This window comes from Notolepis coatsorum (assembly GCF_963971535.1).
Source record: "Notolepis coatsorum genome assembly, chromosome: 17".
Lineage (NCBI taxonomy): Eukaryota > Metazoa > Chordata > Actinopteri > Aulopiformes > Paralepididae > Notolepis > Notolepis coatsorum.
The window spans coordinates 24,109,086-24,236,585 of NC_140181.1; the positions used below are offsets into that span (position 1 = coordinate 24,109,086).

Here is a 127,500-nt window from a genome sequence, read left to right on the forward strand (position 1 = left end):
CTCTCTCCCCTCCCCTCCTCTCTCCTCTCCCCTCCCACCCTCTCTCCCCTCCTCTCTCCCCCTCCCCTCCTACCCTCTCTCCCCTCCCCTCCCACCCTCTCTCCCCTCCCACCCTCTCTCCCCTCCCCTCCTCTCTCCTCTCCCACCCTCTCTCCCCTCCCACCCTCTCTCCCCTCCTCTCTCCCCCTCCCCTCCTACCCTCTCTCCCCTCCCCTCCCACCCTCTCTCCCCTCCCACCCTCTCTCCCCTCCCCTCCTCTCTCCTCTCCCACCCTCTCTCCCCTCCCACCCTCTCTCCCCTCCCCTCCTCTCTCCACTCCCCTCCTCTCTCCCTGCCCACCCTCTCTCCCCTCCTCTCTCCCCTCCCACCCTCTCTCCCCTCCTCTCTCCCCTCCCACCCGCTCTCCCCTCCTATCTCCCCTCCCACCCTCTCTCCCCTCCCCTCCTCTCTCCCCTCCCCTCCTCTCTCCCCTCCCACCCTCTCTCCCCTCCCCTCCTACCCTCTCCCTTCTCCCCTCCCCCCCTCTCTCCCCTCCCCTCCTCTCTCCCCTCCCACCCGCTCTCCCCTCCCCCCTCTCTCCCCTCCCCTCTCCCCTCCTCTCTCCCCTCCCCTCCTCTCTCCTCTCCCCTCCCACCCTCTCTCCCCTCCCCTCCTCTCTCCTCTCCCCTCCCACCCTCTCTCCCCTCCCCTCCTACCCTCTCTCCCCTCCCATCCTCTCTCCCATCCCCTCCCTCCCCTCCTCCTCTCTCCCCCTCCCCTCCCCTCCCCCCCTCCCTCCCCTCCTCTCTCCCCTCCCCTCTCCCCTCCTCTCCCCCCACTAGGATCTAGGTGCACTAAAGCTCCCTGAGCAGTTTCGTCTGGCCATCTGGCGGGGCCTGCAGGACCTGAAGCAGGGTGCTCCTCCCCCGGCCCCTTCCTCCTCCTCCGCCCATCACCACGACTACCACGGCCAGCAGCTGCTTCGCTCCAGTAGCAACATGGCCGCTAGCGCTATGGCGGCCATCGGTGCGGCCGGCGGAGAGCTACAGCGCCAGCGGGTCATGGAGGCTGTGCATTTCCGCGTGCGCCACACCATCACCATACCCAGCCGGTCGGGGGTCGGCGGGGCGACGGGGATGGCGGCAGCCACTGATGAATGGGCCGACTTTGGCTTCGACATGCCTGACTGCAAGGTGTCGCACAGCAGACACTCCATCAAGGAGGAGTTCACGGAGAGCGACGTACACTGAGGAAGAGAGTGAGGGAGAGCGATGTACACTGAGGAAGAGAGTGAGGGAGAGCGATGTACACTGAGGAAGAGAGTGAGGGAGAGCGATGTACACTGAGGAAGAGAGTGAGGGAGAGCGATGTACACTGAGAAAGAGAGTGAGGGAGAGTGATGTACACTGAGAAAGAGAGTGACGTGGAAAATTACCAGTGACCGTTTTACAATGTTATTGGCACCATAACAGCCCTGCTCCACTTTAGCCACCAGATGTCAGGATTCTCATCAGTCACAGAAGGAACGCTTCCTTTTAAAGCACTGAACGCTGCTCCACTGTCTACCGCTACGCTTCGCTACGCCGCCACGTCCGACGGCAGCTCAAGAATCACAAGTTTCAATTCCCGGTGACATACATCCTCATATAGTACATTGAAATAGAGACGAATTAAGTTCAGTCAAGAACACTCATCATGATAATGAATTATAATAATACAATAATGCTATCAACAGGCTCTCAGTGCAGACCCATGCAAGCCTGCAACAGATTTGTGCAAATACCCCCCCCCCCCCCACTTGAGACATGAAGCCAGCAGTAGAGATCATAATCATGATGTGGTATTGAGACATGACATGTAGAGATCATAATCTAGATGATGTGGTATTGAGACATGACATGTAGAGATCATAATCTAGATGATGTGGTATTGAGACATGAAGCCAGCATGACATGTAGAGATCATAATCTAGATGATGTACGTGGTATTGATACAGGTGAAGGCTGGGTGGTGGTGTCCAACACTGCCACACACCGAATAGTGAGAGGCATGAACAGCTTAAATGGACCACCACCCCGTTGACAAGAGAAGGCTGTGACATCTGTGTCCCGCAGGGAACTAGCGCTAATGCTAATCTAATACTGGTGAGTTTCTGGTGGATTGGCTCACATGAAAAATCATTGAATTAATTTCAAACCGCATGATGTTCAATTGAAGAAGAAAACTGTTCCTTTTTCAAAGTGACAAGAAATGCCTCCAGAAAACAGTTCACTGTAACCCACTGTGTGTATTGTAGTTTGTTTCAGCTCTACTGACATACTTGTTGCTTGTATTGTTTTCCCAAAATGATTGTGTGTTGCTTCTTCCCCTCTGTCCCCCTGTCCTTTTCAACATCCAAATAATGTGCTTCGTGGAGCAGGTAGAGCGGCGGATTGCCACCAAGTATAGCTAGAATGTAAGACTACTTGGAAAAAGCAAACAATATGGACAGAAATGTTTTTAAATGTGTCTCTGATGTGTGTTTCAGGTGTTTGTTAGCCGATATGTTTCAGTTGGTGACTTTCAAGTTCCCTTTTTAAAAGAGGAATTCACTTTTAGGATTAATATTTTGCAAAAGCAAACATTTCCTTAGGATATCTGAGGATTCCTTTCTGTTGTCTATGAATTGAATAGAAAACAATGGAAAGAACTCCTGCATGCTGTCTCGCTTAGTGCTGAAATATTTATTAATTACAATGTTCCATCAGGGGAGTTCTGACACATATTCAGGTGTGCAGAGATTTCTTTCTTTTTTCAAAGTATGAATTTAATAGAAAATGCGTTCCTATGACAACATGAAATGTTGTTTTCTGAGATAGATGAAAGAAGGTTTTACAGACCGTCATTGTCTCATACCTTGACTAAACATCTAAATTCATGAATATATATATGGGTACATGTATAAAAATCTATTTCAAACAATGCAATTCAGTGGTCACAGGGTTGCGTTCTCTCTCCTGAGAGAGTTGATAACACAAAAGCTACAGGGGGAAAAAAGGGGGGGGGATTTCAGGAAAATGTTTGCTTTTTCAGAATAACATAAAAGTAGTGAGTGTGTTAAGTTTATGCACTTCCTCCATGTAGCCTTGTCCTTGCACTTGAACACACGTTCCATCAGAGAGGTTTAACTGTTTCATCAACACTACACCACTGCAAATACCATCGAGACAACTATACAATATCTGTACGATGTGGACCCTGGACTGCGCTCTTAAAATAATTTCACTCTGAAAAGTGAATTGTGAGTGACACGTTTGTAAGGATGGACAACAATCAACAATGATATTGTGATTTGTAAATCAACCATGATATACAGTGTCACCCCCCCCCCCCCCCCATTTGACAGTATAAATGTAGTTTTCAAAAAATTCATAAGTATTCTGATCATAGTTTCACTATCTCCTCTGCCATCTCCTCAGCTACTGTAGACAGTATGGAATCATATCTAACAACAACAATCTTCTCAGATATGGATCCCTGTGACAAAGTCCTATAAAATGGGGGTCCTTAAAATGGGGGTCCTCAATTTGAGGGTATTTGACAAAAAACTGGTTGAGATCCACTGTTGTGAAAGACCCCCTTTACAATTGAAATAGTGAAATTAGTGAGATATTTCAAATACTGTTTCTACACTTGAACACAGTACTACCAATGGCACCAGAACATATGCCCAGTCAGTAATTCACCCTTGGTTCTCACGTTCTTCTGTTTTGTAAGCAAATTAGCTGGAGGTAATGGTTGCAAAATTAGACCATAGCTGACTTATTTATTTTTTTCCATCGGTTGTACAAATGTACATAATATGTTGTAAATGTTTTGTAGTAGATACATGGTTGTAAAAGACTATTAGATTTCTAATGACATAGCTCCTGTCTGAACCAGTCATATACAGGTCTCATAAGTGTCAATGATGAGTTCATTGTTCAATATTTCAACACACCCTTGTTGTGTTTTCAATATAAAAATGCTTGTTACTGTACAGTAAGTGGAATAATCCTCCCAATGGCGTATTAATAGTGTGTGTTCATGACAACTAAACAAAATCAATTAAATTACAAATCAGATAATCCACCCATAATGGATTTCTTCATAGTGATAGAAAATGCTAGGATTATTGTTGTGGAACACATCCACATCGGATACAAATGTGAAACAGGAAAAATAAACAGTATTATAGTATTAGACTAGTGATTTTGCCTAATCAGATGTGTGCATAAGTCTAGTGAGACAATGTAGTTTACCAAGACACTTAACAAGACACATAAGTCTAGTTAGACAATGTAGTTTACCAAGACACTTAACAAGACACTTAACATAAGTCTAGTGAGACAACGTAGTTTAACAAGACACTTAACATCATAAGTCTAGTGAGACAACGTAGTTTAACAAGACACTTAACATCATAAGTCTAGTGAGACAACGTAGTTTAACAAGACACTTAACATCATAAGTCTAGTGAGACAACATAGTTTAACAAGACACTTAACATCATAAGTCTAGTGAGACAACATAGTTTAACAAGACACTTAACATCATAAGTCTAGTGAGACGACGTAGTTTAACAAGACACTTAACATCATAAGTCTAGTGAGACAACATAGTTTACCGAGACACGTAACAAGACACTTTATTTGCCTTTTGTCGCTATCTATGTGTTTTGAAAAACCTTGCAGGGCAAGGTCTACTACGTATATTGATTATAGTTAGCTGTGGAAGCCTGTGTCCTCATGGTACTTTTGTTGTGGATATCGATTCACTTATACACTAGTTAATTCGATGCTTTTCTAGTTTTTCAGCCAGCATGATTAATGCTGGTTCGATTGTAGAGCTAGCGGTATACATTTGATTCATACTAATTAGGACATTCTTGATCTTGTGTGTCTAATTTGGACCTTTTAAGCACTTGTTACTCCTCCAAACCAGTGCAAAAGCAAAGCAAAATAGTGCTTTTCTTTAATTCTCTCTTTAATAGTTTGGTGTGTTTGTAATTACCTGCTAGTTTAAGCTCGTGCACACACACACACACACATACAAAAACTACCAACTCACAAAATGAGGCACTTTAATGCTTTAAGAAAATATACTTTCATGTTATGTGTGCTTATAATCAGTATTATGCCTTATTATTACTATGTAAATGATAGATTGTTGTCTGTTTTGGTATTTCTGGTGAGTTATCTCAAGTTTTTCTTTTTTTACATTGCCTATGAGTAACTGTTGCTGTATATCGATGTTCAATACTTTTTGAGATTGCTTAGTCCAGTGTTCTTTTCCCTGTAAATCATTAAAAATATCTGCCTATATCTAGGCACCTACATTTGGGATTGCTTCTTATTAGAGTAAAATGGTGTGTGTGTGTGTGTGTGTGTGTGTGTGTGTGTGTGTGTGTGTGTGTGTGTGTGTGTGTGTGTGTGTGTGTGTGTGTGTGTGTGTGTGTGTGTGTGTGACGTGTGTGTGTGTGTGTGTGTGTAGGTGTGTGTGTGTGTGTGTGAGTATGTGTGTGTGTGTGTGTGATCCAATCCAATCCACTTTATGATGGTGGTGGTGGTGTGAGGGTGGGGGGTAGACAGTACATAATATAACCCAATAGTTTTCACAGGGACCCACAGCTGAACAAGTTTTTCATGTTAGATATAATTTAGTTATGAATTCCATGTACGTAGTATGGTTTAATACACTAGATTGGCTGATATTCCATGCATTGCATGCATTCCATTCCATATAAGGAATACATGCAATGTATGGAATAGCAGCCGTGCTAGGGCTAATACTGTGGGAATTAAACCTAAGATCATAAAAGTATTTCTTATATATTCTCTAAGTGGGAAAATGTGTAATGAATGAATGAATGAATGAATGAAACATTTATAATAAAACAAGATAATTGTGCCCTAATGATAAGGATAAACGCTCAATGAAGAAAGCCAATCCCCTTGCCAAAGGTCATGTGTGTGGGGGGGGGGGGGGGTACGAACCCAGTTTAGAGTAAGGGTTATCAAGCGGGCACGTCCCTTCACTGGTGTTTTGTCAAGTTAGGCCCATGACACCTCAGGGAGGCTCAGGGCTAGATCCACAAAGAATGGATTGCACCCTTACTTACAATTCATTATGAATTGAAAATGGGGGACCCTGATGTAAACAAGACAAAAGTATTTCTCTGGTCTGCATCCCTTTAACAATTGTGTGTATTGCGCCGTACTGTATTGTACCCATTCTGCAATCTGTTAATAAAGTTTTCATTCAATCAATCAATCTGCACGGTGATACACACAATTGTTAAGGGGATGCAGACCAGAGAAAGACTTTCGTCTTGTTTACATCAGGGTCCCCCATTTTCAATTCTTGTAAGTAAGGGTGCAACATGCTCCGTGCAATCTATTCTTTGTGGATCTAGCTCGTGTCCCAGAACCACCCCCACGAATCCCCAACTCTCCCAATAACGATAAAGTGGATTGTGCTATAAGTCCTCTGCATCCTACTTCCACCGGACAAACCATAGCTTTCCATCCTCGCTGTTCAGTTTCTGCATATCTTTTTATTTCATATATATTTTAGGGAATTGTTTAAGTGCTTTATTGACAGGACAGAGATACATTGGGAGAGAGATGGGGAGGACATGCAACACATGTCCTGGGCCGGATTTGAACCCAGGACGTTGCGATTACGCTGCAAGCGTATTTACGAGTTTGCAAGTCTGCATATCTAAGCTTTTTCCTTTCGTAAGCCTCCTCCACTGAATCCTCTGTAAGATTATGGTGGTCTTCAGCCTTATCAGACGTTCCGTGAAGTCTGCGTTGTGTTTGTTATTTGTTGGTTGATGTCAATCTTACTGGCTGTCACACACTGTCTTTTCTTGATGGTTGTTTATTTTCATAAACATAGACTCGTACAAGATGGAAAGTCTCTGATGGTCTAATCATGAACCTAGATTAAGGCGAGAAAGCACCCCCAAAATCGCCTTTTTGCTTTTTTTCAACGATATTTAGATTTTGTTAGCTTCCTAAACATGTCTTCTATGAAACTAGTGACAATAAAACGTCAATAACACATATTCAGTTGTTTATTTTACTTCATTTTGTCTGATTGTGTCCATAGACACAATCCATAGATCCCCCCAACCGTGTTAAACTGATATCTTGGTTGTTATAACCAAAAATGAAAACCCTTGATTTCATCACCTCCCAAGGCATGGTCAATTCTATAAAATAAACTAACCGCTGTGAGAGAAATCGGTGGTTTTTCAATGTATGTGATGTATATATTGGGGGAGATGACCGCATCTAAAAGGGGCCAGGTCAGAGAGGTCGGAATATGCATGGTTTAGGAGACGGTGGTGGAAGCAGGAGACGGTGGTTCAGAGCGAGCAGGGTGTTAGTGTGAGCACCACACCGAGCAGGGCAGAATGTTTACATTCCGATCTAGAACACAACAAGCTGATACAGTGGCAGGAGACACAGGAGCAGAGCGATGGAGGTTTTGACAGTAATGAAACGTTTTGATGTGTGTAAAGGTTAAAGCAGTTGTCATGGCAGCAGCACCTAGTAACCAGAAGAGGGGCGGGGCCGTCGTTGCTATGACGAAGATCATATAAATCGAACAGTGGTTCCGGGTAAGGGCAGACTACAATCTGACTGAGACTAAGAACGACTGAGAAACGAACCACAGAGGAGAGAGGAACCATCAGAGACTTGGAAGCGATTCCCCCTTCCCCTCCCCTCGCGGGGAGAGGAGGGGAGGACTGACGTGGCACGACCACGACGACAGGCTTCTGGAATACCCACCAGGCCGCGAGGATCCCCGAGCGGGGTTAAAGGAGAGATCATTAGAATAGACTTTTCAAGGACAATACAATCTGTTAACATCTGAGCTGAGGCTTCTGTTTATGAAAATAAACAACGCTTTTCCTTGTAAGGTAGTACGTTGTCGAAGTGTCGAATTCTTACGAAGGTGGTGAATACTTATGATGCAGATTGCACTAACGGGGAATGATGAAGGATTGTACAGCCAGTATATGAGACGTCGGAGAGATAAAATTACACAACGCAGAGGGAGTGGATGGAGAGATGATAACACAAGAAGAAGTGCTACTGGCCGATTGATCAGGATCTAACAGCTGACTAACAGACCATAATACTAGATCTAGCCTCAAGTTAGTGCAAACTATCTCTCGTGGAACAACAAGTTTTCCTCCCAAAATCACGCCTCACTGGTGACATCACCACCTATCACAACCTGTTGTTATCTATCTAGAACAGGGATTCTCACACTTTTTTATACCACAACCCCATTTTATTTAGGAATTTTTTTGGCGACCCCACACTTAATGTATCGCGTAATTTCAACGTGGAAATAAGGAATATCAAAATAAAAGCACACGTTGTTTAGAAAATGAAATTACAGCACTATGTTATCAATGAAATTAATTAATATTATCAACAAAAGCAATGGAATTGTTTCTGTATACACATTTATGAAACGAGGCATATTTAGCCAAAATATGTTGCCAGAACATGAAAAGAAAATGCGCTCACGTGCGCTTTGGCAGAGATCCGCTTCTACTCTGAAAATCCGCCCTCAGAGATATGTTGATGCGAAGGGGACACGCTTTATCAGCGCAGCATTACACAACACTGGGTACTCGTTCCGGACTGATATCCAGAACTTTGCAAGGGCCTGTCCAGTGAACTTGACTTTCAGTAGCTCGTCACACGAAAGATCATTGAGCGCCTCCTGCATTCCGTTCCTACAACAAGCCATCAAGGTGAGTAAATACCCCCAAATCTCCGCTGATTATCCTGGAGTGGCACTAACAGAGTTTCCAGCTCATTATCAGCACATTTCTCTGCCAATGTGTTGTTTTTGTCTGCAAGGACAATGTGCGCTTCTTCTCCGAGTTAACAAAGGCGAATACTCTGCCACCTCACTTCAGTGTGGTATAGCAGCTGATTATGTGCAGAGGCAGAGCCCATTTCATCGCGGCCAACCAGCAACGCTTCTGACAACAAACCTATCCATTGTCGGCCTCCATTGATGAAGGGGCGAGACATGGCAAATACACAGCTGCCGGGGGGGAAACTCGATCGGAGTATTTTTTTTTTTGCCAATGCGCGACCCCACTTTGGGTCGCGACCCGTAGTTTGAGAACCGCTGATCTAGGTCATCCTCGGACTGGATCCTTGCAGTCATCTCGATCCTCCATGCATCTGGCTAGCTCGCCGGTACTTTCTGCTCCCGCATCTCTCCTGAGTACTTCCACATACGTTAATGTGGGACGTCCTCGTGATCGATGCCCGTGTGTTGGCTCCCACAGCACAAGTTTGCTGGTTTGTTAGCTTTCTCTAAAACCATCACTACTGCCAAAGCATCTTTCTTTTGCCATAAGATCAAGGACTCGGCTAAGAACCTTCGCAAACTGCACGCCACCATGTCCTCACTCCCCCTCCATCCCCTCCCTCTCTCTCTCTGCCGAAGACTTCTTTGAGAACACAGTGGAGGGCATCCGCAGCTGCTTCTCCCAACCCCCACCCATTCCAAATGCTCATCCTTTACTCTGTCATCTTTCTCTCCCATTACAGACACCGAGACCCTAACACTGGTAACGTCGAACCGTCCCACTACATGCCAGCGGGACCCGATACCCTCCCCACTCCTCCAGACCAGAGCACCAGACATCCTCCCATTCCTAACGACAACCATCAACTCCTCCCTCAACTCGGGGGTTGGTTCCCACCTCCCTAAAACAAGCCATAGTCACTAGGGATGGGCGTTTCCTTAAACATATACGTGAATGAACAAAATTAAGTAAAACATAATTTTTTTTTACATTACATTTTTATTACAAATATTTCTTTACGTTTTTTTCCATGATTTTCGAGTAATACACGATCACTCGAGTATAGCATGCGATCAATCGATCTGGATTTTTCTTTAAAATGCACACCCCTCATAAGAAAACAAACATGAACCCCACCGTCATAGACAACTATCCTGTCTCTCTTCTCTCCGTCCTCTCTAAATCACTTGAACGTGCTGTATCCAACCAAATTACTGAATATCTCTTACAGAATGACCTCCTAGACCATAATCAGTCAGGCTTCAGGACTGGTCACTCCACAGAGACGGCCCTCATAGCGGTCACAGAGGCTCTTGCCTTTGACACGGTCAACCATCAGATCCTCCTTGCATCCCTCACAGGAATGGGAGTGGCTGGCTCTGCGCTGGCATGGCTGACATCCTACCTCGACGACAGCTCCTACCAAGTATGATGAAGAGGGACCCTGTCGGCCCCCCGCCCCCTTCGGACGGGTGTCCCCCAGGGCTCGGACCCCTCCTCTTCTTCCTCTACATCAAATCTCTGGGTAACATTATCATGTCCCACGCCTTCTCGTATCATTGCTATGCCGATGATACTCAACTCTTCCTCTCCTTTCCTCCCTCAGATATCCATGTCCCTGAGCGGATCTCAGCTGTCTGTCCGACATCTCCGCTTGGATGACGACCAACGACCTCAAACTGAACCTAAGCAAAACAGAACTGCTACACCTGCCGGCCAAATCCTCCCCGCTGACCGACCTTTCCATCACAGTGGAGAATGTAGCCGTATCCTCGTCCCTGACCGCCAAGAACCTTGGTGTAGTCCTTGACGACCGGCTGAACTTCTCCGCTCACATCGATGCAATGACCAGAACCTGCAGGTTCCTCCTGAGCAACGTCAGAAGGATCCGCCCCTTCCTGAAAAAAGAAGCCACCCAACTCCTTGTCCAATCAACAGTCGCCTCGACTACTGCAATGCACTGCTCGCTGGTCTTCCGACCACCGCCACCAAGCCTCTTCAACTCATCCAGAACGCAGCCGCCCGTCTGATCTCAAACCTACCAAAGTCAGCCCATGTTACCCCGCTTCTAAGGGACCTGCACTGGCTCCCCATCGCCACACGAAATCGCTTCAAGGTCCTCAACCTGGCATATCGCGCAGCGAAGAGACAAAATGTAAATGTAAAAAAAATGTAAATGTCCATCTACCCACTGTTTTAGGTTCTGTGGTGATGGCAGCACATCATAAGTAGCTCCTATTAGGAATTGTATATATTTACTCCATACTCCACAGGTCCTTCCAGCTCAACCTCCTCTTCTAGACAATTTCTCTATATTCATTTGAATTGTTTTATACAAAAAAAAAAACTCCTTTCATTTAGCACACACCGGCCCACGCACCGGCCGTTATGAAACACCCGTCCAGTATTAAACAACCCAAGGCTGTGGCTAAGGAGTCAACATCAGGGAGACCAAATCTACACCCCGCCCCTAGATGTGAACTTGTGCACAGTGCACGCACACACACATACCATTACTTCCTGTCATTGGCATACGTTCTTTTTTTTTACTAACATCTTAGTGCCTCATTAGCCTAGGGATTAAGGATACATGAAGTATTAACTACACCATAATAATATTGAGGTTTTGATCCATAGAAAGGTCTGTGCTACACAATTTCAGTTAGATTAGATTTATTGAAAGACCCCCCACTTCCTCCCAGACACCCATTCCAAGAGCCTGTTCGCTTTCCAGGTCTCTCTCTCTCTCTCTCTCTGTCTATCTCTCTCCCTCTCTCTCCCTCCCTCTCCTCGCTAGTTCTCTGCCTTTCAAACCCCGTTTGAGGGAGTGTCGGGTTACACTATGCCTACGTCCCCGACACACACGCAGTCAAGTTTGTGTATGTGTGTGTCCCCGACGAGGGAGAGAGATGGCGCACACACATTACACACACTTCTGCAGTCCCTCCCTCACTCCAGCTTGGAATGATGGAATCATCCATGAACCCTGACGAAGTTTGAATCCCAAAAACAGGCTTCGGGGACAGCCTTACCAAACATTATTTATATTATTCAAATGGGACTGAAACATGTTCCGTTGTGATGTCACAGTATGATGTCATAATAGAACATTTGTGATGTCACAGTATGATGTCATAATAGAACATTCTAGAACATTTGTGATGTCACAGTATGATGTCATAATCAAACATTCTAGAACATTTGTGATGTCACAGTATGATGTCATAATAGAATACACTGAATACTGAATGTTAATTCAGGTTGACAGTTGACATAATTTGACAGTCATGAAGGCCACAATCAACCAAAGGGACCAGAAGATTGAACTGATGGAACAAAGGTTTGACGTGGAGCAGTACGCTTGTGCTGATGACCTTATCATCACTGGGCTGGAAATCAAACATCGCAGCTATGCCAGAGCAACAGCCGGTGACCGACAAGGTGAGGATGCACCACCTGAGGAACTGTATACAGTAGAGCAGCAAGTGGTTCAATAATAATAACATAAGAACATTCCCTTAGAGAGCCAGCACATCTCGGCTTGTCACATTCTCCCAAGCAAGGACAAAAAAACCAAGAATAGAATAGAATAGAATAGAATAGAATAGAATAGAAGAATAGAAATACTTTTATTATCCCGTGGGAAATTAGACACTGCAAATCGCTCAACATTTAAACATTTAGACAGGACAGGTCACAAATTATAAGAGATAAGAGTAGAGTAAAATAAAATGGGATAAAATGAAATGAAATAAAATATACAGAAATAAATACAGTAAGAATATACTGAGCATACTGAGCATGGGGTAAACAATTTGGTCAATATAATTATAATTTAAATCTAACTAAATGAAATATGAAATATATATTCCAGTATTCAGTGTAACTCAGTGTAACTAGGTGCAGTATGCTTTAGGTAGTGTATTGTCCTCCTTGGGTTCCAATAAGACCTAGATCTATGTCTGGCAGCCGTCGCTGCCCCCTGTTGTGGAGCCTGGAGGCCGCTAGTCGCGTCCTCCTGCCACTACTGAGCTGCCGCTCTGTGCTCAGTGATGCAGTGAGGCACAGTGATGCATTATATAGTCTGATGGCTGTTGGAATGAAGGACTTCCTGTGCCGTTCAGTGCTGCATGACCACGATTGTTGTCAAGCTTGCAAATCGAAAGCATAAGGTTGAAGTGTTGAGACAATCCAGAAAACTTAAAGATACTGGAGTGCATATAAACGAGCACCTAACGAAGAAGAATTCTGAAATAGCTTGGTATGGCCGTGCCCTCAGAAAGCAAAACAAGATCCAAGCAACCTGGTCAAGAAATGGAAAAGTATTTAGAAAGTTAAATGGACCACCAGAGCAAGCCAGGGTGGTTGTGGTACGAAATCTGAATGATCTGGAGCAATACAAGTGACAATGCCTATATATGTTTTTTTGGAGACCAATGACTTGATGGCATGGATTTCATTCATGCTGTTTACCTTATTGACTGAGTTTTTTCTGGTAGGCCTGTATGGCCAAGATGTTTTCTGTCTGGACATGTGGAAGATATGTTTTTTTGTTCTTCGGTTTTTTGGCTTTTTCATAGACCACATCAACTTTATGGCATTTTTTGGTTGGCATAGAATTTATGGTCTGAAAGAGATATCATGGATTATTTTTTATCGATACTGTCTATTTGGATTTCATTTTCTTTTTTTGGACTGGGATTGTTTCCTACCGCATGTTGAATGCATGGATACTGCAGACTGATAGAGAAAACTTGAATTACTTTTTGCTCGACTATGGACATGGACTATTGTTTTCAATTTTAGATCTGGGTGTTTATATGTTTTCCACGGACAGTTATGGCATGGACTACTTTTATGGAAAGGCATTGTGGACAACTACAGCATGGACTATGAAGATGTGTCTTGGGCAGCCAAGGGCTCATGTTGGCCAGCTGTATGGTATGGTCAACTTGTGTGGAATTGTATTTGGAGATAAATGGGTGACTTTAAAGAAGTAGGCTCACTGGAGCCCGGAAATCATAACCACAATGTTGGATACAGAAGAAATATATGATTTTGAATATGATGTTGATCCTGAGACCCATGTGTTTAATGCAATTAATAATACCTGTAAATATTATACAGATGAACAGCTTAATGACATTGTTAAACCAGAAAATAGGTTTTCATTAATACACCTTAATTGTAGAAGCATTTATGCAAATTTCACCAAGATTAATGAATACTTAAAAACATTTAATAATAGATTTTCAGTTGTAGCATTATCTGGTTAAAGCAGGAGAATTGTGCTGATTTTCACTTGGAGGGTTATGTGAGCTGTATCACCTGGATAGAAACAACAAAAGGGGGGAGGGGGCGTGGCCCTGTATGTGGACAGTGACTTGAAATGTAAACAAGTGCAAAGTATAGTAATCGATGACTTAATGGTAAGTATAACTATGGAAATTGAAATGGATAAGGTGAAAATGATGATGATGATGATGATGATGATGATGATGATGATGATGATAATAGAACATTCTAGAACATTTGTGATGTCACAGTATGATGTCATAATCAAACATTCTAGAACATTTGTGTATATTCAACAATAATTCAGGTTGACAGTTGACATCATTTGACAGTTGACAGGGGGCTCGAAAGTTGATTTAATAAAAGAAAAAATACTAATTTAATCAGATTAATCACTTTATTCAAATTGAGGATTTAGTTTGAGGATATAAAAAAAATATATAGAATAATTTTTTTAATTTTAATTTTGTAATTAAAAACGAAGGTTCGTACGTCCGTTCAAAAAAAAACCTGACGAAGTTTGAATCACTTTATTCAAATTGAGGATTTAATTTGAGGACATAAAAAAATTATAAAATTATAAAATAATATTTTTATTTTATATTTTTTTTATTAAAAACGAAGGTTCTAACATCCGTTCGAAGAACCCTGACGAAGTTTGGATCCCAAAAACAGGCTTCGGGGACAGCCTTACCAACGGTAAGTTACCATACATATTATTTATATTTTATGTGTTTAGCATGGTTTTATAGTAATACAGGTTAGTATCAATGGATCTGTGTCTCTAATTACCATTATCAGTCTCGAGTTCACGAGATCTTCCCTCACTCAACTAAACTGTTCTGATTTGACGGTTTCTGTGACGTCGACATAGCATTGATCTGCAGTAACGCCCCCTCTATGGTTGTAGTGCAGTGTAACCCGACACTTCCTCAAACAGGTTTTCACAGGCAGAGAACGAGCGAGAGGGAGAGTGAGAGAGATAGAGAGATAGAGAGAGAGAGAGAGAGAGAGAGAGAGAGAGAGAGAGAGGGACGGCGGGAGGGACTGCAGAAGCGTGTGTAATGTGTGTGCGCCATCTCTCTCCCTCGTCGGGGACACACACATACACAAACTTGACTGCGTGTGTGTCGGGGACGTAGGCATAGTGTAACCAGACACTTCCTCAAACGGGGTTTGACAGGCAGAGAACTAGCGAGGAGAGGGAGGGAGAGAGAGAGAGAGAGAGAGAGAGAGAGGGAGAGAGAGAGAGAGAGAGAGAGAGAGAGAGAGAGAGAGAGAGAGAGAGAGCGAGAGAGAGAGAGAGAGCGAGAGAGAGAGAGAGAGAGAGAGAGAGAGAGAGAGAGAGAGAGAGAGAGAGAGAGAGAGAGAGAGAGTGAGGGAGGGACGGCAGGAGGGACTGCAGAAGTGTGTGTAATGTGCAGGGGCGGACTGGGACACAAATTCAGCCCGGGACATTCAGACGCACCAGCCCATGCACCGGCCCCGAAACTGGCCCACACAACGGCTGTTATGAAACACTCATCCAGTATTAAACAACCCAAGGCTGTGGCTAAGGAGTCAACATAAGGGAGACCAATCTACACTCCACCCCTAGATGTGCAGATGTGCACTCGTCATAAGAATCAACTCCGTATTTAAACAATAATCTTGTTATTATCTCCGCCGGTCTAGTGCCCGCCCACTTGACTCGCTCTCCGTATGCATTCTCTGGAGTGAACGCGCAGCGTCAGCTCCTGACGTAACCACGTAACAGTGTGGCACGTCAGTACACAACACTCATGACATTAGTTGCTTGCCGTTTAATCAACATCGAAAGACCCCCCACTTCCTCCCAGACACCCATTCCAAGAGCCTGTTCGCTGTGTCTCTCTCTCTCTGTGTCTTTCTGTCTCTGTCTGTCTGTCTGTCTGTCTGTCTGTCTGTCTGTCTGTCTGTCTGTCTGTCTGTCTGTTTGTCTGTCTGTCACTCTCTCTGTCTCTCCCCCAATTAAACTGTCCTACTCTACATCACCAGCATGTTTCGCAGCAAGTCACTTGTTGTTTTTGTTTTTTAATTCTAGCTTTTTCAGCTCCACCATTTCTTTTTTTTACAGGGGCCAATTTCAAATTGCATATCATTCTTGGTTGACACTGAAGTTAGTAAAATGCCATCCAAATTATGAAAAAGCTTTCTTGATGGAGAAACAGTGTGTCAAAAATCTGAAAGAAGGAAAGATTACTTAAATTACTGTTTGAAATTCTCAGTTGTTAGATTACTGCTTCCCTCTGCTGATCAGCTCTTCCACCTTAGAGCTATAATCTCCAGGCAGCCTCACGTTGTTCACTAAGCACAACATTTGACGACAAGGGCTGTCCCCGACTAAGGATTTGGATAGTCGACTTTGATTGGCCGAAATGAGCTGATAGTCGACTATTAGTCGACTGAAAAAAAAAGTTGAAAAAAAAAGTATAATATATATATTTTTTATCATTCCATTTGGGCTGTGGGGTGTGTAATGTCTGAAGGAGTCGACGAAAGGCTTCTTGTCCTCTGCAAAAGCATGCAATTGGTCCACTGATGGATACATCTTGATATTTGTCTAGTCTAGTGTGTTCATTAGATGGGTGAAATCCTCTTTCAGTGCCTCTGTGCCTGTTTTCTTAGGCAGTTAGCCTCTGGTATGCATGCCATTAGTGTTAGCCATGCTTCTAGGCCTCTTTTATTTAGGAAAGAATGATAAAAAATGTTAAATAAATTAAATAAAAAATTCTAATACTTTTTTATTTATTTTTTTGCATTCGACTAAGAGGTTGGCAGTCGACTACACTGCAAACAAACACACTGCAGCACCCACTCTCCACACTTTAGATCACCTAAACACACTTTATATTTATTGATAAAGGATTTGCACTACAACTCGTACACCTTACTGTAAATTGTACCTAAACTGTACCTCATCCAATTTCTGCTTTGCACTATATAGTATTGTATATTAGTACACTGCATAGTATATTGTATATTATATGGTAACTCAGTTACGTCTATTCTGCATTGAACATTGTACATATGTCTATACTGAACACTGTGACCTCATTTTTTACTTCTAATTTACATGCTATACTATGTTATTTCATACTTATCTTGTCTAGCACAGTCTCTGGAGCGTAACAGTAAGAAGCATTTTGTATAAAAGTATTCTGTACTTCTGTATGACAACTATTAAAGAAACTTGAAACTTGAACTTGAAACTTGACTACGGCTCCTTTCGATCGATTAGTCGACTATTCGACTAATAGGGGTCAGCCTTAGACGACACAGAAGCAAATCTTCATTCAAACAGCAATGGCAGGCAGCTCGCACAGTAGAAGCAATCGTCCGTGTTATCTGATTTGGAGAGTATTCCTTCATTAAAAGGACAACAAAAAACGTTTCTGAAGGCTTATATTGTCAGAGAATAGGCTACAGTGTCAGAGAATTAGGAGAATTAGGCTACGCTACGCCGCTACGGTATGCTCCAAATGGCATTGAGTTTCTCTCGTTCGATGTCACGGATAGGCTAGGCCGCTAGGGGACACAAATTCAGCCTGAGACGTTCAGAGTCACTCCGGCCTGCGCGCACACACACACTATTGTCACCTATGTGTGTCGTTGCGCTCTGGGTAGTGTATCTGTAGTAGAGCGCTGTGTAGGCTACATCATCTGGACGTACTGTTTCTGTGCGAGCAAGCATGCGTACTATGGAATTTAATAATAATAATAATGGATTGGATTTATATAGCGCTCTTCATGACACCCCAGTGACCCCATCCTGCCGGCGCCACTGCCGGCCCACACACCGGCCCACATTAGTGGCCCACACACCGACGGACTCACAGGCCCACATTAGTGGCCCACACACCAACTCACACACTGGCCCACACACCGCCCCACATTAGTGGCCCACACACCGACTCACACTGGCCCACACCGGCCCGCCGTACAGACCATGTAGCCTGGGAGATGACTGAAATCACTGCAAGATCTTTCTGTGCAATTTTCATTTTTACATCTAACTTTTTCAGCCCTACCTTACCAAAGTGGGCCGATCAGAGTGGACTAAATGGGCCAGTCGAACCCCCCCCCCCCCCCCCCCCCCCCCCCTCACAGAGCCAATAGTTTGGATTATAACTGAGAAACTGGTGATAACATGCTCAATAATGCTTATTTTGGACAGAATAATGTGTCTTAAACATTTAAATTTACCAAGATCCTTTTTATTCCAATCAAGGCAAGAGGACTAGTGGTGGTAGTGCTATATGACATATTATTTTATAATACAATTATAACATTGTAGGCTACAGTACGAATATTATATACAGTACAATTATATTACTATTATAAAACCAATATTATTTGCTCCACCTTAGATAAAGACAGTACAGACAATGAAGATGGAGATATTCAAGAGGGAAATGATGTTATCAGGAAGAGATGTTGAAGAAGTGGAAGAAAGAGAAAATGCAGATGATTCTATGGAGAGAAATTATGAAGAAGTGGAGGAAAGACAAAATGCAGATGATTCTATTGAGAGAAATTATGAAGAAGTTGAGGAAAGAGAATGCAGATGATGCTATGGAGAGAAATGATGATGGAGATGCTAAAGAAAGCAAGGATGAAAATGATGATGGGGAGAGAAATTATTCAAACGACACAACAACAAATAACTTGATTGCTCTCCTGTTGCCATTAAAATATGCCTCTGATCCAGCCAGTACCCAGGTACAATATATTTGTTTAATGGAGAGAATGGGGAAGATAGAGAGGGGGAGGGAGAGAGAGAGATAGAGGAGAGGAGGAGAGGACGCGTGTATGCTTTTACCAACGCGTTCGTGTTTCCGGGTTCCCGTTTTGCGCTCTGATTGGCCACTGACCTACGCGCGTACGCCCCCATCGCTATGAGCGGCTGTGTCTGTGCGCTATTGTTTATTATTATCTGGCCACAGTGTGGGTTCCCTGGTCGGTGATGATGAGCTCAAATAGGTTATTATAATAAACACTGAATGGAGCAATATAGCCTTGTTGTTAGTTAGACAGCAGGCTATACGGTCTTCTTCAGTTGAGTTACACTTTGAAACATTTATAGCGAGTCTTGCTCTAGCGATGCATCATCACAACAACACGGGCGGCTCTACAACAACAATGGCTTATTTATCTATAAAGAAGACAATCCCATCGCTGACAACAAGTACTATAGTCACACACAGGCCTGCCGTGTTTTATGAATGAAGTAGATTTTCATTTAATCGCCTTTGGGGCGTGAGATATGAAGACAGATTTAACTGGGTGTAGCAGTCTGGAAAATATGGTATATTATTCAGAACTGCTGACTGTGTTTATATCCCTTTTTGTACACAAAGACATTCTAACTAGTGTCATTGATTCACACGAACAATGACACAAACGCCCCGTCCAACGAGCATGTGAATACGGATCATAAATGACAGTATTGATTCATATTTTACAGTGCGTCTCCTCTTGTGACTGGCAGGCGGGACCAGCAGGGGGCAGTAGCAGGCAGAGAGTGGCGGAGAGAGCTGAGAGATGATAAAGGGAGAAGGGCAGCGGAAGTCGCTCTCTTCTCGGCAGTGAACTTGACCACGAGAAGTCACGTCTAACGGGGGAGCTCTAGACAGCCCCGTTGCTGACGTTTATGCCGGAGTGCCCCGTGGAACAGAGACGGGTGATAGGAAGTACTGGCTAGTGGAGACGATATCCTAGCAGTACCAGTGTTATGATATTATGAACATTAAGTGCAGAGTCGGGCACTAAGAGTCGAGTTATACCTAGTTACAGTGAGCGGTATAAGTAGCGTGCGGCTAAGGATCACAGTAGCATTGCTCGTGTTATACCTAGTTACAGTGACGGTATAGTCTGCGTGCCAGAGACGTACGGGACATCCAAGCAGTCTGCCCGGGCGTCAACAGCTGTCTGCACCGGAGAGCAGCAGCACACCTGCTACAGGCTGCCTGCAGGACACGGGGAGTTCTTTACCACCAGCAGAGTTCGCCCAGCACCAGCTCAGCCAGCACTGCCTCTCTGCTATAGCTCCGCCTGCTAGCCCCTGCGGCGCGAGTGTTCGACGCCATCTTGCCTCCCGGACAACAGTGGAGTGACGAGGCGGCCATTTCGGATGAGTACAAACGAGCATTGATGCTCCCGACTCCATATACAGTATACAGTGTGGTGCTGCCCGCGGGCGAAGTTAACGTTGTTAACCACAGTTCAATAGGGGTACCCCAGACAATATATACCGGTATTAGCATAGGACTTTTGCAAGGTATTTTGTGGGCTCACTCTTTTATTTTATTCCTTTTCTTTGAGCGTGATAAGGCGTGTATTTCCTAAATAATTCCCGTTCTGTGAATCCCTTTATTCTCTTCCCTATGCTTCCCCCTTCCTTTCCCATATTCTCAACCGGGGACAGTAAGAGTGTAATTCCTTAAAGAAGGTGAATACTGTGGTCCGCCCAGACGTGGGCAGCGTTTAGTCTGGGTACCTGAGAGCACTTGGTGCCTGTGTGTGATACTGTAATTGACTTATGCTAATAATTCATGCCAGTAATTATTGTATGGATACCCATGGTGCAGTAATCACCAGCCGTAGCTTTGTTGTAACCAGGCTGAGTTACAATACAGTCATCCAGAGCGGGAGCACTGTGTGTGTCTTTCATTATTTCTAACCCTAACCCTAACCCTTTGCTACGGGTAATATATGTAATCGTAACCCCTTGCTATTCTACCTTTTCCATTGTAAGGGTTCTGGTCGTCTCACTAAGGGAGGGTACTGCTTGCGGGGGGAACCCAGTTATTTCTCTACCATCCGGTCAGTAGGTGTGGGAGGGAAAAAGGGGCAACTGTGGAGGGTGAGGGTGTGTTGGGGAGTACTGCGGACTACTCCAGAGAGAGGGAGGAAGACCAGAGTACCGGACCAGGTTTGTAAACCCTGGGCCTCATTCACCCCCACTACCAGCCTCCAGTTGACGCTCCGGACCCCAAAGACGGAGGTGCAGCTGGCCAGGGTGCTACTGTGTCTCGCTACCTATTGACCGCACCCCACAGTTCCCACGAAGCAGGGATAATCCACCCTGTTACATTTGGCGTCACGAACAGGATCAACATCCTACTCCACTCCCGTGTAAGTGACGACCCAGAGACCTGAGATGTCGGACAACGACACCCTGAAGCCCGATGCCAAAGCCGGGCCGTCCCGGGTGACGCAAGGAGGTGACTCGCCGCCCCCGCTCAAAGAGGAAGAGGGGGGAGCCGAGACGGTGCAGACCTTGACCGCCGAAGTGGAGTTCCTAAAGGGTCAACTCCAAGACCAGGCGGAAGCCCTAGACCACCAACACGAACAACTGGAGCAGGCCAGGCACCGAGAGTCGCGTGCCTTGGCCCAAGCCATGATCCAACAGCTTCCTCCAGCGCCCCTCCCAGTGGTGTACGTCCAACGAGAGCGGAAGTGCAGCGAATTTGGAGGGGGGAAAGAGAGAGGAGAGCCGCTGGTGGACGACTGGATCCGAGACATGAAGGTGCATTTTCGGAGCAGCAGAGTGCCCGGTGACGAACAGGCGGAGTTCGTACAGCAGCATCTAAAGGGCGCGGCTAAACGGACAGTGCGCTTCGTGCTAGAAGGGACCGCCCCGGAGCCGGACGCCGTGTTCCGGGTGCTGCAGGAGGCGTACGGAGACAAGACCTCGGTCAGTGAACGCCTGAGAGAGTTCCTCGACCGCCGACAAGGAGATGGCGAGACCGTGAGGGAGTTTGCGTATGATCTACAGGAACAGATGCGTCGCATACAGGGCCGGGAACCCCAACGAGTCGCGGATCCTGCCGCCCGGCTGCAGGAGCAGTTTGTGGTAGGCCTGAAGGATGGGATGCTGCGACGGGAGATGAAGAAGTCCATAAAAGAGAACGGAGAGCAGACGTTTCTCGGATTGATGATGGCGGCGATAGACTGGTCGGAGGAGGAGATGGTCCTGCCCCCCAATAGGGGTGGCGCCCAGGCCCTGGTCCACGCCGCAGCCGCAGAAGGACGAGAGGCCCCGATGAGCGGAGACGCAATACAGGGAGCTTTTAAGCGGCTCTTCGCAGGGCAAGAGCGGCTGTACGCACGTCAGGAGCAACTCTTCCAGGCCGTCCAACAGACGCGGGACGCGACCCAGAGAGGCGGCCCCGGACGGCGACGCAGAGACGACGCGCCCGCCGCCAAGCGGGAACTGCCCCGCCGGGACGAAGAGGGCAGGTTGATTTGCTATGCCTGCAATCAGCCGGGCCACATCAGCAGGGAGTGCCCCCGCCACGCCAGCGAGCCCCACCCAGCCCCTGGCCCCACCCCCGAAGTTCCGGGCTCGTCAGGGGACCGACCCGGATCCCGAAGGGCAGTCAACGGCGTCGTAACCGGAGTCGCCGACTCGGCCGCAGGGGGCACTAAGACGCAAGACATGGGGGAATGTCTCACCTTAGACGTCCAGATTGACGGGGTCGAGACCTGCTGCCTCTTCGACACCGGCGCCGAAGTCACCACCATGACCGAAAGCCACTTCCGCAGACACTTCCCGCGGTCGCGGTTGACCCCCTCCAACTGGATCACTCTCTTCGCCGCCAACGGGTTGGAGATCCCAGTGGTGGGGTGTCTCTACGCCGAAGTGAAGTGCCTGGATATGACATTTCCGGGGAAATGCATATTCATACTAAAAGACGATCCAGGCCGAGTGGCCACAGGAGACGCTATCCCGGGACTTCTGGGCATGAACGTGCTCGGCGGGGTAGATGGCCTGTTCAAGGGGATCAAGGGGATGCGGCCGGCGAGCCGAAGACGTGTCGACGCGGGGAGCGTCGCCATCCGCCGTGTGGTCGCCGCCATGGCCCAGGAAGCCCGAGAGTGTATCGCCCCGGGAAGGATGGGGTACGTCAAAGTGGCCGGCAGGGAACCAGTGGTCATTCCCCCGCACAGCGAAGTGGTCGTCCCAGGCCGTTGTGAGACGACAGCGGGGATGCGGCGTCCCGTGATGATAGAGCACACGCCGAGGGCCAACCTGCCTCCCGGACTATTGGTGGCGAACGTGGTGGCATACGCCCGACAGGGGAGAGTGCCTGTGCGGGTGTTGAACCCGACCAACGTCGAGATGGTGCTCCGACCCCGGGCCAGGTTGGCAGAGATCCACTGCCCCCGTCAGGTACGGCCTAAGGAGAGAGTGACCGTGGAGGAAGTGGAAGGAGGCGTCCGAGTGACGGCGATTCAGACTCGGGACCGCCCGCCAGAGGCGGAGCCGGACGGGAAGACCCGCGGGCTCGCCGTGGACGTACAGGCGAACCTGCAGGATCTCACACCGGCCCAAGTGAGCCGGCTGAATCAAGTATTGGAGAAACACAAGGCGGTGTTCTCCGTGGACGACGGGGACTATGGCTACACAACCACGGTCACACACTACGTTCCCACTGGTGACGCACACCCGGTCAAGCAACGGCACCGCCGAATACCGCCCCACGTGTTCCAAGAAGTAAAGAGACACGTGCAAGATCTGGTGGACCTGGGTGTCCTGGTAGAGAGCTGCAGTCCGTGGGCGTCACCAGCCGTGATCGTCATAAAGAAAGACGGCTCCGTGCGGTTCTGCTGCGATTACCGCCGCCTAAATAACGTGACACACCGGGATGCCTACCCCCTACCTCGTATCGAGGAGTCCCTAGACGCCTTGGGGCAGGCCAAGATCTTCTCCTCGCTCGATCTCACCGCCGGCTACTTCCAGGTGGCGGTGAAAGAGGAAGACCAAGAGAAGACGGCTGTCACGACGCCCTTCGGCCTCTACCAGTGGACTCGTATGCCCTTCGGACTGTGTAACGCACCCGCGACGTTCCAGCGGTTGATGACCGCCGTGCTGGGGGACCTGGCCTTCGACGTCCTACTCGTCTACCTAGACGACGTCTTGGTGTTCGCCAGCGACTTCGAGAGCCACTGTCAGAAGCTGGACCTGGTGTTTGGACGGCTTCGGGAGCATGGACTCAAACTCAAGCCCCGGAAGTGCTTCCTTCTGAAGACCGAAGTCAAGTTCCTGGGACACGTCGTCTCCGCGGCCGGCATACAGGTCGACACCGACAAAGTGAAGGCGTTGGAGGACTGGCCGGCGCCACGCTCAGCGAAGGAAGTGAGGCAGGTGATCGGGTTCCTGTCCTATTATCGGCGGTTCGTGCCCCACTTCGCCCAGGTGGCCCAGCCACTGCACGCCCTGATGGGGAAAGAAAAAAAGGGGTTCGCCAAGGGCCGGCCCGAGGCCTTCAAGTGGACGCCGCAGTGTCAGACGGCCTTCGACCATCTGCGGCAGTGCCTCTTGACACCCCCGGTGCTGGCCTACCCCGACCTCCAGCTCCCCTTCATAGTGACCACCGACGGGAGTTACTTGGGACTGGGAGCGGTACTCAGTCAGGAACAGGAGGGCGTGGAGCGAGTCATCGCCTTTGCGAGCCGAGGCCTGCGTGGGTCCGAAAGGAATGACCAAAATTATAGTGCGTTCAAGCTGGAACTCCTCGCCCTGAAGTGGGCGGTCACCGAGAAGTTCAGAGACCTCCTGATGTACGCCCAGTTCACCGTGATCACCGACCACAACCCGTTGAGACACCTCGGCACGGCCAACCTGGGAGCAGTGGAGCAGCGGTGGAACGCTCAGCTCGCGGAGTATGACTTCGTGGTGCACTACAAACCTGGTCGACTCAACCAGAACGCAGACGCTCTGTCTCGCATGCCGATGCGATCAGAACCCGAAGTGGAAGACACTGAGAAAGACTTCCTAATGATAGCCGCGGCTGGCACCCACACCCGTCAGGGTCTCCAGGAACGGGCCGTTCCATTGTCCGTCCCCGCCCCAGTCGCCCGCGAGGGCTACGTCATGGTCCCAGCGGAGGAAGTGCGGGCCCTGCTGTGCCCTGGGAGACCGACAGAGACGCGGGAGGTCTCGAGTGTCGGCGCACGACGGATAGCGGCACAGAAGGGGAACAGCGGATATGACTGGGCGGAAATGCGACAGCTCCAGGCGGACGATCCCGAGTTGGGTCCGGTGTGGCGGGCGGTGGCACAGGGGGTCCCCCCCACTAAAGTACAGCTGAAGGAAGGAGACCCGAAACTCCGCAAGTTATACGGGCAGTGGGAACGATTCCGTCTGCATCAGCAAGTGCTGTTTCGGCGCGTAAGCGATCCCCGGGATGGAGAGGAGGTTCTCCAGCTGGTGGTGCCCACAGCCCTGCGAAGGAGGATCTACGAGACCCAGCACGAAGACGCGGGACACTACGGGGGACAGGGGACGGTGGTCCTGATGAGGCGAAGTTACTACTGGATCGGAATGGCAGAAGAGGTGAAGCAATGGGTGAAGCGATGCAAGCGATGTGCATTAGCCCGCGACGTGTTCCCTAAAGCCCAGGCCCAGATGACCTGCACTAACGTGACGGCACCCATGGAGGTCCTGGCCATGGACTTCACCGTGTTGGAGAGGTCGGTGGGTGGCTACGAGAACGTACTGGTGCTGACCGATATGTTTACCAGATTCACTATTGCCGTACCGACCAAAGACCAGACTGCGAAGACCACCGCCGCTGCCATCATCAAGTACTGGTTCGTGTACTACGGTTGCCCTGCCCGACTCCATGCCGATCAAGGGCGAAATTTCGAGTCGAGCGTCATCAAGGAGCTCTGCCGACTGTATGGGATTTCAAAGAGCCGCACCACGCCCTACCATCCCCAGGGGAATGGGCAGTGCGAGAGATTCAATCGGACAATGCACGACATGCTGCGTAGTCTGCCCGCAGAGAAGAAGCGGGACTGGAAGGAGCACCTACCCGAGTTGGTACTTACATACAATTGCCACGAACACTCCTCCACTGGATACTCTCCCTTCTACCTGCTCTTCGGGAGGGACGCTAGGATGCCCCGAGATGTCCTAGGGGGCAGAGACGTCATTGAGGAGGGGGCGGCAGACCTAGATGAGTGGGTGCAGAGTCACCACGAGCGACTAAAGGCCGCCGCGGAGGCCGCTGAGGCCACGGCGAAGCAGGCATCCCATCGGCGCAAGAGAATTTACGACAGGAAGAGCAGAGGTGCACTCCTGCGGGCCGGAGACCGGGTCCTGATACGCGACCACCGAATCCGGGGCCGTAATAAGATACAAGACAAGTGGGAGCCTACGTCATATGTGGTGGTTAAGCAGAGCCACGAAGGGACGCCCGTGTTCACGGTCAGGCCCGAAGCAGGGGGTCCAGAAAGGACAGTGCATCGAGACCAGCTCAAGACCTGTCCCTTCCCGGCTTCTGACCCGGAAGTGCGGGGGAGGGCCCCTCGACAGATCCCGGTGGCACCGCGGAGCTCGTCCGAATCAGACATCGGAGGTGCTTTCGGGCACCGGCGGGAACCGCATCCTAGGGCGTGTAACCACCCCGGTCCCCTGCGGGACGCCCCTGAGGAGGCCGTAAGCGCCGAGTCAGAGGTGGAGTCGACCCCTTCAGGAGAGGAGGGGGAAGGCGGCGGAGACGGAGTCGAAGAGGAGGCCGCGGGCGGTCCATCGATGGCCCCGGAGGGTGAGGCCGTGGTCCAGGACCCGCCGACAGACACTGCGGAATCCGACACGGAATCGGAGGCGGGGGAGGTGGAACCCCCCAGAGTGGAGGCCGCTCGGCCCCAGAGGAGCACCAGAGGTCGGCTACCCGCTCGGTATCGCCAGGACTACGTGCTCAAGAGCGTGTTCGCGGAACAGTGTGTCCAACTCCTGAGGGAGTGTGTAAAACTGTTGGCATAATGTGTAATTGTCAACCGATGTGTGAAACTGTTGGTCTCAGGACCGTTTTCATGCATGCGTTTGTTTTTGTTGTTTTGTTGTTAACTTGCAGAGGACTTAGCAAGTTCAAAGTGGGGGGAAATGTAGCAGTCTGGAAAATATGGTATATTATTCAGAACTGCTGACTGTGTTTATATCCCTTTTTGTACACAAAGACATTCTAACTAGTGTCATTGATTCACACGAACAATGACACAAACGCCCCGTCCAACGAGCATGTGAATACGGATCATAAATGACAGTATTGATTCATATTTTACAGTGCGTCTCCTCTTGTGACTGGCAGGCGGGACCAGCAGGGGGCAGTAGCAGGCAGAGAGTGGCGGAGAGAGCTGAGAGATGATAAAGGGAGAAGGGCAGCGGAAGTCGCTCTCTTCTCGGCAGTGAACTTGACCACGAGAAGTCACGTCTAACGGGGGAGCTCTAGACAGCCCCGTTGCTGACGTTTATGCCGGAGTGCCCCGTGGAACAGAGACGGGTGATAGGAAGTACTGGCTAGTGGAGACGATATCCTAGCAGTACCAGTGTTATGATATTATGAACATTAAGTGCAGAGTCGGGCACTAAGAGTCGAGTTATACCTAGTTACAGTGAGCGGTATAAGTAGCGTGCGGCTAAGGATCACAGTAGCATTGCTCGTGTTATACCTAGTTACAGTGACGGTATAGTCTGCGTGCCAGAGACGTACGGGACATCCAAGCAGTCTGCCCGGGCGTCAACAGCTGTCTGCACCGGAGAGCAGCAGCACACCTGCTACAGGCTGCCTGCAGGACACGGGGAGTTCTTTACCACCAGCAGAGTTCGCCCAGCACCAGCTCAGCCAGCACTGCCTCTCTGCTATAGCTCCGCCTGCTAGCCCCTGCGGCGCGAGTGTTCGACGCCATCTTGCCTCCCGGACAACAGTGGAGTGACGAGGCGGCCATTTCGGATGAGTACAAACGAGCATTGATGCTCCCGACTCCATATACAGTATACAGTGTGGTGCTGCCCGCGGGCGAAGTTAACGTTGTTAACCACAGTTCAATAGGGGTACCCCAGACAATATATACCGGTATTAGCATAGGACTTTTGCAAGGTATTTTGTGGGCTCACTCTTTTATTTTATTCCTTTTCTTTGAGCGTGATAAGGCGTGTATTTCCTAAATAATTCCCGTTCTGTGAATCCCTTTATTCTCTTCCCTATGCTTCCCCCTTCCTTTCCCATATTCTCAACCGGGGACAGTAAGAGTGTAATTCCTTAAAGAAGGTGAATACTGTGGTCCGCCCAGACGTGGGCAGCGTTTAGTCTGGGTACCTGAGAGCACTTGGTGCCTGTGTGTGATACTGTAATTGACTTATGCTAATAATTCATGCCAGTAATTATTGTATGGATACCCATGGTGCAGTAATCACCAGCCGTAGCTTTGTTGTAACCAGGCTGAGTTACAATACAGTCATCCAGAGCGGGAGCACTGTGTGTGTCTTTCATTATTTCTAACCCTAACCCTAACCCTTTGCTACGGGTAATATATGTAATCGTAACCCCTTGCTATTCTACCTTTTCCATTGTAAGGGTTCTGGTCGTCTCACTAAGGGAGGGTACTGCTTGCGGGGGGAACCCAGTTATTTCTCTACCATCCGGTCAGTAGGTGTGGGAGGGAAAAAGGGGCAACTGTGGAGGGTGAGGGTGTGTTGGGGAGTACTGCGGACTACTCCAGAGAGAGGGAGGAAGACCAGAGTACCGGACCAGGTTTGTAAACCCTGGGCCTCATTCACCCCCACTACCAGCCTCCAGTTGACGCTCCGGACCCCAAAGACGGAGGTGCAGCTGGCCAGGGTGCTACTGTGTCTCGCTACCTATTGACCGCACCCCACAGTTCCCACGAAGCAGGGATAATCCACCCTGTTACATGGGTATAGGAAGGAAGTACCATACGAGCCGCAAATTGAACATGCAGTGAGTCTGTGACAACAACCCAATAATAAACACTCAAAACAGCTATTACCAGACAATTACAACAGCAGTGGTGCCTGCTTCAAATGTCACGTATTATAGGCTATAAGCCCGTGTAGATCTATTCGGAATAATAAACATATACACCCTCTAGCAAAACATGACACAATGTGATCCTATCTCCGATAGAGCGGCTGGTCGCAGAGATGCGAGTTGAACGAACACATCGGGAGGAGAATGAATTAATGAATTAATGAAAACTTTATTTAACAGATTGCAGAATGGGTACAATACAGTATGGCTCAATACACACAATTGTTAAGGGGATGCAGACCAGATAAAGACTTTCGTCTTGTTTACATCAGGGTCCCCCATTTTCAATTCAGTGAATTGTGACCAGGAGAATAGACCAGACGCGCATCATCCTATAATAACCTCATGTCCCCAAAGGCGATTAAATTAAAATCTACTTCATTCATAAAACACGGCAGGCCTGTGTGTGACTATAGTACTTGTTGTCAGCGATGGGATTGTCTTCTTTATAGATAAATAAGCCATTGTTGTTGTAGAGCCGCCCGTGTTGTTGTGATGATGCATCGCTAGAGCAAGACTCGCTATAAATGTTTCAAAGTGTAACTCAACTGAAGAAGACCGTATAGCCTGCTGTCTAACTAACAACAAGGCTATATTGCTCCATTCAGTGTTTATTATAATAACCTATTTGAGCTCATAATCACCGACCAGGGAACCCACACTGTGGCCGGATAATAATAAACAATAGCGCACAGACACAGCCGCTCATAGCGAGGGGGGCGTACGCGCGTAGGTCAGTGGCCAATCAGAGCGCAAAACGGGAACCCGGAAACACGAACGCGTTGGTAAAAGCATACACGCGGAGAGGACAGGATGAGAGAAGGAGAGGAGAGGACATGAGAGAAGGAGAGGAGAGAAGGGGAGTACAGGAGGAGAGTACAGGAGGAGAGAAGGGGAGTATATAGGACAGAAGGAGAGGGCAGGAGGAGAGGACATGAGGAGAGAAGGAGGACATGAGGAGAGAAGGGGAGGAGAGAAGGAGAGTTAGGAGAGAGAAAGGAAGAAGCTCAATGGCACTCGAATTAACTTTAACTGTTAAACTGTTTTATATCCTGTAAAATATATGTTGTAAATAGCTTTTAAAGAATATGTTCACTATTTTTCAACCCAGACCATATTAAATGCTTTCCCCCACATATTTATATTCCTCACTGATATCTTTAGCATTGAGAAATGTACCACTCCAGCAATGGTTTAGGCCTTCAAACACCATGATAATCTACTTTTCAAACACCATGATAAATCCACTTTTCAAACACCATGATAATCTACTTTTCAAACACCATGATAAATCCACTTTTCAAACACCATGATAATTTACTTTTCAAACACCATGATAAATTACTTTTCAAACACCATGATAAATCTACTTTTCAAACACCATGACAATGAGGTGAAATAAACATTTGAAAGGTGTATTGTTCCCTGTGTGTTTTTATCATAGAGGTGTGGTTATACTATTCATCTGGATTGTCTATGTTATTCTAATGTTAATCTTAATCAAGGATGAAGACTATTTCACCATACATGACGCATTATAACTTTTTGCTCACTGATGGGGTCCCATGTTGTGCAGTAGGTGCCCTTTTTTTCTTTTCGCCCCTGCCCTTCAAACAGCCTGAGTCCGCCACTGTACGTGTGTAGTGTACGTACGTGTGTATGTGGTGAGGGGGGGCATCGGTGTCGGAGCTCCTGCCTCCTGCTTGCCGTATTTCCGAGTCTTCGCGGAAATGGGGAAATACTGACGTGTTCACAGCAGCCTGCAGAGAGAGGTAGCTAGTTAGCTAGCTAGGTAGAGAGGAGTGACACAGCGGCCGCAGGAGGTAAGACAATTCTGTCATTGAACACTGTCAATGTTAAAACAAACACGAGGCTCACGTAGCCGGTGAAGCCAGGAGACGAATCGTGAAACGGCGGCGTTACTATGCTCACATAGACAACCGTGTGTCTGTTATCGGACAGTGTGGTAGCAGTTAAGCTAGCTGGGTATGAGAGTACATTGCTAGCAAAGTGCCGCATCTCCGGATGTGAGTTGTCAACTTTACGAAGTTCATGCCGGTGCTTGTAGTTTATTTGGTCATTGATATACGTGTTTCGCAACGAGCAGAACGAGCTGGTGGGACTACAGACCCGTTGTTTCCGGCCGTAAGAGACCGCGAGCTCGACGTGTGGGAAATGTAGTGCATATTGTTCGACCTCTAGGCCCAGTGCTTGTGAATCGCAGCCGCGTTAAAACTACACAACCCAGATCACCTGGGGGTTATTTGGGGGGGGGGAGGGGCCAAATTATATTTAGGTGGCTACTTGCCTATGCTAACCCATTTCTCGAGCTAACAACTGTCGGTTAATGTTCGTGTCTCTTGGCATAACATTTTATATTGCAGTTACAAGTGTGCACAGATAATGCGAGCAACGACCGCGGTGAGTTATAAATGTGCAATGGAGGTAAACTTGAACGTTATCTGGGTGAGTTTGAGTCGTTGCTACTACATTCGCTACTTGCTAGGTTAGCTAACGATAGCAGCGACCTATATGAACCACGGAGAACTATCCATGGCTAACCGAACAGAAACTAGCTGACCTTTTAAATGTTTTACTATATATAATCTATAGCAACCGAGTTATCGCCGAATCGTGCTAAATAAAATGTCTGCATCACACAATCTTAAGTTCTACAACACACCTATCTAACGTTAGTTAAACTTAACGCCAATCAGTGATTTGGCTCCAACTAACAAGGAAGTCCTAGAACGCAGAGTATAAAACATCATCTTATTATTATTGAGGTTTCAGTATAAAACGCAAGCCGATTGGTTTTATAACATGAGTGTCTCCCTGGAGTTGGTTTGATTGATTTCAATCATATACACGAGCTGGGCCTCGATCCCTTGTTAATTTGGCATTTTTCCCATTGGCCATCAAAGGGTCAGGTATTATTCAGTCATTTGTGTCTGAACCACCACAGTAGCTTCTTTCATTATGAAGGAGGTATTCTTAACATTTTTGATGGTTGAGTAGCATTCTTGCCGGGTACTCCTTAGTTTTAAAATCACAGCATGTCTACTGAGTTTATTGAGTAAGCTTAGCATGGTTACTTTCAGGAAGTTAATGGGATTTATATACTTTACTCCCAAAAATGGCAATACAAGGTGTGACTCACAATGGGATAGTTTGGGTTTTTGGACATTAAGTTGTATGAAACACTTGCTAGTAGTGTAGTGGATGCAAAGCTATTATTAACTTACTGGTGGTTGGCGTTCTGGCTGGGTTCCAACTTCAAAGTGAACCGAAAGCAAACAGGGTCTTGAAACCAAAAGGTTTTACATTACATTTTAATTCCACACCACAACATGCAGGCAAATGGTTACCTGAATTTCCATCACAGAAGTCATCGTCCTCCAGCACTTCAGATTCTGCTATCACTTGGCACTATTTTGTTTCTTGGAAAGCCTTTGTATTACTACACGCTTGCTGCACCTTTTCACAGGTAACGCGGCCTGTCAGCCGTTTCACAATTCTGGAGGACCAAGGTTTTTTTTTCTTTTTTTTTTGGATGTGGCTAACCCTTTGCCTGGTGTGGATTAAAACGTTTTTGTTTCAAGACCCTGTTTCAGCTGTGTGCTGCCTGTTCTTTCAGAATCTAGCCAGAACTATGTCCACAGGGCTCGCTCTGTGTGTAAGCTAATAGCTTTGCATTTGCTACACTACTGGCAAGGGTTGCATACAACTTAATGTAAAAAAAAATCCCAACTGTACCTTTAACTCGCATACTTTATTTAAAGGAACACGGCAACATTATGGTAAATGCGCTTACTGTCTTCTCCAGAATCATACAAGAAGATGGATACCAATTTCCTCTCTGTGCTGTCAGTAGAAAGCGATCTGGCTGCAAGCTAACCTAGCTTAGCACAAATGAATGTAAACCGATACGTATCAGCTAGCCTAGCTGTTGTCCAAAAACACCTCCCTGAGTTTTAAGATAGGCTAGCTGGGTTAATAGCTTCTGTCTGATTGTGTATGTACTGGGGGTAGTAGGGTTAGTTAATAGCATCTGTCTGATTGTGTATGTACTGGGGGTAGTAGGGTTAGTTAATAGCTTCTCTCTGATTGTGTATGTACTGGGGGTAGTAGGGTTAGTTAATAGCTTCTGTCTGATTGTGTATGTACTGGGGGTAGTAGGGTTAGTTAATAGCTTCTCTCTGATTGTGTATGTACTGGGGGTAGTAGGGTTAGTTGGTAGCATCTGTCTGATTGTGTATGTACTGGGGGTAGTAGGGTTAGTTGGTAGCATCTGTCTGATTGTGTATGTACTGGGGGTAGTAAGGTTAGTTGGTAGCATCTGTCTGATTGTGTAAGTACAGAGGATATTAGGGTTGTTTGTTTGTAGCTTCTATTTGATTGTGTACTGAGGGTAGTAGGGTTAGTAGTAGGCCTGCCACGATAACACATTTTGCTGGGCGATTAATTGCCCCCGAAAATATCGCGATAAGCGATATTATTGCGACCGGTTAGAGAATTCTTTTTGAGAAATTTATTTCCCAAAACTTTTATTTTGAAGCCCACCGCTCCGTCTTTTCCGGTTTTAGACTTTTATTTTGAAGCCCACCGACCGGACCGGAAGTATTGTTGTGATTATCCTAAGCAGAACATATGAGCCGACAACTTGTCTCGTCCGGTTGTTTTTGAGCTAATAACAAATGTTGAGATTGTTGGTGAACAACTAACGTTAGGTTAGTTTTAACGTTAGCTACTAACGTTAGATGCAGCTACTACAGGCAATCAACGATGAGGAGGAAGCGTCAAAGCAGTAATAGAATAGCTGTGGTGCGTAAGCACTGCAGCACGACTCGAAACTACCGGAGTGTTATAATAAATTAATTCATGTTTAACTTGTCCCCGTGTCCAGTCCTTTGACTAGCCCCACCCGTTCATTGTAAACAATGATGCATGTAATTGTATTAACGTTATTCTGTGTTGTACTTGTAGCTATGCTATACGTTGTATTTCGTTTGTTAGGTATTTAGCTAATGTTGTTAACTTGTTAGCATGGAATGAGAATCAAAGCTCTATCTTTCATCTTTATTTAGCAGTCCAGTTTCTCCGGGCAGTAGCGAGTAACTACTTGGGTCTAAAAATAGCTAACGTTACACTACAAATAATGCTACTTGGTTAAAAGGAGCAACACTATTGAGAAATGTAGTTAAGCTGTGGCATTGCCCCACGGAGCTCCCGTGCTGTACTCTAGTAACGTCAGCGGCCCGCCTTCCAACACGGACAGTGACTGACAAGCGGCACTGGTTCCGCCTCATTAAAACAAACGCGCAAATAGCAATTAATCGCACCCGTCAAAATCATTGCATTCATTTTAATTATCGCAGCAATCATCGATTTATTGCTTATCGCGGCAGGCCTAGTTAGTAGCTTCTGTCTTATTGTGTATCATGATATTATCGTTATCAAGGGCCAAATATGGTCACAGGCTCACAGCACAGTATGGTGAGTTACTGGTATCATCCCACCCTTATTATCGTTATCAAGGGCCAAATATGGTCACAGGCTCACAGCACAGTATGGTGAGTTACTGGTATCATCCCACCATTAGGCCTAAAAGAAAAAATGGTTTGGTTCCTGTTGGTTGTCAGTTAAGGCCATGGGTAGGTAGGGAATTTATTTTATTTAATTTTTAATTTTTTCCACTGCGACTATGGATAGGGAATTTCTTTGTTTGTGAAATACTTGCTTTTTATATATTATTGACATGGACAGCACTTTTTGACTAAGATTTAACTAAACTTTATTGCAAAAATTTACTCATAAAATAATTAGGGTTGCTGCACCTAACGGCAGGGTCGGTCGGCAACAGGAACCAAACCATTTTTTTAGGCCTTACCGCCTGTGTTCAATTCATTTAATTTCAATTAAACTTTATTGTCACTGACTGTACTAGTTGTTGTCATGATACTGGTCTTTCTAACTTGTATTAGAGACGCACTGCTAATGGAACTATATTCTGTGTCTTTCTCTTCACAGACAGAATGTCAGAAGGGGACAGTGCTGGGGAATCGATCCATGGGAAACCATCTACAATCGCTAGCTTTTTCACACGACTCGGACAGGTAACTGGTCTGCCTCACAGGGTAACTGGTCTGCCTCACAGGGTAACTGGTCTGCCTCACAGGGTAACTGGTCTGCCTCACAGGGTAACTGGTCTGCCTCACAGGGTAACTGGTCTGCCTCACAGGGTAACTGGTCTGCCTCACAGGGTAACTGGTCTGCCTCACAGGGTAACTGGTCTGCCTCACAGGGTAACTGGTCTGCCTCACAGGGTAACTGGTCTGCCTCACAGGGTAACTGGTCTGCCTCACAGGGTAACTGGTCTGCCTCACAGGGTAACTGGTCTGCCTCACAGGGTAACTGGTCTGCCTCACAGGGTAACTGGTCTGCCTAACTGGTCTGCCTCACAGGGTAACTGGTCTGCCTCACAGGTAACTGGTCTGCCTCACAGGTAACTGGTCTGCCTCACAGGGTAACTGGTCTGCCTCACAGGGTAACTGGCTGCCTCAGGGATACTGGTCTGCCTCACAGGGTAACTGGCTGCCTCAGGGATACTGGTCTGCCTCACAGGGTAACTGGTCTGCCTCACAGGGTAACTGGTCTGCCTCACAGGGTAACTGGTCTGCCTCACAGGGTAACTGGTCTGCCTCACAGGGTAACTGGTCTGCCTCACAGGGTAACTGGTCTGCCTCACAGGGTAACTGGTCTGCCTCACAGGGTAACTGGTCTGCCTCACAGGGATACTGGTCTGCCATACTGGTCTGCCTCACAGGGTAACTGGTCTGCCTCAGAGGACTAGGCTGTCTCTTAAGATGCAACAAAATGTTAGTGTTACACACCGGCTGAGGAGGGCAAATGTTACGGTTGCACACCAGCCAAGGAGGTCAAATGTTACGGTTGCACACCAGCCAAGGAGGTCAAATGGAGGAGATGTCACTACGTCATGTCACATCTCATCCTATGGAAGAATTGGGGTATAGCACTAGCACATGATGTGCAGTTATAAATAGTCTGCACTTGCAGAAAGTTTTGTTAGATGGCGATATGTATATTTGGGACAATATGGTATATAAATACACAACGCATGTTTTTTTTTGCTGCAAATTAGACCTGAAAAGGTAGGATAGTCTTAGTTTTGGGGAGCTCCCTGAGAACTACATACCTTCAGGGCTTTTATTCTGTTCACACCAACAATAGATACACTGAAGTGATATTAGCCCACCCTGCTTCTGCCTTCTCTCCCTGGAGAGTGGAGACGGGACAGTGGCTGGGCGGTGCTTCATAGATCACACTAGAGATAAACTTAGAACTAAGCATTTCCTGGTTGATATCAAGATGAGAGCTCTAAAATAGCCAATAGCAAACTTAAAACCAAAAGATTAAATACTACTCGTATGAGACTGTTCTGACAGCATGATATTCATGTAACTAAGACATTTTCTGGGAATCTTTTCTTAATTCATTGGTATTTCAAGACCAGGTTGACTGGCAGCTTCTGTCCTCCCCCAGATAAGGACAGTGGTGTGTACATTGGTGAGAAAGCTTGGCTGCATTCCAGTTTGGCCAAATGGCGAACATTGGATATAACGTTACTTCACATATAAACCCAAAAACACTGATTAGCTTATACAATCTTGTTGTAACAAAGATCTGCTGAAAACAAGATTTGGGCGAACTTTAAATACATAACCTAATGAGACAGTTCTGACTGCACAATATTGATGTAAGTAAGTGATTCGCTGTGGGAAATGTTTTTTTAAAGATGTCCAATCAGTGTTGATGGTAAATGTAGTCCATTGAAGCAATAAATTCCTCAGTGCATGCTTAATTGACAGAGAAATCTCCATTTGCCTGCTCGCAAATCTGCGTATGTCTGTGCCGGCAGAGACTACACATCCCAGGATGCATTGCACGCAAGCTCATTGCAAACCTCGTCTAGCGAGCAGGTGGAGGAGGGCATTGTATTTGCCTGTGTAAAAGTCAGAAATGCCTCTCAACATTCTAACATAGGAAAAATAACAACATAGCTTAATTTGTATTTATCGACAAGAAACATGGCATCTCATTTTATGGTGCCTGGATCCAACCATGATAGAGGGAAGAGAAAGATGTTGAAGGGCAACATGGCTCTGATCTAATGTACATTTGGAATTCGAAACAGCCTGCCGTAACGATGAACGCAGAGGAGGAGAAGCCAGGCTGAATAGTCTGGTAAGTTGTTTAGCTATATAGAATATACAGCTAATACTAGGGCTGGGCGATATGACTAAAAACGTTATCGCGATAAAATTATAAAATAATTTTCATATAATTCGATATCGATAATTATCGTCGATATGTCTGTCAAGTTTAATTAACTTCTTATGCTGCTGCGAATATCTCGAGTCGAGTTGATGTCGTCATCAGTCCGTGCACGTTAGCAGTTAGCCGACAAGCGGAATATCTCATGACAATGTAATAAATATGACACTAAAATACTCTCTTCCGCCACAATATATTGAAACGACGTCCACTGTATACCCCACACTACTATAAACGTGGCCTCAGAATTCACGCCACACACATATTCTGCACGTAAATATATAAAACATTGCCGTGCAAGCTAGTTATCCTAGCCAGCCTGTTGTTTCTAAGCGAATGTCTCGAGTCGAGTTGATGTCGTCATCAGTCCGCGCACGTTAGCAGTTAGCCGACAAGCGGAATATCTCATGACAATGTAATAAATATGACACTAAAATACTCTCTTCCGCCACAATATATTGAAACGACGTCCACTGTATACCCCACACTACTATAAACGTGGCCTCAGAATTCACGCCACACACATACTCTGCACGTAAATATATAAAACATCGCCGTGCAAGCTAGTTATCCTAGCCAGCCTGTTGCTTCTAAGCGGTGTATTCCATGACAATGTGCTAAATATGACACTAAAATACTCTCCTCCGCCACAATATATTGAAACTACGTCCACTGTATACCCCACACTACTATAAACGTGGCCTCAGAATTCACGCCACACACATACTCGGCACGTAAATATATAAAACAACGCAGTGCAAGCTAATTAGCCTAGCAAGCCTTGTTGTTGAGTGAGTCCTACCTCTGGGTCTCCTTCCGGGTCTCCTTCGCTCTCGGCCATCTCCTTCACTGATTGGTTGTCAGTGCGTGTGCTCATATCCACGTTTCATGTTTATTTCGAGGAAATAGTTTATCGCGATAGTTATCGTTATCGTTTTATCGCCCAGCCCTAGCTAATACATCTAAATGGTGTCTGCTAATAGACCATGTTCACAGCTAATGGTAACGTTACCCCTTTGTTTATCCATCTTTGATTTAATAAAATAACTTAATTTGTTTAATTAAACAACTATTTAGTAATAAATGGTAATAGTATTTAGCAAATCATTGTTATTTTGTTTGCTCTGTCAACAACTCTTTGCCAAGTGCATCACTGAGCACAGAGTGACACTTACCATCTTCCTGGACTCTTACTTTTGAAACGGCACTGTGCAATACTACACCTACTGTAGACCTCAGTATATTTTTACTGTATTTATTTACTGTATATTTTATTCCATTTTTATTCTATTTTATTCTACTCTTATCTTAGGCAATTTGATTTGTTTTGTTATTCTTATTCGTGACCTGTTCTGTCTAAATGTTTAATGTTGAGCAATTTGCAGTGTCAAATTTCCCTCGGGATAATAAAAGTGTTTCTATTCTATTCACATGTATTGTCATCATACAGCAACAACAACAAATAAGTTGTCATCTAACCAGAGTGCAAAAGTAACAGTAAAGTACAATAGCAATGTGTGATTAAACTAGAGTGTATATATAGATGACTACTACTGAGTAATAATAATGCTAATCAGATGTATGTACAACAGTGTCGCAGGTATAAAATGGTAGTAGTAGTAGTCATACTGGCCAGCGGTATAACTAGTAAGAGTAGGTAAGGGATATATACAGATATAGTAAGTATATACTGTAAAAATTACAATATATAATTATAGTAAGACGGATGTGGATAAATATATATACAGCATTATTGTACATGCTATCATACAGAGTTATATGGGTAGACTAGTTTGAGGTAGGTAGTTATGATTACAGTGTAAGGCTGTTGGTAGGTATAAATTGAGTATAGGCAACAGAGCTAGCAAAGCAATCTGGGCTAGCATCCAATGGCTAAATGTGTGTTTCCAGGCTGAACTGGGATTATATCACTAAGTAACTATCAGGGGTGTAAAAAGTACCCAGAAATTATACTTAAGTGAAAGTATGGGTACTGTCTCAAAATCTGACTCAAGTAAAAGTCAGAGTATCTGGCTAAAAACACACTTGAGTAAAAGTCAAAAAGTCCTACTTTTAAATGTACTTAAGTACTAAAAAGGATTCCATCATCGGCCAAGTTTTCATTTTAACTATACATTGCACCAGGTGAGTTAGTTGAAGAGGTGAGCCAATTAGTGAAATCATCAGCTGGTGTTTAGGCAAGGCTGGAATGAAACCAAGCACACTCTGCCCACAATGGAATGTGTTCTGCGATAGACAATGCTGAAATGAAAGAACAGAGGACACTTTTTTTTGCATTAAAATTATTTAATGCACTTCTCCATTGAAGGTAAACTAACATGGACGGCATTCACATCACAGCATGAATAATATCACAATATTAAAGACCGAATACTGTAGTATCCTGAATAATATGACAATATTAAAAACAGAATGGTGTATCCTGAATAATATCACAATATTAACCACAGCATACTGGATTATCCTGAATAATATCACAATATTAAAGGCAGAATACTGGAGTATGTAACGTTCGGGGTTCTTGTCTTAGGAACCCCACTGTCATTCTGGAGTTATTTCACCTGGTGGTTGGTATCTGCACTCACTGTTGGTCACGCCCTATTCCCCTTTTTTTTTTAACAAATATTTTTTATTTTCCCTTTTTTTAACATGAAACAAGACAAACTATACAGTAACAGTAATAATCAACGATAAATCACAGGACAATAACAGAAATAATAATAACAATAATGACAGTCCAGTAATTAAATCAGAATTAAAGTAGATTAAAAGACATACAAATAATAAATACAATACATGGGCTCTTGCTCGCTCTTTCCCCCTCCCCCCCAGGACCCCTACTTGGACTATACGCCCTATTCCTGATGTGTCACCCTTTGTTCTGTCACCACTGGTTGCTGTGACGAGCTGTCAATTACCTGTCACTAATTGACGCATTGGAATGTTTGGGGTTTTGACTATTTATTCACTTGTTGTTTCTCTCTGCCCCTGTCGAGGCTTCAGACCGTGTATCGTGTGGAAGGGGCTGGAGATTGTGCTGAACTTCTCGCTCTTGAATATTCTCCTGTATCTATCTACCTTGCTCTCAAGTTGACGCTCGGTGTCTTTCCCTGGATTATTTTATTTAATTTTTTCCCACGGCGACTATGGATAGGGAATTTCTTTATCTAATTAAAATGTTCACAACAACATGGATGCATGTACTCTGCCAGCATGTTTAAAATCCATAATACTAAAGGTTTGACTAAGATTTTTATGAAACTTTATTGTAAAAAAAAAAAGAAAAGATTTTTTTTTTTTTAATCTTTATTTTTTATTTTTAAACTCATAAAATAAATTGGGTCACACCTAAATCGGCAGGGTCGGTCGGCAACCGGAACCAAACCATTATTTTTGTTAGGCCCTATGACAAATAAGACTGTTCAATTACTTTATCTAAATCCAATTAATATTCCTAATGCCGTTTCAATGTAAGGTTATAAAAATAAACATATAAACATTCATATAATAATACAATAACCTAAATATACAGCTAAGCCCCATTGTATTCTGAAATGTAGACTTTAACAGTGTAGGCAACTAAGCCAATAGAAATAAGGTATGAGTGCTTTGGCTCCTATAAGAGTCCTTGAGCTTTTAGTTTGTTTTAGTATTACGCTACATTTAAAAATGTCATTTATCAGCTATCTGTGATAGGAGTGCACTCCCTGCAAGAAGAATCACATATTAGTTGTTTCTCATGAGTGGGATTCATCCAAAAACTGAGATAAGAGTGTTCTTCATTACTGGAAGAGATTCACTCTGAGGCGCTTTAACAATGGATCACTAGAAGGCTTGCCAGGCTTGCCAAGGTCATCTCTTTAGACTAGGGATGCTCGATATTGGCTTTTTTACCGATACCGATATTCCGATATTGTTCAACTCTTAATTTCCGATACCGATATCAACCGATATCAACGATACCGATATATGCAGGGTTTCCCTGTCCAAAAAACGGATTAATTTCAGGTAACTAATAATTTCACTGGATATATATATAACAAATATTGTTATTGTTTTTTATTTTTTTTAAACCGATACCGATATTTTCCGATATCACATTTTACTGCCGATATCGGCCGATAATATCTGTCGGCCGATAATATCGGACATCCCTACTTTAGACTGAGGAATTTAATACCAATACTTCAGTTGCTTGAAGGTATGTGAAAATACTCATTAAAATGGTTGGACCTGCAAGATTTGTACTTTGTACTTTGTAGGTCTGCATTTTAAATGTAAGGAGTAAAAAGTATGTTTTTTTTCTCTGAAATGTAATGGAGTAAAAGTACAAAGTATACAAACCTAATAATACTCGAGTAAAGTACAAATCCCCCAAAACAGTACTTAAGTGTTGTAACAAAGTACAATTACTCAAGTACTTTACACCCCTGGTAACTATATTATGCAATTGCATCATCACTTCATTACAGGTGGGCTATTGGACTGCAAACAACCATCAGTTGACCATGACCATCATCTTCTGAAGCAGTTGTGTACTAGTCCTGTGTATTGAAACTCGAGATGTGCTATAGACCTGTGGATCACCTATAAGCAGCACCAACATTTAATTTCTTGGTGGATGAATGTCACATTGGACTGCATTTTTTGATACTTGTAACCTTTTCCCAGATGATGCAGTCATGGAATTTGATTAGGAAATAAATGTATGAACCATGGAATTTATTGACTTAATTTTTCTAAAATATATAATAAACTGTTTGTAGTATGCAGTGATATTTGATCATTTTTGGTCTTTATTACAATTTCACCATAGGCTTAAGTGAATAAAAGGTTATGTTCAATTGTCTTGTTTCAACTGTCTTCATTGTGAAATAGGTTTTTCAAACTTGTGTAGATTCCTTCTCACTTAGGAAATTCATTGCAGATGCTATTGCTTTACCATCCTGACGCAAATATATTAGTCTAGTATTTACTGTCATTGTACAAGTACAGAGTACAACAAAAGTAAGTTGGTATCTAACCAGAGTACAACAAAAGTAAGTTAGCAAGGTTATAGCAATGCACTAATGTTTATTCCAAAAATATATGTTTAAATAAAGTGAACTTGTAACTTGCATCTCTCTCTAACTTGCATGTCTTATGTCTTACAACCAGGAAATTATCAAATAGTAAAGTAAAGTCACAACTGTTATGGATAACTCTGAAGATGTTTCAGAGCTCCTGTGATGCAACACTTATGATGTTGAATGTTCAAAGTTGCTTTCCTCCACTGATGATTGGATATGGTTCCCTCCTGTTGTTGCTCTCACAGATCTATCAGTCATGGCTGGACAGGTCGACACCATTCTATGCAGTGCGATGGGCAGTCACTATGCTACTTATCCTCATCTACATGATCAGAGTGTACATATTACAGGTAAGTCACCATGCTACTTACCCATCAAAGTTATTAACAAGTGAACTTTAAATTGTATTTGTAATGCACAAGTTTTATCTAAATCTTGATCTCCTGACTTCTTGAACTTTGCTTGAAAGTTCCATGTCTTGCTTGGACTCATTATTGGACAGCAACAAATGTGTAAATTTGGCAATTTAGAAACACAAAATTATGTAGGTTAGTTATCTTATCCTAAACATTTATTTTTATTCACCATTAAAAACACATCATTTAGACCCCTTGCATGTTAGGATTTCCTTCAGATTCATGGGGTTAAACAATAAAAAAAAAATCGACCAAAATGATGTGGGTTAGAGTTATCCTATCCCCAAAATGATTAATTTTCCTTAATTAATTTCCCATTAACCCATTCAGTGCAAACCACGAGATTAGTCGGGTTAACTCGCCATGCGTTGAATGCCAAGACCAGAGAGAACCCGAGAAAAATGTTCATCCATCCAGCCTGACGTTATCATTGGGAATGGGTCTGAGCTCAAAGGGCAAATACCGCCACCTATCGTCTCCCGGATAGTATTGCACATCATTGGATTGGATTGGGTGCGACTGCATCAGAAAGAAATTCCGGTCCCGGGGTTTCCCTTCTCGGGCAAGCAGTAGCTGTTACACATTCACTGGGGAGGCTCGGAGCAGTGTCGACTATGTGTTTTGGTGGAGTCTATTCTTTTACCAACGGATTTCCAGTTCCGCGTTCTGCGATCTGATTGGCCACTGACGTTTCTGGTGCAATTTGATTGGCCACTGATGTTTCTGATCATGTGACATGTGCGCCCAATTGCGTGACGTGCCCATTTCCGCCTCGAACAGCCTGCAAACAACCTAACGCCTAGTTTATCACTGGTTAAGCTTAGGCGACTCTTTCGAAGTTGGTTACGGTTAGAGTTTGGAATCAGGGCTGGTGTTCTATCGCCCTGCTCTAAGACAAACTAACCTTAACCCTTTAATCGCCGTTGACGCTGTTCAGCGTCATTCCCCGCCATGCTCATTCTGCCGTTGACGCTGGACAGCGTCTTTGATATCAATATTTCTAAAATCTGTGATCGAAATCATATTTCTCCCCCGGAGACATGAGATGTACTGGTGAGCCCCTATCAACGCTCTAACGGTTCAAGAGCGCCATCTGGTGGCCGATCGGCCTGATCGCCCAGGGAAGAAACAGGAAGTGGAAGCTGGTGCTCATTTCAATTTGGTCCGATCACTCGCTATAGGTCCCGGGACTCTATCTCGACACAATGGATAGCGATCCGTTGCCAATAACTCGATAAACAACATGATTTGGACGTATATACTATTATACAACCTGGAAATGGATCGGGTATTTTGACATCCCATAATAGAAAAAATTCTGTTCCACGCTCATCTCCCAACTGCGAGAGGAAGCTACGGTGAGTTTCAGCGTTATTTTGTAATGTCTTCTATACTAACTGCTCTAATGATCATATCACCCACACTAGATGAATGATATAACGTTGCCCACGGAATTATAAGCGACCCCCCGCCCATCCGGTCAACATCAGATCATACGTAGTAACTTCTAGAAGTACGTGCAGTTGAAATTTATCTCGCGCCGATTGCTAGAAAACTGTATACAATCATCAATATAATGCATTTAGGGCTATAAATCACGTTCTGGAGAAATCTGCAGAAAACGATAAAAACATACTTATACTTTAGACCGTATTTTAGTATGACTATGTGAATGAAAAAGTATAATGTTGCTACACCCTGAACAATAGATATAGGACTTTGAATGGGCCATGGTAATGTCAATTTAGCAATACAATTTAAAAAGTTATAGCCCTGCAAAGAAGGGGAACTTCTCCATGTTAAATAGGGCTGGCGAGGGATGGTAAATTATGAATTTAACCCCGGCGATCAAAGGGTTAACCAACTTCGAAAGAGTGCCTAAGCTTAACCAGTGGCAGAACTTGCCGTCACACGATTGGCGCGACCAGAAATGTCAGTGGCCAATCAGCGCAGAACGTGGAACTGGAAATCCATTGGTAAAAGTATTCAGGCGTTTTGGTGCTATAACGTTGGATCAATAAACGCGATCAATATTTGGAATGGCGATCAGGAATTGGATAAATCTTTTTGCAGAACATCTGATGTGAAGTAAGGACTCTATTTTACCAGTCTTGGGTTAATCAGATGTTTTTTTTTCTCCGCCATTGCAGCGTGTGTGTGCGTAACGTTAGCGCTGACCACGGCATGGATAATCGATTTTTCAGCCCGCTTCTCTAGCGTGCATAAGTACACATACTATCGATAATCTAGCATTTATTTGAAAACTATTCATAAATCAGCCGGAAAATGACATTTTGTGTATTCCAGTAAAGGGCGATTATCGCGGAATTTCTTATTCAAAACGGTACCAATGAAAAAACAATCCCTTTCGTACATGTTGACTGCAAGCAAGTCATTGATAAGCGAGGGGTGTTTTAGACCCATAGCCATAATTTAAGATATAGTTTAAGCGTTCGCAAATTTCCCCGTCCTCTCATTGACTTCCTTATTGGCACGCTAGCCCTAATATGGTCAAAGGGGCGTGGCTCTGAATGAGTTAAGAAAAACATATCTTAGACACCCCTCATGTTAAGATGTCCTTCAAATTCATGTTGGCACAAAAGTATGGCCACCCTACTCTGGGATCCTCGAGGTTGATGAGGGAGGGGTAAATGTCAGATTGAGGAAAAAATTCACCACAGGGGTTCACTACTATAACAAATTCCGGTGGTTGGAGCTTAAAATAAATTAATTCGAAAATGTACCCCTGATGAAGGACCACCCTAATATATATATATATATATATATACCGGTATGTGTGTGGTTATTTATGCCTGGCTTGGTTAGGCCACAACAAAGAACCCCACACGGTAGCAAAAGTGTATTAACTAAATGAAAGAATCCAGAAATGGGGGTGTAAAATCAGTAATCAGGGACTGTATGCATGTGTGGATGCAATGAAACCGGTATGGTGTGCAAGTGGTGCCCTGACACCAGCTGGTTGGAGAGTGGAAGAGGCCCCAGTCTGTTACAAGTAGGTCTTTATACCTTCTCCCCCACAAGTACAGCTAATCAAGGGTGGAGCTCAAACTGGCTCCTACGACACGGGACACAGCAACTACTAGACAAACAGGGAGTTCTAGTCAAACGGGGAGGACTGATGGACCGAGAGGGCCGTCACACCCTCAAATTCCAACAAATGTACAAAGCTAATGTTGTTCCCTTGCTTGAGAGAGTAAGGCAGGATATGAAGCACTGGAATTACCTACCAGTTTTTTGGCTTGGCCAAGTGGTGTATTTTACCAAGGCTCTTGTATCCAGTTCAAATTATCCCTGTGCACATTCATACGTTGATTTTGGTGACCCCATGACCTTTCCTCTAACACCACCATCAGGCCAAACTTTCCATTTTCAAATGAGCATATCTTCTGACCTAATTACTGTAGTTGAACAGGAGGGTTGCCGTGGTGATTTTGATTAGTAAACTTACCGGTGACACCGGAAACGCTGTAGAGCGCTTACTTTGATCTTTAAAGTCATGCGGCTACATTGATCCTCTGTGTCTGTCTACTTGTGTTTTTAATTCATTTTCAATGGCAAGTATCAATTTGTTGGACAGACGGTCGTTGACGTCTATCTGTTCATTGATGGATCAATGTAGCTTGCAGCCTCGCCTCTTTTTGAAATCCTCCACCATCATTGTGTAACATGTCATGTAGTCTCCAGGGCCTTCTTTCTGTCCTTCACATTAAGTTAAATCTACAGTTTATAATGTTGTCTGACCAAGTATTGATAATGCGCAAGTATTTTACTATTTACAAGCGACTCTTGTTTCTGTCACCTACCCAGAGGTCTGCACTCTACTAATTGTAGGTGACTTGTCAACGCTTTCCATCAGCGCCGTCATGTGATCTGATTAGTTGACTATTCTGTGCAACATAAATAAGTGTGTGAATTCTTTCAAGAGAGGTTGTTCTCTTACCTTGTTCAACAAGTTTCTGTAAAATAGTTGCGTTTTATCTCGTGTTGATGTTTCCTATTCTCTTTTTCAGGGTTGGTATATAGTAACGTATGCTTTGGGAATCTACCATCTCAACCTGTTCATCGCTTTTCTATCACCGAAAGTGGATCCTTCACTGCTTGACGAAGGCAAGTTTGACCAAATAAAATCTGATCATCTTTTGTGACTAGTTCATTTTGGATGGTTTACATCACTGGATTAGATTATTGTGGAGGGTAGTGGGGCTAAATATATCCTGATATAGACAAAACTACTAGCATAACAGTAGTTCAACATGTCTTGTTTATTTTTAATGGACAAAATAACACTGGCCTAGACTGTACACACACAAGATGGAACCATTCAATGCAATTGCCCATTCCAAATATTCCAACAATGTAATGGAATCACATTTTTGGAGCATGGGACAAATAAATTGTGGTTTATTAATAACTGCATTTAAAGTGTTGTGTTCTGAGAGCCTCAGCAGCACACACAGCCAGGCACTATTTGCAAATCCATTGGTGTAACAGAGCTACATGGTCAGGGGGCTACCGGTAGGTAAAGCTGCTATAGGTAACATTCAGCCACTAGATGTCGCACTTAGAGCACCAGCATGTAATTTATCCAATCATGTGTATTCCACGTGGAGTTATGGGAAGTGGGGAGGGGCTACATTAGGGTTGGGCATCGTTTGGATTTGAACAATTCCGATTCTCCATTTCGATTCCTGTTCTAAACTATTCTCGATTCCGATTCTTTGAGGTACAGGTCACAGCTTATTTCGCAGGAGTTTTTTTTTTTTTTTCTTTTTTGGCAAAAATATTTTAAAAAATTCACATTTGTCAGTTGACTTGATACAGTTTAATTTGGTTGCTGTACTGTAACTAGGGTATTAATTAACAAAGTAAAACTTTTTTTTGCAAATATGTTACTTCCGGTTCCAGAACCGGAAGTTAGAAACCGGTTCCTATTAGAACCGGTTCTCGGTGCCCAACCCTAGGCTACATGCACGCTACATGTAAACATTAGTTTTGGACCTGCACATTTTTTTTTAATTCTTCATTCCGCACCTTTCTAAAAGATCTGTATGTATTTTCTTTTTAACTATATAAAAATATTATCAATAGCACATTTTAATTCTTTCATTTACTCTTTGGCTGTACTTCTTAGTCAATTGATAGTTGAGTTTTGTAAACTTTTGTTTTAATCAGCAAATCTGTGAACGTGTGCTTCCCACATGCAGTTATGCAGAGGGACCTCTTTTGTGCTTACCAGAGACGTGCTTGTAATTCTTTAGGGAATAACCGTCATTAGGAGGGGAAAAAACAACTAATGGAATAAAAGTTATATTACATTTTTTTTAATATTATTTATCGGCTAAGAGTGGGGAAAAAATACCTCAAACTATACATTTTGATTTACAGTTCATATCTATTTTGAACCATTTGTTTGTTGTGGAAATACTACCACTTTAAATATGCAACGTGCCTGCCTCCACTCACCTGCAGATGAAGGCCCTTCCCTCCCTACCAAGCAGAACGAGGAGTTCCGCCCATTCATCAGGAGATTGCCCGAATTCAAATTCTGGTAAGAGCTCCCAAATGATCTGGCCATCCATCACTATCACGCACAGTGCATTTCAGTTTACTTTCTTTCAAATAACCATCTCCCTTTGTGGTCCCCGGTTGAGTCATGCCAAGTTAATTTGGAAGAGGAGGTTGCAATATGCCGTAACCCACCACTACCGGGCTGAATTATTATCATTTGTTTATTTGTGTCTGTGTGTGACTTACTGACTGGCGATTGCCGAGTATAGAATACAGGGGCGGTGCAGTGGTTTATTTAGCACTGTTGCCTCACAGCAAGAAGGTTCAGGGTTCACAGTGATCGGTACCGAGCAAGAAGGTTCAGGGTTCACAGTAGTCGGTACTGTTGCCTCACAGCAAGAAGGTTCAGGGGTCACAGTGGTCAGTACTGTTGCCTCACAGCAAGAAGGTTCAGGGGTCACAGTGGTCAGTACTGTTTCCTCACAGCAAGAAGGTTCAGGGGTCACAGTGGTTATTACTGTTGCCTCACAGCAAGAAGGTTCAGGGGTCACAGTGGTTAGTACTGTTTCCTCACAGCAAGAAGGTTCTGGGGTCACAGTGGTTAGTACTGTTTCCTCACAGCAAGAAGGTTCAGGGGTCACAGTGGTTAGTACTGTTGCCTCACAGCAAGAAGGTTCAGGGGTCACAGTGGTTAGTACTGTTTCCTCACAGCAAGAAGGTTCAGGGGTCAAAGTGGTTAGTACTGTTTCCTCACAGCAAGAAGGTTCAGGGTTCACAGTGGTTAGTACTGTTTCCTCACAGCAAGAAGGTTCTGGGTTTGAACTGCATGGACTGGTTTGCATGTTCACCCTGTGTTTGCGTGGGTTTCCTATGGGTACTCGTGTTTTCTCCCACAGCCATGCAGGTACACAGTCCTGGCATTATCTTTGAGAAAGTATCAGCATTACAACTGGAGTCAGTCCGCGGCTGCTTGTCTGTGGCTGCCCACTGATCCCAAGTTGTTAGGAAGGGTACGGTGCTCGTCAATAAATTATAACTTAACTTAAAGGAGCATTTTACAAATTCTTAATCCTGTTGTGCTATTGTGAGGTAGACATTAGCTAATCGGACATCCCAAACATGTGCTATCCATGTCTACTTTAATTTGACTGGCTTCACGCTAGCTTAGAAACTGGCTGCTACAGCCTGCAAAAGATGTTTCTACTGGGCATTTAAAACCCCTCTAAAAGTAACTCCAGGTACCTTCTCTATTTTACCTTGATCTACTTCCATCAGTTTCTGTATCATTAGCCACTTCTGTACCATATCTGCATTTTCTCATTTATTTTTTAACAAGGGCCGTGGGAAATTACATTAAAGGGAAACTCCCATTGCAAAACATTTGGTAGAATGTGATTGGGCCGTACTGTGTGGCTGGACAAAGCAGCATCCCTGTGGCAGCCTGGTTTTCACGCCATCTAGCTTTGGAAAGGGGTTTACCTTCATTTAACCTCACCTAGAACACATACACACACCACATTATTCCCTGGAGCAGCCCAGTGCACACACACATTATTCTCATATTGCTGAAATGCTGACGCAGTTTTTTAACCGTGTGACATTGTTCGATTGAAGCTCATTGCCATCATTCTCTCGCTAAACAATTTGTACACCTCGTTGTTTTTGTCAGTGGCCACAAGCAGCTGTTTAATTAGCTCATCTGACCATATTTCTATCAGGGCTTTTACCACCTCATTCGCCCACGTCTGTCCACGAGACATGTTCCACGCATGCTTGTTTTGCAGTGCGTGCTGCGGTTTTTGTTTTGTTTCCTTCTACTCAAGATGCACAGTTTATCGGGTCACTTCCTATATTTGGTCTTGCGTTTGGTCCGATGAGCATTCGCACCACAAAAGTACGCACCAGGGTTCACTTGGAAGCGAACCGAGACCTACGTTTTCAGGCGGACCAGAGTTCGCTTTTTTGGTCCGCACCAGAGTTTGAATGAGCTTTCACACTACCCCAAACCAAGCGGACTATCCGAGGAAACAAACTCTGGTGCGTTTAAAGCGGACCAAACGGCTCTGGTGTGAATGCGACCTTAAGGGGAAACTCAATTAGTTTGAGAAGGTGAAAGTGCACCTCTCCCTTTTTGACATATGTATGGTCAATTTAGTGAATATCTCCCCTTCTAGGGCACCAATTGATCACTGTGAAAAAGTGATTCTTTAGATGTATGTAGAATTGTGTTAACTAGGTGGTTCAGGGGTCTGCAATAGCTTCTTCCTCATGGGGCCAGCTGAGTGTTTGTTTTAGAACTTTACACTAGTACTTTCAGAGTGCAGCAGGACTTCACGCCCTGCATGGGTGTTATGCAAACCCCACGTCCACTTAGTTATTCAAGCGAGAAGAGTGAAAAGTGGATTTGCCTATGAAGGACTGGCTGGTATGTATATGTTCTGTATGTAGTGTGATTAGAAATGGGTCTTGAGAGGATATGTGGAGAACACATATTCCTAATCTCCTGACAGACGTATGACTTTCCATTTGATCAGAAGGGTCAGAGTGTCACATTGTGGTGCCCCCCCCCCCCCCACCCGTATGTACTCATAGGAATAAAACCTGTGGTCTTTACCTTGATACCCTGCTGCCTTTTAAACCGCTTATCCAAGAAAGGGCCTTATTAGTTGGGAGCTAGGACCAATGGCTTATACCAACTCCAGAATATCATTGTAATCAATAGGGCTGGGAAAGAATATTGGAAAAATCTATATTGAATCGTTTAATTGGAATCATATCTAATCAATTCATGAAATGCCGAGATGGATCTTTTAACCTATGCCTTTTTTCAGTGGATGTGTGAAGATTTCTGCATAATGTCATTTCTAGCAGGCGCCTGCAGATGTCTCTAGTTTCTGCTGAACTGCTACGGAAACTCTGTTCACCAACGACATCTTTTGACAACGATGGCAGGTGCTGGCCTCTGAAACCAGCGCTGTCGAGCCTAATTGAATCGATCTTGAATCGAATGGAAGTAGGATCGGGGCACAGCCCTAACAATTAACAACTAGTCAGTTAATTGCTGGATGATTCTCAGTCACCCTTTTGTGATTATATGTGGGATAATTATATCACACATAAAAACGGACCATCAGCACTTTCTCATTACTGCTAAATGGGCACCTGTCCTTTTAACCCTTTGATAAACATTGTGTATTTTGGCTAGGTGACCATTACAATTTGGACGGTTTAAACTTGTGTGTATAAGGCCGTAGAACATTATGATGGAAGTGTATGAGGGTCATTCCCATGCTCGATTATGTCTCATAAGTTGTTGCACCAATTTCTTTTTTGATACCATTGTTTGGTGTAAAATCAATGTAACTATTTTTTATTACTAGAGAATTGATAAACAAGCAAGATCCAAAATACCTCATTACGACACCAAGACCTCGAGGAACACCATAGACAATATTTTAGAATAGGCGGAAATAATGTTTTAATGTTTTAATTTTTTGTTCTTTTAATTGTTTTATGTGATATCCCATAATGCTTCAGGGAAAAGAGAAGATCAGGATGGATAACATAAACGGCTCTATTCTTATAACTGAATCTCTGTACATTCACCATTACCGTTATTGATAATTATATCTATATAAATAACCTTTTCCTTTTTTCCCCAAAATAATTACCTAATAAAATATTTTATGAGGGATTTGGAATTGGTGAGCAAATTTCATACTGGATTCAGATTCAATCAAATTCCTTAAAACCCCAATGCTTTCTGCCTTTTTATGTTTTTATAACTGGTTTTTGATTGTGTGTGTTTTTACGTGACAGGCATTCGGCAACGAAAGGTATCGTCATCGCCATGATTTGCACATTCTTTGAAGCCTTCAACGTGCCGGTGTTCTGGCCCATACTTGTAATGTACTTCATCATGCTGTTCTGTATCACAATGAAGAGGCAGATCAAGGTAAGGAAACTCTTATTAGTGCTTTTCTGGAATATTGTATAATTTTTAAAGGAACATTATGGGAAATGCACTTACCACCTTCTCCAGAGTCGGACTAGAAGATGGATACCAATTTCCGCTTTTAGTGAATGGAAGCCGATACAGACCAGCCAGCCTAGCTGTTGGCCTGAAACACCTCTCCTGGAGTTTTAAGCTAACATTACATTTACATTTAGTCATTTAGGGCCTAACAAAAATAATAGTTGGTTTCAGGTTGGCCATGGGTAGGTAGGGAATTTTTTTTTTTTTTTTTTTTTTTATTCTTTCCCACGGCGACTATGGATAGGGAATTTCTTTATTTAATTAACCCTTTCACTGCCACACGACAGAAGGTTAGCCCTTTACTATCACACAACCGACGGCGATGCTCCATCATTAGCATCATTAGCTCCGCGGATGCGGAGCTAATGATGCTAATGATGGAGCATCGCCGTCGGTTGTGTGATAGTAAAGGGCTAACCTTCTGTATTGTCACAGTGAAAGGGTTAACCGGCTGTCGTGTGGCAGTGAAAGGGTTAAAATGTTCACAACAACATGGATGCATGTACTCTGCCAGCATGTTTAATATCCATAATACTAAATGTTTGACTAAGATTTCTATGAAACTTTATTCTAAAAAAAAAAAAAAAAAAATGATTTTTTTTTTTTTTAATATATAATTTTTTTTTAAAACTCATAAAATATATTGGGTCGCACCTAAATCGGCAGGGTCGGTCGGCAACCTGAAACCAACCATTATTTTTGTTAGGCCTAGCTGACTCTTTTATCCGAAGCAACTTACAAGTTCTGTACTACAAGTCATCAGGAAGGGCACAACTCTTATCAGCTGAGTAACAATGTTCATCAAAGTGTTGAGTGCTACAGTGTCGGTTAGTGTATTAGGACAAGTGCATGACCGTAAGGTTACTGGTTAGGGTTAGAATATTTTTTTAAATGTATCATTACCGTATTTTTTTAGCTACGCTAGTGGTCCGTATCCGCTTCCATTCATTTGCACTAAGCTAGTCTGGCTTGCAGCCCGATAGCTTTCTACTGAACATACAGAGAGGAAATTGTTATCTATCTATCTTGTCTGACTCTGGAGAAGACGGTAAGCGCATTTTCCATCATCTTGGTGTGTTCCTTTAAAAATTGTATACGTCAGGGAATGGCACGGAATATCATAATTTTTTTGGGGGGGGGGGGGGGTGTAGTTGTGGGATATCAAGGCATTTTATAAATGGTGTCACTTTGCAGGAATCTACCAGAATTAGGGGTGACATACAGAAATCTAGAAATGATGGATCTATTATTAACCTACTGAAATATCATCAAATATTATTTACAACACAGGCCAGCTCTTATAACAGCAGTGGCCAATTTAGCACAACAATGTCAGTGCTGAAACCAGTTTAAGCCACCCACTTGGGGCAGAGTGGCTAAGTGTGAGTGAATGAATGACAGAGCAAGTTAATTTGTCAGTGTTATATATATATATATATATAAGTTAAAAGTTGAGGAATGGAAGGAACTTGGTTTCTCTTTCTCCCTGATGCTAACTACCTTTCTCTTCTCTCTCCCTCTCTCATCTCTAGCATATGATCAAGTACAGATACCTACCCTTCACACACGGGAAGAGGACGTACAAAGGCAAGGAGATAGGGAAACCCTTTGCTAGTTAGAAAAAGTCCCACATCCCCCTTTCCCCTTTTTTCACATTTGAAATTAAAAACATTTATTAATGTGGCGGCTGGGTGGCGCAGCGGACATTGCGCTCGTCACTAACGCAAGATACACCGGGTTCGAATCCGGCTGTCTGCGTTGCCTCCGGCTTGGGCCGGCCGCCATACTAACTCAATTGGCAGAGTTAGCGGGTGGAAGTCGAAGGGTGGTAGTGTGGTAGTTGTGAACAGCGACTCCTACAGGTCAGTTGGGGCGCCTGCACAGCAAAGTCAGGAAAATGGCGGGGGCAGTGTGAGCCTCCTACACGTTACTCCTCGCCAAATGAGAGTCCGCGCTGGCAGGTGAAAAAATGTGACCGACTGCCTCCATGTATCAGAGGGGACATGTGATGCAAGGCTTCTATCCTCCTTACAACTGGCCAGTGGGGGGCATATGCAAGCAACGATCAGGACAGGGGAGGGAGAATTGGCACCAGAGGTAAAATTGGGATGGGGAGAAATCACAAAGGAGGAGAAAAAAGTAGATACAAAATAAAAACATTTATTAATACCAACACTGAAAAAAACTAAACGAATAAGTGATGAGGGTCAGTGATATATTTTATTTTTGAGGGGGTAAAATAAGATAAAAAAAATTAAATGAGATGATCCATGCTGACATTGATGCGGATAGTCTTTGCAAGGATCAAGGGGTTTATTAAGGGGTTAGGGAATTTCAGTTAGCGTCGGCGAGCCTCATCGGGCGTTGGTCAGCATCTGTTCGATGGTTGGCCCTTTTTTGTGCCTTTTCGCCCCTTAGTAAAAAGGGATACCTGGAAGGGATATCACTCAGGAGAGCTGCAGTACTAGGCGTTTGTAGATTTTCAATAACTGATTCTAACAGGGCTCCCATCTTCCATGCAAAAATAAATCTACCAGCTTTTAATTAAGACATGATAACCTAGTGACACATTTGTAAGAAGTTCTATGGAAAGTATAGTACATTTAGATGAAATTTGAAGTAAATGGAAAGGTTTTCAAGTTGGAATGAATAATTTTGTCTCTTGTAATAAAGTGTACTGCTGCACTGGCTTGAGAGCGTCCCATTAAAAAGTTCCATTTCACTTTAATATGCATTCACCACACAGGATACCTAATCAGAACATTAATGAAATTATATTCAACTTTGGTACACAAAGTTAATTCGGAAATGGTGGTTACCTTAAATTAGTGAATATAATAACTCATTTGAATCTTAAATTAGCGAATATAGTAACTCATTTAAACCATAAATTAGTAAATATAATAATGCATGGTGTAATCCTAGATGACGTAACCTTTGTAGAAATTATCATTATGATTGATTATCAACCGCTTTATACAATGTGCTTCTTTCGTTTTTTTCCCTTTCACAGCACCATTTAATACATAATTTAAGTTGAGTGTCACTAACCCTCACCCCCATCTACCGTAGTCTCCTGTAGCCTTAAGCGTACCCTCTTGTCTTCTTCCTCTTGTCTTCGTCTTCTTGTCTTCGTCCTCTGCTTTTACACAATTGAACAGAAATGGACTTCTGCGTCATTCAGCACTCCTGGAAAAGCCATTTAAAGCACCTAATTTTAACATACACTGCTTGAAATTGCAAGCCAATTAAGTAGTTGTACCTCAGATATAAAAAGAAATTATATTTCTGGCATTTATTTGACTCAGAAAATACCTACAAAGTGTGCTGCCAGTATTCTCTGAATAAAAGCTCCAATTTGTACAAATATGTTACTTGATGTAATGGCAATCAAGCAATGGCACATTTGAAACATCATTGGGGTCAATGCTTTGAAGCCCAGGGTCCATTCCGTTTATATAGACTAGCCTGTTGTGTAGCCTTGCTCCCTCACATTCTGTGTTTACTTCAAAGTTTGATGGTCGAATATCTAATCATTCCAAGCAAAAATATTGTTTTCTTTCTCTTCTTTTTGCAGAGGAAACCTAAGAAAATTGAGATTGAGAGCTTTTATTATAACAAAATGGATGACGGGGGTGGCGATCACATTCTCTCTACCCCTCTGAATTTTTTGGCATTTTTCAGTATGCTGGGAGTCCAATGATAAGTGTGTGCAGTAGTATGTTTGTTAACAAGAGAAGCTTTTTTTTTCTTTTTCTTTTCTCTTTTTTTTTTATTTAAACCTTGATCACCACTGTAGTGAAGGATCAAAGCCTTTTTTCCTGTAAAAAGTTGATGTTTTAAAGGGTTGTCTTGAGGATTTGTACATATATTAAAAAATGAAATTGTTTTGAGATTATTTTTCTTTTTCTTCCAACCATAATGTTTCCAAGTGTTAAATAAAAATCAATTGTATGTCATTTTGAAATTGAAAAGCAGAACTTCATAATTGGATTCACAATCTTGATTTATTAAATATGTTTCTCATGGAAGATATTGCATGTTATTGGTTTCTTGTGCTGCGGTTAAAAACAAAACTTGATTTTAATAACTAAATGTAATTTTTTCACTCCACATGCTATTAAAGAGACTGTCCCTTCAAACAATATGTGAGCGTCCCAGCTTCATATTTGAGTACTTTATAGAGTAGCTTAAAGAAGTATTCAAACCCTCAAATAAACCTGGACCAAGATCATCGGTTTATACATCAATTTTGTCATCTTAATTGCCTGTTTAGTCATACGTTGTCAAATGTGCCCAGGTGTGCGGAAGCACCCTAACCCTTCCATCCAATAAAGTATGACCCATACGTTTTTAAATAATCCCTCTCATATTTGTTTATTTAACTGATGCCTTAGTAGTCAGCTGGTCTTTCTTGGGTTTATAAAACATTGCTCTTCCAATTGAGTGAAGGTTTATTTAGCTCCCTGATCTCTGAGGAACAATGTCTCCTACATGATGCCTGTCCTGGTAGCAAAACAGGTGGAGACGAACAATACATCGCATTCATATTGATAGCATTCTTTCAGATTGTGATAACGAAATATATTGCAAAAATTGCATGTCGGCTTTTTTCGATTTGACACCTGAGACTGGCTGTCACCAGGAAGAATAATAGTACTATAGGTTGGTCATGCCTGGGAGATTCTCAGTGGCAGAAAGTAGATGGGATTAGATGACCATAGACCGTACAGTGTAGTCCTACAATGTACTGCTGTAGAATCCATAAACCATGTGCAAAAGGAAATGTGGATTTTTAATTTAACATGCAACTTCAATGATATTCCAAGTCATATCGCAAATTGTAATATCTGCCAAAATAATCACAATATTTAGTCGATGTTATTCACCCCTACTTGGAGGGTTGCTGGCTGTCTGACTTCCATGTTATCAAATAGAATTCAGACAAATGCCAATGGGTCTCACATGCAAGAAACGTAGCATCACCATGTACTGTAGAAATATTATTTAAAGGGGAACTATCTTATAAATGGCCTTTTTGAGTGTTTAGCATTGTTTCCTAGCTATGTGAACTTATATTAATATGATCTATGTCTCAAAATTCTCATATTGGCGCATTCTTCCAATTCTCCTCTCACAATATTCACCCTCACTGAACTGAGTCGTTTGAAAATGTGCGCGATATGTGATGTCATATAGTCACTGCTGCATGTTAATGTTCAGGCGAAGACGACGCTCCGCAGTGGTTTAGGTGCCGCCCTGCAGCTGCGGCTGCAAAACAGCTCGAGATCTTGAGGTAGAAAAATGCTGTTTTTGAGGACTTGATTAGAAATACAAAACAATGAATAAAAAAAATATATATATTACAGAGGTGTTCCATAGACTCACAGGAATTGTGTAAAAGTGCCCAAATAGTGAAAGAAATAGTAAAATAGTTCCCCTTTAACAGGCAGAATTACTTTTCCCATGAACTGTACTGTTCCCCTGTACATTAGTTTATGTGTTATGTGTTCAATTGGATTTTACACCAAACATGCAAATGGAGAGTTGGAAAAATAATGAATCAATGATTATCAATACATCGCATAGGACAAACTTATCAACACGTGGGACAGACTTAATGCATGGGACAGACCCATCACGTTATCAATGCATGGGACAGACTATCACGTTATCAAGGCATGAGACACTCATCACGTCGTTATCAATGCATGGAACAGACTATCAATGACTCAATGTGGAGCAGGTGTTGTCAGTGGTTCAGTTTATAGAGTTAAAATGTGGACAGTGAAGTGATGTTTGACCAACGGGCCTAAAGAACGAAACATGCTGCTGCATTAAGCCATTGGCCATGCACATTGAATAAATTGAACCCCATCATCCGGGCCTCCATCTCGAAAGCTAAAAGTGAGATTTTGCACACTGATCACACTGCTTTAAATTCAATATTGAGAAATGGAAGATGGGTTCAGTTTATTCCGTGGAATAAGGACCACTCACATCTTTAGGCCAGATTGTGTTGCTGAGCAGTTGAGTCAGCTGCTGGTTGACTTGGTGAACTTGTATGGAGGTACATAGGCTTTAAAAGCCTTTTGAATGTAAACATAGCATTACCATGATGTTCACTCTTTCCTTTGACCCACCATGTGTTTGTAACGAGTCTGTTGTGCAGATGACTCATCAAATATATATATTTGACCACTGTTAATACTGTTCTATTGTTGAGATGAAGCTCAGGAAGATACTGCATGATGTCGGCCTCAGTTCTCAAAACCAACCTCAACATCTTAGTAGATGCAAAATAATAAAGTAATAATAATAATGCAGGACCTGTTCAGAGGTCTTTAATTGGCATGCAATTATCCTCAATGTTTAGCGGTTAGCACACACACACCGGAACACACACGCATGCATTGTCTTTGTAGGATTGTCGATGCGATTAACCCATCCCGTCGTCCTTACCCCCAAGGGCAGCCGGGAGCAGACGTGTCGGTGAGGGCCGCGCCCGGGGACCAATCGAAGTGCTCCTGCCCGTCTTCGACAAGGACGCCACAGCGTTAGCGATCTGTTGTTGTGCATGTTTTTCCATTGGGTTTATCTTATTGGGGGGGAAACCCTTGCGAGCACGGGGAGAACATGCAAACTCCACACAGAAAGGCCTGGGACATACCCCACCTGGGTACCTGGCATCATGGAAACCTGGTCCCCAAGCGCGAATCGAACCCTGGACCTTCTTGCTGTGAGGCGACAGTGTTAACCACTACACCACCGTGCCGCTTTAGACATAGTACTTATTACATTAGAACAAGAATGACAGGAAGCACAGGCTTCAGAGTGGGCCATGGCCAAAATAACAAGCCATTTAACTAAGGCTTAACTTGTGTGAATAAACTACTGTAAAAACAAACTGGTAAAGATAAAATGGAGATCTGAAGGTTGTGATGAATCACAGTCACACTCCCAGGTGATTGACTTCACATCTGCAAGCACAAATATCGAAACAAACTTGGTTCCTCATTTGAAGCGCTAAATCGTTTAAAGGGAGACTGGTATTGCACATTGTTTTAATTTTTGGTTTTGGTCTGATGTGTAGATTGGCGTTTAGTAGCTAACAGATTCTATCTATGGTCCTAATGAACACAATGGATGTTTTCCAGCATCAGTATTGATGCGCTCCTTTCACCTGGCCATGTCCTTTCATGTTCCGCTCAGTTCTTCCCATTTGCAACCCACGTCACAATGACCAGTGGAGTCATGCATGCTGGAGTGCATGGAAATGACCTGCAGCACTAGAGAGCTTCTTACTGGCACAGATGCAGAGGAGAACGCCACCATGAAGCCTTTATTCCTTGCCATCTTCCTACTGGGGTCTGTCCAGGGCGTCTCATCTGACTGCACTGTTCCTGTCTCAGAGTTTCAGCTACAAGGAGATTATCTGTTGGGGGGACTTTTTGCCGTCCACCGTGCCGAGAGGTCTGTAGTTCATGACAGACCGGTCTCCATGGTCTGCTCCAGGTGAGACTTGTGTACATCTGGGCTGGTCGCCTTTGTGATCGTATACTGTAATAATGATAAATACTGGCAGTTATTGTTGTTACTTTGAAACCATCTATAACATTGTACAATTAACACATCAGATTGGTAGGCCATATACATACTACCGGTATATATAAACCAGATGAAAATGAAGTTGAATGCCTGTTCTAAACTCCATTCGTATTCCATCCCATACTCTGAACTCCATTGGCTACAGTCTACTAGGCTCCTATACTCTAGGCTCTGTTACCCATACTGTACAAACTTTGAACTCTTAAAATGTATACATGCCTACTGCCTTCACTGTCTGCACTGCCTTACACTGTAATCATAACTAAATACCTCAAACTGTAGTCTACCCAATTTAACTATAATAGCATGCACAATAATGCTGTATACTGTAGGCTACACAGTATATATATGTTTATGATATTTACCGTATATATATATTTCCATATCTGTTTGAATATACCTGCATATAATCCTTTTTATATACCTATTTATACACCTGCATATAACCCATATATAACTGTATGATAGCATATACAATATATACCGTATACATACATGTATATTTATATTTAACATATATATATATATATTTATCCACATCTTTCTGTATATAGTTGCATATAATCCTATTTACATACCTGTATGTACCTGTGTCTATATCTGTACATATCCCTTACCTACTCTTACTAGTTATACCACTGGCCAGTATGACTTAGTACCATAATGTCTTTATACCTGTATCACTGTACATAATAATACTATAGCACTGTACATCTGATTAGCACTATGTATGGTATGTCATAAATGTATAGATGTAGCAGTACTGACTATCTGTATGTCATGTATGTCATATATGTCCTGATGAATTGAAAATGGGGGACCCTGATGTAAACAAGACGAAAGTCTTTCTCTGGTCTGCATCCCCTTAACAATTGTATGTATTGAGCTGTACTGTATTGTACCCATTCTGCAATCTGTTAATAAAGTTTTCAATCAATCAATCAATCAATCAATTCAATCAATCAATCAACTATTGCTCAGTGGTACTCTTATATATTTTATATCCAGTTTAATCACCTGTACATTGTATATTACTATTGCACTTTACTGTTACATTCATGGTTAGATACCAACTTATTTTCGTTATGCTGTACAATCGATTTGAATCTAATCTAATTCTATAAGTCTACATTTCTCTCTGTCCACAGCCAACGGTTCATGCTGTCAAGTTATCGGATGTTACAGGTGATGAGGTTCGCTGTAGAAGAAATCAACAACTCCACCGACCTCCTTCCCCACGTGTCACTCGGTTATGATATCTTTGACCACTGTTCAGACACGTTCAACTTCCCAGGTGTGTTGAGCCTCATCTCAGTCAACGGCTCGGTGCAGCTTCAGGGAAACGCAAGCAAGCTGGTGCCCAGAGTGATAGCAGTGACCGGGCCCTTTGGAAGCACGGAGACACTGACAGTGGCCCCGTTGTTCATGACAAACCTCATGCCTATGGTAAATTTGTGCGTTTGGTCTTTTTATTTGTTTTTATTTATTTATTTGTTTTGTACATTTATTAAAGGTGCTATATAGACCATATTCAGCCACTAGATGTCGCACTAGACTAGAGCACCAGCACGTCATTTATCCAATCAGGTGCATTCCACGTGGGGAGCTGGGAAGTAGGGAGGAGAGACATACACATGTAAACGACAACATTCATGTTGGACCCGCACATATTTTTAAAATTATACATTTTAAAGTTTTTGGGGGAAAAGCAATACTTTTATTCCACACCTTTCTAAAAGCTCCGTATTATTTATAAAAAAAAAAAAGGGGGGGGGGGGGAGAAAAGAAATAGATGATTACTCTTAGATGATCTTTATCTAGCACCTTCCTTTGTTTATTTAAAGTGCCTTGCTCAAGGTGCCTTGCTCAAGGTGTTGAGGTGCCTTGCTCAAGGTGTTGAGGGAAGTAAGAGTGTTCACTCACTTCCCCTGCCCAGATCTTTCCTGCAGCAAACCTTTGCCATAAGCCCGGTTCTCTAACCTTTAGGCCACCACTGTTTAAAGCATGTTAGACACATTGGACCTGTTGCTCACGCTGGTCTGTGTCTATAATGAAATGACAATTGCGTGTCATTGGAATTCAGATTATTTTCTAACTGGGCGGGTCTTAGGTACCGAAATGTGGCACTGATTGATCTAACGGGAATCGCTACTAGGTAGTACCGACGTAATTCGGTCGGTAGTCGGTACCCTTAAAAGTTTGGTACCCAACCCTAACCCTACCTGCTCTGTCATTAAACTGACACCCTACCTGCTCTGTCATTAAACTGACACCCTACCTGCTCTGTCATTAAACTGACACCCTACCTGCTCTGTCATTAAACTGACACCCTACCTGCTCTGTCATTAAACTGACACCCTACCTGCTCTGTCATTAAACTGACACCCTACCTGCTCTGTCATTAAACTGACACCCTACCTGCTCTGTCATTAAACTGACACCCTACCTGCTCTGTCATTAAACTGACACCCTACCTGCTCTGTCATTAAACTGACACCCTACCTGCTCTGTAATTAAACTGACACCCTACCTGCTCTGTAATTAAACTGACACCCTACCTGCTCTGTAATTAAACTGACACCCTACCTGCTCTGTCATTAAACTGACACCCTACCTGCTCTGTCATTAAACTGACACCCTACCTGCTCTGTAATTAAACTGACACCCTACCTGCTCTGTAATTAAACTGACACCCTACCTGCTCTGTCATTAAACTGACACCCTACCTGCTCTGTCATTAAACTGACACCCTACCTGCTCTGTAATTAAACTGACACCCTACCTGCTCTGTCATTAAACTGACACCCTACCTGCTCTGTAATTAAACTGACACCCTACCTGCTCTGTCATTAAACTGACACCCTACCTGCTCTGTCATTAAACTGACACCCTACCTGCTCTGTCATTAAACTGACACCCTACCTGCTCTGTCATTAAACTGACACCCTACCTGCTCTGTCATTAAACTGACACCCTACCTGCTCTGTCATTAAACTGACACCCTACCTGCTCTGTCATTAAACTGACACCCTACCTGCTCTGTCATTAAACTGACACCCTACCTGCTCTGTCATTAAACTGACACCCTACCTGCTCTGTAATTAAACTGACACCCTACCTGCTCTGTCATTAAACTGACACCCTACCTGCTCTGTCATTAAACTGACACCCTACCTGCTCTGTCATTAAACTGACACCCTACCTGCTCTGTAATTAAACTGACACCCTACCTGCTCTGTAATTAAACTGACACCCTACCTGCTCTGTCATTAAACTGACACCCTACCTGCTCTGTAATTAAACTGACACCCTACCTGCTCTGTAATTAAACTGACACCCTACCTGCTCTGTAATTAAACTGACACCCTACCTGCTCTGTCATTAAACTGACACCCTACCTGCTCTGTAATTAAACTGACACCCTACCTGCTCTGTAATTAAACTGACACCCTACCTGCTCTGTAATTAAACTGACACCCTACCTGCTCTGTCATTAAACTGACACCCTACCTGCTCTGTCATTAAACTGACACCCTACCTGCTCTGTAATTAAACTGACACCCTACCTGCTCTGTCATTAAACTGACACCCTACCTGCTCTGTAATTAAACTGACACCCTACCTGCTCTGTCATTAAACTGACACCCTACCTGCTCTGTCATTAAACTGACACCCTACCTGCTCTGTCATTAAACTGACACCCTACCTGCTCTGTAATTAAACTGACACCCTACCTGCTCTGTCATTAAACTGACACCCTACCTGCTCTGTAATTAAACTGACACCCTACCTGCTCTGTCATTAAACTGACACCCTACCTGCTCTGTCATTAAACTGACACCCTACCTGCTCTGTCATTAAACTGACACCCTACCTGCTCTGTAATTAAACTGACACCCTACCTGCTCTGTCATTAAACTGACACCCTACCTGCTCTGTCATTAAACTGACACCCTACCTGCTCTGTCATTAAACTGACACCCTACCTGCTCTGTCATTAAACTGACACCCTACCTGCTCTGTCATTAAACTGACACCCTACCTGCTCTGTCATTAAACTGACACCCTACCTGCTCTGTCATTAAACTGACACCCTACCTGCTCTGTCATTAAACTGACACCCTACCTGCTCTGTCATTAAACTGACACCCTACCTGCTCTGTCATTAAACTGACACCCTACCTGCTCTGTCATTAAACTGACACCCTACCTGCTCTGTAATTAAACTGACACCCTACCTGCTCTGTCATTAAACTGACACCCTACCTGCTCTGTCATTAAACTGACACCCTACCTGCTCTGTCATTAAACTGACACCCTACCTGCTCTGTAATTAAACTGACACCCTACCTGCTCTGTCATTAAACTGACACCCTACCTGCTCTGTCATTAAACTGACACCCTACCTGCTCTGTAATTAAACTGACACCCTACCTGCTCTGTAATTAAACTGACACCCTACCTGCTCTGTAATTAAACTGACACCCTACCTGCTCTGTCATTAAACTGACACCCTACCTGCTCTGTAATTAAACTGACACCCTACCTGCTCTGTAATTAAACTGACACCCTACCTGCTCTGTCATTAAACTGACACCCTACCTGCTCTGTAATTAAACTGACACCCTACCTGCTCTGTCATTAAACTGACACCCTACCTGCTCTGTCATTAAACTGACACCCTACCTGCTCTGTAATTAAACTGACACCCTACCTGCTCTGTCATTAAACTGACACCCTACCTGCTCTGTAATTAAACTGACACCCTACCTGCTCTGTCATTAAACTGACACCCTACCTGCTCTGTCATTAAACTGACACCCTACCTGCTCTGTCATTAAACTGACACCCTACCTGCTCTGTCATTAAACTGACACCCTACCTGCTCTGTCATTAAACTGACACCCTACCTGCTCTGTCATTAAACTGACACCCTACCTGCTCTGTCATTAAACTGACACCCTACCTGCTCTGTAATTAAACTGACACCCTACCTGCTCTGTCATTAAACTGACACCCTACCTGCTCTGTCATTAAACTGACACCCTACCTGCTCTGTCATTAAACTGACACCCTACCTGCTCTGTCATTAAACTGACACCCTACCTGCTCTGTAATTAAACTGACACCCTACCTGCTCTGTCATTAAACTGACACCCTACCTGCTCTGTCATTAAACTGACACCCTACCTGCTCTGTCATTAAATTGACACCCTACCTGCTCTGTCATTAAACTGACACCCTACCTGCTCTGTCATTAAACTGACACCCTACCTGCTCTGTCATTAAACTGACACCCTACCTGCTCTGTCATTAAACTGACACCCTACCTGCTCTGTAATTAAACTGACACCCTACCTGCTCTGTAATTAAACTGACACCCTACCTGCTCTGTAATTAAACTGACACCCTACCTGCTCTGTCATTAAACTGACACCCTACCTGCTCTGTAATTAAACTGACACCCTACCTGCTCTGTCATTAAATTGACACCCTACCTGCTCTGTCATTAAATTTACCCTCTACCTGCTCTGTCATTCTTCTTCCAGGTCAATTATGGATCTTCGGTTTCGGCTCTTTCAGAAAAACAGAGGTATCCTTCTTTCCTACGAACGATACCCTCCAACAAAGACATCATCCGGCTGATCATTCACATCATCCAGCACTTTGACTGGCACTGGGTTGCCTTCCTCTATTCCCACAACACCTATAGTACGGATGGCTTGGAGTTGTTCAAGAGCATGATCAAGGACACCGAGATCTGCTTGGCGTACAGCTATGAGATCACCAGTCATTCAGATTTCATACAAATGTTCAAACATATAAACGAACAGAGAATTTCTGTCATCATTGTTTTTAACCGGGATGCCGGCGCCGTCGTCCAGTCTGCAATCCGGTTGAACGTCAGTGAGAAGGTGTGGATCATGGGGGAGTCTTGGGCCTTGAATAAGAAGCTCCTTGAGGACAAAGGAATCAGAAAGATAGGCACTATACTTGGCATAACTGAGACATTGGTGCCGTTACCGGGTTTCCTCCAGTTTATCTACTCTTCTAAAGAAAGAAGGGAATGTGCAAATGTTGGACAAGACGAGATATTTTGTAATCAAGATTGCAACTGCAGCGGCGTGGATTCAGAAAGTATCGCCGCTGAAAACCCCGCATATACTTTCTCTGTTTACTCTGCCGTGCACGCCGTGGCTCATGCCTTACACAACGTGCTGCGATGTGGAGTTCACAGGTGCCGTGACAATATTACAGTGTATCCGTACATGGTAAGTATACACAAGTCGGTGGGTGACATTAAGATAAACACTCATTACTATCTGCTTTTGTCCAAGGTCAACCTCACTGGTAGCTCCGACCAACACACCAGGACCAGATGTTTGCTCTCGGACTTGGCTGACAACAGTAGTACATCATAATCACTTGGCTGACAACAGTAGTACATCATATAATCACTTGGCTGACAACAGTAGTACATCATAATCACTTGGCTGACAACAGTAGTACATCATAATCACTTGGCTGACAACAGTAGTACATCATAATCACTTGGCTGACAACAGTAGTACATCATAATCACTTGGCTGACAACAGTAGTACATCATATAATCACTTGGCTGACAACAGTAGTACATCATAATCACTTGGCTGACAACAGTAGTACATCATAATCACTTGGCTGACAACAGTAGTACATCATAATCACTTGGCTGACAACAGTAGTACATCATAATCACTTGGCTGACAACAGTAGTACATCATAATCACTTGGCTGACAACAGTAGTACATCATAATCACTTGGCTGACAACAGTAGTACATCATAATCACTTGGCTGACAACAGTAGTACAATCGCACACAGGCAGCTGAGAGTGAATGTCTCACCAGGTGTGACGGATGGGCTGTTGTGAGAATTGTGCCCAAGTTGAGTAGAAGTGTGTGGTCATGAAAACACTGACCTTGTGAACAAATACATAATGGACTAGTAAAAACGCTTCTATTTAATTTGAGTTTTTAGAGAATATTGGAATGGATTAAATGTAGGGATGTCCAATATTATCGGCCTACCGATATTATCGGCCGATATCGGAACAAATTCTGATTTTATTTATTGTCAAAAGTATGCATAATGTTGTGTTAATTCCACAACAAGAGATATGTAATGTTAATTACCTGAAATTATTCAATTTTGGGGGGGGGGGTGGGGGGGGGGGACCCTGCATATATCGGTATCGGTTGATATCGGTATCGGAAATCAAGAGTTGGACAATATCGGTATATCGGTATCGGTAAAAAAGCCAATATCGAGCATCCCTAATTAAATGCCTCCAGGCCTGTCTTGAAGTTGCCATGACCATTTTTTCCAGAGCTGTATCAGGCTGCCTCACTGCTCATCATCATGTCTGCTTTCTCTCCTCTTCAGGTCTTACAAGAATTGAAGAAGTCAAACTTTAGCCTTTTGAACCACACAGTTCAGTTTGATGAACATGGTGACCCTGAGTTTATATCCTACGCTATCGTTTTCTGGAACCACACTGGCCACGCGGAGGAGGTGGGCTCTTATGAAACTGAGAAATTGGTCCCATTTTTCATTAACAGCTCCAAAATACAGTGGTATACAAACGGAACAGTAAGTTTTCCCATACAAACCATCTTGGGTTGAGATTGAACAAATCCCCAGTTGTTGTGTGTTTACACAACAGCTTTCTTTTATCTGTGGTCAAGAGTTGGCCAACAAGTTTCCCCTCAGTGATGGTCTTGTGTCAGAGTGAAACCCTTACACCGGTCAGCATAGCAGAGTGACCTGAGTCCTCATGAGCCACCAAGGGAGAGATCAGAGTTACTAGGCTTCAGGCAGGGGGGCTACAACTGGGGGTGAAATACATCAAGGTGAAGGGGCGCCACCGTAACCCATCTGGATTCAAACCAGCCAATTACCAGCCGACGGGGAATCCAGGGTTCTTGGATAACCAGGGTTTGGTCACCAAGGAGAATCCAGGGATCTAATCTGAAGGCTTACTACTAGGCTTCAAGCCAAGGGAGATATCAGGCTTACTAGGGTTCAGGCCAAGGGAGATATTAGGCTTACTAGGCTTCAGGACAAGGGATATATTAGGCTTACTAGGCTTCAGATCAAGGGAGATATCAGGCTTACTAGGCTTCAGGATAAGATAAATATTAGGTTTACTAGGCTTCAGGCCAAGGGAGATATCAGGCTTACTAGGCTTCAGATCAAGGGAGATATTAGGCTTACTAGGCTTCAGATCAAGGGAGATATTAGGCTTACTAGGCTTCAGATCAAGGGAGATATTAGGCTTACTAGGCTTCAGATCAAGGGAGATATTAGGCTTACTAGGCTTCAGATCAAGGGATATATTAGGCTTACTAGGCTTCAGATCAAGGGAGATATTAGGCTTACTAGGCTTCAGATCAAGGGAGATATTAGGCTTACTAGGCTTCAGATCAAGGGAGATATTAGGCTTACTAAGGCATGGCTACTCTGCTAGACCAGCATAATACACGACAAATAATCGATGTGTTCTTGAATTGCATGAAGGATAGTTCTACCAGTGTACATTTCTGATGCACAAGCACACAATTATCTAGCTATTGTGGTTTCAGATATAATGTTTATTTGAGAAGCATTTAATTAGTTTAAAGTGGGGCTGTCAGTTTATCGCGTTAATTAGATTAATTAATTACACAGCAAATTATCGCGTTATGAAAATTAACTCAAAATTAATTACATTTTTTTTTTATAATATTTTTTTTGTATCTCATTCATTCCATAAGAATGTAGAATACACATTTACAGACTTTTTTCTTTTTTAATATGGTCCATTTGCATGTTCTTGGTATCTGATTCTAGGGACATCTATGAATCTCAGGGAATGTATTCCCAGTGTCAGAAATACTGTGGGCTAGATCCACAAAGAATGGATTGCACGGTGCAAGTTGCACCCTTACTTACAATTCATTATGAATAAAAAATGGGGGACCCTGATGTAAACAAGACGAAAGTCTTTCTCTGGTCTGCATCCCCTTAACAATTGTGTGCCGTACTGTATTGTACCCATTCTGCAATCTGTTAATAACATTTTCATTCAATCAATCAATCTGCGCGGTGATTGATTGAATGAAAATTTTATTTTGAGTAAATTGTAATGAACCAAATGAGAATATCAATACATTTTTTTGTATCTTTGACTGTGAATAACACCATGCTCAAATTGACCAGACCTGAAAAATCTAAGCAAATTAATAGATGGAAGATGATTAAACAGAAGGTTTTGTAGATACAGTACTGAATTCTGCCATCCGGACACATGCAATTTGAAATATGATTATAAAATATAGAATATCAGGTATAAAATGGTTATGCGATTAAAATGTGATTAATTAGATTAATTAATTACAAATCCTGTAATTAATTAGATTAATTTTTTTAATCGCCTGACAGCACTAGTTTAAAGATTACAAAACTACAAAAGCCACGATGGTAATCTTTCCTTTGAATTCATTCTAAATGTTTGTCATGTCCAGGTGCCTGGTTCAGTGTGTTCCCAGGAATGTCGTGTGGGATATATAAGGCAGCAAGATGGATTCCATGAATGTTGCTTTCATTGTCAAATCTGTCCAACTGGGACTTATTCGAACAAAACAGGTAAAATATCAAATGTGAAAGGAAGAAAACTAGTTGGAGCTGGAATTTGCCTTATTCACATGGCTGCCATACTGGTTCATCAGGTGGACAGATGTGGAGTTCAAGTTCAAGTTCTTTAATAGTTGTCATACAGAAGTACAGAATACTTTCATACAAAATGCTTCTTACTGTTACGCTCCAGAGACTGTGCTAGACAAGATAGTATCAAATAACATAATAACATAATATAGCATGAATTTAGAAGAAGAAAATGAGGTCACAGTGTTCGGTATAGACATATGTACAATGTTCTGAGTTACCATATAATATACAATACACAATACTATGCAGTGTACTAATGTACAGTACTATCTAGTGCAAAGCAGAAATGGGATGAGGTACAATTTTAGGTACAATTTACAGTAAGGTGTACGAGTTGTAGTGCAATCCTTCATCCATAAATATAAAGTGTGGGGAGTGGGTGCTACAGTGTGTTTGTTTAAAGTGGGTGTGTGCTATAAAGTGTGTGGAGTGGGTGCTACAGTGTGTTTGTTTAAAGTGAGTGTGTGCGTGTGGATGTGTGTGCTATGTGCGTTTGGTGGTTGTTGTTGTGTAGTGTTCATTCATTGTTCGTTTAGCAGCCTGATGGCCTGGGGATAGAAGCTACTTCTGAGTCTTTCTGTGCTCGCCTTGAGACTCCGGTATCGCTTGCCTGACCGCAGCAGTTCAAAGAGGCAGTTGTTCGGGTGACTGGAGTCTTTAATGATTCTCTTAGCCTTGCCCTTGCAACGCTTGTAGTAAATGTTCTGGAGGGTGGGGAGCCCCCCTCCAATTGTGCGTTCGGCTGCACGTGTCACTCTTTGTAGTCTGCTTCGGTCTTTTGCAGTGCTATTCCCAAACCAGGAGGTGATGTTGCCGGTCAAGATGCTCTCTATTGTACATGAGTAGAAGTTCTTAAGGATCTTCTGGCTGACTTGGAACTTCCTTAGGCGCCTGAGGAAGTAGAGGCGTTGTCGTGCCTTCTTCACCACACTGTTAATGTGTGTGGTCCATGTCAAGTCCTCGGATATGTAGGCTCCGAGGTACTTGAAGCTGTTGACTCTCTCAACCGGTGCCCCGTCGATGCTGAGGGGGCTGTAGTCCTTGACCCCCGACCTCCTGAAGTCCACAATCATCTCCTTTGTTTTGCTGACGTTCAGGGAGAGGCTGTTTTCCTGGCACCATCCCGCCAGGACCTTGACCTCTTCCAGGTAGGCCCTCTCGTCGTTGGCAGAGATCAGGCCCACCACCACTGTGTCGTCAGCAAATTTGACGATTGTATTGCTACTCCGCTGAGCCACACAGTCGTGTGTGTACAGGGAGTAGAGGAGGGGACTCAGAACACAGCCCTGGGGGGCCCCTATGTTGAGGGTGATGGATGAGGAGGTGCAGTTGCCTGCTCTCACCACCTGGGGTCTGCCAGTCAGGAAGTCCAAGACCCACTGGCAGAGGTCATAGCCCAAGCCCAGGTCCCTGAGCTTGGCTATGAGTATGGAGGGGACTATGGTATTGAATGCCGAGCTGTAGTCGATGAATAGCATTCTCACATAGTTCCCCTGCCTCTTGTCCAGGTGTGATGCTGCTGTGTGCAGCACATGGGATATGGCGTCCTCCGTGGACCTGTTGGGGCGGTATGCAAATTGCAGGGGGTCCATGTTGATGGGGAGGGAGGAGCAGATGTAGCCCTTTACTAGCTTCTCAAAGCACTTCATGGCTATGGAGGTGAGAGCTACAGGGCGGTAGTCGTTGAGGCAAGCAGGCTTGGATTTTTTGGGTACAGGGATAATAGTGGACTTCTTCAGGCAGGTGGGGATGACAGCCTGTTCTAAGGACAGGTTAAATATGTCAGTGAATACTGGGGCCAGTTGGTCGGCACAGACTTTTAGGACGCGGCCGGGGATGCCGTCCGGACCTGCTGCCTTCCTGATATTCACTTTTTTAAAGGTCCGCCTCACCTCATGCTCTGTTACCCTGAACACTGCGCCTCCATCAGCAGCCGACCCCCCCCCCCCATTGCCGAGGCTTGTGAGCTGGTGTTGTTATTACCAGCATCAAACCTCGCATAGAAGGTATTGAGGTCGTTTGCTAAGGAGATGTCACTGTTCAGTTTGAGGGAGGCGCCTTTGTAGTCTGTCATCGTTTTGAGCCCCTGCCACATAGCTCTAGAGTCAGCTTGTTCAAACTGGAGTTCAATTTTATCCCTGTAGCGCCGTTTGGCCTCTGACACTGTCCTCCTTACGTTGTGTCGCGCCACCTTGTGGTCATTCATGTTGCCTGCCACTAGGCCGTCATTGTATGCTTTGGTGCGCTCTCTCAGAGCTTCACGGACGGATTTGTCTACCCAGGGTTTTTGATTTGGGTAAACTTTCATTTTGGTAGTGGGGATTGTTTCTTTCACCCTAGTACAAACATAGTCCAGCACTGTCTCCGTGTAGGCATTAATGTTATCTGTGTCGCGGAACACAATCCAGTCTGTGTGGTGAAACACTGACCGGATCGTGAATGGAGGTGTCCATTCACTTCACTGATTAAACTGATAATACTATATACACTATACACCATTACACTAGAATACTATACACTGACTATACACTACTGTAACATTATATACTAATACACTATGTATAACACTATACACTATTAAACTATACACTATTACACTATAACTATAACACTATACACTATTACACTATACACTGACTATACACTATACCCTATAACACTATTACACTATACACTATAATACTATACACTATAACACTACATTATTACACTATACACTATAATACTATACACTATAACACTACATTATTACACTATACACTATACACGATTACACTATAACTATAACACTATACCCTATAACACACTATACCACTATACACTATAATACTATACACTAACATTATATACTATTACACCATTACACTAGTACACTATAACACTACACTATTACAACTATACACTATTACACTATAACACTATACATTATACCCTATAACACGATTACACTATACACTATACATTATTACACTATGCACTATAATAATATACACTATAACACTATACATTATTACACTATACACTATAACAATATTACACTATAACACTACACTATACCATATAACACTATACACTATACATTATTACACTATAATACTATACATTTTATAACACTATACATTATTACACTATAACACTACTACACCATACACTTTACACTATTACACCCTACACTGTGTACACTATATACTATTACACTATAACAATATTACACTATTACATGATACACTATAACACTACACTATACACCAGGGGTGGGCAACTTTGTATATGGTGAGGGCCACAAAATATCCACAATCAATCTGGGGGGCCGCATTGTTTATCGGCAGTCCCGCCAGTAGTACCCCATCACTCAAATAGCCCTAATAGTCACAAGGTATATAAACAATTATAATTTGTTGTAACTTTGTTTTTATTCCATTTCAAATGCATTTAGTAATGCAATTTCAACTTTATGAATTTATAAACAGCTGAATTTAAAAGTATTGCTGTGTAACCCCATATATATACAAAAAATATCAATTATAATTAAGGCTTCTAATAAAATAAATGTATGAACTTAAAGCCCACTGCTCAACAAACACAAAGCAGCATTCCTGCTGCATTTCACTACAACAGTAAATCAAAAGTGCAATAATAAATGATTTTGTTAAATGTATAAACTTTTATCCTGCTACTAAACAAAACATTATAACACTGAAATGCATGTTATGGATATGAAGCACTCAGGAATGTTTTGTTTAGTAGCAGGATAAAAGTGTATACATTTAACAAAATCATTTATTATTGCACTTTTGATTTACTGTTGTAGTGAAATGCAGCAGGAATGCTGCTTTGTGTTTGTGTTATTAGTGTTATCTGAACACTACAAAAGTAAACAAGTAAAGTGCAAGTAAAGTAAAGTGCAATACTACATGCCTCCCATTGACCCTTTATCAAACTGGCATGACATTCACCCTCGCCCCACAGTGGGTCAATAATGGTTATAATAATAATAATAATAATAATAATAATAATAATAATAATAATAATAATAATAATAATAATAATAATAATAATAATAATAATAATAATAATAATAATAATAATAATAATAATAATAATAATAATAATAATAATAATGGTCCCCTCTCTACACCTCTCCATCATCTCCCCCCCCTCTCTACATCTCTTCATCATCTCTTCCCCCCTCTCTACACCTCTTCATCATATCCTTCCCCCCCCTCTACACCTCTTCATCATCTCCTCCCCCCCTGTCTTTAATGAGACACTTGTGGTCTCTCCATTTGGCGCACAATAGCAGGAATGTCAACTTCAATGTTTGTGCATGCAATCTGCATCAGATGAAATAATGTTTCATCCGACAGCCTGTTTCTCTACTTTGACTTGATGTGCTTCATGTTTGAGAAATTGCTCTCACATATGTATGTGCTCCCAAACATACTGGCCATAGAGAGGGCAAAGTCCCTGAGGAGTGGGAAGCGGGGCTCAGGTAGCAGTTTCCAAAACGAAATTCCCCTCTCATTTCTCTTTGCTTGAAAAAAAGGATCTGACTGTAGCTCGCACAGTTCAAGCTGCAACGGTGGGGGCTGCTCTGACACACGCAAACAGCGCTATCCGTGACTGCATGCCGTTGAAATCTTCAAACCGATCATTGAATTGCATTTGCAGTGTTTCAATGTCGCTTCTGTACTTTCCGACGGCTCAGCCATTGGATTTATGTGTGTAGCTGCAAGTCGCCATAATCAGTGTCCATCTCTTCCAAAAAGGAGACAAACTTTCTATGGTTTAGTGACCTGTTGCCTCCACGAATTAGATTGGTAACCTTGGTAACCAAATCCATAACATGGCTGTAGTAGTCAAGCTTCTTGGCACAGAGAGCCTCCTATATCAGATGAAAAAAAAGAAAAACGATTTAACGACTCTCGCATATAATTTGACTACACTCGACTCGCATTGGTCATTATAGTGACCCACAATAGATGGAAATTATGTTAGCGAATTTACCTGATGTATAATGCAGTGCAGCATTGGACACTCAACGCCACTCTGCCATAGAAGCCCGGCGAATCCTGTGTGTTTTCCTTTCATTGCCGGTGCTCCATCGGTAACAACAGCCGACAGTTTATCAAAACCCCCATATTGCTGCACGGCACTTTCAACAGCGTTTCATATGTCCACACTAGGGCTGACCCCTATTAGTCAAATAGTCGACTAATCGATCGAAAGGAGCCATAGTCGACTGCCAACTCTTCTTAGTCGAATACAATACAAAAAAATAAAAAAAATAAAAAAATAAAAAAATAAAAAAATAAAAAAATATTATAATTTTTTTTTTTTTATATTGGCCTGGGGCCGCATGGAACGTCGGTGAGGGCCGCATGCGGCCCGCGGGCCGCCAGTTGCCCCTCCCTGCTATACACTATTACACTATACACTATTACACTATTACACTATATACTATTACACTATACACTAACACTAGTCTTTTGTGGCTAACTAGCTGGAGCTAGCATGAGGAACAGCTTGGGTTGTGCTAAGAAAGGAATCTACCAATCAACAATATCACTGGTAAGAAATAGGGCTAGGGTAAAAAATAATATATAAAAAGCAGGAACCTACAGTATGTGCACCATGACAGTCTCCACGTCCTTGACCCGCTCATGGATAGAGACAGCTGTTGGACCACATCCTTAATCTGAGCACCATGGTAACAGGCAGTTGGGGGGCCACACTTGAGCTTTACATGTAGTCATTTAGCTGACGCTTTGATCCAAAACTCTTTCAGCTTAATAACAATGTTTGTCAAACAGTGTTGAAACTTGGGGGCTACAGTCTTGAGTGCATAGTAGTAAAGACATACCGTAATAGTATAGTAAGTAGTAATATAGGCAAGGAAGATTATTTTGTGGCAAAGTGCATGATAGCAAAATAAGGTTAGTGTTTTTAATTTAAAAAAAATAAAAATAATTTCAGATATTCATTGAAGACGTGTGTTTTAGTCGACAGCAGAAAATTGGTTAGGTTTCAGCTGACTGGTGGGAAGTTCATTCCGCCATTGTGGAGCAAGGACCGAGAATAGCCAGCTTCTCTTTTATGACCCCCCCGGAGCTCGGATAGGATTGGGTCTGAGGTGGCCAGAAGATGTAGAGCAGAGACCCCTCCTTGAGGGTGTGTAGTTAGAGACCATTGACCGGAGATAGGCGAGAGCTGTTCCCTTCGCTGCACGATATGCCAGGTCAAGGACCTTGAAGCGGATTTGTGCGGTGATGGGGAGCCAGTGCAGGTCTCTAAGAAGTGAGTCATATGGGCTGACTTTGGTAGGTTGGAGATCAGACGGGCCGCTGCGTTCTGTATGAGTTGATGTGGCTTGATGGCGGTAGTCAGTAGACTAGCTAGCAGTGCATTGCAGTAGTCAAGGGGAGACATGACTGTTTACACAAGGAGTTGAGTGGCTTCTTTTGTCAGGAAGGGGCGGATCCTTCCTCCTGACGTTGCTCAGGAGGAATCTGCAGGTTCTGGTTGTTGCAGCAATGTGAGTGGAGAAGTTCAGCCAGTCGTCAAGGACTACACCTAGGTTCTTGGCAGTCGGGGATGAAGGCACGGCTACATTCTTCACTGTGATCGAGAGGTCGGTCAGCGGGGAGGATTTAGTCTGTTTTGCTTAGGTTCAGTTTGAGGTGGTTCGTCGTCATCCAGGTGGAAATGTTGGACAGACAGGCAGGCAGAGATCCGCTCAGAGACATGGATATCTAAGGGAGGAAAGAGTTGAGTGTCATCTGCATAGCAGTGATACGAGAAGGCATGATATGTGATCATTTTACCCAGAGATTTGATGTAGAGAGAGAAGAGGAGGGGTCCAAGGACCGAGCCCTGGGCGACACCTGTCTGTAGGGGCAGACAGGCCGACATGGTACCTCTCCATGATACTTGGTAGGAGCGGTCGTCAAGGTAGGATGACAGCCATGCCAGTGCAGAGCCTACAACTGCCATTCCTGCGAGGGATGCAAGGAGGATCTGATGGTTGACTGTGTAGAAGGCTGCTGACAGGTCCAGGAGAATCAGGACAGAGGAGAGGCCCTTCACTCTTGCTGAGTGAAGAGCCTCTGTGACTGCTATGTGGAGTGACCAGTCCTGAAGCCTGACTGATTAGGGTCTAGGAGGTCGTTCTGTAAGAGATCATCAGTAAGTTGGTTGGATACAGCACGTTCAAGTGATTTAGAGAGGAAGGAGAGAAGAGAGACAGGGTGATAGTTTTCTATGATGGTGGGGTTCAGGTTTTTTTTTTTATGAGCGGTGTGACTCAAGCTTATTTTAGGGAGGTGGGAACCACCCCAGAGTTGAGGCAGGAGTTTATGGTTGCAGGAATGGGAGGATGTCTGGTGCTATGGTCTGGAGGAGTGGGGAGGGTATCGGGTCCAGCTGACGTGTCAATGCTTCTGCGTCTGTAATGGGAGAGAAGGATGACAGAGTAAATGATGAGGTTCTTGATTCAGCATTTGGAATGGGTGGGGGTTGGGAGAAGCAGCTGTGGATGTTCACTACTTTTCTCTCAAAGAATATGACAAATCTTTGGCAGAGACTTCATATCTATGACAGTGTGTCCTTGTTCAACAAAGATAATGTTCAAGCTAACCTAATATTTCTGGACTAATGCTCCCTCTCTCCTGTCCTAGAAAAGGCATACCGGTGCTTTGAGTGTGATGGCGACAGTGAATGGTCTGAAGCGGGGAGCACATCTTGCAATCAACGAACAGTGGAGTTTGTCAGCGCCACAGAAGTGTCGTCTGTGGTGCTCTTACTGGGGACCGGTGTCATGGTGGCCCTCTCGCTAATGCTGGCTGTTCTGTTTGCTTTCAACTACAACACGCCAGTGGTCAAGTCTGCGGGTGGGCCCATGTGTTTCCTTATCTTAGGCTGTCTAACTCTGTCCGGTATCAGTGTCATCTTTTTTTTTGGCAAGCCAACACAAGTCAGTTGTATCCTGCGGTTGTTTCCATTTATGATGTTGTACACTACCTGTTTGGCCTGCTTTGTTGTGCGCGCTTTTCAAATCGTTTGCGTCTTCAAAATGGCCACCAAGTTTCCCAAGCTCCACAGATGGTGGGTGAAATATAATGGACAGTGGGTGGCCATCATAGTGGCCTTCATCACCCAGGCCTTTCTGCTTACCGTCAGGTACGTACCTGATGTGCCTCGTCCTTACAACGACACCGAGTCATATCATGGCCATATCATACTCAGCTGCGACAAGGCTGCTTTCAAACTGTTATCCGTCCCCATGGTGTTGCCCGGCGCCTTGTGTTTCCTGTGCTTCATCTTCTCCTACATGGGGAAAGACCTGCCAAAGAACTACAATGAGGCCAAGGCGATAACCTTCTGCCTGCTCCTGCTGATCCTCACCTGGACCGCCCTCTACGCGACGTCCGGCATGTACCGCGGCAAACACCTCCAGTCTCTCAACGCCCTGGCCCTCCTCTCCAGCGTCTACTGCATTCTACTGTGGTTTTTTCTCCCAAAGTGCTACATCATAATTTTTCAGCCTCACAAAAACACACAGAAATACTTCCAAGGTCTCATTCAGAGTTACACCAAGAACATTAGTAAGTAGGCAAGCTCGATGAAAGCCGCAGATGTCTACTCCCTGTATATTTTTTGCGCAAACTATTTGGCTTTTGTTTAAAATAGGAACAATGTCATGTCCATATAGTGTGGTGGTTGGTGGGTCGCATGTACCCCTGACCTAGGGTTGAATCTCTCCAGAACCTTCTCTCCTGTGTCTCCTCTGCTGATCTAGGGTCGAATCTATCCAGAACCTTCTCTTCTGTGCCTCCTCTGCTGTCTCCCACTCAGTCTTCCTACTGCCTCAATAAAATATAAATAATGGGGGAATGGACTGCCCACTCCCCTAAAGTTCCATAAGTTCTGTATTATGTGTAATCATTTCATTCTGACAGAGCAACAGGGAGAGGAAGAGATCGAGTGGCATATCAGGGCTTGGTGAAGGCTATGGTTGAAGTGTTGATGGATTAAAAAAAAGATTATGTGTGACTCAGTGTTTTCCTCTCTGTCATTTGAACATTTGGATATCCAAACATCACAGAATGGTCCCTATTGCAGAAAGACCCTTTTCGGTGTCCCACACACCAGCCAGGTTCAAGAACTGGAGGGTAAAATGGACAATTTATTCAGATTTGCAGACATATAATTGTTGACAATTATGATAAACATTATTTCACATTTGTTCATGTTCACGTTCATGTTTCATTATTTTATGATGATGTTTGTGTCTTTAAAGGGATGGTTCAGATTTTTGGACATGAAAGGCAGAATCTGTAATGCCATAAAACAGTGACCCCTAGACAAAAGAGCCACACTTAGTGTTGTCATTTGTTTAAAGGCTGATGTATGGGTTAGAGTTGAGTGGGGATAGGGGGGAGGGTTGCTATTTCTGACCATGCCTCTGGCTCTGCCAAGAGAGGTTTGATTGAAAATGTTATTAACAGATTGCAAAATGGGTACAATACAGTACGGCTCAATACACACAATTGTTAAGGGGATGCAGACCAGAGAAAGACTGGGTCCCCCATTTTAAATTCATCATAACATTTATGACATACATGACATACAGATATACAGTACTGTTACATCCAGACATTTATGACATACAAGATACATTTGAGGGGGAAGAAACTACGTTGGGTGGGGGGGGGGGTTGGACATTTACCGGGCCAGTTTAGAATTGCAGCCCCCCTAGGTGCTCTTTGAGAGCGGTTTTGAAGGTGGGTAGGGATTTTCATTGTTTTACGGGTGTGGGTAGGGCATTCCACATAATTGGCATAATTGCGAAACGTATTTAGTCCCTTGTTTGAGCCGAATCTGGGTTGAACATGATTTGTGGAAATCCCTCTGGTGTTGTGGTCATGGTATTCACTGACCTTTGGGAAGTATTTCAACATGTACAGGGGTATCTTAGTGGTGTAGTGTATCTTGTAGACCAGGCCCATTGCAAGTTGCTGTACTATGTCGTCTACTCTAAGCCATCCTAGGTTGTCAAAGTGGGCAGGGGTGAGGTGGGTTTTAGGAGTAAGGTCAAGCAGTAGTCTGACCAGTTTGTTTTGTGATGTTTGTAATCTTGTTTTTAGTGCCTTTGAGGTGCTTTGGTACCATGAGGTATAGCATAGTCATAGTACCCTTGAATGAGTGCTCCTGCCAGAGTCTTCAGGGTATTCTTGTTTACCAGAGAGGAGATCCGGTACAAGAATCTAGTTAGTCAGCGGCTGGGTGGCGCAGCAGACATTGCGCTCGTCACCAACGCAAGAGACACCTGTATCGAATCCGGCTGTCAGTGTTGCCTCCGGCTTGGGCCGGCCGTCATACTGACTCAATTGCCAGAGCCAGCGGGAGGGGAGTCGATGGGGGGTAGTCTGATTGTTGTAAACAGCGACTCCTACAGGTTGGTCAAGGCGCCTGCACAGCAAAGACAGGAAAATGTCGGGGGCAGTGTGAGCCTCCCACACGTTACACCTCGCCAAATGAGAGTCCGCGCTGGCAGGTGAAAAGATGTGACTGGCTGCCTCCACATGTATCGGAGGGGACATGTGATGGGCTTCTATCCTCGCTACGACCGGCCAGTGGGGGGCACATGCGAGCAACGACCAGGGGAGGGGAGGGAGAATTGGCATGAGAGGTAAAAAAGGAGAAAAAAGGAGGAGAAAAAGTAGATAACAAAAAAAAGAATATTGTTCGTTGGTTGACTTTTTTTATTACATTGGATGCCATTTTGTCACAGGAAAGATTTGCCTCTAGGATGGAACCCACCCAGGTATGTAATTTCATCTTTCCTTGTGACAATATTGTCACCCACTGTTACATCCTAAATTGAGTTGGCCTAAGGCCAGGAAAATATGGCTTGTTTCCCCGGTAGGCCTTGAATGTAAGCAGGTGGACACAGGACAACGGACAAGTTTTTACCAAAAGTAACTATATTTATTTGCAACAACTAGCTGAAGAGCAAAATAATGGGGAGCTGGGTGCTCCAGACTCCATAGTTCAGGATATAAATAAAGTAAAGCACGTGGTCAAAAATAAAGCAGCAAAAATGGATAAAATGCAGAAAAGGTCAGAATGGTGGAAATGCAGTGAGTACAAGGTGAGGTCTTCAGGTTGGACTCTGGAGACCAAGGCCTAGGTTACACAGGGCGTTTTTGTTTTTGTTTTGTTGCTAAATGAATATGTTTGCTGTCCCTGTTACACAGAAATGCTGTTTTGGCAGGAAAACGCGTTGCCCTAGCGGGAACGCTGAAAAAGTGTTTTCGTTTTGGATACTCGCCAAAACTCGCCGACAACGTGGCCGTGTAATCTGCGCGTAGCCGTTTTTGCTCAACGCCCATGCGCAGTACACTATCAGACTGGAGTGTAACCTACAGCACGGAGCAGCAGCCCCCATGCCCCACGCGCCTCATGTCTCCTGCCTTGAGCAGCAGCCCCCATGCCCCGTGCGCCTCATCTCTCCTGCCTTGAGCAGCAGCCCCCATGCCCCGCGCGCCTCATCTCTCCTGCCTCGAGCAGCAGCCCCCATGCCCCGCACGCCTCATCTCTCCTGCCTCGAGCAGCACCGAGCAGCAGCCATGCTATTTCTATTTCGGGCGTTTTATTCATAATGTTATTTCGCGTGACTGTACATTGTAACGTTAACACAGTGCAGCTGTCAACTGCTATGCCGTTGATTGCAGGAAGAGAAGCCCCGCCCCTCTCACTCTCGCTAAGGGGCCATTCATAAACTACACAGGTCCAGCTCTCACAGCTGAGTGTGGACGACAGCGGGGACGAGGGAGAGTAACTACCTCCCCGCGCATGCTCAGTGCTGAATTCGAGACGAGATCCGTTGTGGTCTGACCAAGCCTCGTTCTGACAAAACGAAAGTGCTCAAGGTGCAAAACGAATGTCTAACTCGGCTGCCACGTACGTGCGTTGCGCTCTGGAAAGCGAAACTCACCTGAAAAACGAAACGAAAACAGCCTAGGTGTAACTCCAGCCCAAGTGACAAGGGATTGTGACGAGAGAACGAGAGACAGCTGTGAGCGAGAGAGAACCGCTGCAGACTGCACTCTGGCCTGCTTACATAGGGCATGGTGCCTCAATCACCACACCTGTGACAAATTACAAGGAAAACAGAAAGAAACTGTGTCAATCACAACCACCAATTAGTGACAACACACTTCAACCACAATGTGAATATGCACCACAGTATCCCTCCACCATGTGAAAGTAATACGTAAGTAACACCCACTGTAACAGAGAAGCCGTTGGCCTTGCTGAGTTTGTTATTTGATCCAAAGAGAATGGACTCTGTTTTACCCAGGTGTAATGATAGATTGTTATCAGCGAGCCAGGTGCCGATTCTACCAAGTTCAGAGCTGAGGGCTTTTTCAACCTGTAACTTGTCCTTGTCAGAGACCAGCAGGGCTGAGTTGTCCGCGAACAGGAACAAGTTGCAGTCACAAGCTGATGACATGTCATTTGCATAAATTAGGAACAGTAAAGGTCCTAGTATGCTTCCTTGTGGAACACCACAGCTCACTGTGAGGGGGGGGGTGATAGTGTACCGTTTACCTCCACCATCTGTTCTCTCCCCTCCAGGTAGGATTGCATCCAGCTCACTGATGAACTATCAAAACCAATTGCTTTTAGCTTGTCAATCAGAATGGAGTGATTGACAGTGTCGAAAGCCTTTTGGAGGTCCAGCATGACCATGCCGCAGTATTTGCCCGCGTCCACCTCTTGTTTGATGTGATCGTTCAAATAGAGAAGGCATGTGTCAGTGGAGTGGGATGTTCTGAAGCCAGATTGGAATTCGTAGATTAGCTTTCTTTCCGCAAGGTACTTTTCGACCTGTTCGTAGAAAAAATGTTCCATGACTTTCGAGGTGGAGGTAAGAATAGAAACAGGGCGGTAGTTGCCTGGGTCTAATTTGCTGCCTGCAGGGGGGTCACTCTCTCAATGTTTAAGTCTTTGGGAACGTATCCCTGTTTTATGGAGAGGTTTATTATGTGGGTGATGACTGGGGTGATGGTGGCTGAGTGCTGAGTCTCTGAGGAATTTGGCGGGGATATTGTCATGGCCACCAGTGGCCTTGTTAGGTTGGAGGGCGCTCAGTTTTTTGAGTACCTCAACTGTTGTTACCATTTCAAGTTTGAAGTCGTCTTTGCGGACCCCTAGGTTTTTGTAGAAGGCTAGGATGTGAGTGGGAGGGTAGTTTATTAACCAGGTCTGGAGAAATTCACACAATAATAAGTTACTAAACTCCAACCCACACATCAGACCAAAACTAAATATGTAAACAAAGTCTAATACCAACTAAGGTGGGTATCTTTTGCCTAGAAGTCCCTGATTGACAGCATTACAGATACTTGTTAGTAGTATAGTTGATGCAATGCCATTAGCCTATTCACAGAGTCCTGTGGTCAGAGCTCTGGCTGGGTTCTGATCAAACCAAGAACCTTCATACAGCCATACACCACAGTAGATCACAAACAATAATATACATAGGAGCTCTGTCCTACTACAAATAGGAGCTCTGACTGACAAAGAACTACAGGAAGCAAAACAAGGAACTACAAATATGGATGACAACACAACCAAACACCAGACACTGGGACAAAACAAGAAGACTACAAACACTAATACCAAACAGTGAACCTAATACAAGACTGTGAAAAACTGTCAGTGTAGCTTGAGCCCCTGCCCCACAAATTGTGCACGCCCCTGATAGTAAGAATTTATAATAGTAAGCATTTGTAGCAGGGAGAACCAGTCCACCTTAAGAGCTGTTCCACCGTAAGCCTTGTCACCCCCACTTACTCAGGTACAACAGATGTTTATAATTTCATGTCATTCTATAAAGAGTCTTTCTCTGGTCTCATCCGGCGGCACGTGGTGTAGTGGTTAACACTGTCGCCTCACAGCAAGAAGGTCCAGGGTTCGATTCCCGCTTGGCGTCCAGGTTTCCACGATGCCAGGTACCCAGGTGGGGGATCTCCCAGGCCCTTCTGTGTGGAGTTTGCATGTTCTCCCCGTGCTCGCAAGGGTTCCCCCCGATAAGAGAAACCCAATGGAAAAACATGCACAACAGATCGCTGACGCTGTCACGTCCCTGACGAAGACGGGCAGGAGCACTTGGATTGGTCCCCGGGCGCGGTACCTCGCCGACGCCCTGTCTGCTCCCGGCTGCCCTCTGGAGGAAGGACGACGGGATGGCTTAAGAGCAGAGGTCAATCGCATCGGCGACCCTGAGAAAGACAATTGCATGTGTGTGTGTGTGTATTCCTCTGTGTGTGTGCCGCCCATTGCATGCCGTTGTGTCGTTGCATGCCGAATAAAGAGGTCCTGCATTATTATTATTATTATTATATTATTGCCTGCTATCCTGGTTTTAGGAGATACTTCTGGTATGTCTCCAACTTCAGCACAGTTCTGTAAAGCACATGATTGTGCCATTTTATCAAGTGTTTCTGGTTACCTGTGCACTGTTTGTGAGTTTACTGCCTCATGATCTAAGCTAGCGTCCTTATCTCAACTTTTTTTTGTATTTAATTTTTTTATTATTTTTTAAACAAACATATAAACGAACATAACACACGATAAGATATACAAGCATTAATTAACAGTGCATATCCAATGAAATCACCATTTAGTTAAATGTCTTATACAGGATATACCCCTAATACCTGTTATCTAGTACCCTACACACATATGCTCTAGCTCGTACCCCCCCCTCCCGGACCCCCCATTGGATAATCCATCCATTATAACTTGTTCCTACCAGACACTACCTTTATATGCTAGCTTTTATTCTCTCCACCACTTCCTTATCTCAACTTGTATTTTTAAGCATAGAGTTCAGTACACCAGTGAGATGACAGCCTATTGCTGTTAAGGCCATCGTAAATTCATGCTCCACTTATCTAATTGTTCTTATGTAGTAATGTGACTGTTTGTCTGTAGGCTGTAGTGTTTTCTGGCTGCAGTCAGAGTTAGGTCTACCGGTCCAAATAATTTCCCCAGAGGGCAGGGTAAAAGAAAAATGATTTGGTATAGTAGGATGGATTTCATCCATACGAGGCAAATTCTGTTTATATTTGTTCAAGTCTTTGTTTTATTTGGCAATTGGCTTTCTTTGCTCCCTCTACTGTTTTAGTTATTTGTAAAGGCAAAACAGCAGTTAGCGTGACTACTGCTCCAAGCAGTCAACTAATGGTAAGCATTTATAATGGTAAGCATTTACCACCACATCCAAATTCTTTAGAAAGATGATGTGTTCCTAACTTTGAATTGCACATGAATAATTTATTATAACAATGTGATGAGCTATTCTGATATAGTAGCAGAAAAACTGTCGACTGTTGAGTGATACAGATGAAGGCTGTACTGGACCTTCCTGGTTCATGTGCTTTCTTTTATTTAGACATGTATCAATATGTCATTGGCCACAGGAGGGAGCTAGTACACTCATTACTAGTTACTACAGCTAGTTTATTGATTTAACGGACTAGAGTGAGATCCTTCAGCTGTGCAGGGAGTAGGAGTTATTCACAAAGGTCCTCCAGTAGCTTCCTCTGTTTTTCCTCCACAAACACAATCACTCAATCTAAGTAAATCATCATTCCCATAGGGAAATTCACATGTACAGTGCATAAATACTGTCATGCACTTGTCCTAATATTCTAACCTACACTATAGCACTCAACACTTTGATGAACATTGTTACTCAGCTGTAAATGTAAATGTAAATATACTGTGCAATAGACACAACAATAACAATGTGAACACAGACAACATTGGCTCAATCCCAAGCCATTTATTTTGTCTCAAATATATCAATATGTCCTCTTTTTGGTTGATAGTCATTGCATAAAGTCCTCAAGATGGCGGTGTAAGATGTGTACTGTTGCTGCTGCTGTTGCTGTCTTCCACTACTGAAATACTATGGCGAGTCAATACATTATTTCTGTGGTAAATACGGAAGCCGCGAGAGGCAATGTGAAATTCTGGGGCATTCTAAACGTATACATTTAGTCTAAAATAAATGTTCTCTTGAGACCTCAGACCAACAGTATAGGTAGTCTACACCCTCCCCAGACCCCAGACTGACAGTAGCGTATAGTCTACACCCACCCCAGACCAACAGTAGGGTAGTCTACACAGTACACCCTCCCCGGACCGACAGTAGGGTAGTCTGCACCCTCCTCAGACCCCAGGCCGACAGTAGGGTAGTCTACACCCTCCTCAGATCCACAGTAGGGTAGTCTACACCCTCCCCAGACTGACGGTAGGGTAGTCTACCCCCTCCCCAGACTGACGGTAGGGTAGTCTACCCCCTCCCCAGACTGACGGTAGGGTAGTCTACCCCCTCCCCAGACTGACAGTAGGGTAGTCTACACCCTCCCCAAACCGACAGTAGGGTAGTCTACCCCCTCCCCAGACAGACGGTAGGATAGTCTACCCCCTCCCCAGACTGACGGTAGGATAGTCTACCCCCTCCCCAGACTGACGGTAGGGTAGTCTACCCCCTCCCCAGACTGACGGTAGGGTAGTCTACCCCCTCCCCAGACTGACGGTAGGATAGTCTACCCCCTCCCCAGACTGACGGTAGGGTAGTGTAACAACCCAGGAGAGAACTAGCATAATGACTAAATTGGGGGATGGGAGAAAAGGCAAACGGTGACCTCTAGACAAAAGAGCCCTGCTTGGCTTTCTGTTTACATTTTTCATTTTGGTCTGATGTTGGATTTTAGTAACTTCTTATATTATGAATTTATCTTGGTAGAGATACCAAGCCAGCAAGAGCAGCCCCTACCCTACTTATACCCACTCAACTCCAACCCACACCAACCCCCCAGATTCTACCTTTAAATACATAAACAATACATTATCTTAACTCAATGGAGGCCAAACCCGAGATAAGTCGGGTTAACTCGCCAGCGGTTGGGCGCCAGACCCGAGATTTCTCGGGTTTTGGTTGTTTATTCCTTTATTCGATATTTTTATTCATTATTCATCCAGGGACCTTGGTGTATAGGGAATGAGTCTGAGATTGCCAAAGTGCAATACCGGCCGCATCCAGCTAGACGGCGGTATTGAGCACCCTTTGTAACCTTGTATCTTGGCCTGTGTAACGGCCAAATGTCTCCGGTCTCATTTTTCCTTGTCGGCCGAGTGGAGCGGTTCTCCCGGTTCCATTGAAGCGCGTCAAATATCCCCGATCCATATCTTGTGGGTTATGCCGTGGACCAAATGGACATCGGATGTAGAAGATGGCGATCAAACAATTGGAATATTATTTTTGGAATACTCATCCACTCTTGAACGAACATGGTACAGTAAGTGGGGAGTGTAAACATTTATAGTTAAAGACAGTAGAGCTTGTATACGTTCGATAGGGCTTTGATTCAAACTGGTGCATGAGATGAGGTTCTATATGTAGAACATGGGTAAGTGGGGAGTGTAAACAGTGATTCAAACCCCCTCAATGTACAGTGATTCAAACCCCCTTAATGTACAGTTTCTGACAGCTGGGCTGTGTTGTCACGCGAAATAACGTTATGAATAAAACGCAAAATAACATTATATAACGTTATGTTATATAACGTTACAATGCAGTTTCTGACAGCTGGGCTGTGTTGGCGAAATAACATTATGAGTGAATCTGGTAGTTGTTTTGATAAATATGTTGTTTTGATAAATATGTATTCTACGGATTCGAACATAACATTACATTTCCGCGATTAGCCTCGCTTGGCGTGTGAGTGGCGTCAAGCGTGTATTAACCTGGGGGAGCCTCATGCGCATGCGCGGCAACAAGCACCTGGGGGGAGCCTCATGAGGGGGTAAACGAGCGTAGAGCGCTGGTATTCACGAAGGAGAGCGCTGGCCAACGCTGGCCAATCAGAGAAACGCGGAAGGACATGTTGGTTGCCCAAAGTATTCACGCGTCCTGGAAATGTCCATATAAAGCATTTTTCTTGATTTTACCTCATGAAGTCCCAAAGGGACACAAGTGGAACATCCTGGTGGGGTCATGTGATGTGACAGATCATGTGATGTTGTGCTCCCATAAACCACATTTCCACAATGATGACTGATGGTGGTGACTAAATTACAGAAGTAGCTAACATTCAAAAGCTAGATTTTTGTTGCTAAAAGGTAAGATTTGCCCATTTAAGAATTATAATGCTTACATAACATGGTCTTTATGATATATAACCTGTTGTGAACACATTTCTTGAATAAAATGATAAAGAAAACAATTGATAAAAATCGCTGTGACACATATGTCACACCGTGACACCGGGCATATCAATTTAAAATGTTCATGCAAATTCGCTGTGACACATATGTCACAATGCGAACAATTATTATGATCTGCTCAGTTAATTTGTCTGATTCAATGATATTTAGTTAATATATTTTATATTGTTCAATTGTTCAAAGCATATTAAAACAAATATCAGTCATATTTCAATGTAGTGCCATGTAGTACCATGTAGTACCCTGTAGTACCATGTAGTACCCTGTAGTGCCATCTAGTACCCTGTAGTGCCATGTAGTACCATGTAGTACCCTGTAGTACCATGTAGTACCATGTAGTGCCATGTAGTACCCTGTAGTACCATGTAGTACCATGTAGTGCCATGTAGTACCATGTAGTATCATGTAGTACCATGTAGTACCCTGTAGTATCATGTAGTACCATACCATGTAGTGCCATGTAGTGCCATGTAGTACCCTGTAGTACCATGTAGTATCCTGTAGTGCCATGTAGTGCCATGTAGTACCATGTAGTACCATGTAGTATCCTGTAGTACCATGTAGTGCCATGTAGTAACCTGTAGTACCATGTAGTGCCATGTACTGTAGTACCATGTAGTATCCTGTAGTACCCTGTAGTACCATGTAGTACCATGTAGTGCACTACATGGGAATTAGGAATACGTTTAATGCTTAACGCCCAATGTGACATATATGTAACTTTTCAGATCTTTGCCATTAGGGGGCGCAATTTTGAAAATAAATTCAGAAATGTGTTCTTTGTAGTCTATTTAGTCAGTCTTATGCCCCTCATAATTTTCCTTGAAGTAGAAATGGGTGTGGGTTCTAATGGGTTAAGAATAGTATAGTATAACTTGAGATTGTATAATATTTGTATAGCAGTGTACATAAAGACCCAGTGCCTCATCCGTAGCTAACAGTGTATTGCACTACCACAGGACCTAGCATGTCCTACCATGCTCTGTAAATAACTCATGTACATATACCGATATGCCCTACTTGTTTACTTGTTTTATTGCACAATGTCGTTCTATTGGATTCTATTATATATTACTATTGTATTATGCACATCGTTGCGGGCAAGACCCCCTGCATTTCATTGTATACTTGTATGCCGTGACAAATAAAACTCTTGACTTGACTTGATATGATGTTTCATGAACTTAGCACACCATTGTGCATTGGGGCTATATGCTAGCATGGTAACAACATAACCATTGGCACATGGCAATATAGATTTAAATTTAGTATTGACTAAAAAGTATCTTATTTTTGTAAAATGTGTCACACCAAAATACTGTGTGAAAGGTCTAAACGTGGAAGTGCTCAAATATACCTTATATATTGAGGGAAATTAAGAGGGGTAACTCACCTTCTATCTTCCAATGTCCTTCAGAGATGTTGTTCTACTTCCTGAAAAGATGAAGGTTTCCAAACAATTGGCCATTGAAAAATATGAATATGGCATCACACCATATGAATTCCAATTTTGGGACCAAATCTTTTTGTTTAGGGAGCATTCAAAATATTATGCATGGACTTTTAGAAGATCACATTCACAAGTACATCTGAGTTGTCAATATGTAGTTAAATAAATAACAAATGCATAAATTTTCTTGTTTTTATTCAAAATCAAACTTTGTGAAATGTTCGTGGGACAGTCACACCATAGCTTTTAGTCATTTGGCTGACATTTTAGAATAACTATAATATATACATGTGTGTAGTTTAGTACTTTGAGGAAGAGAGTTGTCGAAGCAGTTTTCTTATCAGTCTTCAACAGTGTTGAACTTGAGTGCTATACAGTCGGGGGTGCCTAGTATTAGCATAGTAGGCAGTAATATAGGCACAGTAGCAAAGTGAATAATAGTCTAAAAAATAATAATACTTGTTTTAGTGATGGCTTTCCATATCTTCACTTCCTGTGAAAACCCTTTGTAATTTGTATTCCCAGCGCTGATGTAACAAGTGAACTCCCTCGTGTAATAGCGTAATGTTCAAAATGCCATCACACTGGTTCTCTTATGAAGAGATGGCCTACTGAACCTATAGAGACCATATCGTTTCCTTTTGACAGCCTTTCAATCAGAGTTGCTCGGAGACTTAGGGGGTGATGCCCACACGTTGTGAAAAGGAAAAGACCTTTTACCACGGGGGGCATGTGACAATTTCAGAGTGTAAATTGTCGTTTTGTTGTGGCCATTCAGATTCCTGGCAGCGAGAAGAGAAGGATGGACCGTGAAACGAGGAACGAATCGGTAAAAGGTGCCACTTAGCACATGGCATATGGCGCGGCTGGAGAGCTGCAGAACGCTGACACCAACAAATTGACGATTTCATACCAATTTCAGAGTAAATGCCACACACGTTGTCATCATACTGTATTTTAATGCTTTTCCATCTATCTATTCAATTGCATAGACTATAGGCTACGTTTTGGTGGCAATAATGGCGATTCACATAAAGAGTTGCACGGTCGAGAGTTAAAAAAAAACGTGATCTTATTAAATGGCTTTTAATAAAAACAATTGCCTAAAATAATAGCTTTTATAGGCCTAAATAAATAGAAGATTAGATAGATCAACCAAAGATTATCCTATTCCTATATATTTAGTCTGAAGTATATGTTCCGAATCGATATAGATCCTTGCTTATTTGAAATGAAACTGTTCTTTTGTTGCTCTGAGGGACACCACACCAGCAGCCACCTCGCGTCTTGCTGAGAGCCGCATCTCTGCTCCACAAAATACAGAGCGAGGAAAATCGGAGGAACGCCCCCCGCTTTTCACTTGTACATTCCGATTTTCCACTTCTCCCAGATAAAGGGACGAGCCTGGGAAAACCCGGACCAGCACCGTGGACACAAGAACGTCTTTCTTTCTCTGAGGCCAAAGTTGCTCAAAACCAAAACACACTTTCGGTTGGCAATTTGGGAATTTGTTCCAAAAATATATATGTCTCACGAATCAATATTTATTTTGCTTGTATATGCTGTCATTGCTGTGTGTCCAAGCTAATAATATAAATATAATTCCTAAATGTATTCATTAAAGTATTTTCATTGTTTGTAAATGTAACAATCGTTTTAATGTGTCCACAATTGACATATACGTGCAATTTAGTGTCTATTAAACTATACTGGAGAACAGTATTGGTGATTAACAGTGAGCGGTGCAACATTGAAGGGGTTTGTGTCATATTAGTGGACAGGTTCTGGTTTGTCTAATGGAGGTGTCCTGGATGTTTCTCTCGTCCAAACCAATAAGGTGGAGTTCATTTTAGTTCAATATTTCTAGAAAATGAATTGCAGGCATATTCTCAATTTAGGTCACGACTCACACTGTGCATATAACCTCAACATGTCTAAAAAATATATATATAATGTGAATGACTGGTTCTATATGCTGTGTTTTATAGAATGATTGGTTCTATGTGGTTGTGTTTTATCATGTGAATGACTGGTAGGCTGTGTTTTGTCATTTGAATGACTCCATATGCTGCGTTTTATAATGTGAATGACTGGTTCTACATGTGTTTTATAAATGTGAATGACTGATTAGGCTGTGTTTTATAATTTGAATGACTATGTATAGGCTGCGTTTTATAATATGTTGTGAATGGCTATAGTTGTATGGCTATGTGTGTTGTTTATAATATAATGTCAATGGTTCTATAGGCTGTGTTTTATAATATAGTGTCAATGACTTTATAGTGTATATGTGTTTATGTAATGTGAATGGCTAGTTCTATGTAGGCTGTGTTTTATAATATAATAAAAATGACTGGTTCCATGTGTTTATGTAATCTTGTGTGTATGTGTCTTCTCCCAGACCCCTCTGCAGCTATAACCAAAAGTCTGAGTGTCATACCGTGTTGTTTTATGCACGGGTATTAATAGTGTGCTATAAGTAGCTACTTTTTTCTTATTCAAATCTATTTGAAGTGGTACAGAGTAAATGGCAGATGTTTTGCAATTCACGGCGCATCAGTGCGCCCATGCGCCCGGCTATAGTGTCGAACAATGGTTCTTCCTCCTTTGTTTAGCCGCTCGGAGTCTTTCAGTTGAGCGGCTCCAACAAAAGGCTTCATCCTCCACCGAGTTATAAAGTTACTTTCCAGTGAGTTCATCTCGGCCCCTGAGAAAACCCTAAGCGATGTTAATGGGGACCTCTGGTCCTTTCAGGCGGTCACCCCGGCACACATAGCAAACAGCAGCCATTGTGCGCGTAAACCAAAGTAAGAAGCCTTAAGTAACACAAGGGCCGGTCTATAGAAATTCATGACGCCATTTTCTGTTTGATGGTCGATCAAGAGCTTCTTCAACAGGTAGTCGCGCGTGGCTTTTAACCCCTCCTTTCTATCATTTTATAGTGCACCTGCTCGGGGCCTACCTACCTGCTCCTTTTTATGCTCGCCGTGTTGCTCCCAGTAAACGCGTTGGTCACACCGGGCTCCTCTGAAGGAAGGAGGCCCCTCGATTTGCGCCGCTCTCTCGGCGAGGAGTTGCGTCTCAGAGGCTCTAATCTACTGCGTTTTTTCTAATCCTTATAGGAGGGAAAAGACAAATAGGCATTTTAAAATAAGTATAACGATGCAGCTATCAGCCTTTCGCATGGGTAATTGATTTCCACTAGGTATAATGCATAAATTATGTAACAATTGGTTTGCTAATTTGCTTTTAACTGTTTTCGCCCGGGATGAAAATAGTTTATTGGGGGTAATTATATGCTATAATTGCTACACTAATTGTTGTTAACAAGTTCCCAATACCCCCAATTATTACAGCAGTCTTTGTCAGGTTCCCCCGCCAGGCATGCATGACAAAAGCCTGTTAGGGTTAATGAATGACCCCGGACTGCAAAGTGAAAGTGCAGGATAGGAGCTCTTTTAGAAACGCACTCTTCACTTGTCGTTTAAAACGTATTTGCATGATCTCGTCCGATTGGGGACACAAGACCCTCGTTGTGCTATTCTTATGGGTATAGATGATGATGACTCGTGAATGCTGAAGTGGTATATAGGCTACTATCCCAGCTGCTTCGAGGAGAGATGATCGTATTCCAGTTATCATTTCGAATTGACCCCCAAAAAGCTCCAACCGATGGCAATTGAAGTGATCCTGCCGTGGCCTTCAAGGGTTAAATCTCCTCTCTCTCTCTCTATGCCCCAGAATAATAAGACAAGCGTCTACTAATTTGCCGCGATTCCAAGGTGACACCAGCATCACCACGGTCTGCTGCTAAATCTGAGCGTGAAGGCGCAGAGAAAGCGGCCTCCTGGGGACAAAAGGACCGGATCAGTTCAGACACCATGAGCACCGCGGGTGAATTTCATACTGATTAAACGCTGCATTATAGCGCTTCAAAAACATGGCACCAAAATGGTTGCAAGTTGCAACCAATTTTTCGGTACATTGTACGCAATTAGTCCTTTTGGTACGGGGCAGGCCCATGTTAATTGCGTTTGAATGCTCGTTTAAGTCTATACATGTATGGTCCCATCCATAATCACAGTTAGTTATATGGCATTGACACAAACTGTGACGTTTTGTCGACTGAAAACAATGTCGTGTGGAGTGGTTAGTGGTAGGCTATACGCGTGTGCATGGACTATTAGTCCCTTGTCAGTCTGAAGAACGAATTAAAATGGAATTAATTGAAGGACGACGTTTAGTTAATTGTATTCAGCCTAACTGCTAAACTGAAGCGTGTATCACTCACGACGCTTTGTGCGTTTGCAATATATAGTTTGATCATCTGTCTAATTTAAGATTTCGAATTAAACTGGTCAAGACTTAAAAAAAAAAATACTATATACAAGAGAGACACATTTTGCAGGTCTAGTGGTTTCCCTTGTCAAACACTGGTAAATGAAAAGAGACCATGGCTTCGTAAAGATGCAGGGAATGATCTACCCCCACTTTTTGCGGTCCCTAAAATATGGAGAGGACAAAAGATCACTGCCCAACTATAGACTGCTTCCTTTCTTTCATGGGTGCATGGTCTGCCCCTATAGACTGAATAAACTGAAACGAACCCCTCTCCCTTTTAGCCGAGCGCCCAATTGTCATCTGAACACACTGCATTGTATGTGGAATCAAACGTGAAACGACTTGGCCAACTCTCAAAGGTAAAAAGCTGTTCGCGTGTCACACGAGAAGCGCCAACAAATCACGTCCAAGTGGCTCTGTGTTTCTCAACCCAACTGGCATAATTTTCAATCGGCGACTTAACTGTCCCACACGGGGTATCCCTGGGCCAATGCCAAGTTCCCATACCCATGCATATTGCAATAGAAACCACATGCAATGTTGCATGCTATATGCTGCCGGTTTCTTACAGTAAATCGTGCAGTGTCAAATGGGAACAAATACACTCGGGAATAGTGTTAATTTTACACTGACTGGCAATATTTACTGTGTAGAGATGAGAGGAGGTAGAGAGGAGAGGAGGTAGAGAGGAGGACTGGTAGAGAGGAGAGAAGGTAGAGAGGAGAGGAGAGAGGAGAGGAAGAGAGGAGGACTGGTAGAGATGAGAGGAGGTAGAGAGGAGGACTGGTAGAGAGGAGAGAAGGGAGAGAGGAGAGGAAGAGAGGAGGACTGGTAGAGATGAGAGGAGGTAGAGAGGAGGACTGGTAGAGATGAGAGGAGGTAGAGAGGAGGACTGGTAGAGATGAGAGGAGGTAGAGAGGAGGACTGGTAGAGAGGAGAGAAGGTAGAGAGGAGAGGAGAGAGGAGAGGAAGAGAGGAGGACTGGTAGAGATGAGAGGAGGTAGAGAGGAGGACTGGTAGAGAGGAGAGAAGGGAGAGAGGAGAGGAAGAGAGGAGGACTGGTAGAGATGAGAGGAGGTAGAGAGGAGGACTGGTAGAGATGAGAGGAGGTAGAGAGGAGGACTGGTAGAGATGAGAGGAGGTAGAGAGGAGGACTGGTTAATCTTGCAGTGTCAAATTAACACTATTCCCGAGCCGAGTGTTCCCATTTGACACTGCAAGATTTACTGTGTATACAATTGCTCATCGGTTCAATATAGTTGGAGATCAGTTCTTTCTCGGACTTGTCTGTGCGTGTTTTGTTTATGATATATAGTGGACGGACGGGCGGCAGAAGGCACAAGGGCGGCCGGCCATACGTTGCTTCAGCTGGCATGACTTTCCCAAGCCCTCCTGCCTTTTGAGGGCGCGGTGTGGAGAATCGGGAGGCGAGGGGCTGAGGACAGGGGGCGGCCCAGCGATTCTCCTCGGTGCCTCGCCGAGTCGCCGTGCCTGGTATGGAGACAACGTCTGATGCCCCCCCCCCCCCTTTTTTTTTTAAAAGTTTTTTTGGTTTTAGATGTGTAGGTTTTGCGCACAGCCAGTATCGTCGCAGCACTGTTTAGGCTACATATAACCCCTGTGGTATGTTGTTCTGAAGTGACTTAAGAGATGAGGCGACCAGAACATCTAAATGTTTTGGGGGACATGCAGGGAATTACCACGGTGCGGCCTTCGACCTGGCGGCGTGAAACTCTCATTATGGCCTATATAAAAGAACGAATAACAGCCGTCCACCAAGACATTAACATTATAACAATCTTATAGCCGTCTCATATAGGCTAAGGCAATGTATTTGATAATGTCGCCTATTATGCTATTTAAGATAGGCAGTGGTGGAAACTAACTAGGTATTTTTACTCAACTTAAATACAATTTCGAGCTATACTTACTTTACGTGAGTATTTTAATTTGAGGGAGCTTTATATTTTTATTCCACATTTCAAAGGAAATGTTGTACTTTTTACTCCACTACATTTATCTGAACCAATCGGTTACTAGTTAGTTTGAAGACAAAGATTTTATAGAAAACAATGCAAAATTGTATGACAATTATATACTTTCAGTTTCAGATGTGAAGCCTGCATTCAACTTCAAGAGGATAATCAGAGCAGCATAACTGGACAACATTAACGTAACCTTTAATCAGAGCAGCATAACTGGACAACATTAACGTAACCTTTAATCAGAGTAGCATAACTGGACAACATTACCACTTTAACATAACCTGCAGCATAACTGGACTACTTTAACACATAACCTTTAGATGTCAATGGATCAAGGTTTGAACGCTCCCATCACTGGAATACACATGCATACGTTTACTTTAGATACTTAAGTACATTCAATAGCAAATACTATATACTTTTACTTAAGGATTTGAATGGAGGACTTTTACTTTTACCAGCGTACTATTTTATGTGGGTATTTCTACATAATTTACCATCATTGTCTGGTCACCATGCACCATAACGACTAAAATATGATGGAAATACCATAACCCTTTTTCGTAAAGGGAGGTCCATGATGTAACCAAGTTATTGGTCAAAATCAGTTTGGTTGCCATTTGGATTACTTTGGTTGCAATTAATGAATGCAATTTGGTTTCTTCAGTATTCTTTCGACATAGTAAACTGTATACGGCGATATATGTGTCATTATTTATGAAACGGTTTACATGTAACTCAACTGAGACCGTCTTCATAATGACACATATTATGTGCTATAGATACATTCCTGGAAGGTGCAAAGCCAGAACGGTGTGTGGGTGCAGATATTTGGCTGGTTTCTTTTTGGCTGAATGAGGGATGAGGGAGGGTGTCGCCTGCAGTGTTCATTTGAGCGCAAGCGACAGGCCGGACAACGCGTCATTGAGATGTTAAGTGGGTCGTTCTGTGGCTGGCATCGCTATATAAACCCGCTGGAGAGGCGCAGACCCGTTACTCTGCACCAGAGAGGGAAAGCATTAACTTCAACTACTAACACCACAATAGACCTGTATAACAATCAAGCATGGTGGCGACTTCCGACTGCGCAGTAAAGAGCAAACCCATTTCCGAAAGAAAGGTGCGAATTTTTATTGGACTTTGCCGGCAGTAATAATATAGGTCAAATATCCTAACAGCCTGAGCTCAAAAGTATACTATGGAATGTTTATTCTCCCCGTTCTTTCATTAACAGGCATCCAAACCACTCATGGAGAAGAAACGCAGAGCCCGCATCAACAAGTGCTTGGACCAGTTGAAATATCTTCTGGAGAACTACTATACTAGCAATGTAAGAGAGGATGCAGTGGTCTCATAATGATCGAATCCACATGTATGTTTCCACTCGTCTTGGACAAGAGTAAGTGTTTTGCTAACTGCTCGTTCTTCTCCTTCATTCAGATTCGAAAGCGCAAGCTGGAGAAAGCAGACATCTTGGAGCTTACCGTGAGACACCTGCGGAGCCTCCAGAAGATAAAGAGCAGTGAGTTATTATTATTACTTTTTTAATAGTCATCATCGATAGTCAATCAAATGTCTACATTTTAACGTTTTATAAGGCATATCAGGCCGTTTACGCGTGCAGGTGATTCTTAACATTAAAACGCTCCTTCTTTCGTTTTGTTTCAAGGTTCCGTCGTGGTCTCGGAGTTCTCTGACTACCAAGCGGGCTTCCGCAGTTGCCTGGCGAGCGTCAACGAATACCTGCAGATGGCAGACAACTCGAACAACGGGAGAGACAGTTTGATCTTGTCGCATCTGTCTCAGAACCTGCAGCGCTGCACTGCGGGACCAGGGGCCGGGAGCACCTCCAGCCCCTCCAGCACCTCCAGCACCTCCAGCACCTCCAGCCCCTCCAGCACCTCCAGCACCATGGACAGCGACTTGAACAGGTCTGTGACGCAGGAAGCAGCGGCGCAGAGACTGTTTCCGTCCATCACGGTTGGACACGAAACGACACGAAGCGTCCCCCTCCTCGCTCGGTGTTTCAGAGGCTCACTCGGGCCTCAGAGTCCCAGCGCAAGCCATCCTCTATTATCTGACTCTAAAGGGAAACGGCTGTCTTCTGGGAGCAAACAAGTCCTTGGTGCTGCAGCGCCTACTACAACACACAACACTACTCAAGACAAATCAAGTCCAAGTGCTTCTTGTTACATCAAGTGTCACTCTGTTAAAGGAAGTAGCAATGAAGTTGGGGGCATTTCCAATGTTTGGCGTCCTTGGTAGATTGTTCAATAGTTGTAGGAAATTATTGAATGGTTATTGAAATCATTGTAGTCTATCCCTATACTTGCACTGTTTAGTTTAGCAAAATATGCGTTTACATATATATATAAATGTTTTATTTTATCAATAAAATTGTCGACGGTATAAGAAAATCATGTTGCATTTTTTTTCCAACACTGTATTTCAAGTCGCACTGCTGAGGTCATCCTTAATCAACACACAGAATGGAGGCTATACTGACGGTCTGTGACTCACGTTTCAAATGTGATTATAACAAGGCAGTGACTGGTTCTATATGTATTGTAAAGCAATACACCGTTGAATATTTGAGTTATTCAATAAATAAATACAATCTTGTCATGATTTAGTAATGAGGAATATTCTAATGAATCTAGTCTATATCCGTATACGTTCTCTGCATGCGTCTCACAGAAACACAATTTTGCACCCAGAATTAGCTGGCATGTTTGTACTGTACAGGCTATATATGATCATGGCTACAATATGAAAGGACGTCTAATGTGAGACATGCAGCCACCACATGCAGCCACCACACCGCCAGGCACCATCTTGAAAATACAAGGTCAAATGCACTGCTCCAGGTTTAGTTAATTGATCATTTAGCCTAGACTCAGAGCCTACTTTTTGTCCATTTTATAAATTACATTTCCACTGAAATTGACGTATATGTTCTATTATTTCAAAAGCAGACATCAAATTGCTCAATTATTTCTGCTATTTTGAGTCATAAACACCCAAAGCAAGGACATCATGACATCATTGCTTTGCATTGAGTGAGATATAGAACATGGTATGACAGTCACGTTAACTTACCTACAAGAGGCAATTCACCAAAATACAATACTGATTTATTTTGCACATAATCTCACACACATCCACAAACTAAACAATTTCATTTAGTTTGACAGTTATTGAGTGTACATTGAATCCTCACCAGACACATAGAATCCTTGTGTCAATTACTGCTCCATTAGATGAAAAAAGTAGCAATGCTATCTGCATATCTGCTTCATTGAGCTGTAATTAACACAATGATTCAATGTCCCCGATGACATCACTGGTGGCCATATTCAGACTCATTCACTCTCAATAACTGAAACTAAATGAATGTGTGCAGAACTGTTTAGAGTTGTTGGATGTGTGGGAGATTATGTATCAAATAAACCGACAATTGTTTTTTTTGTTGAAGTGCCTCTTAGATTAAACATGCACCATGTTGATGACTGTTCATCATTTATTTCAACCATCTCAGTAAATGCAATTGGATGATGGATTGAGTTGATGCACGCTGAGTGCTCATAACTCAAAAATATTTGCACATTTTAAGGGAATGTGTAATTTCGTATATAAATTAACCTAAAAGTTCATTTCGGCGCAATGCGCCCTTTACATTTATTAGTTTTGTTTGTTTTATTAATATCGCCATGTAGCTTTTGCATAGCAGCAGCTATTCTTCCTGCAGGTCCAATAACTATAATATGGTGACTGACAACACACCAATATTCACACTCATCACAAAATACACTGACAAAACACATTAAATGAAAGAAAACACCTAAACAAAACAAACACTGCAATTAGACAAAGCAAACAGACGGGCTGCGACTGAATCCATCATGATCTAATTAATAGATAATTTAGCCCTATATGACTTTAGATAACCCCGGCCTAGAGCATATTTATAGCATAATATTTAACATGGCCTACACGACGTGTCTAATTGGTGAGACGATATAGGCCTACTTTAAAACAATTAAGCCCTTTCCTGGTGATAATAAGAGACATGAAGACGCGAGGGCTTGTTGACAGGGCGCGGGCCATGCACCATTCTTCGCCACTTTTACGCATAAGTACCGAAACAGTGGCGGCAAATCAGGCGCTTGTTGAACAGCGCAGCAATTTTCTGCTACTAATCACATACATGATGCAGGCTCTCTCCTCTATTGGCTACGGACCCCCCCCCCCCACTTCGTCACACAGCAGCAGACCCAGGCGGCGGCTTCTTAAATCTGCTGCTAAAATTGGGATAGCATACCATGGCATATCTTTCATTGATATGGAAATTAGATCAATGAAAATGGGACACACTAGTCAAGTTTGGCGGGCTGCTTTATGGGTGGGGGACTTCTTCAAGTACTTCTTCCGCCGCTTTCTTGTGTATAAAGACAGGAGGGTCTTCAGACTTTTGGCTGAGGTGTCATAAACTGGCTGTCCTTTCATGAGGACCAGTGTTGGAGAGGATGGCACCTTGCAGTGAGGAGAATCGGCGACACGCCCCCCCCTCTTTCAGACGGGCATCCGTGGCGGGTTGAGTGCTGTGGACATTGAAAAGGCACTATAAGGCCTTTACCTCAAAGGAAGAGGCTGCCTCTTGGCAGTGTGGCGGAAAAACTAAAATAGACAATGTCTGGTTCAAGTTTTTGTGTGCAGAATAATAATTCCACATGCAGCTCTCTCGTGTAGTTGGTTATTGCCCTTGCACCGACATATCCACCTGCAAGAACATGACTAATATAATGCCCAAAACCCCACTGGCTCGTATCCCTATAATCATCTGTTCCCATAGTCGCTGCTCTTTTGGTGAAACGAACACAGACAGACTAAGCTCTATGAAAGCAGCCCACACCCCGAGTTTGTTTTATCCAAGAAAGGAAAACCCATGCGACTTGCACATTGACATGCCCTTCAGATTGCCCAAGTCTTTCTTAAAAAGAATGTCTATGAACTCTTCTTCTCAGTGTTGTTTAAGTGACCTAGTTTGGTTTGCAATATAATAGCGACGCGTATTAAGAGGCAAGGACCTAAAGGGAGTGGGAGAGAATGTTATTTGCATCAGATTGGCTCCAGTCAAGCGCTCTTAAGAGAGGAGACGTGGATGAACTGCTTGGATGAAGCGGGCCCCGTCCGTGCTGCTGCTCGGCGCTTTGTTGAAGAGTGACTGACAAGGAACTGCTGCTCTATGGCCGCTGGCCAGCATGGCTGCTCAGGTGAAACAGACAGGATTATGCAACACTTAAAAGGTGCTATATAGAGATAACATTTGTATGTACAGTAATCATACAAAAATAATACACCCGCAGCAGAGCTTTTATAAAGATGCAGAATAAAAACATTGCCCCCCCCCCCCAAAGAAAATATTGATTAATGAATTTATCAAAATTGACAGTACGTTTTTGGCAACCATTGATGCCAGACATTTACCGTTTTCTTGCAGCTTTTTTTTCTTACAGTGCTGCATGCTCTGGTTTGAGCCTATACCAATATAAGCCTAAATGTACGTTTATCATTTCAAAAGTCACTGAAGATCGTTTATGAACATGCAGGCATGTCTTGACTCTTAACTAAATCAACAGTATAGGCATACAGTAGCCGTTAAATGTGTATAATAACACTATGACGCACTATACCAGCATGTCCTGTATATCCAATTAGGTGTTGTTCCACATGGGGAAATTAGTATAGGGAGGGAGGTGATACATGCACCAACATGTAAACAACAACATTAATTTCAAGCCCGTGCATGCGCACGTGCGCTGCAAAGGTGTTCCACTCCCAGAGGAAAACTCTGATCAGCAGGTGGTTTTGACAAAGAACGTGATGGTGCACTAAGGTCACCAGGAGATGATTGCTGCTACTCACTCTGCTATTCACTCTGCTATACATGACAGCATGAATAGAACAGAAGGGCACCAATAACTACGAAGCGGGAGCGCGTAGCGCGACCGCGGAAAAAATTTGGTCGGTTTGTGGGCGAAAATGGGTGGATTTTGTAACTATTTTTTTTTTACTTTATTTCGGTTTTGGGGTTAGGTTAGGGTTATGTTATTTAATTATTTGGGGGAGCCAGCCCCCCAAACTCCTGAAATGCATAGAAATCTATGGAATAAATAAAACAATCTGACATTTATATTAAAAAGAGCTAGCCACCCAAACCCCTAAAATACATAGAAATCTATATATAGTCAAGAAAGCATTTAGTCATACTTAAAGTTTAAAGTGCTTTACTTGCATTGAACATTGCATTGGACATTGAACATTGAGGAGACATCATTAGAAAGCACAATGTATGTTTCCATAGTTATGCAGATGACACACAATTGTACATCTCCGCTGAACCAAATGATCACACAGCTATAAACTCCATTTCCGCCTGTCTCTTAGCAATAAACAAATGGATGACGAACAACTTCCTAAAATTAAATGAGGGCAAAACTGAAATCCTACTAGTCGGTCCTATAACAAAAAGAGAAATGTTACAGAGCAATATGGGGCAACTTACTCCTTGGATCAAACCCGAAGTTACAAGTAAGTAACCTACACTGGCTTCTGGTAACATTTAGAATTGATTTCAAGGTCCTCCTCCTTATATACAAAGTATAAACATTGCGATCATCTACTACTGGTCTATTGAAGGTTCCAAGCCACAGTCTAAAGAAAATCAGGGATGCAGCCTTTGCTAACTATGCACCAAAGTGATGGAACACACTACCTATGGACATTAGGGAAGCTAGATCTCTTAATATTTTCAGAAATAAGCTAAAAACGTACCTCTTCACCATAGCCTTCTAATACACCCCGCTGTTGATTGTACTGTAGCACTATTTTACTCTGGCCATTCTATTGCATAATTTTACTATCTTTTCTACTATTCTATTATTGCACTGTATTATTGGTGTGCAAACCAGTCAACTTACAAAAAAGAGCCTGTTGGAGGATTTCAACAAGATAAATGCAGTGCAAAATATTTCACTATAATATTTCAAAGCGAAGTAAAAAATATTATAATAATTATTTTATCATGTTAAATGATCATTTGATCATGTTAAAAAAGGGAAAATAAAAAACATTTGTTAAATTTTTTTTTTTTTTTTTTTTTTATCAGTGGGGCACAGATGATCATCAGTAGGGCACGTGCCCTACTGATAGTGGTCTAAATACGCTGATGCGGTACACACTGAAACGGTTCGGTTCAGTACAGATACGTGTACCTTTACACCACTAGTGAACAAGCATTACAAATAATATATAATACGTACTGTAGATGTTGAGGTTTCAAACAATAGATCTTTCAACCACCCAAAAACTGTAGTTTTGTAGAGAAGAAAAAGGAGATTGTCTCAGTTTGTTAAATTTATTACAAGATCTTCTTAGTTCAGTCAAGTTCTCCAACTTAAACACACACACTCTGTGTTCCATAATTTAAACCACTACACACCACTCCCAGTTTGGACTATACTAGGTGAAGCTGTCGCTTACACAAAGCCATGTAAACAGACCTCAGACTTTGGGTCTGCTATACAGGTTGTCATCACCCGGTGTTCTGTTTTTATTTTCTTCTTTTATTTTCTTCTTTTGTTCACCAGTGGAAAAAGGTCTGCAGCACAACTAATATACAACAATTTAACATTTCCATAAAAAGAAATGTAATTGGAAAATAAGAGGGGAAAATGCTACTATTATTTATTTCATGTCATAAATAGATTAATACAGTGCGTATTAACCCTTTGGTTGCCGAAAACGGAGATCTACGTTTCTGTGGCCCAGCGCTTGAGTGCCGGAAACGTAGATCTACGTTTCTGTTTCGGTATTTCTTTTATTCGCTATTGCCATTCATAATTCATCGGGGCAGCCTGTGCATGCTTTAACTGAATGTGTCTGAGATCGCAGACGGTCAATACCGCCGCCTACCGCCTTGCGGACGCTATTGCACTCCATTTGAAACGATGTAGTTTCTTTTCTCTACCGAGCTGCGGCGTGGGGGCGGGTCCTAAACACTCCGGCAAAACAATGCTTGTAGGGGTGGCTTGGACAACTGACCCCGCCCGCCCGTTCATGTGCAATGCCCGATAACGTCGGAGACAGGATCGCTGTGGATATCTGGAATGGCGATCAGATAATTGGATTATTCTTTTTGCAGTACACCAGAGACCAGGTAAGGACTCTATATTACCAATATTGCGTTGATTCGATTTTTTTCCCCCGCGATTGCTCTGTGTATGTGTGTGTGCTGTGTCCCATTGGCAGTGATCACAGCATGGAGGTCCGCCCCGCTCCAACCCCCCTTTCATGTATGCACGAGGAAACATAATACCAATAATCTAACATTGATTTCAGGATGATTAGATAATCAGGCGAAAAATGGCAACGTGATAAGTGGATTTGACTAAAGGGCTGTTTTGACGGAGTTCCCTGGAATTACACAGGATCACTCTACCACTATACTCATATTCACCACGGTATAAAACGGAAATGTATAGATGAAAAAATTACGAAAAACGTTTTTTGCACGTTAACCGGAAGAAACCCACTGACAATCGACGGCGTTATTAGATCCATAGCTATAATATAAAATATAGGTTTAGCTCTACAAACAAGGTGAGCGTTTACATGGGGTTAATGGGGGCGGCAAGGCCTATGCAATATTTTTTGTAACATTCTTTTCATGATAATGTCTCACGGGTCGCACAAACCTGACCATTATTGCCATAAAATAGAACGTAGTTTGTTTCTTTACCTTTCTGTGAGCATTTTTCATTACAAAAAAGTAACTTACAGTAGATTTCATTCACGGTCTTTGCTGCCCTGCTACGGGCGTCTGGTGCATGGTACTAAATCCAGATTGCACTCTGCCATTGGAAAGAGGAGATTTGGCCCGATCCATAGATGTATGACTTGGCCATAATAAGGTAATTTATAGGCCTGATATTCTATATTCTATATTCAAGATGAAGGAAAAAAAATTATTATAATTTATATTCTCCTTTGGTTCATTACAATTTACTCAAGCATAGTAACAGACACAATATTTCTGACATTTGGAATACATTCCATGAGGTCCATAGATGTCGCTAGATACCAAGAACATGCAAATGGACCTTGTAGAAGTGGAGAAATCTTCCATTTACTTGGGTATGTACTTTTAGGCGAATTCTGAAAATATGGCTAGGGCTTAAGAGCAGTGGCGGCTGGCCACTAGGGGCGCTCGGGCGCCGACCCCCCTGGTTAACCCTGGTTACAGTAAAAGAGAGAAGAATAAGAATTTTCTTTTTGTTTTTTTGTTTTATAGCCCTATAAATAATATAAACATGTTTAAAATGAATAATATTTACTCATTTTAAGTATGTTTGTGTTTCCAATGCACAATATAACGTTAATATATCAAATATAAATAATCGTTTTCCTGAACAGGAAGTGACTCACTGTCTGATAGAGAATACGTTCCGTTACCGTAGCCGCATTTCTCCTCGCCGCATTTCTCTCGGGCTAGACGCAATATCGCTTTGAGTGCGCGTGCACGCCGTGCACTGTTTCATCGCTGTATCCGTCGCAGCCAATCAGTGCGTAACGCGCTGTGCGCTGAAATATGATGTATTATGATGGAACACGGGCGCGTTTTGAAGCGGTCTAAGCAAGAGGCGTCTATAATTTCCGTAGCCCCATTTCTCGGAGACGCTCTCTGATTGGCCGACGCGGCGACGACAGTACTTTTCCGTAGCCGCATTTCTCGGTTTTGCTTAAAAGTGGACGATAGAACGCCAGGTAGTTTGCAGGATGTTCGATGCTGTGTGTTGTGATGCAGTCTCGAGTCTGGACAGTGGGCAGTGGATATACATCGACAACAGTCTGGGGGACAGTCAGTGGACATACACTTTATCAAGCCTTCCGGCTGGACCACCTTTCAATTAAACAAAGTGAGTTAATTCTCTCTCTCTCTCTCTCTCTCTCTCTCTCTCTCTCTCTGGAGTGGAGTTTCGTTTGGATTGAAAATACGTGGATTATGGCTTGTTCAATATCGTCTATGTTTGAATGAATGAATGAATGAAAACTTTATTAACAGATTGCAGAATGGATGGGTACAATACAGTACGGCTCAATACACACAATTGTTAAGGGGATGCAGACCAGAGAAAGGCGTTTGTCTTGTTTACATCAGGGTCCCCCGTTTTCGATTCATATCGATAGTTTAATAGCTAGCCTTGGCTCGTTTAACAATATGCAAAATATGTGTACAGCCCTGTACTCATACTGAAGTTATTCTTGGTATATACTACTACACATACTAGGTCTGATTGTGTAACGAATCGATTCCACGTCGCGCTGTGTGTGAGAGAGAGAAAGAGAGAGAAGGAGAGATAGAGGGGGATACTAATTAATTCCGCCCCCCCCCCCCCCCCCCCGTGAAGAATTCACGAGCCGACACTGCTTAAGAGGTTAATTAACCTTTTCAAACAAACAAAATATCACGCAAAAAACTAGGCCCTTGGCTATGGGAACTAGCTCAAGAACAGCTGTGTCTATATTCCCAACCTATTTCTACTTCTCCCTGGAGGGGTTTCTATCACAGGGGTTATCCTGGAAGCTCCTCCTACAGAGACAAACCAAAATCAACAAACAATCAATTAAGCAATACAGACATTATTTCACACCTTAAATAATTATGTACAACATGAATACATTATTCCATACCGACCTATACCATTATAAAATACTAAACAGTGTTTAGGGCACTTTACAAGTCTATTCCCTTCTTATTATAAAACCCCCCTCTACCACACTTGGTACCTTCTGAATCTCCCCTCTAGAAAATGTTTTGGCCTCTCCTAGTTTTGGTTGGGCAGCCAGCGATTCTACAAGGAACCAAGTGTGAGCACAGAGACAAAATAGGGTATTTGTTAAACAATTCAAATAAATAAAATGTTATTATTCAACATAATGTGTTTGTCTTTTATGTATCTGCAGCATGGGCTTTACCAGCATACATGTAATATACAAACAATGACAAAGGCCTAAGCTAAATGTTTGGCTAGCATGACGACCTGTGGGGACCAGGCTGAATCAATTAAGAATGTTAGGGGTAATAATTACAACTCAGATAACCCATTAACCATACACAACTATCCACACTCCTGTGCCGGCAAGATGTTGTTATAAATAGAAGAGTGGTGTGTGTATGGCCAATGTGCATCCTACCTATAGGGCATGGGGTAGCCCCATGACAGTATATATTTTTATTTGTATTTAGTTGTTGTGCATGTCTGATGTCTTGTAATGGGGAGTTGGGTTTTTGTCTGTTTTGTTTGTATGTGTTCAAACGTTGAATACAAATAATACATACAAAAAAAATCCAAACAAATGACAAATGTCTTGGCATGTGATTTTAATTTGAAACAGTTTATCTTCTTAACAAACCATCATCTCAACAACAAAAACACTTAACATTGTTCATCATTTTTGACAGTCATAAATCTTTGAATATATTTTATGTTACAAAATTATATTTTGAATGATAGTAGACAAAAGAAAATGTGACATGTAGATGGCACGGCATAACTCAATGGGGGAACGCATGTTCTCACAGGAAACGGACTGGAACAGGTGTCCATACGTGAGAGAGGTGCACTAATACACAGGCATTTAAAACAGAAAGCACACTCATATGCATGGCAACAAATGACTTTTGTGAAGTCAAACACAAGCAACGTCAGTCGGGATGACCTTAGAAAGAAACCTTTGACAACTGACAGGACTGTCAAAAGGATAATGGGATACTTGTCATGTGATATTATGATAGTCACTCTTGATAAATCATTTCTTTGCAAATACATTCATATTAAATAGTTGTAGTACTGACCTGGACAGAGGCCTGAGCCTCCAGGTCAGCCTTTAATTGTTGAGCGGAAAAGCACATTTTGGGGCAGCTATCAAACTCTGTAAGTAAACCATGGTCAGTCGCCGTCATCTATGTTCTTTACACGTCTTCCAAATTCCCCACTCCTTCAACTGTACCCATTGAATGACAGCACTGTTGTTTAGTGAGGGTCAAGGGTCGGACTGGTTACTGAGACACACCCATCCTGACCATGTGACCTGAAGAGCCACACCCATCCTGACCATGTGACCTGAAGAGCCACACCCATCCTGACCATGTGACCTGAAGAGCCACACCCATGTGGACTAAATACTGATAAAAAAATCAGTACAAATGTTTGTATGGCAGATACCCTGATCAAGACAGTCCACCATGAGAATGTTGGTGAATAAAGAACCTACATTGAGTAAACAGTATTACTTCTTATCGTAAATAAGCCTATGTTTTGTATAATTGCAGGCATGTACAACAAACCTAAAACTCCCTCTAAACTGCATAAGCACCTTTGCACCTTTGAAGTAAATCTTTGTTTTGGTAATTTTATAAGCCATGTTTAGTTTTCAACTGTTCTAAGCTGCCTGGCTCTCAAGGAACTAATTCACTTCCTGGTCTACAAACCATATCTGTGCTCATTTTGATAAAACACACAATCCATAGTAAAAGGTATGTGTTTATCTTGTACACACACACACACACACACACACACACACACACACACACACACACACACACACACACACACACACACACACCATAGGCTGGTTGGTGTGGTGTTTGTTGTGATGCATTAGCAAACTGCATGTGTACTATGTTATGTCAAGTTTGGTTATATACTAAATATGTTTTTACATTATTAGCAAGTTCTATTGTACGATATAATGTAAGTCTATATTAAAATATTTTGGTAATAATGTAAAAACATGTTTAGTATATAGCCAAACTTGTCATAGTACATAGTAAAAAAAAAAAAAAAACGTTACTCACTAAAGCTACAGTGTTTCATCTATAAAGTAGACCTTTGGTCCAAAGCATATCTTATTGTGGCCATTCTGACTCTTTATTGTGAGTGAGTCTCGTTGATCAGTGTAGCAGCAGAGCAGAGAGATTCCATTCAAAAGTTTCACTGAGAGGCTCCTCCTTCTAACCAATCAGAGAAGCTCAAAAGGAATTGTATTGGAATAAGAAGTTTAAGTGGTTGAATCTACTCAGTCCTCATTCAACACAGGCCAGCAACGAGGACCATGTAGTCTCAACCACCAAATAACCACTAATGTTTTAAGCTTATTCCAACATTTGTCCTCCCGGCAGTCTGTCAAAGTGTCCTTGAGCAAGACACTTAACCCCTAACTGCTCCCAATGAACAGGTTGGCACCTTGCATGGTTGCCTCCGCCGTCAGTGTGAGTGAATGTGAGGCAAAAGTTGTAAAGCGCTTTGGATAAGTGCAGTCCATTTACTATTTACCATTTGCTTCTCTGGTTGGCTGATGTGATCACTGATGTAGCTCCCCTAGAGGCGCAATGCAGCAACAGCAGTGAGCAGCAACAGGGTCAAACGGGTCAAACACACCTCTTCACTACTTCCTGACTGCTCTGAGCACTTTCCTAAATCACTCTTAGCGTGTGATCCAAACGTAAATACATGGGTAGCCCCACCACAAAGAAAAATGCCAATGGAGACATTTGAGAAAAAAAGAAGAAAAAGATTCAGGTCAGATTAATTCAGGTCTTGATATGACATATGAGGACTAATACAAGACAACAGGTGTATATGAGTATGTGAGTTTAATAATATTTTCTGTATTGTGTGGCTGTGAAAGGTTTGTGTACATTAGAAATATTTGTAAACATAAACATAAATGTAAACATAAATTTGTAAAATATACAATGGATTAATAAAAGCACATTAATATGGTCCAAAAATCACAGATTGGGGTTTAAGTTAAAACCCTTTGATGGACATTTTAGGCTTAGTTAGGAGGTCTCTCAGGGTATACTCTCAGAGGCCCATATAGTATATTTTTATAGAAGTAAATAAACCAGGAGGAAAGGCAGTGTTGACAGAGCAGTGGTGGTTAGTTCACTAGTGAACGTGTACTGCTGGAGAGTGGAGACTAAACGTGATGGACGGAAGTGAGCAAGTGAAATGTCACTTTGAGTTGTTCAAGGGGGTTCATGGAGAATTTAAATTCATCACACAGAAAAAGTGTAAGTAAGTGAAATTATAGGCATAAGCAGCAATATAGTCTGTTTCCTTCAATAAAACATGTTTAAAAATCCAGAATGTTTGGAATTACATCATGTCAGTGTCCTGGATAATAGTCATAATAATAACAATAATAACAACAATAATAATATAAAATAAAAACGTTCATAGTTATTTATCATGACCAAACCATGGCACATGTTATGGTCAAATCCTAATCTCAACCTCAAGGAGCATTTGGGCAGTAGATCTTCTATATCTCTGGGGTAGGGTAGAGATTGGTTTAAAAAAAGAAAGAAAGAAAAACAACAACTGCAAAACACGCACCCAGCAGAGAAAAATACACCTTGTACAATATGAGATTCTGAATTGATAAGTGCAAAGAAAGAAAAAAAAACGACCCCACCGCCCCTCCCAGATCACCCGGAACATGTGATCAGAAATAACATGGAACAGCAGAAACAACAGGTGGAAATTACCACAAGATTTACAACCGTTTTGTTGCGGGGGAAAAAAACTAAAAACAACGTGATTCGTCACCAGCCTGCTCATGAAATCAATATCAGGCCACAGCCAGATATGTGTCAAAAGACCCCCCTCCCCCCCCCCCCCCACAAGGCCATTCATATCTGAATACACAGTAGGTAGCAATAACTTTGGGTATTATAGTGGTACATGGGCAGTACGAGTGGAATAGTGGCACTAGTCTTAAATTGGCCAAATAGTACGTCACCCCTTCCAACGTCTTCCGTTGTTTTCTCCTAATGACGATAATACTTCAGAGTAATAATGTTCATATTAACAGGTCATAGTTTTACTGAATCAGAGTGAAAGGTGATGTATCCGAGGGCGCGGCTGAGGGTGTGCTTACAAAACTATTTGTGCTTCCTTTACTCTCCGCCACGCCCAGGTAGCTCTGGGGCCCCAAGCTGCCCTTCGGGGCCCTCATAGACCCCCCCGCTGCGAGGCCGGTCCTACTGGGCCTACGAGCAGGGTGCTCCCCAGTCTGCTGCCCCGGCGGGACCGGTCCCACGCCTTGACGTTTCCCTTCCAACCGCAGGTGTTCCGGTTGTTGGCAGCCTTTGCCCCAAGCCGCCCCTCCTCCTCCCTCCTCCCCGCCGCCACCTCCCTCCGGTCCGAGCGACGACCCGTCGGTCGAGCCGCCGCCCCCCCGAACCCCCCCGCTCCTCCTGTGCTCCGAGAGCCGCCTCAGCGCCTGCGGCTCGCACTCAAAGTCCGTGAGCGGGAAGTGAGTGAAGAGGACGGCGTGGTGTTGCTCGTAGAAGACGTCGGGGACGAGCGAGACGGCGGACGGCCTGCGCGGGCTCCTCATGGGACTGGGCAGCGGCGTCTCGTCTATGAAGTTGACCACCTCGTCGCGGCTGAAGCAGCGCAGCTCGTCCTCGTAGCACTCCCCGCCCAATGCGACGCGCGGCAAGTGCTTCAGGGCGTAATTATCCTCGGAGCGCCGGCGCTTGCGGTGCGGCGGCGGGTGGTGCGGGTGGTGCCGGTGGTGGTGGCTCTCCTCGTGGTAGGAGACCAGGCTGCTCCTGCGCCTCTCGTGGCGCAGCGAGCCGGAGGTGTAGAGGCCCCCCGTCGTGCCCATCATGTCCTCGGACGAGCCCCAGCGGTGCAGGTAGGAGGGGATCTGGCCGCTGCTGGTCCACATGTCGGTGTCGTCGTGGGAGAATCTTCTTGTAGGAGGCACCTGGGACGGCAACACACACAGACCCAGCACCTTCAATCACAGACCCAGCAGCACCTTCAATCTATACGGTTCACTTTATAGGTCACATGTTAATTCACAGCTATTTCCACAAAATGACTATGGCACTGTGTACGTTATAGTAATCTATACTGGACAACGCTACGACGTTCAAGCTTAAAGACACTACATGTAGGATTTATTCTTGGAGGGAATTTGAATTATTGTGATTCTTCACAGCCAAATCAACTGTGGTGGTAGGACATTATCATTTGAGAAATCAAATGTAATCATAATCACTTCTAAAAAAACAGTAGTGGCGGCTACGACCTGCTTTCAGCTCGTCATCCATGCAATCTGTGACATCCTGATCCCAGGTCACTGGAAAGTAACATGTCTGAACCAGCAGGGGGTAGAAATATGCTGGGTCATATTATGGGTGCCTGTGGAAAAGCCTAATACACAATATGAAAATCCTACAGGTAGCACATTTAAGTGTGATCTCTCTAGGTGTTGATTGCAGTTTATTAATAGACATGCAACGGACAGATTAAATGTATTGTCTCTTTTTTCCTAATTAAAGCATTCTGATTTCTATGGATTTAATTTCTATCTTATTATATTGTGGAAAATACATCTACAGAACTATAATAACTGAACTAGTATTCAACTCCATAGTCATCTTTATTGCATATGTTCATAGTTCATAAGTTCATTAGTCCCCCAAATTGGTATACTCACATTCCATATTGTTCTGACAACTACACAAGAGAGATAGGGTTTGTCAAGCTGGTGTCAAGTAGCACAAGACTGATATCAGACTGCCCCCTGTGGTGGCTTTTGGTAAATGCAAGGACATGAGACAGCAGAGCATACAGTAGCGTTGAGTGGAGGGGCAGGGGCTTAACGGCAGGGGGCAGCAGAAGCATAGGAATGGATGCATGGAGGAATGGCTGAGGATGCAGGATGGAGCACAGTCAAAATGACAAGAGGCCTTTGTCTGCAATCAAGCCACTTAAGAATCGCCACAGCAATTCTTAAATGGAGGCGCTACAATTATAAGTGATTAGTTGATGCGTGGTTGGAATTGAGGAGACAGGAGTCTCTAACGCTACCAAGTGGTACGAAGGTACAAGTGTACAAGTGCGTCATAGTTACGACAAACAAATGTTTTATTGTGACCGAAATTGCATCTGCTTGCTGTTGTGATTATAACTAGTAAGTAAGTAACTAGTAAGTGTTTAATAACAAATATTGTTTTAGAATATTATAAACCACATGAGTCCCTGTGATGTGGAGCAGTGAATGGAGTAATGATGGAATGACAGCTACTGTATACATCTCTGTTTCAAAGGGTCTTTTGTTATTAAGGTGGAAAAGTATTGGGGTCCTATATAACGTCAGGACAGGTGTTTCCAGGATGTCAGTAGAGACAGTAGCACAGTGTTGCTGTTGAGTCTTAATATATACTTATATCCATCTTTATATGTAAGTATATTTTCTAAAAGTATACTTTGTGCTGTTTTTATGTATTCAGAAAGTATACTAAAGTTGTGTTAAATTGAAACCACCTAAGTTGTACGTAGTGTGTTAAAAGTTGTACTTAAGATGTGCTTAGATATATTGAAATTATACTTTTCATGTATTTTTTACCAACCTAGTACACCTTTTATTTGTCTTTAGATTAAATTTACACAGCATATTAATGACTATCATACTAAACATGTTATTTTAATTAGTACATGAAGTACTAAAGTAAGTACCAAACTTACATTGCAAGTATACTCTCAGAAAAGGACTATGGGTAGAAATGTACTTTTCAAGTGAACAATATACAAATTCTTGACTTGGGGTGTAATGTCAAATCAAATCACGGTCCCGTATTCTGCCATTTCGTTTGATAAAGGCTAGCTGCCATAGGTGACATTATGATTATAGAATGTCTATAGATTACTGTAATGGAAACACGTATGCAATACTTATCCACCATGCTGTGTTATGGCTCAGTCTATTTGGGCTTAACCCTGAGAAACTGAAGCCCTCGTTAGCTCGTTCATATGACAAGGATGACACAGTGGGGAGTGAGTGCAAGTCAGGGTTGTGTTGGTCGGGATCATGTTGATTTTAAAGGTTCATCTCCACATTCAGTCTTCCAGGGCAAGTCCAGCAGATCTTCATTATAGGATTTTGAAGGTATAGAACTTAGAAGAACTCCTTAAACTGCTTGAGTTTTAAAGAGACTCCGACTGCAGCAAACAGTCGCGAAATCGTGAAGCCACACTGTCTGCTAAGCGACTTTGAGCTGTAAATTTGAAGTTTAACGAGTTGGACAGTGGTGTCAGAATAGGATGGAGGCTGAATGGCCCTTGAAGGCTGCATTTTGGAAACAAGCTTTGGGGTTAATGCTGCTTGAAGAGGAGCATTTCACAGCCCTGCAACTAACTGACTGACTGGCCTGCGTGTCGGATCCTTCTGACCCAGAGCCTTTTCTACAGCTTTTCCTGAAAGGTTGAGATATTATGATGGTAAGTCACTGCTTCACCTCTTACCCTCCTTAAAGGAACATGCCAATATTATGGGAAATGCGCTTACCGTCATCTCCAGGGTCAGACAAGAAGAACACCAATTTCCTCTCTGTGCGTTCAGTAGAAAGCTATCCGGTTGCAAGCTAGCCCAACTTAGCACAAATTAATGGAAGCGGATACGGACCGCTAGCCTAGCTTAAAACTCTGGGAGAGGTGTTTTTGGCCAACAGCTAGGCTATAGCTGTGCAAGGCAGGGGTTTTATAGATATCTATGGGGGTAACACTAGGCTATCTTGCAGCCGGATAGCTTTCTGCTGAACATACAGAGAGGAAATTGGTATCTATCTTCTTGTCTGACTCTGGAGAAGATGGTAAGCACATTTCCAATCATTCTGGCGTGTTCCTTTAACTATAAAGGTAGCCAATAGCTTAGTAGAAAGTAGACACTGCTTATTAACACTGGTTATTAAATAAAGCACGTCTAATATGTTGGTGGAGGGATATTGATGGTCATATTTTCCACATCAGCCAAAGTATAATTATTATGACTCACTTTCATACTACTGCTATAAATGTTTCAATGTAATATAACATCACAAAATATTGAACTCATTCCAGAAAAGATCAAAGCAAAGACTAGATAGTTTAGATAGTTTACTGTGGCCCACGAGGCCATTTTCATCATGCAACATAAAAGTTGAAGTTCAAGTAAAAAAGGAAATGGAAGAAAATCAGTAGAAAATATACCTGCAGATACTGCATTCTATCGTCCTGCGGTTCCCTCATTGGATACCCTTGCGGAACCCTTTCTAAGGTCGATAACTCATACTTGGCAATATGGTCTACCGTCATGATTTCGGGGGAGGAGCTATAGTCATATGGTCTGTCATATATTAAGTCGGCATGAATTCCTCCGTCTTGGCTGTTTTCTGCAAAACGCAGAAAGGCATACGCGTCAGGATTAGAGAGCAATGGACTCAAGATAGACAACAAGACAAGAGACACAGACAGGACGAATAACATAAGACAGACAAGTTCAATATTTCTCTTGTTTTCTTTTCCCTTGTGGGTCCAATCAGAAATTTGGGAGTGGGAAGTTTAAGGTTAAAAAATAAGTGGTATTACACAAAAATGGTCATGACATTTTGAACATTTAGCAAAAAGGGATGACAACGGCTCCCAGAAACTTGTAGATTTAGAGAGACCCTGCCTGGGGCTCATTTCAGGTGGCACAGAGTTTAAAAGCACAGAGTTTAACGGGGGAACCATATATCTTGGAAATGATACCATTTCAAGTGTAAATAATTTGATGAAACTCAATCAGTCCAACTGAATACTCTAATGATTACATTGATATTCATTTTTAGAGGTAAATTGGGCGATGGGTGTAAAATGCTGATCTTTAGGCAAAAAAAACAAAACAAAGGAGGAGGATGACAGTATTTGCACAGGCAGCTCAGCATGCAAGTCAGGAAAACAACCCATATACATACAACTGTGCTGTGTGATACACGGCAAGCCCTCTGGAAAAAAAGCAAGAGAACTGGCAGCGTTAATTATCACACAGAACGTCCACTGGGCCTGTGTTGTTTAGTTCCGTTAGACAATGAAGTAGCAAAGGAGGGAGGGAGGGGGGTCAAAGAGGAAAGAGGTATAGGTCCATAGGGTTAGAGAGAGAGAGAGAGCGAGAGAGAGAGAGAGCGAGAGAGAGAGAGAGAGAGAGAGAGAAAGAGAGAGAGAGAGAGAGAGAGGGAGGAGGGGGGATGGGGTAGGGAAGGTGTTGGCTTGATTTTAAACAGTTGCATTACAAAATAAAAGAAGCAATTGCATCACAGGTTCATTATCAATTATACATGAAATGTTGATTTGTGGCCTTTAAATGATATCATGTTCAAATGTTGTTATGGTCCAAATGAAGCCGATGCATCAAACCCCCCTTGCTATGATTATCATGTGACCTACTTTTGTGGGACGTGGGACCACAATTTGAAGTGTCTGTGATTCTTCAACGAAGTGGTTCAATGTGGAACCCTTGACGAAGTGGTTCATTGTGGAACCCCTTTTTCCATTATTTGAACAGTTTTATTCCCTAAATAAGTATCCACCCTTTTTGCAATACCATTTTTAGTATATATTAGTCAAACATTGACTTGATATTGATTTAAATGCATATGAATTCAACCTAGAATTCTATTTTCTTTTGTTTGAGGAGATCAATAGCTTACATTGCTCCATTGATATTTAGTCGTATGGATATTAGCATTGGGCCTTAACCCTGCCTTGCAGTAGGCCACTGTGTCTAAGCAGTAACCCTGCCTTGCAGTAAACCACTGTGTCTCAATCGTACACCTCAGATTCTTTCCCTTTGCGACTAAAGGGAAATATGACCATCATGAGCTGAAAGTGCTTCTCAGCTCTAGTTCAATTGCTCCCAGTATCACCTTGGGTCCAAACAAGTCTCATGCCTGCCTGTACATGATTCTAGAGGAGTATTGTCCAGTTTAGTAAAAGGGTTTCAGTAAAAAGGCTTCAGGGAAAGTATGTTCTTTTCCAGCAATATCCTCCAATATATTTTCTTTTCTTTCTTGCTTTCTTTCTTTCTTTCTTTCTTTCTTTCTTTCTTTCTTTCTTTCTTTCTTTCTTTCTTTCTTTCTTTCTTTCTTTCTTTCTTTCTTTCTTTCTTTCTTTCTTTCTTTCTTTCTTTCTTTCTTTCTTTCTTTCTTTCTTTCTTTCTTTCTTTCTTTCTTTCTTTCTTATTTTCTTTCTTTTGTCATGACATCAGTCTTATAGCAGTATAGTAAAGCAAAGCATGTTGTGTACACACCACTAAGGAAAACATATATTCTAAGGAAAACATACTCTAAGGAAAATATATATTCTGATACATTAAGTAGCCTATTTCATATGTTATATACTGTGGTGTGGGTCTTATTATCTGTTAAGTAGCCTATTTTATATGTTATATACTGTGACATGGGTCTTATTATCTGTTAAGTAGCCTATTTGATATGTTATATACTGTGACGTGGGTCTAATGATCTGTTAAGTAGCTTATTTGATATGTTATATACTGTAGTGTAGACCTTCCAGAATGGCCTCTACTTGGCTTCCAGATTAAACATTAGTTAAATAACTACTTACTACATTTGACCTTTAATCCCCAATTATCTACCTGCTTACATCTAATTCTGAAAGTTAACTAATAGTTAGTTATTCCTGGGCTCTATGATTGCTCCTAAGCGCTACACAGTAACTTGTGGTTAATGAACATATACAGTAGTTCTTCTTTAGTTCCTTCCCAGACCTTTCTGTTATCTGGCATCATACCAATCGATTGCAAACCTGGCTGGAGCACCAAGAATATTACCAGATCTGGGACACGGAGTAAAGAAAACCTGTGTTTGGCTGCTGTTGAGGACATATTTTGGCTGGTGTGCAATTGGAGTGAATCACAGCCATGGAGCCACAGCTGCTGATTAGCCATCTTTCATGGGCTCTAGTGGACTTGAGTGATCGCCATCCAATCGCTGAAATGGAAATTATTTGCAGTAATCTCCACATATCGAAAGTTATTATTACTAAATCACAGTAAGGGCTTTTCTTCATCCTTTAAGGAAAGTGTTACAGATTCTTCATCCTTTGCTGTGTTACTGTCACGGTTCTTACCTGGCTACTCCCTTTCTTTCTTCGCTCTCTCTCTCTCTCTCTCTCTCTCTCCCTCTCTCCCTCTCTCTCTCTCTCTCTCCCTCTCTCTCTCCCTCTCTCTCCCTCTCTCTCCCTCTCTCGTTAAGTCAGGTGTAGAGTGCAGGTGTGCCGCTGTCAGCGGAGCAGCTGATCGACGTCTGTGGGCCAATTACGTCAGTGGTATAAACCCGCCCCAGATGTCATGAGGCTGCCAGATCGTAACTTCGTATTTAGTCATGTTATTCTGCTCTCTCTCGTATTGTTCTCTAGTCCATTGTTCTTCGACAGTCTAACCCTTGTTCTCATCCTTCCCCGCAGTCCTTCCTGGCTCTTCACCCTGTTCTCTGGCTCTCGACAAGAGACGTGCTCTGACCCCTGCCTGCCTGACAACTCTCCTTGCCTTTTCCCGGAACGTATGAGGACCTGCACCCGTTTCGATCCCTGCCTGGTTGATTACCCTGTACCCGTTTTGACCCCTGTCTGGCTGACTATTCCATACCCGTGTATCGACCCCTGCCTGTCTGACTCTCCTGTCCCGCGCACGCCCCTGGACTGTACGAGTGCTTCCCCCTGTGTATCGACCCCTGCCTGAATATCTGACCATTCTATTCATATTAAATATACCCAACCTGGGTTTGAACAAGACCTGTCTATCATTGCTCTGTATCTGCATATTGGGTTCAATACCCCGAGACGTAACAGTTACCCTTTTTTCTCAAGGAGACACAGTTTTACTCTACAAATGAACTGTCTTAGGAGGACACAGGAAACATCCATGCCACTCACCGACTAAACTGTCTTAGGACACAAGAATAATCTGCTACTCAATGACTGAACTGTCTTAGGACATAGGAATCATCTATGCCACTCAACGACTGAACCGTCTTAGGACATAGGAATCATCTATGCCACTCAACGACTGAACTGTCTTAGGACATAGGAATCATCTATGCCACTCAACGACTGAACTGTCTTAGGACATAGGAATCATCCATGCTACTCAACGACTGAACTGTCTTAGGACATAGGAATCATCCATGCCACTCAACAACTTAAACTGTCTTAGTACATAGGAAACATTTGTGCTATTTTCAGGTAAGGGTGAGGAGGACAGAGAGAGAGACAGGATGAAGGTGAGGAGGGGGTGTTACCTTCATCCACATCATCATTTGACATGATTGCGACACACTTCTCCCACACCATGCGCCCATCGGCCCGGTAGCGGTCACACGCCCACAGGAACATGGGCAGCAGGATGGACTGGGCGATAGAGCACCACAGCACGCACAGAACCATCCAGTTATAAGAGCGGTCATACTTCAGGCTGGCAAAGCTCACCACCTATAGGGAGGGGCAAAATAAAACGTTCAGTTTAGAAACAGAATATTAAAAAGCTCTGAGCAAGACACTTAACCCCTAACAGCTCCTGATGAGCAGGTTGGCACCTTGCATGGTTGCTGCCGCCATCGGTGTGTGGATGTGTGAGTGAATTGGTGAATGTGTGTCCATTCTATGACCTTCTATTCATTCTTGGCCTTGTCATAAGTCACTCTGGATAAAGGCATCAAAACGTAATTGTAGTCTGAAATACAGCAATACGGAATAACTGACCCTGCTCCAAAACGGGAGAATTGTTAAACATTATGCTCATGCTACTACTATGCTTCCCAAGAGCCATTCTGTTTTTAAATAATTTGGAGTAATCAATCCTAAACAGCAATTTGTCATTTACATAATTGACCTAATTTAGCTGATGCTTTTATCCAAAGTGACTTACAAGTTCTGTACAACAAGTCAGCAGGAAGGGTCCAACTCTGGCAGCTAAGGGTAAGTAAGATTGTTCGTCAAACAGTGTTGAACTTGAGTGCTACAGATTTGAGTGCATAGTAGTATAGACATATTAGCATAGTAGGTAGTAATATAGACCAGGTAGATTCCTTAGTAGCAAAGTCCATAATAGTAAAAGATATCTAATAATAGTAAATGTATATTTTATTAATTTATTCAATATCAACGTGGCCAGATACTTAATTCAAATTAATCCCATTTATTCTAGTCACTAATGAAATAACAATGAGTCAACACATACACCAATATACCAGTTCATATCATTGTTCTATTATGTAGAAGTAGCCTATACCAGTTAATATCATTGTTTATATGTATACGTAGCCTATATACCAGTTAATGTCATTGTTCTATGTAGAAGTAGTCTATATACCAGTTCATATCATTGTTTATATGTAGAAGTAGTCTATATACCAGTTCATATCATTGTTTATATGTAGAAGTAGTCTATATACTAGGGCTGACCCCTATTAATCGATTAGTCGACTAATCGGTTGAAAAGAGCCGTAGTCAACTGGCCAACCTCTTAGTCGAATATAATAAAAAAAAATATATATATATATTATTATTATTATTTTTTTCATCATTCTTTTCAAAAGAAAAGAGGCCTAGAAGCGTGGCTAACGCTAATGACACGCATACCAGAGGCTAACTGCCTACGAAAACAGGCACAGAGGCACTGAAAGAGGATTTCACCCATCTAATGAACACACTAGACTAGACAAATATCAAGATGTATCCATCAGTGGACCAATTGCATGCTTTTGCAGAGCACAAGAAGCCTTCAGTCGACTCCTTCAGACACCCCCCACAGCCCAAATGGAATGATAAAAAAGTAAAAAAAAAAGTATTTTTTTTTAAATATTATATATATATATATATATATTTTTTTTTTTGTCGACCAATAGTCGACTAACGGCTAATTTTGGCCAATCCTAGTCGACCATCCAAATCCTTAGTCGGGGACAGCCCTACTATATACCAGTTCATATCATTGTTATATGTAGAAGTAGCCTATACCAGTTGATATCATTGTTTATATGTAGAAGTAGCCTATATACCAGTTGATATCATTGTTTATATGTAGAAGTAGCCTACTGTATATACCAGTTCATATCATTGTTTATATTGTGGCAGATATCATCCCCCGTCACATGGCTACATGGAGGAAGGACTATTGCCACAGGCAGAGGAGAGAATGGAGGAGTTGATTGGGACTGATTGAATACACATGTGCACCGCGTGATCACCCACATCCCACACACACACACACACACACACACACACAGACACACAGCATAAAGCCCTAGGAGAGACAGAGAAAGGTTGAGTGGAGGTGAGGAAGGAGCAGAGAGAGTGGAGAGAGTGTGAGATACTGAGTTTGTGAGGTGAGAGGTAGTTTGAAGGAGGGGTTAGAGCGAGAAGGTGTTCGTGTTACTGGACCCTGGACTGGCTGAGAGACAACCCCCTAGTGAAACTGACCCTGGACCAGATGACAAACCCTGAGTGTTGAACATTCCCTTTTTGTACGAGAGCCTGGAACGTGTTTTGACCCTGGACTGTTATATGACTCTATTTCCCATCGGACTTGTACTGCTGATCAATAAATATTAGGGCTGTCTTAAATACTTCGAAGCTTCGTTCGATGGGCATGGGATTCGAATGGGAAAATAAAATTTGAATATATTAAAAAAAAATATATATATATATCTATATATATATTTTTTGCTAAATCAACTCTGCCTCTCTTTGTTGTTTATTTGTTATTTAAGATGAGGTCAGACTCGGCACTGACAGATTTGTGTTCATTGTGCTGCTTTTATAAAGCCTCGAATGACGGCTTACAGCCTTACAATATTTCATGAAAGCAAAGTGTTTAGTTTGTCTGAGATTTAAAAAGGTTTAAACTTTACAGCACTGACAAAGTTGAACAAAGTGCTGTACAAGTCCCACAACATAAAACATATTTTTTTTTTATCTCGAAGCTTCGAATTAAAATCGAATCTAGGCCCCGAAGCTTCGAATGCCAAAAAGAAATTCGAAGGTCAGCCCTAATAAATATCATTTCGCTGCTGTCGGGACAAAACCTCATAACTCCAAAAACCCAACTTTTCAGCAGATGAAAAAAACTAACACAGATTTGAGGGTGAATAGAGTTAGGAGGTTTAGACAGATGATCGGTTTAATGCTTTCCCATTGTTTAAACTTTGTAAAACCCACACACACATATGGAGGATGATCTACGGAGTTGATTTATATAATAAAAAAAAATTCAAAAAATGGAGTTATGAGGTTTTGTCCCGACAGCAGCGATTTGTTTATTGAAATTGTGCTTGTGTGGACATTGGAATTGTTTGTTTTGGCCCGTGTCGAGCCTGAACACCACAAGGCTCGTCACAATATGTAGAAGTAGCCTTTATACCAGTTCATGTTGTTGTTCTATGTAGAAGTAGTCTAGTAGTGGTAATGTTACATATTTCATTTATCTGTGTACTGGTGCATGTGCTGAGCAGGGGCATTCTTCCGAGTAAATGTATTTGTCCCTGTGCCTGCGTGTGTGTGCGTGGGGGGGAGGTATGCCTAGCCATGCATTTAAATAGTTCATTACACACAGTCATAGAGAGGTATAGGGAAATGGGCTTCAGTCACCTTAGTGAATATGATGCCCTTTCATCTGTTCTATACCATACCACACACACACACACACACACACACACACACACACACACACACACACACACACACACACACACACACACACACACACACACACACACACACACACACACACACACACACACACACACACACACACACACACACACACACACACACACACACACACACACACAGGAATAGATCTAGTTTCCCAATGAACAGGAATAGATCTAGTTTCCCAATGATGTGTAGAAAGAGGCTTATTGAAGCAGTCTTTCTATCTGTCTTGGACCATGGAGACATGCTGCCCCTACGACTCTTAAACCACTATATTCTGCTTATCATTCTGCATCAAGATTGGCTTACACTGGAGGTTCCCAATATACAGACCCAACTTGGAAAATCAGCCTTTCATTATAGTGCCCCTACTACATGGAACTCTCTTCCACTCTCGCTGGAGATAAAACTACCTATAACGCAGAGGCTTACTTGCAGGCTTGCCTGCAGCAGTCTGTAACTGTTTTTAACGTACTTATTCATATTAGTACATTTTGCAAGTGATATGGTGTTCTTCCTTTTAATGCACTTCATCTATGTAGGCCTATATGATTACTATGTAAAAAGAAAAAAAAAAAAAGTTTAAATTTTATTGTAACACTATGTACAAAAGATTATATACTGTATATATATAAAGTTTTTCAGGTGTTTCATGCATTGGTCTTTGATCTTCATCGGGGATGCAGTTTCTGGTGGGGGCGTGTCGTGGTTGGGGGGGGGGGGGGGCGTGCCGTGCAGATTGATTGATTGAATGAATGTTTTATTAACAGATTGCAGAATGGGTACAATACAGTACGGCTCAATACACACAATTGTTAAGGGGATGCAGACCAGAGAAAGACTTTCGTCTTGTTCACATCAGGGTCCCCCATTTTCAATTCATAAGGAATTGTTAGTAAGGGTGCAACTTGCTCTGTGCAATCCATTCTTTGTGGATCTAGCCCTCAGAGTGTACTTGGATTGTTTGCTGGGTACGGTGATTGAGCCACCAATGTGGCACTGTGCCTCATCATCGTGCGTGGTGGTGGGGGTGTCGTTTCTGTGGGCTGCATTGTTGCCTCTGGTCCTGGTGGCCTTGCCATTGTGGGGGGATCAGTGGATTCTATGTTTTTGCTTTCGGATTCTGCAGGGGGGGTGGCGGGTCGTGTGCTCCATGGCTTGTGGTCGTGCCGGGGGGAGGGGCGACAATTCTGGATGTTAGATAGAATAGAATAGAATAGAAGTACTTTATTGATCCCGAGGGAAATTCAGCACTACAGATCAATCTGCTCACAGTAAACATTTAGGTAGTCAAAAATCTAAAATCACCAATCACAAATAAGAATAAGGAATAAAAATACAGTCTGGGATATACATTCTAAAATATGTATATACATTCTCTAATTGACAGCCAAAAATATACAGTAATATACAGTAATAGACAGTAACATATGTAAAAATATGTAAAAATGTGTCGATGTAAAAAGTAAGTCCAGGAAGATATGCCAGAGTTTGTGCTGTCACTGTGCTCAGTGAGGCAGGTAGTCTAATGGCTGTAGGAATGAAGGACTTCCTGTGCTGTTCAGTGTTGCATCTTGGGAGTCTTAGTCTAACACTTCAACATGCTTTCAGAACACCTATAAATACAAAAAGCATCTTCACTGACCACATTGTCTGGCTACCTATTACAACAGAGATAGAACAACATCTATCACGCATTTATCCTGGACAAACCTGCAGTCCTCAGGCCACTAACAACAAGTTTATGTAACATGAGACCAAATCAAATCAATCAAAATCATCAGCCTACAATTATTATAGACAAGGCCTCTGATTTGAATGACCAAGGGCTGATACCTTGTCTAAAAGGCTTGTACCATATAACGGTCAAATGCATAGTTTATCTCAAGGAGAAGCACTTCTTTGACAAACGTGATGTCTGGGGGTATTTGCAGGATGTGATTTGTCGGGGGGTGGTGAGGATTTCCCTACCTCTGCTTTGCACGTCTCTACCTCTGGTCATTAATTTTCATCATAGGTTGGGGATATGATTTATCCCCCCTTCTGGTATCTATAATAGAATGTCATTCATTCTATCATTAAATACATGGATTTCTTACCTCCTTTATCCAAGAAGCTACTGCAAGCTGTGTTGTTGTCTGTAGTTTGAGTAACTACAGCCCAGCACTTTCAGTTTCACTGGCCTCTAGCAGCTGAAGATGCGCTCTGACCGGTGTGCGAATGGACCAGAGAATTTGATGCAAAGGCGGCTGGGTGGCACAGCGGACATTGTGTTTGTCACCAACGCAAGAGACACCGGGTTGGAATCCGGCTGTCGGCGTTGCCTCCGGCTTGGGCCGGCCGTCATACTAACTCAATTGGCAGAGTTAGCGGGTGGGAAGTCGAAGGGTGGTAGTCTGGTTGTTGTGAACAGCGACTCCTACAGGTCGGTTGGGGCGCCTGCACAGCAAAGTCAGGAAAAATGGCGGGGGCAGTGTGAGCCTCCTACACGTTACTCCTCGCCAAATGAGAGTCCGCGCTGGCAGGTGAAAAAATGTGACAGGCTGCCTCCACATGTATCGGAGGGGACATGTGATGCAAGGCTTCTATCCTCCCTACAACCGGCCAGTGGGGGGCATATGCGAGCAACGATCAGGACAGGGGAGGGAGAATTGGTACGAGAGGTAAATTGGGATGGGGAGAAAAATCACAGAAAAAAGGAGAAAAAGTTGAAAAAAAAAGAGAATTTGATGCAGCGTGGATCTTATGAAGAGTGAGATTCAAGTCAAAGCGAATTTCTCTCTGACATGTCAAGAGAGAGAAACATCCTCGTCGTCCGAAGGCTCTAAGCAGTGCGGTCTAGCAAGAAATATGAATTCCACAAAAGGCCTATAAGCACTTTCCATGGTGCTGAAAACATTGTCTCAGATTTGTGTTTAGGGAGTGATTCACCATAGAATTATATAATCCTGAGCCACATTAGGGGAATTTAATCTTATGGAGCAGACCAATGTTAAGACCAGGAAGGCAATGGAGCAGACCAGGAAGCAGACAATGGAGCAGACCAGGAACCAGACAATGGAGCAGACCAGGAAGCAGGCAATGGAGCAGACCAGGAAGCAGACAATGGAGCAGACCAGGAAGCAGACAATGGAGCAGACCAGGAAGCGTGATTTTTAAACGTAGCCTATGTGTGCGAAGACGCTCTCTGATTGGCTAGCCGCGTACAGCGAAGACCCTCTCTGATTGGTTTAGCGCCGAAGGGTCTCTTCTGCCTTAACCCTAACCCTAACCCTAACTCTAAGCATAACCCACTTCGAAAGAGGGCCAAAGCATAACCACTTTGAAGCAGAGAATATATATGTACAAGGCGGAAGAGACCCTTCGGCGCTAAACCAATCAGAGAGGGTCTTCGCTGTACGCGGCTAGCCAATCAGAGAGCGTCTTCGCACACATAGGCTACGTTTAAAAATCACGCGACCAGGAAGCAGACAATGGAGCAGACCAGGAAGCAGGCAATGGAGCAGACCAGGAAGCAGGCAATGGAGCAGACCAGGAAGCAGACAATGGAGCAGACCAGGAAGCAGGCAATGGAGCAGACCAGGAAGCAGACAATGGAGCAGACCAGGAAGCAGGCAATGGAGCAGACCAGGAAGCAGACAATGGAGCAGACCAGGAAGCAGACAATGGAGCAGACCAGGAAGCAGACAATGGAGCAGACCAGGAAGCAGACAATGGAGCAGACCAGGAAGCAGGCAATGGAGCAGACCAGGAAGCAGACAATGGAGCAGACCAGGAAGCAGACAATGGAGCAGACCAGGAAGCAGACAATGGAGCAGACCAGGAAGCAGACAATGGAGCAGACCAGGAAGCAGACAATGGAGCAGACCAGGAAGCAGACAATGGAGCAGACCAGGAAGCAGGCAATGGAGCAGACCAGGAAGCAGACCAGAAGGAAGGTAAGGAAGCAGACCAATATTAAGACCAGGAAGCAGGCAACAGAGTAGACTGGAGTGCTTTATTTTTTTCCTAGCCGCATTTCTCGGAGACGCTCTCTGATTGGCCGACGCCTGTTTCTACACTGGTTAAGCTTAGGCACTCTTTCGAAGTTGGTTAAGGTTAGAGTTTGTCTTAGAGCATGGCGATAGAACGCCAGGTAGTTTGCTGGCTGTTCGACGAGGAAATGGGCAAAGACACAGCTCGTCACGCGATTGGGCAAACATGTCAGTGGCCAATCAGAGAGCATCAGTCAGTGGCCAATCAGAGAGCGTCTCCGAGAAATGCGGCTAGGAAAAAAAATAACGCGACTGGAGTTCATACCAGGAAGCAGGCAATGAAGAACACCAGGAAGAAGGTAATGGAACAGACCAGAGAGCAGGTGGTGCAGCAGACCAAAGCAGCAGATCAGAGAACAAACCAGGGAGAAGAATAGAAGATACAGAAAACACTTATCCAAAGCACTCTTAGCACTTAGCCCAAATAAATCCTGTCAATAATAATCAAGTTAACCCTTGAACTGGACATTTCTATGATTGGAACATTATATCAAAAAGCAGGGTAGCCGGACCAGCACTCACAGGTTCAATGTTTTTTAATGGCAGCCTGAATAAAAAGCAGACATGTTTCGGACAATGTCCTTCTTCAGTGATATGGCTAACATTCAATAGGGTTTCACATAACTGTCTGAGCCATATATACCATGGAGAGATTATTTGGCTGAATGTCTTGGATTATATAATGCAATGATTGTTCAGTTAATATTATGTAGCTGTACAAAGCTGCCGGATGCAGCAGGTCATGGTGGGCAGCAGGTCGTGGTGGGCAGCAGGTCGTGGTGGGCAGCAGGTCATGGTGGGCAGCAGGCAGCAGGTCATGGTGGGCAGCAGGTCATGGTGGGCAGCAGGTCATGGTGGGCAGCAGGCAGCAGGTCATGGTGGGCAGCAGGCAGCAGGTCATGGTGGGCAGCAGGTCGTGGTGGGCAGCAGGTCATGGTGGGCAGCAGGTCGTGGTGGGCAGCAGGTCATGGTGGGCA

General features: G+C 43.4%; 4 protein-coding genes across 7 annotated transcripts in view; 3 read left to right on the plus strand and 1 right to left on the minus strand.

Annotated features, from left to right (window-relative positions):
- Positions 1 to 5,335, plus strand: part of tp73 (tumor protein p73) — a 50,894-nt gene extending 45,559 nt beyond the window's left edge. The window contains exon 12 of the mRNA XM_084333005.1: positions 822 to 5,335. Coding sequence (XP_084189131.1) covers positions 822 to 1,229 — 408 coding nt within the window. The 3' untranslated portion in view covers positions 1,230 to 5,335. The remainder of the gene's footprint in view (positions 1 to 821) is intronic.
- Positions 5,336 to 30,703: 25,368 nt separating this feature from the next.
- rer1 (retention in endoplasmic reticulum sorting receptor 1) lies at positions 30,704 to 56,794 on the plus strand. Of its 4 annotated transcripts, XM_084332954.1 has the most exons (8): positions 31,439 to 31,473; positions 35,038 to 35,123; positions 42,698 to 42,802; positions 46,900 to 46,996; positions 48,359 to 48,437; positions 52,217 to 52,352; positions 53,966 to 54,020; positions 56,011 to 56,794. In XM_084332954.1, the coding sequence occupies exons 1-8, from the start codon at positions 31,440 to 31,442 to the stop codon at positions 56,019 to 56,021; spliced, it is 603 nt and encodes a 200-aa protein (XP_084189080.1). In that variant the 5' UTR covers position 31,439; the 3' UTR covers positions 56,022 to 56,794. The 4 variants fall into 4 exon arrangements, with proteins under 4 accessions (XP_084189081.1, XP_084189082.1, XP_084189079.1 ...); XM_084332955.1 differs by lacking the exons at positions 31,439 to 31,473; positions 56,011 to 56,794 and adding an exon at positions 30,704 to 30,830 and having other exon boundaries at positions 53,966 to 54,067; XM_084332956.1 differs by lacking the exons at positions 31,439 to 31,473; positions 56,011 to 56,794 and adding an exon at positions 31,293 to 31,428 and having other exon boundaries at positions 53,966 to 54,067.
- Positions 56,795 to 59,709: 2,915 nt separating this feature from the next.
- Positions 59,710 to 78,400, plus strand: tas1r2.2 (taste receptor, type 1, member 2, tandem duplicate 2; the record flags this gene model as incomplete). The annotated part of the gene is made up of 4 exons (XM_084333386.1): positions 59,710 to 59,948; positions 61,190 to 61,487; positions 65,591 to 66,026; positions 77,466 to 78,400. The coding sequence occupies 4 exons, from the start codon at positions 59,710 to 59,712 to the stop codon at positions 78,398 to 78,400; spliced, it is 1,908 nt and encodes a 635-aa protein (XP_084189512.1).
- Positions 78,401 to 110,635: 32,235 nt separating this feature from the next.
- The window catches only part of gpr153 (G protein-coupled receptor 153), a 61,323-nt gene continuing 44,458 nt past the window's right edge, over positions 110,636 to 127,500 (minus strand). Inside the window, 4 exon segments of the mRNA XM_084333089.1 lie at positions 110,636 to 110,869; positions 110,872 to 111,720; positions 114,990 to 115,171; positions 119,078 to 119,267. Coding sequence (XP_084189215.1) covers positions 110,819 to 110,869; positions 110,872 to 111,720; positions 114,990 to 115,171; positions 119,078 to 119,267 — 1,272 coding nt within the window. The 3' untranslated portion in view covers positions 110,636 to 110,818.

Coding starts and splice junctions, on each gene's coding strand:
- rer1 (XM_084332953.1), top strand. CDS start 31,440: ATGTGCAATGGAGGTAAACTTGAACGTTATCTGG. Junction 31,474..35,037: donor TAAACTTGAACGTTATCTGG/GTGAGTTTGAGT, acceptor TTCTCTTCACAG/ACAGAATGTCAGAAGGGGAC. Junction 46,997..48,358: donor TCCTTCACTGCTTGACGAAG/GCAAGTTTGACC, acceptor ACTCACCTGCAG/ATGAAGGCCCTTCCCTCCCT.